Here is a 144179-nt window from a genome sequence, read left to right on the forward strand (position 1 = left end):
AGTCATTATATTTTCCTTGAAAGCATGTTTTAATCTATTGTAGGTATTCGCACATGGGATCTACTGATTTTTACATGCTTCACAATTATCTGATGCCCTCACTCATTGGGAATCTTGGAGAAATCCATGGACAAAAGTTCTGCATATTTTAAGATATGCCATTATTTTTCTTATCCTCAGATTCTCATTTCAATGAATGCTCTGGACAACAGATCCACCAAAGAAACTTTTTTAAAAAAGATTTAACTCATGAGAGACACAGAGAGAGAGAGAGAGACAAAGACAGAGACAGAGACACAGGCAGAGAGAGAAGCAGGACCCATGCAGGGATCCTGATGCGGGACTCGATCCCAGGACTCCAGGACCACGCTCTAATCCAAAGGCAGGAGCTAAACTGCTGAGCCGCCCAGGGATCCCCCACCACAGAAACTTTTTCTACAGTACACAAAGTACCAGGCTGTAGCATTATTTTTCTTCATACACACAGATACAATACTATCAGCAATATTTTTTCTCACTCCTGTCCTCGGCATGAACACATTGTATAGTTTTCACCTATTGAGTGAAGTTCCTGGGTGCCAGTGGCAGGCTGCCTGGATCACAGTGTCTGTGGATTAGAAACAAAGGCAAGAGAAATGTAGCTTAAAGTAAATGTCTTTACACCCTGCAGCCCACTGATAGAGACCTGATACATGCAGAGTGAGTTGCTCAAGGAATTAGTGGCTGCTTTAGTACCTTATTGTTTACATTTTATTAAAGACTGAGAGTAACCTGAACAGCAGGTAGGCCCTGAAGGTCCCGACAGCCTTGGTTCCAAATTCCTTAGAGTCTTATAAGGTCCCTAACCTCCACTCATTAAAAAGCATAGAATCAGTCACTCCTCACAATCCCAGTGCAGTTTTATGCCCGCAGGTTCTGTCCCTCTGCTATAATAAAATCACCTTCTCCAAACTTAAATATCTTAAAGATTCTTTCTTGACCACTGGGATCAACAATCCTGTATCACTCCGTTAAGTCAGGACAGTAGAAGAGACACAGACTCTATCTGCCTCTGACTGAGGAAAGAGCACTGTTCAGACACTGTGCATTCACACCACTTACTGAACATCTTGTATGTGCCCCATGTGAGCCTTGGCATATGGGACACAGATGGAACTGATAGAAAGGATCCCCATGCTCAGGGAGCTGACCATATATGGGGGAAGAGAGAGGATACAGAAGTTAATCATATCATAAAGGAAAACTGTGTCCCAGGAATACAGGGAAGGTTGATAGAGCAGACCTGCAGATTGGAGGGGTTAATACAGGACCCCAAACCTGATGTCCCATAATGACCTTCCAGTCCTGCACAGATAGTGTTGGGGCAGGAGGGTGTGTGTGTAGGTAACACCCAGCAGGGGCTGTGGACTCTGTCTCAGTCAGACTAGGAGTTCTGGATACGAGGAATATGGGGACAAAAGTCAAGAGTCCTTATGACCTAGAGGAACCCATGACTGAGGATGGGAGTTGGAAGGAGAGGAAGGAGGAGGGGGTTTGGGGAATAGTGTGGGGTGGGGTCTCCACTAGCTGGGGCAGTGTGAAGACCAATTTCTGATGCTGGGTGACTTGATGGATGAGCACTGAGTGTCATACAATATGTTGGCAAATCAAACTCCAATAAAAAATACACAAAAATAAACAAAAACGGGAGGTTAAAAAACAAATACATTTCTGTGAGAACATGTGGAACTCATGTTTTTAATGCCCAAGGATGGAACCCATTCTGAGAGTCAGACCTGGCCATGCCAATGGGGAGGGAACTGGTGAGACCTGGAAACCAGCTGGGCTATCAGGGCTTTGGGCCTTGCCGAGGTATGTGCCCTGTGACCAGGAGGGGACACTGAGGGACTGCCCTGTGGTCCCTACAGGGCTGCTCAGTGAGACCCCTTCACTCAGGGTGCACTCAGGCCTGAGAACTGGGTTCTGAGCTCCCTGATGGGGTCTCAGCATCTGTGTCCCCTCTGGCCTGGCAGTCTCCCCTGGGGGCCTGTGTGTGGTCTCAGCAGGTGCTTCCCCCCCAGGGTTCTCCCCAGGGCTGAAGCCACCTCCATCCTCCTCAGTGTGTGGTGTGAGCAGAGCTCCAGGATCAGGGCCCAGGGAGGGGCTGGGCAGTCAGTGGATGGAGCCCATGTGCATGGAAAGCCCCTCCTGTGGCAGAGGGGGGAGACGAGGAGGCCTGGGGCAGCCCAGCCCATGGAGGGGACCAGGGACTGTGTCATCCTGGCCTGGGATCTTTAATGTTCATTCTACTCTGTCAGGGCACAGGTCAGGACTGACCTCAGGGACACAGAGCCACTGTCAGCCTATGTCAGCTGGTCTAGCTTAGAGGTTTGAGTAAATTCAGTCTGGCCCCTGCTCCATCACCTGTGTATGTGTCTGCAGGTTTCCCGTCCTAGCCTGTGCTGACCCAGTGCTCTCCCTCTCTGCATCCCTGGGAACAACAGCCAGACTCACCTGCACCCTGAGCAGCGGCTGCAGCGGTGTCCATACACAGGTTCCAGCAGCCAGGAGGCCTCCTGAATACCTGCTGATGGTCTACGGTGACTCACCAGGGCCCCGGGGTCCCCAGCCGCTTCTCTGGCTCCGAGGACACCTCGGCCAATGCAGGGCTCCTGCTCATCTCTGGGCTGCAGCCTGAGGACAAGACTGACTGTCACTGTGCTACAGACCATGGCAGTAGGAGCAGTTCCCAATACTCACAGCATCTCAGATAAGGAGGATGTTAGAAAAAGACCCCTGGCCCCACAGACATGGTCTGGAACTACTTCTCAGAGTATCTTACCTGGAGATACATGCAGGGGGCACATATATGTGGGAAGGTCTGGATTCCTTCTTTTTTAAAAAGTACTTTATTTATTTATTCATGAGAGACACAGAGAGAGGCAGAGATAGGCAGAGGGAGAAGCAGGCTCTCTCTGGGGAACCTGATGTAGGACTCCATCCCGGGACCTGAGAACACAACCTGAGCTGAAGATAGATGCTCAACAACTGAGCCACCCCGGTGCCCCAGAAGGTCTGAATTCAAAAGACAAAAGAGAAATACTAAGGGGATGTATGCAAAGTGACACCTCATAGGACATCCGAGGACGACAGGAAGAGATGAGGAATCAGAGCCCAACTGCACACCCCTTGGGGGCTGGAGAAGATGGATAGGGATAAATACTGTGTCTGCAACTGAACCTGCCACCCAGCAAATATTCATCTACAGTCAGTTCTATCATCTAATTCCATAAAGTGTGACCTTTGTCACTCCTGATGTACCCACGGCTGATACACTGTCTATAACCCTGGTCACAGACAGTCTCCTCTCTCTGAACCAGACACAAGTGAATTTGGACCAGGTCCTGCAGACTCTCCCAGATGACACCCCCACCCCCTCCCTCCCCTTCTCCCCTCTGCTCCCCTGTCCCTCAGGCTTGTCTCTCCCTCTGGTTCTTCAGGTCTGAGCTCTGTCTCCACCTCAGGATTTCAGAGAAAACCAGAAATGAATTTGCTGAAGTTTCCAGTCACCCGGGCCAATCTATGAGGAGAAGAATGACCAGAAATTGGGGCTGCTTGTGAAACCCTGCATTCTCCTTCCCATTTCTGTCACTCAGCAGCACCTACACGTCTGATTCAGGGGTGTTGTTACAGGGCTGCTCTCATACGAGTCCTCACTGCCTGGATCAATCCTCTCTCAGGGAGAAGGGCTTTGAGACACGGGCCTTGAAATCTGGGCTCCAGGACCTGAGATAAAGGGCAATACCCCAGTGTGTAGAGAAGGCTTAGAAGGGAATGAGGGCCACGTGGCCTAATTTTAGGTCACACGTGCACAAACAAACATGTACACACACATTCACACTCACAGTTGTCTCATCTCTGGTTGTATACTGTCCTGCACTCTGCAATTTTTGGGCTTCTCCGTCCTTCCAAAAGTTATGCTACTCTGTGCTCAGCAGCTGTCTTTGATGTCACAATCTCCAGAAGGCACAATCCCTAGTAGCAGGGAACACAAGGGACTGTGGTCGTCTCACCTGGGCAGCCAGGATATTCTCTGAATACCTGTTCCTTGGGAGAAAGCTGATCCTCAGGATTCCTTGGAAGAGTCTCTGTTCCCATGGGCAGCTCAGTCCCCCACCATCCTGGGCCCCAATCAGAGCCTGAGGCTAATCAGTACATTGACTCTGAGACCCCAGCCTCAGAGCTGATCCACCGGAGGTCAAAGCCCCTGGGGATGTGGGACTCACCCTCCCTATGCTCTCAGGGTTGAGCTGTCACTCCAACAGTCTCAATAGGGGCACCTCCAGCCAGGCTGGACCTCTGCTAAATCATCTGTTCCAAGTCAGGACCACAGGGTCTGTGACCTCAGGGACGTGGCCCCTCATCTCCACTCTCCACCACTCACAGGGGACCTTGACAACAACTCTGGATCCAGGTGCCTGTTTCCCATAGAACTTCATTCTCCTCATGGATGGCTGAATGAACAATTGCTCTGTCCTGAACATGAGAGACACAGGTGCCTGGGAGCCAGCTGTGCCCACCCCACATAGGAGTTGGACCCTGAATTTCTCATCCTGGAAGCTCGTCTGTGTATGGGAATTCCAGCACTCAGATGGCTGTGAAGTTCATACAACAGGGTCCTCATGGGGGCTCATGGCACCACTTCAGGTTTTCCTCTGTGCATGATCAGAACCATGATATAATCATAAGGTTAAAAAAAGAGACAAATCATTTTATAAAATGTTTATAAATGTCTATTTAAATGAAAGCCAAAGTCATTCATTTTTTAAACGTTTTATTTATTTATCCATTAGACACACATAGAGAGAGAGGCAGAGACACAGTCAGACGGTGAAGAGGGTCCCCGCTGGGAGCCTGATGCAGGACTCGATCCCAGGACCCTGGAATCATGACCTGAGCCAAAGGCAGATGCTCAATCACTGAGCCACCAGGTGCAACTGCAATGAGGTTTTAATGCTGCTTCCATCGTTATTCTCCACGCTGTCCACACAGATCTGTGAACAATATACACATAATTCCACCTGCGTCTTCACAGTGACATCACCATTGAGTCTTAGTCAATGCACATTGAGAAGATTATCTTAAAAAGAACATTCATCCAATTTATGTGCATAGTTGGTCTAGGGGGTGACCAATACGCAATCTCTTCCTCTGGATTCTTGGCAGAAATTCTCCAGCTGTCACATCTTCCTGCTAAAACAACCTTGCATGTCTGCCCTTGTGCTCTGAGGTCAGTGGCACACCCACAACCAAATGTGACAGGGCTCCTGCGTACCTGTATCCATGTGGGGGAGGACAGACACTAGGAGGGAGTCACTGCCCACAGGGTGGGGAGAACTAAGTTTAAAACAGGTGAAAACAAAACAAAACAAAAAAACAGGTGAAAACAGTGAGAGACGACAACGATGTTCAGTGTGTAAACTTTCCAGGAAAGCACACGAGGTCTTCCACCCACAACCTGGAAAATATCACTCCCTGGGTCTTCAGTATTTCAGGAAACTCAGAGAAGGAGAGGGCGGCAACCAGGGTCATCATATAGGAGGAAGGTCTCAGCATCCTGCGCAGAAGAGGCCAATTGTACACGGGGAACCTTCACTCCACTGGATGTGTCAGTGATGTCAGACGAATTGGTGTAGAGACACCACCTCAGTCCTGAGTGGCCCATAAAAAGCCAAGGGATCCATGGTAGAGACAGACAGAGAGAGAGAGACAAACAGATGGAGAGAGAGGCAGAGGGAGAAGCAGTCTCCCTGCACAGAGCCGGATGGGGGGCTTGAACCCAGGACTCCTAGATCATGCCCTGAGCCAAAGACAGTCGCTTAACCACTGAGCCACCCAGGAGTCCCTCACACTGAGAAATGAGAGTGTAGCCTAAAATCTATGCCACAGTCATGGGAGACCACATGCGGGGAGACTTGTCCAGATCATAGGAGGAGAGTGGATAGAGCTCTGGAGACAGGACCTGTGTCCTATGGCCAACTGATCCCCATGTCATGCAGCGTGAGGTGGTGTCAGGAAGCCAGAAGGCGATTGAGGCATACTTATGAGGGGTCAGGTTTGATCAGAGCTGGGAACACCATCTGGCACTGACTGTGGCCCCTGCTCAGGGCTCACAGCTGGGACCTACCGAACCACACCCCAGCCCCAAACAGTCCCTCCCCTGCCTACCCCCCTGACATCCTCAGACCGAGGGACCTGACCCAGGGCCAGGGAGAGTCAGAGAGCTGGGGTCTCATTTGCATGGGAGAGCCCCGCCCTCTCTCAGAGGATGAAGAGGTGAAGGGAGAGATGAAGGGAGGCTCTTCTCAGCTGAGGGGCCACTGAAGACAGGATCAGTGATGACCTCCACCATGGGCTGGTCCCCTCTCCTCCTCACCCTCACTCACTGGACAGGTGACTGGATGTGGGACAAGGGAAGGGGCCCTGGGAGGACATGTGGGGTCCAGATTCCAGCATCACCCTGTCTATTTCTCTCTTTCTTGCAGGTTCCTGGGCCCAGTCTGTGCTGACTCAGCCGGCCTCAGTGTCTGGGTCCCTGGGCCTGAGGGTCACCATCTGCTGCACTGGAAGCAGCTCCAACATCAGTAGTTATTATGTGGGCTGGTACCAACCACTCGCGGGAACAGGCCCCAGAACTGTCATCTATGATAATAGTAACCGTCCCTCGGGGGTCCCTGATCAATTCTCTGGCTCCAAGTCAGGCAGCACAGCCACCCTGACCATCTCTCGGCTCCAGGCTGAGGACGAGGCTGATTATTACGGCTCATCATATGACAGCAGTCTCAATGCTGGCACAGTGCTCCAGGCCTGTGGGGAAGTGAGACAAAAACCTACTTATCCAACTGCAAAGTGAGTGAGCGCCCCAGCAACTTCTTGCTTAGGCTCCCCCTGCATTTCTGCTGATTCTTCAGTTGATGCCTTGAGCCCAGGTTCATCTTGGGGACCTCCTGGGAATGGCATTTTCTTCATCATCTCTGACCTCAGATTCTCTCAGAGTAGCCCATTGTACACAGAGTGTGTCAAAGGAAAGAGAAAGTTTTGTCCTTGGGATCAGGGACAGGTTGCTTTAGGCAAGTGTACATTCACTTGCCATCTTCTGATTTCTCAGTAAAAGAAATGCTCTTAGGTCGTGAAGCTATCATGGTCCTTCAGCCTCATCCCTGCTCTGCTGATGCACATGTCAGCTCTTTTTGCAGCTGGGAACATTGTTGCTTTAGCTTCAACCAGAAGACGAGTTCTCTCACAGAAGTGCTTATTTTGTGATAACTCTTCCCTCCATGTGGGAAGCTTTCAAATCACAGACCCTGTATCCATGCTCTTTACAGCAGACCATGCAGCGTGCTTCACCCAGTCCATCAGGTCACTGGTGAGTGCTGGGGTCATAGTTCTGGATGTTACCTTCAGGACACTGAGAACCCTGAGGACCCTGAAAGAGACATGTAATCAGCAGGGGGCACTGTGCATCCCCTGGGCCCTGCAGGGGGACCATCACACCTGGGGGAAACCCACTTGGCCTCAGAGCTGGGCAGAGGCTGAGCTGCCCTCTGTGCCCCTGGTTAGACCCAGCAGCCTGGTTCCCTCAGAGCCTGGCAGAGGCTCCTGGGCAGGGTCCTGAGGGGTTCCCACAGATGCTCCCTCCACCCTTCCTATGTCCACTCTCAGCAGTCCCTTCCTTCAGCATCCTCTGTTCCTTGTTTTTCTGAATCACTTACCAGGTGGAGTCTGAGAGAGACTGGAAGGGGTGACAATTTGCAAAAAGAGCACTGTCATTACCTGGAGACTGTAGGGAGAAATAGACAAGCTTAACACAGCGCAGCTACATTCTTGGGATTTGTCAACATGGCCTGGACTCCTCTCCTCCTCCGGTTCTTGTCTTTCTGCCCAGGGAGGGACATCATCTGTCTTCTGGGGGACCTTCCCTGATATTATTTTCCCCTGGAAACTCCCACCAAAAATGCCCCACCTCCTGGGAGTTTGTGTATCTACAGTTTCCCTGTCCCAGCCAGGGCTGGCCCAGCTGCCCCCCCACCTCCCTCTGCATCTCCAGGAATAACAGCCAGACTCACATGAACCATGAGCAGTGGCTTCATTGTTGGCCGCTGCTACATATACTGATTCCAACAGAAGCCAAGGAGCCCCCGCTCCACCAGTATCTCCTGATGTTCTACTCAGACTCAGATAAGCACAAGGGCTCAACGTCCCCAGCCCTGCTCTGAATCTGAAGACACCTCCGCGAAGCAGGGCTTCTGCTCATCTCTGGGCTCAGCGTGAGGACAAGGCTGACTCTTACGGTACAATCTGGCACAGTGGTCCTGGTCACAGGGACACACACAGAGGAAGACGTGGGGCACCATCTCAGCCTGCCTATGGCCTTGGACTTTGTCTCCCAATTTAAGATAACTTGAATACACACTAATTTTACTGGAAGTAGATTCTGGATCACAATATCCTTCCTCCTAGTTTTCTATTTACCCCTTTCTGAAGACACAGAAGAAATAAAAACTGAGAAGAAATAGATACAGAAATATTGTTAGTGATCCAAATTGAAAAACTAGCCTTGGTGTCCATTGAAAGATGAATGGATAAAGAAGCTGTGGTCTATGTATACAATGGAATATTCCTCAGCCATTAGCAATAACAAACACCCAAACTTCTGTTTTGATGTGGAGGGACTTGGAGGGTATTATGCTGAGTGAAGGAAGTCAACTGGAGAAGGACAAACATCATATGGTCTCATTCATTTGGGGAATGTAAAATATTATAAAGGATTATAGGGGACAGGAGGGAAAATGAGTGGGAAATATCAGAGAGGGAGACAGAACATGAGAGACTCTTAAGTCTGGAAAATGAACAAGGGTGGTGGAAAGGTAGGTGGGCGGGGGGTGGACGTGACTGGGTGATGGACACTGAGGGGGACACTTGATGAGATGAGCACTGGGTGTTAAGATATACATTGGCAAATCGAACTCCAATAAAAAATATAGAAATAAAAGAAAAATTAGATCCTGTTGTCATGGTGGTCCTTTTCTCTCCCCATAGAACGTCTACTTTTATAAATTTAATGTTTACAACAAAAGGACCATCCCAGCAGTTTGAAAGTCCTACTCAGGGTGGACTTTGCCCTTCCAACTGTCAGAGCATAAACCTCTTCTCTCCCAGGCCCCTATTCTCAGGACAGGCCAAGGTTCAGTGCATCCCAGGTATGAGGCACTAGGCTGTGGGGATGCTGGGTGAGAACTAGGCCCAAGAGGAATTCCTGGACCATAGCTGTGGACTTGACCCTCAGTTTTGACATCAGGGTTGTGGTTAGGAATGGGGGATTTGGGGTCCTGAAATGCTGTAAAAACCCTGAACCTGCTCCAGGGACACTGGGTGAAGTAGTTTTGTGGATGTGACTTACTACAGCTGACACTGGTGGAGGAGGGTGGCTTGGATGTCTAGGGAGGGAGAATCTGAGTATTTGCTGCAAATCCCTTTGTCTATGAAGCTGTTGTGAAGCCTCAAATGTAGAATTCACCTTTTGTGGAGGGAAGAGCAGCAAAAGGGGAGTTAATATAGGACAAGCTCTCTGGGAGAAGCCCTGAGTTGTGAGCTAGCACAGCCTTGACTGACCTTCCAGGCTACAGCCTGACTTTCCTCCATGGACTTTGTCAGGTTGTCCTTCTTGGCAAGATACTCACAGGGTCTCAGATAAGGAGGAAGTGAGACAAATCTCTGGACCCTATGATTTTTTCTCTGAATCCCTATTCAGGAAGAAACTTAACTGGAGAGACTGAGCAGGGTGGTCTCTGCTGCACGATGATCTATGCTTCCACAGGAAACAGAAACATTCCAGTAATGCGCATAGACTGAGAGGAAATGGAACATTCCAGGGGACACAGACATATAACGTAGAAGAGCCCAAGGCATCTCGCCACTCAATGTGGAGATGATGAACAGGAAGAAACACCGTGATCCAGCTGAACGTGCAGACTCCAAACATTCTTCCACACTCAGTTCTATCATCTCATTCCATAGAGTGTGACCTTGTGTCACTACTGTTATATCCATTGGGGATACACTGACCATAACGCTGGTCACAGACACAGTCTCCTCTCTCTGAACCATCTCCACAGGAACTTGGACCAGATCCTGCAGGCTCTCCCCGACAACACCCCCTCTCTTCTCTTCTCCCCTCTGTTCCTCTGTCCTTTGCGTTGGTCTCTCCCTCTGGCTCCTCAGGTCTGAGCTATGTCTCCACATCAGGATTTCAGAGAAAACCAGAAATGATCTTGCTGTAGTTTCTAGTCTCAGGGGTCCAAGTCTGGGAGGAGAATGATAGGAAAATGGAGTTGCAAGAAACCCCTCACATTCTCCTTCCTGCTCTAAGATCTAGGCTCCATTTTTTTTAACCCCAAACTCCTAGTCAGTCTTAATATTTTTAGAGGTTTCTTTATTTTTATATATAGAGAGAGCGTGCAGTGGGGAGCGGGGGGCATCAGAGGAGGAGGGAAGGAGGCTCAAGCAGACTCTGGGCTCAGTGCAGAGCTCTGTGCAGGGCTCAAGCTCACTATCCTGGGATTAGGACAGCAGCAAGAACGAGTTGATGCTCAATGACCTGCACCTCCTAGATGCAGCCCCTACTTCACTCTATTTAATATGAAAGTAAAATTATTACATTTCCTGAATAGGATGTGTTTATCTACTTTTAGGTATTTGCACATGGGATGTAATGATTTTTACCTACTTCAGAATTATCTGATGCCCTCACTCATGGGGAATCCTGGTGGAATCCATAGACAAAGGTTTGCCTGCATATTTTAAGATAAGTCATTATTTTTCATATGCTCCAAGTTTACATTCTGAAGAATTCTGTGGACAGTAGATCCACCACAGAAACATTTTCTACCATAGAAATCATTGCAGGCTGTAGCGTTTTTTCACACACACAGACACAAAACTCTCAGCAGTATGTTTTCTCACTCCTGGTGGACACCAGGGGAACTCAGGGGACTTTGGGTGAGGCTGGGTTGTGGGGTAAGAAGGAGGAGGCTGGGTCTCTCCCCAGCCCTGCACTCCATGACACCTGGAAACCCTAGAGATGTAGGTGTAGTGTCTGTGGAGATAAAAATTGGACAGATTTCTTGTCACTCAACAGGTCCTAGACTCCTGATTCAGTGGATTGTTAACACATTTGCTCTCACCGCAGCCCTCTTGGCTAACATAATCTTTTCAAGGCAGTCCCTGTGGCTCAGCAGTTTAGTGGCACCTTCAGCCCAGGGTGGGACCCTGGAGACCTGGGATCCAGTGGGGTTGCCTGAATGGAGCCTGCTTCTCCCTGTGCCTGTCTGTCTGTCTGTCTCTCTCTTTCTCTCTGTCTCTCATGAATAAATAAATAAAATCTTTTTAAAAATAATCTTTTCAAATAAAAAAACTTTTCAGTTTCTTACCTCTAAATGTAAGTTCAAGACCTTGGATATTTAGAAGAGCATTTCCATGGAGAACCATCCCTCAGCATGTTTCAAAGTCATTAGAGGGAGAAGGGTCACATCGCCTCATTCTTCATCTTGCATTCTCTGTCTCTATCTCTTTCTCTCTGTCTCTGTCTCTCTGTCTCTCTCTGTCTCTGTCTCTCTCTCTCTCTCTCTCTCACACACACACACACACACACAGACAGACACAGTTCTTTCATCTGCCTGAGTGAATAGCATCCTGGATGCTGCAGTTTCCAGGATTCTCCATCCCTCCAGAGCCAACTTGTCCTCAATCAGCCATTCTCAGAGCCTCAATCTCTGGGAGACAGAAGCTTCTTCAACAGGAAACACTGGTGACATTTAGTGAGACTGGGGTCCTGTCACCTGGGCAGCCTGGATGTGCACGGAGCAAGTTCCTCTGGGGTGAGGCTGATGCTCAGGATACCCGGGGGGAGGGGGGAGTCTCCATCCCCATGAGCAGCTCAGTCTCTGAGCGTCTCTTGGCACCAGTCAGTGTCTGAGCCTGATCATTCCATTGATTCTGGGACCTCAGGCTCAGGGCTGCTCCCACAGAGCTCCAAGCCCTTGTGGACATCGGACACCCCTCCCTGTGCTGTCTGCCCTGGCTGTCACTCCCTCAGTCACCCAACTACCACCTCCAACCAGGCTACAGTCTGATGGAAAGTTGTGACCCATCCCACGGCCACAGGTCCTGTGAGCTCAGGGGCATCACTTCCCTCAGCACCAACTCTCCTCCAATCACATGTGGGATGTTTGACAGAATCTTCTGAGTCCAAGGGGCCTGGGGCAGGAGACATCCATGCCTGTAGTCATGGGGGGTTAACGACTAATGTTCTATCCTGAACATGCTGGACACAAGTTGCAGAGACTCGAGCTGTGCTCAACACAGAGAGTGGTCTGTCTCCAAATCACTATATCCAAGAAGCTGTGTCTGTTTGGTAATTTTGTCCACATGTCCTCAGTGCTGTGCAGAACTCAGGGGAAGATAACTCTGGAAATCAGAGAAGCCTCATGAGGGGAAAGACCCAGCATCCTGCATAGCAGGGGCCATGTGTCCATGGGGGTGTGTCACTGCACTGGACTGGACCCTGATCTCTAAGAGGAATTGGTATAAGACATACCACCTTCGCCCTGACCAAGAATGGTCAAGGGAGCTGTGGGCAAACTCTGTTTGACGATTCTCAGTGGAGTAAATAGTGATCCCTGAAGTAATGTGAGCTGGCAATTGGGCACCTGGCCTGGCCCTAATGCATGGAGCAGTGGGCAAAGAGTTGGGGAAGCAGAAGGTGAGGGACCTGGTCACCTTGTCACACTGGTGCCTCTGGGCCTGGACAACAGGGGGCATTCTGGTTCCATTTCTGAGGAGTCAGGGTGATCAGAGTTGAGACCTACCACCTGGCACTGCTTCTGCCCTCTGCTCAGAGATCACAGCTGGGACCTCCCCACCCCTGGCCTTACACAGCCCCTCCCTTACCCATGCACTTGTCATCTCAGGCAGAGGGACCTGACACAAGGCAAGGTAGGTGTCAAAAGCCAGGGTTTCATTCACATGGATGGGCCATCCTTCTCAGAGAAGATGAAGAGGGGAAGAGAGAGATGAGAGGAGGCTCTGCTCAGCTGTGAGACCACAGAAGGCAGGATCGGTGATGACCTCCACAATGGCCTGGTCCCCTCTCCTCCTCACCCTCCTCACCCAGTGCACAGGTGACTGGATGTGGGGATGGGGGAAGGGCCATGGGAGGACATGTGGAATTCTGCTTCCTCCTCTTGTCTCCAGATCCCAACATAGTCCTCTCTGTGTCTCTCCCCCTTGCAGGATCCTGGGCTCAGGCTGTACGGATTCAACCGCCCTCAGAGTCTGCAGCCCTGGGACAGAGAGTCACCATCTCCTGCACGGGAAGCAGATCCAACATTGGCAGTGGTTATGCTGTACAATGGTACCAACGGCTCACAGGAAAGTCTCCTTAAAACTATCATCTATGGTAATAGCAATCAACCCTCGGGGGTCCTGGATCAATTCTCTGGCTCCAAGTGAGGCAGCACAGCCACCCTGACCATCACTGGGATCCAGTCTGAGGACGAGGCTGATTATTACTGCCAGTCCTATGATAGAAGTCTCTGTGCTCACACAGTGCTCTGGGCCCTGGAGGAAGTGAGACAGAAACATGCTCTCCCCCCAGAAATGAGTTTTGCTTTGCAGCACCCACTGTCTGGCCAAGTCAGCTTCCTTCTTTGTTTGGTGTAAACTGCAGTCTGCGGTCAACGTGCCGGAGCTTTGGCTCCAAAATGATCCTGATACTCTTCAATTCAGCCCCTGCACCCTGTCCTTGGCTTGAACACATTCTATGGGTTTCTCGTATTGAGGAGAAATTCCTTGTTGTCAGGAACATGGTGGCCTGTTCACAGTCTGTCAATGAAGAAAGAAAGACAATAAAATATAGATTAAATTAAATGTCCTTACAGCCTGCAGCCCACTGTTAGAGACCTGACATATGCAGAGAGTGAGTTGCTCAAGGAACTCATGGCTGCTTAGTGCCTTAATGTTTATCTTTATTAAAGATTGAGAATAACCTCACCTTACCAGCAGCTAGGTCATGAAGGTCCTGATAGCCTTCCATCCAAATTCCTTAGAGTTTTACACTATTCCTGAACTCCACTTATTAAAAAGCATATCATCAGTCCTTCCTCAAATTCCTGTGCAGCTTTATTCCCACAGGACCTGTTACCCCTATAATAAAACCACTTGTTGCCAACATTATATATCTTGAGAATTCGTTCTTGACCATTGGGATCGGTAATCCTGTATCACTGTGACAAGTCAGGACAGAACAGGAGACACAGAGTCCACCTGTATCTCACTGAGGATGGAGCACTGTCCTTACAGTGTGCATTCACACCACCTACTGAACACCTAGTATGTGCCCCATGTGAGCCTAGGGATGTGGGACACAAGTGGACATGGAAGAGTCCCCATTATCAAGGAGCTGACAGTGTCTGGGGAAAGAGAGAGGACACAGAATAAACATATAATAAAAATGGGAAAGCTTGTTCCTGGATACTCAGGAGGGGTGAGCTTAGTGGGGTGAAGCTGGAACATTGGAGATGTACCCAGGGAACGCCAGAATGTGATGTCACACAAAAAGATCCCAGTCCTGCACAGATAGTGATGGGGCAGGGCATGAGCATGTAGGAGGGACGTGGCAGGGGTGTGGACTCTGTCCCAGTCAGACTAGGAGTTCCAGACAAGAGGATGACGATGAAGAAAGTCAGAGTCCTCATGACATAGAGGAAGCCAGGACTGGGATGAGAGTTGGAAGGAAGAGAAGGAGATGGGGTTCTTGGAACAGTGTGGGGAGGGGCCTCCACCAGCTAGGACAGTGTGAGGATCCATTTCTGATGCAGGATACGTGTACCTCACGTTTCCAGGATATAGGATCAGCCCTTGATCCAGGGGACCCTTGATCAGGAGTCCTAGCGATGCACATCTCTGCTTACTCTTGACTGACCTTGATGACACTTCACCAGTGCCTGTTGCTGTGGAGGTATTTCCTGTGCTCTTCAGGTCTCTTGTTTTCATAAGAATCTGATTCTTATTAAAGATTTAATAAAGAATTAATCAATCTAATTTGGCAGATTAACAAGAGAAAATCAAAGTTCATAGCCTATGTAGTGGGTATCCACACAGACGTGGAGAATTCCAAAGACAGGCACCATGACACATATGTGAGTGAAGGAGAGGGGCAGGGGTCCAATGACCAAAGAGGAGAAAGTGCATTAGAGGGAAGGGGAGAGGAGTTGTTTGGAAGAGAGGTTGTCCTGCTATGTAGACACATAACTTAGGTAAAGAGGGAGCCTGGTACAAGCTCTCTTCCTGGTACAAGCTGGCAGTTTGGGGGGATTAAAGAGATTTTCCTAACTTGCTGAGTTTCATTTGTTTAAAGTGAAACTAATGTTCATGCCAATGGGGTCCATCTGGGGCGGCATATCTTTAGCTAGTTCCCTCCCTTCTCTGAAATTTCCCAAAGATACATGTGTTAAAACTTGTGCTAGCAGATTGTCCATTTTGTTGGCCCTCTCCTGATGATAGGACAGTTTATTTAAACCCATTTCAGGAGGGGTTGATGGAGGTGCATTCTCAAAGTCAGGCTTGTGGTTTAAGAAATCAGGTATTAAACAAGAGGCATTTGTAGGGGGGAAAAAAGGATGGTAAATGATCGAATGATATCGTAGGCAGTTGCTGAGTTCTGCGGGCAACCAGTGGAGAAGATTTCTTGATGTCAAGCTCATGTCCGTCTTCAGGTAAAGTGACCGAAGGCTGTGACAATCTGACAGACTTTCCTGGTTTGTGGTTCAAATGTGTCTGGTGATCCCTGTCCCAGAGAGCCACTGGCATGAAAACCACCTGTACATGAGCTGCTGTGGTGACTGCTCTGAAGGTTCTATCTTTGGATTCACAGTTACTTGTCAGGACTTCAGGATATAGGGCAGTTTGAATGCACTTCCAAAGGTGGGAGAAAAATCAACATGCTAGTTTTCAGATTTGTACCCAGAGATTTTAGGAAGCTAGAGAAAATCAGGATCAAGTTCAGGTTATAATGAACAGGAATCGCATCAAGTATCTACTCAGATGAAAAAAAAAGTATCTACTCAGATGTATCACTGAAATATATGTTTTTTCAACAACCACCATCATTTCTACTAAATATAGCTGAATTAACATTAATTGGTTCACTGAATATGAATACTTTCACAAATAACTTATCAGATTATTCACATATTTGCAGCAAGCATGGCACTTGAACATATAGGCTCTTGTTAAAACGTGATTTGCTGCAACTTTTGTGAGAAACCTCTGGATGAAATGTTTAGCAGCTCCTCCAGTATGGAAGCCAAGCCGAAACTTGTGCTAAACTTTGTCATCAGACTTAGCCTGCAACACGCATTCACTTGGTTGCATTGTCTGTTCTTGAAGTACCCAAATATCCCAAGGTTCCTGCCCTGCCAGGACACGACCTCCTGACTGGCCTGGTAAAGCTGTTGGAAACTCTGTAAGAAGTTGGTAGGATAATATGTCCAAGAGATTTTACTGGATCCATAAAGTCAATGCTACTTCCCTAAATTTGACTGGTCATATCTGATTATGTGTGTATAGATGTATACAGATGCATATATCTCATTCAAATAAGACATTCTACTCCTTGTTCATTTCCTAGAGTTAGGAGTCTCTCATGTTTTGTCACCGACTCTATTTTTTCCCACTCACTTTCTCTCCTTTTCCCCTAAGGGGTAGTGGGAGGGGAGATGGGGTGACTGGGTGATGGGTACTAAGGCGGACACTTCACGGGATGAGCACTGGGTGGTGTAGTATATGTTGGAAATTCAAACTCCAATAAAATATATATATATATTACAATTAAAAGAAAATTTATGTATATAAAACCAATATGGCACTCTAGTCAACATCTTGGTAACATAACCCATCCTTCCAGGTATATCTTCTTATAAAAAAATAGAATCTTAAAACCTCGTGCTAATAAGTACATTGTCATAAAAGTATAAGAGTGCTCAATGAGAGATTCTGACTTTGCAGGGATCATGTATGGATAAAAGTTAAATAGTTTCTTTTCTTTTAAAAAAATATTTATTTATTCATGAGAGAGAGATAGAGTCAGAGAGAGAGAGAGGCAGAGACACAGGCAGAAGGAAGCGCCTTCTTCATGTAGGGACCCCAACCTGGGACTTGATCCCTGGTCTCCAGGATCATATCCTGGGCTGCAGGTGGCGCTAAATCACTGAGCCACCCAGGGCTGCCCAAATAGTTTCTTTTGTTCACTAATTAAGCAGAGGTCTAACTCTCTGAAGAAAGTCCATGGTATTTTGATAGGGATTGCATTAAACGTGTAAATTGCCCTGGGTAACATTGACATTTTCACAATATTAATTCTGCCAATCTATGAGCATGGAATAGTTTTCCATCTCTTTGTGTCTTCCTCAATTTCTTTCAGAAGTGTTCTATAGTTTTTAGGGTATAGATCCTTTACTTCTTTGGTTAGTTTTATTCTTAGGTATCTTATGCTTTTGGGTGCAATTGTAAATGGGATTCACTCCTTAATTTCTCTTTCTTCAGTCTCATTGTTAGTGTATAGAAGTGCCATTGATTTCTGGGCATTGATTTTGTATCCTGCCACGCTACCAAATTGCTGTATGAGTTCTAGCAATCTTGGGGTGGAGGCTTTTAGGTTTTCTATGTAGAGTATCATGTCATTGGCGAAGAGGGAGAGTTTGACTTCTTCTTTGCCAATTTGAATGCCTTTAATGTCTTTTTGTTGTCTGATTGCTGAGGCTAGGACTTCCAGTACTATGATGAATAGCAGTGGTGAGAGTGGACATCCCTGTCTTCTTCCTGATGTTAAGGAAAAGGCTTCCAGTGCTTCCCCATTGAGAATGATTTGCAAATGACGTATCAGATAAAGGGCTAGTTTCCAAACCTATAAAGAACTTATTAAACTCAACAACAAAGAAACAAACAATCCAATCATGAAATGAGCAAAAGACATGAAGAGAAATCTCACAGAGGAAGACATGGACATGGCCAACATACACATGAGAAAATGCTATGCATCACTTGCCATCAGGGAAATACAAGTCAAAAGTACAATGAGATACCACCTCACACCAGTGTGAATGGGGAAAATTAACAAGGCAGGAAACCACAAATGTTGGAGAGGATGCGGAGAAAAGGGAACCCTCTTACACTGTTGGTGGGAATGTGATCTGGTGCAGCCACTCTGGAAAACGGTGTGGAGGTTCCTCAAAGAGTTAAGAATAGACCTGCCCTACAACCCAGCAATTGCACTGTTGGGGATTTACCCCAAAGATACAGATGCAATGAAACGCAGCAATTTACACCTGCACCCCGATGTCTATAGCAGCAATGTCCACAATAGCCAAACTGTTGAAGGAGCCTCAGTGTCCATCAAAAGATGAATGGATAAAGAAGATGTGGTTTGTGTATACAATGGAATATTCCTCAGCCATTAGAAACAACAAATACCCACCGTTTACTTCAACGTGGATGGAACTGGAAGGTATTATGCTGAGTGAAGTAAGTCAGTCGGAGAAGGACAAACATTATATGTCCCCATTCATTTGGGGAATATAAATAATAGTGAAAGGGAACATAAGGGAAGGGAGAAGAAATGTGTGGGAAATATCAGAAAGGGAGACAGAACATAAAGACTCCTAACTCTGGGAAACGAACTGGGGGTGGTGGAAGCGGAGGAGGGCAGGGGGTGGGGATAAATGGGTGACAGGACCTGAGGGGGCACTTGATGGGATGAGCACTGGGTGTTATTCTGTATGTTGGTAAATTGAACACCAATAAAAAATAAATTTATTATAACAAAAGGAATTAAGCAGAGGTCACAGTCCCACAGGAGAAAGATCCTGAGGTCCTGCTCTCAGAGCCAGTGTAAACCAGAAAGGGTTTGGGCTCCTCCTTTGGGGTAAGGAGTGCAGGGCCTGGCTTTCTTTGAATCAGCACTGGTGGGTTCAGCACTGATTTGTGTTCTCTGATGTGGTAAGTATCTCTCCTGGCCTGGTAGAGACTGTCAGGTCCCCATTCTCTTTGTCCTGTTAAAATCCTCAGCTACTGATTGGGTTTTGTGTTGTTTGTTTTGTATTTCCTTTTAAATCTTAAGTGGATCTGCAAAATGTGTGCTGGGAAAGGAAAGACACTAGGAGAGAGATCCCAGAATATAGCTGGGGACTAAAATGACTTCTCTTGTGTCAGGAAAGCTATATCTCACTGTCTTTTTGTGTGTGTTTGTTTTTGTTTTATATCCTGGGCACCCTGTAGCTTAGCTTTATCTCCTCTCACTTCATCCCACTGATGGGACTCCTGGGTACCATAAACCCTCATGAACAGAATGCATCAGCATGGTCCTTCTGAGATGAGTAGCACAGCCCAAAGACAGCTCTCCCCAGAGACAGCCTGCATCACCATCGAGCCAGTGGGGGACCGAGTTTCTGTCTGCATCTTCCAACATTGGGAGGGGCTCCTGGGCCCTGGGTCATCCACACCCAGTTTCCAATCCTTGTGCTCACCAGTGGCTCCAGACCTTCCCAGTAGGAAAGGATTCCTCTGACCTGGGAAGACTTGAGGATGCCTGAGACAGGTTCTAGGGGTCGCTCAGGGCTCCCTTCAAGGTGAAGGATCCTCGCTGATTGCTGTGACTCCCTGTTAATTCAAGATGAACTATATTTCATTACTCTCAAACTCATGATTGAGACACTTGCTATTTTTAATAATTATACTATCAGTCATATATTTCCCTATGTTATGATGACTTACAGAAGCTGACATTGTGTTTCTCAGGTATGTCAATTATTCTCTGTATTTCTTCCTTTTTCTCTTAAGTTTTGCGTCCTCCTTATCATCAAATTTGATGCGCATAAAATTGCATATTTTTCTCCAGTGTGTCGAAGTATCTTTTGATAAATAGACACAGAGTCATTGAGTAGGAAGCTTTGTGTGATATCAGGTGGGCTCTCAAACAGACATTGAGAAAGGCAAAGAGCAACCAGACACAGTGTATAAAACAGGCAAGGTATTACCAATTCTGAAATGAGTAAAAATGGTATTTTGTTTTACACTGTGATGTACACTGATCTGACACATGTGGACATTCCTTAAATATGTGTTTAAAGAATGAATATTGGGATGTATAGATGGATGGATGGATGGACGGATGGATGGATGCATTGACGGATAGACAGATGTTACAGACTAAGACCTCACCAGGTGGTTACGGCAACACCCACATTCTTCCTATGGAAGAGGGAAAACGCCCACCAGCCCTGGTGGTCTTGAGTGTCTCCACAGCTCTCCACATGTAACCCCACAATCTCTATATGACTTTGGACGACAGACTCACTATCAGCCATCACCTGCTCTCCCATCTGACCTCACTTGTGTCACTGCAGGCATCCCTGTCTCTGTGATCCTTCACCATTATTCACCTGACACTCTAGACCATCACTACCTCTCTACATCCTGTGATCCAGTCAGTAACCTCCCAATGACCCATCTGGGGACACAATCCACTTCATCCTTCCCTGTTTCTTCTGCTGTCATCTTCCTCCAGCCACCCCCCAATGTCCCCTTCTATGTCTCTCCATCCCAAATTCTGTCCTAGGACGTCCCCTGAAGCTAATTCTCTAATGAAGGGCCATGAGGACAGGCACAGCTGGTATGAAAACTCTCACAGGAAATGGAGGGGAGGTCACAGGGTGTCCATGCACTGGTCCCCCCTGGAAGCCCAGGCTCTGCTCTGTTCCCAAACCCCCAGAAGCCTCACAGACTTTGTTGCTTCCTGTCAGACCTGCTCAGGAAGAGCCTAGCATTCCCAACCTCTGGAACCTCCTCCATGAATATGTGTGTCCTTCCCAAAAATTCCTGCTCACACTCAGCATCTGGAGTCAGCCCATCTCCCCTGAGCCCAGCCTGTGAGGACAGAGCCCATCTGCTCTCTGTTCCCTGTGTCCTGTCTTCAGCTCCACAGCAGTTCCCAGCCTCTCCTGGGTCAGAAGTGCACAGATCCCTCCTACTAGACTCCGGTACATGGAGGAAGCCTGATCAGACGACACCTCAGGACATTTGTCCTTCCCTGGAGTGTCACTCTTACATGGTAGCAGCACAGGAGTCAGAGAAGCAGGGGAGGAAAGGCTTGTGAGGGGGGAAAGGAGGAGATATTTGGCCAGAGACTGGCAAGGGGCAAAGTGCAATGCTGTCTGGGGGTTTCTGGAGAACAGGGGCTCCCAGCTGTGCAGCTCTCCTCTATCAGAAGCTCCTGGGCCTGGGCCCTGCTTATAGCTGAAACTCAGCAGCTGTGTCCTTTCTGGACCTGGAAGAGTCCCTGGACCTGGGTCTGTGTGTGGATTCCAAGAGCTGCTTCCACGAGGCCCACCAGGAGGAAGCTAGTCCATCAGGAATCCTCCCTGTCCCAGGGCCACAGAACAGTAAGTGCACAGGAGGGAGAGGCAGGGGTGGTCACATTTGCATGAGCAGCCCCTCTATTGTGATGCCCTGGGACAGGGGATAAGACAGGTCAGGGGCAGCCCAGCCCCAGCTCCATGGCCTAAGAAGGGGCTACGTCACCATGGCCTGGACCCCTGTCCTCCTTGTGCTCCTCTGTCACTGCACAGGTAGGGACAGGCCCCAATGCAAGGTGGGGCGACCCCAGCCTGAATCGGATCCCTGTGGCTCAGCTCCTCAACCACATGCACCCTGTCTCTTGTCTTCATTGTGACGTGTGTGTGTCTGCAGGCTCCCTGTCCCAGCTTGTGCTGACCCAGCCGCCCTCCCTCTCTGCATCCCTGGGATCAACAACCAGACTCACCTGCACCCTGAGCAGTGGCTTCAGTGTTGGTGGCTATAGCATATACTGGCACCAGCAGAAGCCAGGGAGCCCTCCCTGGTACCTCCTGTACTACTACTCAAGTACAGAGTTGGGACCTGGGGTCCCCAGCTGCTTCTCTGGATCCAAAGACACCTCAGCCAATGTAGGGCTCCTGCTCATCTCTGGGCTGCAGCCTGAGGATGAGACTGACTACTACTGTGCTATAGGTCACGGCAGTGGGAGCAGCTACACTTACCCACAGTGTCTCAGATAACGAGGAGGTGAGATTAAAACCCCTAGGCCATTGTCTTTGGTCCTCCTCATCTAGAAGCTTCTTTGGAGCTTCCAATCCAGTGTATGACACTGATGCTAAGCACAGTGACAGAGGCAGATGAAGGGGTGGGACACAGTCCTGGGGACATAGGTTCCAAGCTGGGACACATGTACTGAGGACACTCATCCCTTTACTGGTGACAACAGTAGAGCATAGTCCCTGGGGATGGTGGCACAAAATGGTGCCCTCCTGTAATTCTTTCCTTTGTTACAGATAATACCTGTGGAGCCTTTAAATGTTAAAATGTTTAATACTAATAAATCTTAATATTACTAATACATTTTCTCTTATAAAACGTGTAGAACACAAGATGAAATCCATCCCTATGACAGCACACATCATACTAGATTTTAGGAAATATTACATATACATGTATATTTTCATTTTTGTCTTTAAATATTTAATTTTAGTAATCTCTACACCCAGGTGGGGCTCAAGCCTGCAAGCCCAAAATCAGAGTCCCACCCTCTACTGACTGAATCAGTCAGGCCCCTCTAGATGCATATTTTCAACACAGTGTGTCACTTGCTGCAGCTCCCAGCCCAGGGCCTGCTTCTTGCCTCCAAAGGAGAAAGGTAATTAAATTGATGAATTTTATGATGAGCCTCCCTCCATAACAGAGATTTCCCCAATAACCAGTGTACGTTCCCCACTGGAAACTGGCAGTGAATCCAGAGTTGAGAAACCACACTGTCTGGAAGTATTGTATGTAACATAAAATCCTGTCTCTGGGTCAAATATGTAAGCTGCCCTGGGAGCTCAGCTCAAGGACCTCACAGTTTGTTTAGTGGTTGTTGTCTCTTTGTGCTTGTTTTTTCCTTCTCATTTTAGAGTCCAAATACACCTTCCATTTCAGTACACAATTCCCAGGGCTTCTTCAATGAATGGTACATACATCTTGTGAAATAAAAGTAGAGTTTATGTATATATTTTCCCATACTTTGCCCCACTTTGCATCACAGATTTTTTTCCTCTCTCTTGTTAGATCTTATTTAACTACTCTCGTAATTTTGAATTAAAATAATGTAGAGGGCAGCCCATGTGGCTCAGTGGTTTAGCGCCTGCCTTCAGCCCAGGGCCTGATCCTGGAGACCTGGGATCAAGTCCCGCGTCAGGCTCCCTGCATGGAGCCTGCTTCTCCCTCTGCCTGTGTCTCTGCCTCTCTCTCTCTCTCTGTGTCTCTCATGAATAAATAAATAAATACATAAATAAATAAATAAATAAATAAATAAGTCTTTAAAAAATAAAATAAAATAATGTAGAGCCTTTGCAAGGGAGAAAGAGAAATGTTTCATTTAAATTTAGTAGCAATATTAAATATCTCTGGGAGATAGTTCCCAGTTCAATTCACTAATGCAAGCAGGTGCCATTGTGATTAAATCAGGGAGATATATTCGCTGTAATGCCAAGGTTCTCATCTGGGTAAACCTCTTTAAATAATAATAGAGACAATTCAGGATACCTGGTTCCAAAGCCAGGTTTTGGCAGATTGTCCAAAAGAAACTAGCTTCCTGGATGTTCCAATTCAACCTTTGTTATTTCAGCATTTATTTCCTATTTTGTTTAAAACAATTAATCTTCATGGATTTCCTTGGGACAAATGAATTCTGCATTATATTCTATGTCTTTATTCTCGTGGGAGTTTAGCAGGCTGGCTCTATATGTTTGGTCAGTTCTTCTTTCTGTCCTAATACATATGTAGGAATGGTTTTCATCTAATGTAAAATCTTCTCATGCACACTTACTATCAGTATATCTCCCTTGCTGATCTTTACTTGGTTTAATGAAAAGTGGACTTTTATGTTCTTATTGTTGAATTTCTAGAGTTCCTTATATATTCTGTGCACATTTGAGATTAAATGAAGAGACAGAATAATGACAGGATTAGTCCTATCTGCAAGGCGAACTGCTCATGTTCATATGAGAGACAACAACCAAAGCTGACAAACTGCAAGTTGGTGCAAAGGCTCCCTTGTAATGCTTTTTAATGGAAGGGACATTAAGGCTTGGACTCAAGGAAAGAAAGGATCATGAGGAGGTTACCACACACTATGGGTAGAGATCTAGACATGAAAGTAGAGAAGGAAATTCTCTTTAAAAATAGAGGGATAGGGGCAGCCCGGGTGGCTCAGTGGTTTAGCACCGCCTTTGGCCCAGGGTGTGGTTCTGGGTCCCCAGGATTGAGTCCCACGTCAGGCTCCCTCCATGGAGCCTGCTTCTCCCTCTGCTTGTGTCTCTGCCTTTCTCTGTCTGTGTCTCTCAGAATAAATAAATAAGATCTTAAAGAAAATACTTGAATTATCAAGTCAAAAAACATAGGGAGAAACCTTCCATGCCTATTTCTAAGTAAAAGAAGCCAACCCGAAGAGGCTGAACAGTGAGCAGTGGGGGATGGGGGACAAGAGCCATGGGCACCAAATGGAGCCCAAGGTGGACATGTCTCCCATTCCACCAGAAAGCACTGGTTCTCCCATTCCTCAGCTGGGAGCTCTTCTTGTCTCCCTTCCTCTTGCAGGTGCTCCTGCCTCAATCCTGGGTGAACCACTCTCCACTCCTGCACTCTTCTTTGCTCAGCTGCAGCTCAGTCATGGCTCGAAATAGAGGCTTGCATGGTCATAGGCCAGGGAATGATTTGCATGGAAGAACCCACCCTGAGGATAAGGCGGAACCTTAGAAGGGCTAAATTCCTCAGGGCTGGCGGTGGGCTTGAGAAGCAGAGTTTGGGGCATCTGTACCAGGGTCTGGGGGCCCGTTCTCCTCATCCCACTCTTCACTCAAATGGAAAAGATAGAAATGCAGATTTGAAATAGAAGTTATCAAAATAAACCAAACGGATATTATAGAACTGAAAAAGATAAGAGGAGAAATTGAAAAAAGGAAACTCTAGAGGGACTCAAGAGTAGAGGACACTTACTGTTTCTTTGCTCCCTTGCTTGTGGAAACCAAAAATAGGCTACCTTCTTTTTGTTCTATTCTCTTCCTCATGAATGATCTCCTGAGGTATCCGCAGGGGGCGCTGTGCACCTGCTCAGAGCTGGCCAGGCCTGAAACCCACTGAAATAGTTCCACCTGCCTGGGCCCTGCACTGGTGCTCACTGCCAGAAGGAGAGATGACAGCAGCTGTCTCCTCCCAGGGGACAAACCCATTGCTCTCACCCACCCCAGAACTCCTCCCTGGATGGAAGCTTCTATCTGGGCTGAGGATCCAGAATCCGATGGCATTGTGGGCTCCTATTTGCACAGTATACCACCAAGCACACCCTTCATCAGAACTGAGGAGGATAAGGGAAGGTAGAAGAAATGTGTGGGAAATATCATAAAGGGAGACAGAACATAAAGACTGCTAACTCTGGGAAACGAACTAGGGGTGGTAGAAGGGGAGGAGGGCGGGGGGGTGGGAGTGAATGGGTGACGGGCACTGGGTGTTATTCTGTATGTTAGTAAATTGAACACCAATAAAAAAAAAAAAAAGAACTGAGGAGGAGATAAAAGAAACATCCCAAATACAAATCAAAAGGAAACTGAGATATGACCTCACACCAGTTGTAACCACTAACAAGGAAACAGCAGGTGTGGGCAAAGACACAGATAACGGGGAACCATCTTGAACAATTGATGGACGTGCAAACTTGTGTAGCAATTCTGGGAAACAGTATGGACGATACTCAAAATGTTAAAAATAGAACTATCCTATTATACAGCAATTTCCCTCCTAGGTGTTTAAAAATACAGTAATATTAATTCAAAGAGATACATGATCCCCTAGGTTCATAGTAGCATTTTCAACAATACCCAAATTACAGAAAGAGCCCATGTGTGTGTGTATAAAGATGCATATAGATATAGGTAGAGATATAGATATATTCCATTCTATATATAATGCAATATTAGTCAGTCATGAAAAAAGAATGAAATATCGTCATCTGCAACAATGTGGATGGAGAGAATATAATACTAAGTAAAATAAATCAGTTAGAGAAAGAAATATATTATTTCACTTGTGTGGAATTTAAGCAACAGAACAAAGTATTAAAGGGGAAAAAGAAAAAAAAAGAAAAAAAATAAAGGGGAAAAAGAGAGGAAAGCCAAATTCAGGTATTTCGTATTACAAAATTTCTATTGCATCAGAATTATAGATTGAGGATAAGTACATTTCCTCTAGAAAAAGGAACATTACCAATCTTCAAAGACAGCTAAAAATAAATGGAACAAATCCTCATTTTGTACTGTCTTAATGTTTACTTTATTGGGATTCATTTCAGTGCAAAGCAACCGTGTTGCATATTAAAAAATGTTAACAATTATAAGCATCTCAGAAAGGATTCTTCTTCCCCTATATCCTAGATTAAATTGTATCTTCCAAAAGAACATTCCTTGAAGTTTTAGACCTCAAGGATTAAGAAGGTGACCTATAATTTGGAAAGGGGCGCTACAGATGTAATTAGTAAAGATGAGATGATGATTGGGTAGGTGGATCCTAATTCAGTTGACTGGTGTGCTTGTAATAAGACATTCAGATAAAGACAAGGAGGGCTTCGTGGGAAGGTGGAGGCAGAGACGGTGGTTCTGCCTCTGTAAACCACCAAATGGGAACCCCAAATTTTTCCTCAAATTTCTCACAGTCATGGAGAAGCTAGCATTCCTCTGGAGGGTCCAGACAGAACGTGGCATGGAAGGCCCTACAAACTTTGGAACTCTGTATGAACAGGAGAAATTCATTTCTAAACTTTTAAGCCACCTAATTTGTGGTGCTTTGTATGGCAGCCCTAGAAAAACAATATATCTAAAATTCGATAAATAGATTTGGGAAAAGTCACTAATAAGTGGAATGTGGCTGATGAGTGAAATTATTTCTCAATTATAAAATTGGCAGGTATTAATTTTGATTTTATCCTCTGTACTATGTCTGCTGAAAGAGGAACTCTCATATGTTGCTGGTGAGAATATAAATTGGTAAACCAATTTTGGAACATCAATTTTAAATTATATCAAATATTAAATATATATATGATTTGCATCAGCATTTTATATTTTTGAAGTCAGTTCTATTGAAAATTGTCTAACTAATACACGCCAATTAAATATACAGGTACATGTAGTTAAGACATGTTACATAACAAATAATTGAAACCAGGCATCCAAGATGGCTCAGGGGTTTAGCTTCGCCTTCAGCCCGGGGCTTGATCCTGGAGACCGGGGATCTAACCTGTATCGGGCTCTCTGCATGGAGCCTGCTTCTCTCTCTGCCTGTGTGTCTCATGAATAAATAAATAAAATCTTAACAAAACACAATTGAAGCCAACATGAATATTTCTCTGTGGAAATGTGGTGAAATTATGGTAAAGTTTCCTATAGAATATTGATAAGCCATGAATCAAAATGACAGACATCCTAATGCTGGTCAAAAAACACTGATTATGTTTTATATGGAGCAATGGAACTACAGAAAAAAACAAGATTACATCATGTAATATATATGTGTTGCGTATGTGTGTGTATTGTGAGAGTGTGTGGATATAAATTACTAGAGCACATCCTCAAGAGTGTTATCAGCTATCCCTTCAGGAAGTAAGTGGCAGTGAAACGAAGGATGGGCTGGTATCATTTTAATTTTCCTAAAATATTTTATTTCCTTATTTGAGATAATGAGTGAGTGAGAGAGCATGAGCAGGGAGGGGATCAGATGGAGAGGAGTCACAGACCACCTACTGAGCAAAAAGCCCAGTGCAGGGCTCTATCCCAGAACTCTGGGATCGTGACCTGCTGAAGGCAGCCGCTTCACCTACTGAGCCAACCAGGCTTCCAATATCAATTTTATAGACCATTTACAACAGTGTTATTTAATGTCAACCTTAGGACTGAGCAAAATTACACAAGTAGACCCAAAACATCTGAAATGTATCAGAAATTCCTTACAAAATAATTGCTGTAAGGGTAATATTCAAGAATAAGTGAGAACCCACACTAGTTATCAATGACAAAGGACATGTTGTCCCTGACAGCATGATACTCTCCTTGCAAAAGACAGAGATTAAAATCCAAGAGAGGCTGGTGAACCTAACAGGAGACCCTGACACCAGCAGTAACCAAATAAGTCAGCCTATAAGGGTAAACCGAGGTAGAATTATTATCAAGGTTGAACCAATGGGCTTCTCTAGAGACTGTGAATCTTGAGCTGGTTTCAAGAGCATTATTTCCCAGTAATGAAACCAGGGACAAGGCAGATGCAACTCCACTGTCAGGGAATCCTGAAACACACTGTGACATAACTATTCCAGTTAGCTGTCTAAATGAGGGCATTGATGCCCTGGAAAAATGAATGGCTCAACCTCACAGAGATGACCTGCTACATTCTACTTTCCTGGGTGTGATATCAGAAAGGTCTAACTGCAAAGGTCAGAGGCCCCTTTAGGAGGGCTGGGGAGTGTGACATGGGGTGAGGGGCCTGGTGTCTGAGGCCAGCAGTGGGAGTTACTGGGCTGCTCCTGAGAGCTCAGGGTCTGGGTGAGGAAGACCAGGAGCATTTATCCCTGCACACTAGAGCAAGCAGGGTCCTCACTGTGGGTGACACTATCCTGCAGCTGCAGCCCTGGAGCCACAAGAGCTCTCAGCTCTGAATCAAACAGCTCTCATATTTCATCAAACTCCACTGCATCATGGAGTAACAGGTCCAGACACGATTTTCATGGAAGGATAGATGGACAGGACAATCATTCAATAAAAGTATATTTGCTTCATGAATTCAAACTGCAGTGTTCCCTGGGGAAACAATAGGACTCACCTGGGAAGGGACCATGTCCGTGCCAACAATCAGAGCACAGTACGCAGAGCTCAGGGGCTTCTCTACCATAGCCTGGATCCTCTGTTCACCTCTTCACTGAATGAATAGAGAATTCCTTTTAGGGGAAGGAGAAAGGGTGGGGACAGGAGGGGAACTGGCTCTGCTTCTTGCTCCTGTCATTGGGGTAGAGGTGGTGGTCATGAATTATTTCTGCCAACATCTAACCTACCTTCCAGGGTCCCGAGTCCAATTGGGCTGATTTTGACACTGACAGTCTTTAAGTCTTTGTTGAAACAAAGGATTTAAAATATATATTAAAACAAAAGGCATGTAGTCGAAATGCATTTTCTCATTCTAGCAAATCACTGGAGCAAGTAAAACGTAGCAGAGAGTATCAGATTTAAATTTCAGGAAGATATCGTTTATGAACACAGCTATGATTGCAGAAATGACTCAAAATATAGGCTTCTAGAAATAACGTAACTCCTTGAAAATTGTCCTTGATCACCTGGGAGGATCAGAGCTGAGAATAGTTGTGTGCAGTCTCTCAATGATGAGGCACATGGAATGAGGGGAGCAGATGTGAAGAGGCACTGAGCCATGTATCAGATACCCCAACCCATGTAGAGCCCCTGAGCTCCCAGTGCTGGTTCCCTGACACCCTGTGGGAGAGAACACTGATGTGACAGGACACAGCACAGGGGACACAGTGATCTCTAGAGTGCCCTCGTCAGCCTGCATCAGTATGTCCTCTCAGAGGCACAAGACAGCCCAGAGGAAGCTCCTGCCTGACTCATGTAGGATCACTCAGGACCCACAGGGGCGCTGCTCTATCACCTTCCTGCCTGAGAGGACTCCTGGGGACTTGGGTGATTCTGTCTCCAGTCTATCGATCCCTCCACTCTGCTCTGGCTGCAGATCACCACCCAGATCTGCCCCACAGGAAAGTCAATAGGTCGCTGGTGTCTGGGGAAGGCCTAGGGCAATTTGTCAAGGTGGACACCCTCAGGGACCCTTGCTCGAACTATGACTTCCAATTTCGCTCTTGATGAAATAGGCAGTAAGTTCCTGAGTCCTTTGTGTGCTATCATTTCAGTAGTTATTTCTTACTGGACTTTCTTGTTTATGTCACCACTTTATAGTTATCTATGGAAATAGATAGTGTTTGTGTTTTTAGCTTTCCCCATTCTTTCTTTTTTCTTTTTATGAATATCATTCCTCATCTCAAAATGTGATAGATGTGAAATAACCTATTGTTTTTAAAAGTGTCAGGGATGCCTTAGTTTAATAGGAAATTCATGGGTATGAGTATTTTTCTCTGATATGAGTTCAGGCTCTCAAACATGAAGAGAAAGGAAAAAGGAACATGCATGATTTATTAAAACAACAATTTACAAGTAGTTGCAAAATGAATGGCAGGCATTTTGGTATCTAACACCGGGCAAACACAAGGCCTGAGCTTCATATTCCCTGTTCCTGGAGACTCCTTATGCTCCTGCTAGTCCTCCTTCTCCAGGTTCCTTCTTCAGCCTTCCAGGACCCTCTGATCCTCAGCAGAACACAATGGGAAATGGAGTTCAAAATGATCCATGAGGATCACTTGTTCACAGAGTGTTGGGTTCATTGGGTTCTGATAAAGAGACATCCTTGGTCAGCTCGCCCTGGACTACTGCAGACATGGTCCCTGATTAACGAAGAGGAGAGCACCATCGTTACATCTGTCACATGGACTCTGAGACTCCCAGTGTCCTCATGGCTGGAGGACTGACTGCTAGGATCCTCCAAAGAGACAAGGAGCAATGTCCCTGTGGAGGGAAGAAAATGTTCCAGAGAGGGGTGAGAGTTGAGGTGATTTAGAGGCAGGGCCAGGAGTTGGAGATTGTATCCATCTCCTCATACAGCTGTCAGGATTCTCAGGGAGGAACTTTGGGGTGGAGGTCACCAGGGTCACAGGTCGTTGATTTGGAGAAGATGTCTTCCTGCCAGTCTGTGTCCCAGGTCACCCTGCAGACATTTGTGTGTGTGAGGTCCCAGCATCTGTCCCTTTCAAGATCTCCCAGGTGACTTGTGGGTGACCGTGGAGCAGGGAGAGAGAGGAAGCTGATTTGCATAAAACACTTGCTTATTCTCATAGGACTGGAGTCATGAAAAGGTCTTGGGACAGCCTTCTCCAGCCGAAGAGCCTGTGGAGCCCACCTCTGGTGAAAAAGTTCAACACACAGAAACATACGGAAAATGGGAATGAAAATGTATCCTCTTCCATCCCCTGCATTTAAGAACACAAAGCTGGACATTTGTACTAAAATAGGTCCCATCTGGCTTGTAAAACTTCTTGTGTTGAAGTTTTGGTTATGTGCTGTCTATAGTTTTTATTATTCTATAAAGAATAATTTAAAAGATACTCAAATTGTCTTTTACTTTAACAACTTGAGAGTCAAGATCAATCACCTCCATAGCATCACCTCAGAGGATCCTCACCATCCTAGCACTGCAGAGAAGCAATCAGAGAGAGCACCCTGAGGATCCCTAGTTCTGGACAATAGGAAGTGCTCCCATTCAATCAGGTCTGATCTTACAACTGAAATGTCCTGACACACTACAACAGACAAGTATAGGAAGACTTTTGAAGGTTGATTGAAGAAGGAAGACTTCAAACCAATTGAGGAAAACACAGCACAGCAGTGAGAACCTGGGGTTCCTTCTCTTGTATTATGTCTCCCACATGTAAGATACGAGGCTGTAAGTTCCTCCAACCAAGAACTATCCAGAGGCTGAGAGCCATAATAACAAGCCAAAAAACACCAAATCTCCAAAAGCACCAACTCTCATGGTCAGAGGATATTGAGATAAGTTGGCCTAAGAGGAGGAAATATTTGGAAAAACGTGCCCACTGCTTGCATACACTAATGAATCCCCAAACTGTGCCCTCATGCAGGTTTCACTTTATTATTGCTCAGCAGAGACAAGGTGTCCATAACCTCCTGGCAGAAGAGGCAATTTCCTTTTGCCCACTTGCCATGGTGTCAGCTACTCAGTAGATGGCTTTGCCTCTATCCCATGGGAACATCAACAATTCTGGGCAAGGCAGGGCTAATTGGCCAATTTGTGCTCCAGTACTTCCCAACCATAATTTTGGCAGGTCCATGATCCCTGGGTGGCTCAGCAGTTTAGCACCTGCCTTTAGCCCATGGCATGATCCTGGAGTCCCGGGTTTGATCCTGCATCGGGCACCCTGCATGAAGCCTGCTTCTCCCTCTGCCTGTATCTGTGCCTCTCTCTCTCTCTCTCTGTGAGTGTGTGTGTGTGTCTCATGAATAAATAAGTAAAAACTTTTTTAAAAATTGGCCTTGATCCCCTGGTAGGATTAGAGCTGAGAAGAGTTGTGTGCAGTCTCTCAGTGATGAGGAACATGGAATGAGGGGAGCAGATATGAAGAGGCACTGAGCCATGCATCAGATACCCCAACCCATGTAGAGTCCCTGAGCTCTCAGTGCTGGTTCCCTGACGCCCTGTGGGAGAGAACACTGATGTGACAGGACACAGCACAGGGGAGACAGTGATCTCTAGAGCGCCCTCGTCAGCCTGCATCAGTATGTCCTCTCAGAGGTACAAGACAGCCCAGAGGAAGCTCCTGCCTGACTCATGTAGGATCACTCAGGACCCACGGGGGCGCTGCCCTATCACCTTCCTGCCTAAGAGGACTCCTGGGGACTTGGGTGATTCTGTCTCCAGTCTATCAGTCCCTCCACTCTGCTCTGGCTGCAGATCCCCACCCAGGTCTGTCCCACAGGAAAGTCAATAGGACCCTGGTGTCTGGGGAAGACCTGGGAATGTGTCCAGGTGGACACCCTCAGGGACCATTGCTCTAACTATGTCTTCCAAATGTGCTCATGATGGAACATGCAGTAAGTGCCTGAGTCTTTTATCTGCCATCATTTCAGTTCTTATTTCTTTTCTTGTTTATGTCACTATATAGTTATCTATGGAAAAAGATATTGTGTTTTCAGCTTTCCCCATTCTTCTATTTTCTTTAGTATAAATACTGCTCCTCATCTCAAAATCTGATAGTAATGAAATTACATATTCTTTTCTAAAGTGTCAGGGATGTGTTAGTTTAATAGGCTAATAAAGAGTATGACTATTTTTCTTAGATATGAGTTCTTAATCTTAAACATGAAGAGAAAAGGGAAAGAACATGCAGGATTTATCAAACGAGCAATTTACGAGTAATTCCAAAATGAATGCCAGGCATTTTGGTATCTCACCCTGGGGAAAACATGAGGCCTGAGCCTCATCTTCCCCGGTTCGTGGAGAATCCTTAAGCTCCTGCCAGTCCTCCTTCTCCAGTTTCCATCCCAGCCTTCCAGAGCCATCTGATCCTCAACAGAACACAAAGGGAAATGGAGTTCAAAATGGTCCATGATGTTCACTTGTTCAGTCAGTGTTGTGTTCATTTCTGATAAAGAGACATCCTTGGTTGGCAACCCCGGACTCCTTGCAAAAACGGTCCATGATTAAAGACGTGGAGAGCACCATCGCTACATCTGTCACATGGACTCTGAGATTCCCAGTGTCCTCATGGCTGGAGGAGTGGCTGCTAGGATCCTCCAAAGAGACAATGAGCAATGTCCCTGGGGAGGGAAGAAAATGTCACCCTGAGGGGTTAGAGTTGAGGTGATTTAGAGGAAGGGCCAGGAGTTGGAAAACAGATCCATCTCCTCATACAGCTGTCAGGATTCTCAGAGAGGAACTTTGTGTGGAGGTAACCAGGGTCATAGGAAGGTGATTGGTGAAAGATGTCTTCCTGACACACAGTGTCACAGTCATCATGCTATAATTGGTGTGTGTGAGGTCCCAGCATCTGCTCCTTTCAAGATCTCCCGGATTACATGCAAGTGACCCTGGGCCAGGGGAGAGAGGAAGCTGATTTGCATGAAGCACTTCCTTATTCTCATAGGTGTGGAGTCAAGAAAAGGCCCAGGGACACCCTACTCTGGCCGAAGAGCCTGTGAGACCACATCCTGTGAGGGTTCCCACCATGGCCTGGATGGTGCTTCTTTTTGGGGTCCTTGCTTATGGCTCAGGTCAGGGAAATGGACTCTGCATCCTTGAAGAGCACACAAAATCAAGGTCTCAGGGTGACCCTTATCTCTCTTAACAACACCTTTCTCTCTTGGTTTTAGGAGCAGATTCTCAGACTGTGGTGACTCAGGAGTCATCAGTCTCAGTGTCTCCAGGAGGGACAGTCACACTCACGTGTGACCTCAGCTCTGGGTCAGTGACTACAAGTAACAACCCCAGCTGGTACCAGGAGACCCAAGGCCGATCTCCTCGCATGCTTATCTATGACACAAGCAGCTGTCCCTCGGAGGTCCCTGATCGCTTCTCTGGATCCATCTCTGGGAACAAAGCTGCCCTCACCATCACAGGAGCCCAGCCTGAGGACGAGGCTGACTACTACTGTAGTATGCATGATGTCAGTGGGAGCAGCTACAATTACCCACAGCATCTCAGATAAGGAGGAAGTGAGACAAAAAACCCTGGGCCCTTGTCTCCAGCCCTCATCATCGAGAAGCTTCTGTGGAGCTGAAAGCCAGGTGTATTACAGTTATAAGAGACAGCTAAGCACAGTGACAGCAGCAGATGAGGGGGTGGGCCACAGTCCTGGTGCCATAGCTCCCGAGCAGGGACACATGCCCTAAGGCAGTGTATCCCTTTACTGGTAACCGCAGTAGAGCATATTCCCTTGGGATACTGGCATAAAGTGGTGCCTCTCTGTAACACTTTCCTTTCTTACACACGATACCAATGGATACTCAAAAATGCTAGACAGAATGTTTATTAATAGGATTTAATCTTAACATTACTAGAACTTTTTCCCTCATAAAACATGTAGAACACAGTTGAAATCATACAGATGAGAGCACACACCATGATAATATGTTTTAGGAAATATTACATTCATATATTCCATTTTTTTTTTTATTTTTATTTTTTTAAGATTTTATTTATTTATTCATGAGAGACACACACACAGAGAGAGAGAGAGAGGCGCAGAGACAGACAGAGGGAGAAGCAGGCTCCATGCAGGCAGCCCGACATGGGACTCGATCCCTGGTTTCCAGGATCACACCCCAGGCTGAAGGCGGCGCTAAACCGCTAAGCCCCCGGGGTGCCCTCATATATTCCATTTTTAAAAAAGTTTTATTTATTCACAAGAGACACACACACACACAGAGAAGGGCAGAGAGACAGGCAGAGGGAGAAGCAGGCTCCATGCGTGGAGCCCAATGGGGAACTCGATCCCGGGACTCTAGGATCACACCCTGGGTTGAAGGAAGGCACTGAACCGCGGAGCCACCAGAGATCCCCAATATTTTCAATTTTTTAAGAATTTTTTTTTCACTAACCTCTATCTACAACCAAGATCAAGAATGCTATCCTCCACTGACTGAGCCAGCAAGGAGCCCCTATAGATGCATATTTTCTTCTTTTATTAAATATTTATTTTATTTATTCATGAGAGACACAGAGAAAGTAGCAGAGACATAGGCAGAAGGAGAAGAGCCTCACTCCCGGGAGCCCAATGGGGGACTCCATCCCAGGACTCCAGGATCATTCCCTGAGCCAATGGCAGATGCTCAAACTCTGAGCCACCTAGGCAGTCTAATTTTAAAAAATGTTTTATTTAAATTCAATTTTTCAACACATAACCCCCCTGCTCATCCCATCAATGTCATCCTTAGTGCCTGTGACCCTGTCACCCCAACCCCACCCTCCTACTCTTCTGCAACCCTTTGTTTGTTCCCCAGAATTTGGAGTCTCTCGTGTTGTTCTTCGTTTCTAATTTTCCCCCACTCAGTTTTCTTCCTTTCCGTTATATTCTCTTTCACTATTTCTTATATTCCACATATGAGTGAAACCCTATGATGATTGTCTTTATCCGATTGACTTATTTCACTCAGCATAATACCTTCCAGTTCCATTTGTCCTTTCTGATGGCTGAGTAATACTCCTTTGTGTGTGTGTGTGTGTGTATACAGTATATACAGAATATATATACATATCTCACATCTTGTTTATCCATTCATCTGTCAAAGGACATGGTGGCTCCTTCCACAGTTGGCTATTATAGACACTGCTGCTGTGAACATTGGGGTGCAGGTGTCCCGTCAATTCACTACAACGAGAAGATGGCAAAGAAGTAGCTTCCTCAACTCACCTGGTGCCACCAACTTACCTGGATAACTTTCAAAACATCCTGAACACCTACGAATCCACCTGAGATTTAAAGAGAGAAGAGCTGGAACATGACAGAGAAGAGGGTTTTCACTTCTAGCAAGGTAGGAAGGCAGAAAAATAAAATAAAAAAGAATCAAGTGGGGGAGAGGCACTGTGAGGAGCTGGGCTAAAGTGGGGCAGTGACAGCCACGGGGCAGGAAAGCCCGGCCCTGGATAGTGGGAAGTTTAAAAATCTGCACCGGATTCTTCCTGGACATTAAAGAGCTTAAGAGGAAATTGGGCAAGTTCACAGGATGGGCAGTGGAGGCTCCAGTCTCCCGGGGTCACTAACAGTGGAAGCGCACCCAGGGAAAGCAAGCCCCAGACTGTGGGCCTGTCTCTGTAAAGGGCTGGGACATGCCATGTGGGGCCCTGGGGAGAAGCTGGTCAGTCAAGCGGGGGCTCTGGATGGAGGGGGCTGCGCCCTGGGGCCTTTGGGGGCCCCACCCCGGAACGCGATTCCAGAAGTGCAGGGCCCGGATCCCAGCGGGCCAGGTGGCACAGCCCAGGATCCTGCATCCACCCCCAGGCACCCAGAGGCGGGGGGGCGCAGGACAGTGAGAAGTGTCCTGCAACAGGGTGCCCCCAAGCTGTGCAGATCAGGGCACCCGCGCCTCCCCAGGAGCATCCAGGCCCCTGTGGACTGGGAGCTGAGGTAGTTACTGCTGGAGCTTTCAGGGCTGGGGAGCTGGCCGCCGCCAGGGCTGATGTCCTGCTGGTGTCACCCTGTGCCTGGGACAGAGCGGGGCCACCAGGGATCAGAGGTGTCACAGGGTAAACAGGGCGGGGGCAGCTCCCCCAGGTGCACACACCTGAGCATCGGCACAGCAGGCCCTTTCCCCAGAAAATGAACTGCAAGGACAGGGGAAGAGCAAGTTCTTGACCAAGCAGCGCTGCAAAGCTCCAAGGGGAAGAAAATGGATTTATAGTATATAGAACTAGAGGGCCCCCCCCTTTTTCTTTTTAAATTTTTCCCTTTTTCCATTACAACACGTTTTTATATCAGACTAAAAATTTCCAATATGTCTTCTCTATTACCACCTTAATTACAATATTTTATCACTTCTTCATTTTTAAATTTCTTCTTTTTTGACTTTCATATTTCTACAATTACATGTGTTAGATATATTATTCACTTCCCAATTCCTTCCAACACACTCAATTTAATTTTGGGAGATATATCTCCCAAAACATGAGTTTTGCTTTGTGTTTTTTGTTTTCTCTGCCTTATTTTGTTCTACAATGGTGGAAGTTAATACCTTCTAAAACATGACCAGCATGCACCCAGAACCAAGTAGAATACTGTGCAGTTCCATTCTGTGAGATTATATTCTCTCTTCATTCCCATTCTGCCACCCTTTTATCTCGTTTATGTTTTGGTGGTCAATATTGTGGCTTTCTAAAAGTATTTCTAGTTTACATAAATTTGGGACCGAGCATCTTCTAACATACAGAACTTAACACTCAGAACCAAGGGGATCATACTCTAAGACCCCTCAGGTAGACTACATTCTCCCTCCACTACGACTCCTTCACCACCATCTCCTAGTCCCTCCCCTGATTTATCTTTTTCTTCTCTTTTTTCTGTTTTTTTTCTCTCTCTCTTTCCTCTTTAGTTTTTTTTATCTTCTTTTTTTTCCTTCTTATTTGGGATTTTTGGCCTTTCATTTTTCTACTACTTTGTTTTAAAATATGTTTTTCACTTTAGTGGGCCTTTTTTTATTTTGTTCTGATCTTTGTTTTCCTTTTCTGGTCTCTGACCTTATCAGAATCATCTAGGGTGAAATTTACTTAGGTCATGGTTGATATTCATGACTTAGCCCACTCATGCAGCCATTCTGAACTGTACAAAATGACTATAAGGAAGAGTCACAGCAAAAGAAAGAATCAAAAATAGTACACTTTGCAACAGAGTTCCAGAATTTTGATTACAATTTGATGTCAGAAAGCCAATTCAAAAACACAAATATAAAGCTACTGATGACCCTGGAAAAAGCATAAAGGATTCCAGAGACTTCATGACTGCAGAATTTAGATCTAATCAGGCCAAGATTAAAGATAAATGAGATGCAATCCAAACTGGATGTCCAAACGACTCATGCTAATGAGGTGGAAGAAAGAGTGAGTGACGTAGAAGACAAGATTGTTGTCTGATTGCTCAGGTTAGGACTTCCAATACTATGCTGAATAGCAGTGGTGAGAGTGGACATCCCTGTCTTGTTCCTGGTCTTAGGGGAAAGGTTCTCAGTGCTTCCCCATTGAGAATGATTTTTCCTGTGGGCTTTTCATAGATGGTTTTTATGATGTTGAGGAATGTTCCCTCTATTCCTACACTCTGAAGAGTTTTGATCAGGAATGGATGCTGTATTTTGTCAAATGCTTTCTCTGCATCTAATGAGAGGATCATATGGTTCTTGGTTTTTCTCTTGCTGATATGATGAATCACATTGATTGTCTTACGAGTGTTGAACCAGCCTTGTGTCTTGGGGATAAATCCTACTTGGTCATGGTGAATAATTTTCTTAATGTGTTGTTGGATCCTGTTGGCTAGTATCTTGTTGAGAATTTTTGCATTCATGTTCATCAGGGAATTGGTCTGTAATTCTCCTTTTTGGTGGGGTCTTTGTCTGGTTTTGGAGTTAAGGTGATCCTGGCCTCATAGAAGAATTTGAAAATACTCCATCTCTTTCCATCTTTCCAAGCAGCTTTAGTAGAATAGGTATGGTTTCTTCTTTAAACGTTTGATAAAATTCCCCTGGGAAGCCATCTGGCCCTGGACTCTTGTGTCTTGGGAGGTTTTTGATGACTGCTTCAATTTCCTCCCTGGTTATTGGCCTATTCAGGTATTCTATTTCTTCCTGTTCCAGTTTTGGTAGTTTGTGGCTTTCCAGGAATGTGTCCACTTCTTCTAGATTGCCTAATTTATTGCTGTATAGCTGTTCATAATATCTTTTTAAAATCGATTGTATTGCCTTGGTGTTGGTGATCTCTCTCATTCATGATTTTATTAATTTGAGTCTTCTCTCTCTTCTTTTTAATAAGGCTGGCTAATGGTTTATCAATCTTATTAATTCTTTCAAAGAACCAACTCCTGGTTTTGTTGATCTGTTCCACAGTTCTTCTGATCTCGATTTCGTTGAGTTTTGGTCAAATCCTTATTAACTCTCTACTTCTGCTGGGTGTAGGATCTATTTGCTGTTTTTTCTCTAGCTCCTTTATGTGTAAGGTTAGCTTTTGTATTTGAGTTCTTTCCAGTTTTTGAATGGATGCTTGTATTACGATGTATTTCCCCCTTACGACTGCTTTTGCTGCATCCCAAAGATGTTGAATGGCTGTGTCTTCATTCTCATTAGTTTCCATGAATTTTTAAAATTCATTCTTAATTTCCTGGTTGAACCTTTCATTTTTTAGGAGGATGGTCCTTAACCTCCACGTTTTTGAGGTCATTCCAAACTTCTTGTTGTGATTTAGTTCTAATTTCAAGGCATTATGGTCTGAGAATATGCAGGGGACGATCCCAATCTTTTGGTATTGGTTCAGACCGGATTTGTGACCCAGTAGGTGGTCTATTCTGGAGAAAGTTCTATGTGCACTTGAGAATAATGTGTATTCAGTAGAGTTCGGATGTAAAGTTCTGTAGATATCTGTGAAATCCATCTGGTCCAGTGTATCATTTAAAGCTCTCCTTTCTTTGGAGATGTTGTGCTTAGAAGACCTATCGAGTATGGAAAGAGCTAGATTGAAGTCACCGAGTATAAGTGTATTATTATCTAAGTATTTCTCCACTTTGGTTATTAATTGATTGATATATTTGGCAGCTCCCACATTCGGGGCATTATATTGAGGATTGTTAAGTCCTCTTGTTGGATAGATCCTTTAAATATGATATAGTGTCCCTCTCCATCTCTAACTACAATCTTCGTGGTAAATTTTAGTTTATCTGATATAAGGATGGCTACCCTGCTTTCTTTTGAGGACCATTTGAATGGTAAATGGTTCTCCAACCTTTTATTTTCAGGCTGTAGGTTTCCTTCTTTCTAAAATGAGTCTCTTGTGGAAAGCAAATAGATAGGTCCTGCTTTTTTATCCAGTCTGAAACCCTGTGCCTTTTGATGGGGTCATTAAGCCTGTTCACCTTCAGAGGTACTAATGACAGACATGAGTTTAGTGTCATCATGATATCCATCCAGTCCTTGTTTTTGTGGATTGTTGCACTGAACTTCTTCTTAAAGGGGAATTTTAAGAGTCCCCCTTAAAAGTTCTTGCAGAGCTGGTTTGGAGGTCACATATTCTTTCAGTTCCTGCCTGTCTTGGAAGCTCTTTATCTCTCCTTCCATTTTGAATGAGAGCCTTGCTGGATAAAGTATTCTTGGTTTCATGATCTTCTCATTTAGGACCCTGAATATATCCTGCCAGCCCTTTCTGGCCTGCCAGGTCTCTGTGGAGAGGTCTGCTGTTACCCTAATACTCCTCCCCATAAAACTGATAGATTTCTTGTCTCTAGGTGCTTTAAGGATCTTCTCTTTATCTTTGGAATTTGCAAGCTTAACTGTTAAATGTCGAGGTGTTGAATGGTTTTTATTGATTTTAGCGGGGGGGGGATCTCTCTATTTCCTCGATCTGAATGCCTGTTTCTCTTCCCAGATTAGGAAAGTTTTCAGCTAGAATTTGTTCAAATACATATTCTGGCCCTCTGTCCCTTTCGGCACCCTCGGGAACACCAATTAAACGTAGGTTTTTCTTCCTCAGGCTGTCGTTTATTTCCCTTAATCTATCTTCATGGTCTTTTAATTGTTTGTCTCTTTTTTCCTCAGTTTCCCTCTTTGCTATCAACTTGTCTTCTAGGTCACTCACTCGTTCTTCCACCTCGTTAACCCTCGTTGTTAGGACTTCTAGTTTGGATTGCATCTCATTCAATTGATTTTTATTTTCTGCCTGATTAGCTCTAAATTCTGCAGTCATGAAGTCTCTTGAGTCCTTTTTGCTTTTTTCTAGAGCCACCAGTAGCTGTATAATAGTGCTTCTGAATTGGCTTTCTGACATTGAATTGTAGTCCAGATTTTGTAACTGTGTGGGAGAGAGGACTGTTTCTGATTCTTTCTTTGGAGGTGAGGTTTTTCTTCTATTCATTTTGTTCAGTGTAGAGTGGCCAAAAACAAGTTTTATTGGGAAAAGGAGAAAAAGAGAGGAGAGAAGGAATGAAAGGAAAGAAAAGAGAAAAAGAAATAAAAAGGAAGAAAAAAGAAAAAATGAAAAGAAAAAGAGAAAGAAAAAGAAAGAAAGGAAAAAAAGATGGGGGAAGCACACAGAAATCAAAAAGCAAAAAAAAAAAAAATAACACGGGGGAGTATCTTCTGATTCTGTATGTTTTAAGTGTCTTGACTTCCCCTGGAGCTTGTCCATCTAGCTGGTCTTCTGGGGGAGGGGCCTGTTGTGCTGATTTTCAGGAGTGAGCACTTGGGGGAGCTGCTCTGCCACCTGCTTGGTGCAGGGCTCAGGGGTGGTTTTTTACCCCATGAGGCCCCAGGAGGAACAACCGCAGTGGCGGCGGCCAGCTCTGGATCCTTGGAGTCAGCTCCCACAGTAACTCCAGAGCTCTCAGTCTGCAGGGCCTGGAGGCTCTGGGGTGGGGCCGCTGATCTGCTCAGCTGTGGCAGCAGAGTCCTTGCGGTCCTGGGCCCTCCCAGCTTCTGCCTGTTCCAGGGGGAGGCCGGATCCTGGGCTGTGTCCCCGGCGCCCTGTGCTCTGGGGCCTGCACTGTTGGATTCACGCTCCCGGCTGCACAGCCCCCTCCGCGGAGCCGCCACCCGATCCCCTACGAGCTGCTCCCGGGTCCCGCCATGCACACTGCAGCCCTTTTGGGAGCTCGGCGCACTCTCCTGCATGCGCTACAGGTGTCTGTTAGAGTCCCAGGGAGCCTGAGGGCAACCTCGCCATCCTAGGGTCCTGCTCTAACTCCCTGCGGGCTCTTTCCGCCCGGAAGATTGGTGCAGCTCCTGCTTCTCTGGGACGGAGCTTCTGTCCTGGGGTCGCTTGTTCTGGCAGTAGCCCGGCTCCTCAGGGGGCCCCTCCCCCTTGGATACCTTTTGTTTGTTAATTTCTTTTTTCCCCGTCTTCTTACATTGATAGAAGCACGGACTCTTCTCACTGTAGCATTTTAGCTGTTCTCTCTTTAAATCTCAGGCAGAATTCGTAGATTTTCAGGATGATTTGAGGTTATCTAGGTAATTTGGTGGGGACGGGTGATTTGGGGACCCTACTCTTCCGCCATCTTGCCCCTCCTCCTCTTTTTTCAGTCTCATTGTTAGTGTATAGAAATGCCACTGATTTCTGGACATTGGTTTTATATCCTGCCACACTGCCAAAATTGCTGTATGCACATGAGAAAATTCTCTGCATCACTTGCCATCAGGGAAATACAAATCAAAACCACATTGAGATCCCACCTCACACCAGTGAACATGGGGAAAATTAACAAAGCAGGAAACCACAAATGTTGGAGAGGATGCGGAGAAAAGGGATCCCTCTTACACTGTTGGTGGGAATGTGAAATGGTACTGCCACTATGGAAAACTGTGTGGAGGTTCCTCAAAGAGTTAAAAATAGACCTGCCCTATGACCCAGCAATTGCACTGCTTGGGATATACCCCAAAGATGCAGATGCAATGAAATGCTGGGACACCTGTACCCCGAGGTTTCTAGCAGCAATGTCCACAATAGCCAAACTGTGGAAGGATCCTCAGTGTCCATTAAAAGATGAATGGATAAAGAAGATGTGTATTGTATTCTATGTATACAATGGAATATTACTCAGCCATTAGAAACGACAAATACCCACCATTTGCTTCGACTTGGATGGAACTGGAGGGTATTATGCTGAGTGAAATAAGTCAATCAGAGGACAAACATTACATGGTCTCATTCATTTGGGGAACATAAAATATAAGTCATTATTTTTCTTATGCTCCAAGGTTTCATTCTGAAGAATTCTGTGGACAGTAGGTCCAACACAGAAACATTTTCTACCACAGAAACAGTCCCAGGTCCGCTGTGTGTGTGAGCGTTTTTTCACACACACAGACACAAAACTATCACCAGTATGTTTTCTCACTCCTGGTAGACACCAGCAGAACTCAGGGGACTTGGGTGAGGTTGGGTTGTGTGGTAAGAGAGTGGAGGCTGGGTCTTAGCCCAGCCCTGCGCTCCACGACACCTGGAAACCCTAGAGATGTAGGTGTAGTGTCTGCAGAGATAAGGAATGGACAGATTTCTTGTCACTCAACAAGTCTAGACTACTGATTCCGTGGATTGTTAACACGTTTGCTCTCACCTCAGTCCCCTTGGCTAACAATCTTTTCAGGGAAGCCCCTGTGACTCAGCGATTTAGAGCTGCCTTCAGCCCAGGGTGGGACGCTGGAGTCCCAGGATCCATCAGGGTCCCTGCATGGAGCTAGCTTCTCCCTCTGTCTGTCTGTCTCTTTCTCTCTCTGTGTGTCTCTCATGAATAAATAAATAAAATCTTTTTAAAAAATAATATTTTCAAATAAAAAATCTTCAAGATGCTTACCTCTAAATATATGTTCAAGACCTTGGATATTTAGAAGAGCATATCCATGGAGAACCATCCTTCAGCATGTTTTGAAGTCATTAGAGGGAGAAGGGTCACATAGCCTCATTTTTCATCTTGCATTCTCTCTCTCTCTTTCTCTTTCTCTCTCTCTCTCTCTCTCTCTCTCTCTCTCTCTCTCTCACACACACACACACACACACCCGCAGAGTTCTATCCCCTGCCTGAGTGAATAGCATCCTTGATGCTGCAGTTTCCAGGCTTCTAAATCCCTCCAGATTCAACCTGTGTCAGTCAGCCATTCTCAGAGCCTCAATCTCTGGGAGACAGATGCTTCTTCAACAGGAACCACTGGTGACATCTAGTGTGACTGGGGTCCAGTCACGAGGGCTGCCTGGATGTTCCTCTGGGGTGAGGCTGATGCTTAGGATACCCAGGGGGAGTGTCCGTCCCCATGAGCAGCTCAGTCTCTGAGCATCTCTTGACACCAGTCAGTGTCTGAGGCTGATCATTCCACTGATTCTGGGACCTCAGCCTCAGGGCTGCTCCCACAGAGCTTCAGGCCCCTGGGTATGTGGGACACCCTCTCCTTGTGCTGTCTGCCTGGACTGTCATTCTTCATTCACCCAACAGCCACCTCCAACCAGGCTACAGTCTGATGGAAAGTTTTGTGACCCTACCCAAGGCCACAGGACCTGTGAGCTCAGGGGCATCATTCCTCTAGGCACCAACTCTCCTCCAATCACATGTGAGATGTTTGACAGAATCTTCTGAATCCAGGGGGTCTGGGGCAGTAGAAACCCATGCCTGTAGTCATGGGGGGTCCACTACTAATGTTGTATCCTGAACATGCTGGACACAAGTTGCAGAGACTCGAGCTGTGCTCAACACAGAGAGTGGTCTGTCTCCAAATTCCTTTATCCAAGAAGCTGTGTCTCTTTGGTAATTTTGCCCCCAGGTCCTGTGCTGTGCAGAACTCACAGGAAGATAACTCTGGAAATCAGAGAAGCCTCATGAGAGGAAAGTCCCAGCATCCTACATAGCAAGGGCCATGTGTCCATGGGGAGTGCTACTGCTCTGGACTGGATACTGAATGCTAAGAGGATTTTGTGGAAGAGATAGCACCTTACTCCTAACCAGGAACGGTCAAGGGAGCTGTGGACAAACTCTTTCTGAAGGCTCTCAGTGGAGCAAATACTGAGCCCTGGAGTAATGTGAACTGACGTACAGGGTCCTGGTCTGTCCCTAGCGAAGGAACAGTGGGCAAAGAGTTGGGGAAGCAGGAGATGTAGGCCCTGGTCACCTTGTCACACAGTGGTGCCTCTGGGTCTGGACACCAGGGGACATTCTGGTTCCATTTCTGAGGCGTCATGGTGATCAGAGTTGGGACCTGCCCCCTGGCTCTGCTTGTGCCCTCTTCTGAGAGATCACAGCTGGGACCTCCCCACCCCCTGGTCTTACACAGCCCCTCCCTTGCCCATGCCCCTGTCATCTCAGACAGAGGGACCTGACCCAAGGCCAGGTGGGTGTCAAAAGCTGGAGTCTCATTTGCATGGATGGGACCTCCCTCTCAAAGAGGATGAAGAGGGGAAGAGAGAGATGAGAGGAGGCTCTGCTCAGCTGTGGGACCACTGAAGGCAGATTCAGTGATGACCTCCACCGTGGCCTGGTCCCCTCTCCTCCTCACCCTCCTCGCTCACTGCACAGGTGACCAAATGGGGGTGGGGGAAGGGCCCCTCGGAGGACATGTGAGGTTCTGCTTCCTCTCATTGTTTCCAGACCCCAACATAATCCTCTCTGTGTCTTTCCCTGTTGCAGGTTCCTGGGCCCAGGCTGTGCTGACTCAGCCCGCCCTCAGTGTCTGCGGCCCTGGGACAGAGGGTCACCATCTCCTGCACTGGAAGCAGCACCAACATCAGCAGTGGTTACGTTGTACAATGGTACCAGCAGCTCCCAGGAAAGTCCCCTAAAACAATCTATGGTACTAGCAAGTGACCCTTGGGGATCCCGGTTCAATTCTCTGGCTCCAAGTCAGGCAGCACAGCCACCCTGACCATCACTGGTATCTAGGCTGAGGACGAGGCTGATTATTACTGCCAATCCTATGATGACAACCTCGATGGTCACACAGTGCTCTGGGCCTGGGAGGAAGTGAGACACTAACCTGCTCTCCCCCCATAAGTGAGTTTTGCTTTGCAGCACCCACTGTCTGGCCAAGTCAGCTTCCTTCTTTGTTTGGTGTAAACTGCACTCTGTGGTCAACCTGACAGAGCTTTGGCTCCAAAATGATCCTGATTCTCTTCACTTCAGCCCTGCAACCTGTCCTTGGCTCAAAAACATTCTATGGTTTTCTCATATTGAGGAGAAATTCCTTGTTGTCAGGAGCATGATGGCCTGTTCACAGTCTGTCAATGAAGAGACAAAGACAAGAAAATATAGATTAAATTAAATGTCCTTACAGCCTGCAGCCCACTGTTAGAGACCTGACATATGCACATATTGTGTTGCTTAAGGAACTCATGGCTGCCCTAGTGCTTTAATGTTTATCTTTATTAAAGATTGAGAATAACCTCACCTTAACAGCAGCTAGATCATGAAGGTCCTTAAAGCCTTGCTTCCAAATTCCTTAGAGTTTTACACTATCCCTGACGTCCACTTATTAAAAAGCATATCATCAGTCCATCCTCACAATCCCAGTGCAGTTTCTGCCCACAGGTCCCTGTCCCCGCTATCATAAAATCACCTGTTTCCAACAATATTCATCTCAAGAATTCATTCTTGATCATTGGGATCCACAATCCTTTATTACTGTTGACAAGTCAGGACAGAGCAGGAGACACAGAGTCCACCTGCGTCTGACTGAGGATGGTGCACTGTCCTTACAGTGTGCATTCACATCACTTACTGAACACCTAGTATGTGCCCCATGTGAGCTTAGGGTTGTGGGACACAAGTGGACATGGAAGAGTCCCCATGATCAAGGAGCTGATAGTGTCTGGGGGAAGAGAGATGACACAGAATAAACCAAAAATAAGGAAATCTTGTCCCTGGATACTGAGGAGTGTTGTGCTTGGTGGGGTGGAGCTGGAGCATTGAAGGTTTACCCAGGGAACCCCAGAATGTGATGTCCCACAGTGACATCCCAGTCCTGCACAGATAGTGATGGAGCAGGTCGTGAGCATGTAGGGCGGATGAGGTAGATGTGTGGACTCTGTCCCAGTCGACTAGGAGTTCTGCACAAGCAGATGATGATGAGGAAAGTCATCATGACATAGAGGAAGCCAGGACTGGGATGAGAATTGGAAGGAGGGGAAGGAGGTGAGGTTCTTGAGAAGATTGTGGGGAGGGGCCTCCACCAGCTAGGACAGTGTGAGGACCCATTTCTGATGCAGGATGACGTTTATCTCATGTTTCCAGGATATAGGATCAGACCCTGATCCAGGGGACTGTTGATCAGCAGTCCTAGAGATGCACATCTCTGCTTACTCTTGACTGACCTCTGATGAAACTTCACCAGTGCCTGTTGCTGTGGAGGTAAGTATTTCCTGTGCTCTTCAGGTCCCTCTTTTTAAGAATCTAATTGACATTTGGCAGATTAACAGGAGAAAATCAAAGTTTATAGCATACATACTGGGTATCCACACAGACATGGAGTATTGCAAGGACAGGTACCACGACACTTATGTGAGTGAAGGAGAGGGGCAGGCGTCCGATGACCAAAGAGGAGAAAGTGCATTAGAGGGAAGGGAAGAGGAGTTGTTTGGAAAAGAGAAGTTGTCCTGCTATGTAGACACATGTCTTAGGTAAAGAGGGATCCTGGTCATAGCTCTCTTCCTGGTACAAGCTGGCAGTTTTGGGGGATTAAATAGATTTTCCTAAATCTGCTGAGTTTCATTTGTTTAAAGTGAAACTAATGTTCATGCCAATGGAGTCCAATCTGGGGCAGACTATCTTTAGCCAGTTACCTCTCTTCTCTGAAATTTCCCAAAGATACATGTGTTAAAACTTGTGCTAGCAGATTGTTCATTTTGATGCCCCTCTCCTGACAATTGGCCAGTTTATTTAAACCCATTTCAGGAGGAGTTGATGGAGGTTCATTCTCAAAGTCAGGCTTGTGGTTCAAGGAATCAGGTATTAAACAAATGGCATTTGTATGGGGAAAAAGGATGGTAAAGGATTGAATGAAATTGTAGACAGGTTCTGAGTTCTGAGGGCAACCAGTGGAGAAGATTTCTTGATGTCAAGCTCATGTGTCTTCAGGTAGAGTGATAGAAAGCTGTGACAATCTGTCAGACTTTCCTGATTTGTAGTTCAAATGTGTCTGGTTATCTCTGTCCCAGAGAGCCACTGGCATGAAGACCACCTCTACAGGAGCTGCTGTGCTGACTTCTCTGAAGTTTCTATCGTTGGATTCACATTTACTTGTCAGGACTTCAGGATATAGGGCAGTTTGAATGCACTTCCAAAGGTGGGAGAAAAATCAACATGCTAGTTTTCAGATTTGTACCCAGAGATTCTACGAAGGTAGAGAAAATCAGGATCAAGTTCCAGTTATAATGAACAGGAATTGACTCAAGTATTTACTCAGATGTGTGATTGAAATACATGTTTTCTCAACAACCACTCTCATTTCTACTAAATGTAGCTAAATTAACATTAATTGGTTCACTGAATATGAATAGTTTCGCAAATAACTTATCAGATTATTCACATATTTGCAGCAAGCATGGCACTTGAACATATAAGCTCTTGTTAAAACGTGATTTGCTGCAGCTTTTGTGAAAAATCTCTGGATGAAATGTTTAACAGCTCCTCCAGTATAGAAGCCAAGCCGAAACTTGTGCCAAATCCTTTTCTTCAGATTTACCCTGTAATAAGTATACACTTGGTTGCATTGTCTGTTCTTTAGGTACCCAAATATACCAAGATTCCTACACCTGCCAGGCTGTGACCTTCTGACTAGCCTGGTAAAGCTGTTGGAAACTCTGTAAGAATGTGGTAGGATGATATTTCCAAGAGGTTTTACTGGATCCATAAAGCCAATGTTAGTTCCCTAAATCTGACTGGTCATATCTGATTATGTGTGTATAGATGTATACAGATGCATATATCTCATTCAAATATGACATTCTACCCCTTGTTCATTCCCCAGAGTTAGGAGTCTCTCATGTTTTGTCACCCTCTTTAAATTTTCCCACTCATTTTATCTCCTTTTTTCCCTAAGGGATAGTGAAAGGGGAGATGGAGTGACTGGTTGATAGGCACTAAGAGGGGCATTTGACAGGTTGAGCACTGAGTGCTATAGTATATGTTGGCAATTTGAACTCCAATAAAATATATATATTTATAAATATATTATAAATAAAAGAAAATTTTTATATATAAAACCAGTATGACATTCTAGTCAACATCTGGGTAATATAACCAATGCTTCCAGGTATGTATTCTTATTTTAAAAAACCAGAATCTTAAACCTCATGCTAATAAGTACATTGTCATAAAACTATAAGAGTACTCAAAGACAGATTCTGAGTTTTGCAGGGCTCAGGTATGGAGAAAAGTTATCCATTCATCTTTCCATGGACACTGAGGCTCCTTCCACTATTTGGCTATTGTGGACGTTGCTGCTAGAAACATCAGGGTGCAGGTGTCCCAGCGTTTCACAGCATCTGCATCTTTGTGGTAAATCCCTAGAGTGTAATTGCTGGGTCATTGGATAGCTCTAATTTTAACTCTTTGAGGAACTTGCACACGGTTTTCCAGAGTGGCTGCAGCAGTTCACACTCCCACCAACAGTGCAAGAGGGTTCCCCTTTCTCCACATCCTCTCCAACATTTGTTGTTTCCCCTCTTGTTAATTTCCCCATTCTCACTGGTGTGAGGTGATATCTCATTGTGGTTTTGGTTTGTATTTCCCTGATGGCCAGGGATGTGGAGCATTTTCTCATGTGCTTGTTGGCTATGTCTATGTCTTCCTCTGTGAGATTTCTCTTCATGTATTTTGCCCATTTCATGATTGGATTGTTTATTTGCTGTTAAGTTGAATAAGTTCTTGATAGATCTTGGATACTAGCCCTTTATCTGATACGTCATTTGCAAATACCTTCTCCCATTCTGTAGGTTGTCGTTTAGTTTTGTTGACTGTATCCTTTGCTGTGCAAAAGCTTCTTATCTTGATAAGTCCCAATAATTTATTTTTGATTTTGTTTCCCTTGTCTTCTTAGATGTATCTTGCAAGAAGTTGCTGTGGCCAGGTCCAAAAAGGGTGTTGCCTGTGTTCTCTTCTAAGATTTGGATGAATTCTTGTCTCACATTTAGATCTTTCATCCATTTTGAGTTTATCTTTGTGTGTGGTGAAAGAGAATTGTCCAGTTTCATTCTTCTGCATGTGGATGTCCAATTTTCCCAGCACCATTTATTAAAGAGCCTTTCTTTTTTCCAGTGGATAGTATTTCCTGCTTTGTCAAATATTAGTTGACCATAGAGTTGAGGAGCCATTTCTGAGTTCTGTATTTTCTTCCATTGACCTATATGTCTGTTTTTTTGCCAGTACCACACTGTCTTGATGACCACAGCTTTGTAGTACAACCTGAAATCTGGCATTGTGATGCCCTCAGGTATGGTTTTCTTTTTTAATATTCCCCTGGCTAGGGATCCCTGGGTGGCGCAGCGGTTTGGCGCCTGCCTTTGGCCTGGGGCACGATCCTGGAGACCCGGGATCAAATCCAACGTCGGGCTCCCTGCATGGAGCCTGCTTCTCCCTCTTCCTGTGTCTCTGCCTCTCTGTCTCTCTCTGTGTGACTATCATGAATAAATAAATACATTCTTTAAAAAATATATTCCCCTGGCTAATCGGGGTCTTTTCTGATTCCACACGAATATTAAGATGATTTTTTCCAAGTCTCTGAAGAGAATGACTCCTTAATTTCTTTTTCTTCAGTCTCATTGTTAGTGTATAGAAATGCCACTGATTTCTGCGCTTTATTTTTGTATCCTGCCACATTGCCAAATTGCTATATGAGTTTAGCAATCTTTGGGTGGAGTCATTTGGGTTTTGGAGTCATCTGCAAAAAGGGATTTTTTTACATGCTCTTTGCCAAATTGAGTGCCTTGTATTTCGTTTTGTTGTCTGATTGCTCTAGGACTTCTAGTACTATCTTGAATAGCAGTGGCGAGAGTGGACATTCCTGTTGTGTTCCTGATCTTAGTTGAAGGTGCTCAGTGTTTCCCCTATGAGAATGATATTTGCTGTGGGCTTTTAAGATGCTGAGCCATGTTCCCTCTAAACCAACACCCTGAATAGTTTGGATCAGGATTGGATGCTGTATTTTTTTTTAAATTTTTTTAAGGTAATTATTTATTTATGATAGTCACAGAGAGAGAGAGAGGCAGAGACACAGGCAGAGGGAGAAGCAGGCTCCATGCACCGGGAGCCCGATGTGGGATTCGATCCCGGGTCTCCAGGATCGTGCCCTGGGCCAAAGGCAGGCGCCAAACCGCTGCGCCATCCAGGGATCCCTGGATGCTGTATTTTGTCAAATGCTTTCTCTGCATCTATTGAGAGGATCATATGATACTTGTTTTTTTCTCTTGTTGATGTGATGTATCATGTTTATTGTTTTATGAGTGTTGAACCAATGTTGAATTCCCCAATTATCCCACTTGGTCATGGTGAATAATCTTTTTTTTTATTTTTATTTATTTATGATAGTCAGAGAGAGAGAGAGAGAGAGAGAGAGGCAGAGACACAGAGGAAGAAGCCGGCTCCATGCACCGGGAGCCCTACGTGGGATTCAATCCCGGGTCTCCAGGATCGCGCCCTGGGCCAAAGGCAGGCGCCAAACCGCTGCGCCACCCAGGGATCCCTTTTTTTGTTTTTTGTTTTTAATTTTTATTTATTTATGATAGTCACAGAGAGAGAGAGAGAGAGAGAGAGAGAGAGAGAGTCCTAAAATGCACATGAGCACACCACCTGCAACCCAAGTGTAGCTGAGAGAGCAGATCTTGCCCTCACTTACAAGACGTGGTGCCCACCATGGCACCGCTCCACAGCGTGGGATTCCAGAATACCCACCTGTTTCTATTCTGCACACATGAGCTCCAGGAACTACAAAGTCAGCATGATTAAGGTCCTTGTTCAGGTGACCAAATGTCAGAGAGGGCAACTGAGGATAGGACTCTTGTGATAGGAAGAATCACTGGGGGGTGTCGTGAGAGGAGTGTGGGGAAGTTCCCTCAAACTTGAAGATCAAGGTGAGTGGCAGATGACAAGTTTTCCAGTTCACAGGAGCTTCTCTGACATGACAGTAGCCTGAGCTTTGAAAGGATCAATCTTCTCCCTGGTTTTCTGTATCCATCTAGCTTCCTCACGCCCTCAGCCATTCACTCCAACACATTCCACAGGTTCCTAAGATAGCTCTCCTTTGGAGGGCCAGGGGCTCTATCCTGGAGAACCCACAATGATCCAGTCAGAGGAGGTCCATTCCCTTTGCCTTAGATGGGCCTCCCTCACCCTGCACTTTTTCCTTAACCTTCTCTCCTCTCTTGGACATCTTGAAACTTTTGACTTCCTATCCTTCTGTTATTGATTTGTTTCTCCAAAAACTAATCGCCTCCATTTTCAGAGTACAGGTGAAAATCTCCCCTTCAACTGGTATTCCATGAAAATCACCTCTCTCAATCTTCAACAGGCCCAGAGTGGGCCTTTCCCTGAACCACGATTTTCTATGACAGAGTTTCATAATTCTGTCTCCAACTTCTCCTTCTTTCACTTCCCTTTGTCCAAGACCAGAAGCAGAGACGGGCAATCATGTGGAGTAGAAGTGTGTGGATAGGCCACTACCCTATATAGAGAAGATGCATCTTTGCAAGGGAAACTTAATTTTGTTGAAGGTCCATGAATCTTCCCTAGAATCCTCATTCAGATCCTTCTTCACTTGGAAAGTTCAGAGGTGGGCAGACCCACACATCTCAGGGGAGGACTGCTGGTCTTTGACAACCTCTTCCCCTAAGGACTCACTTAGATGGTCCCCATCCTCCTCAACACGAATTACCCTTATTTTCACAATCTGACCTTTTTGTTATTCATTTGTCATATCCCATCTATATCTATGTATTTTAGATATTTATATACATTTCAGATATTACAGTGTATTTTAAAATTATGTACTTTATGAATATCTGAGTCTTACTTAGAGATTCAGTACTGAATAATTTCTATAACTTCTTTATCTGTAACTGAAGAAGTCTCAGTAGTGGAACATATGAATCAATTAAACAAGGTATCATTATCTGGGAAATAATTTATAGCCAGAAACTGATAGTTACTCACTGCACAATTGCATTGTACATAGAAAATAAGGACACCTAATTGGAATGAAATATCCTTTTTTTAAATCAACCTTCAAATAATCCAGCAGTCCTAAGTGTGCGTCAAATCTTGAGGGTTATTCCCTAGATATCGTTGTTCTCAGAGGCGGGGAATCATGGTCCAGTGAAGAGATGGGTGAGATGTTAGAGCTTGGAGGAGGGAGTGGAAGCTAGGGAACCAGCAGAGAAAGGCTGCTTGTAGGGAGCAGGGTGCCCTCTCCCAGGGGCCACATTCTGAGGACAAAAAGAGCTGGAAGCATATCACTCCTCTCCTTCCTGCCAAAATCACTGTGTCAGGAACAAAGAGAGAAGCTCCTTCCTCACCCTACCTATTACTACTTCGACTGCATCAACCAGAGAATTCCTGGTCCTTGTGAAATATATGTTTCACAAATGATTACATAGGTTCTAGAAAACATAAATCAAGTGAATGTCAAACTGGAAAAGAAGAAAAGCTTTAGGGTTTTCTATTTTCCCCATAAGTCGTCAAGGCAACAGCCATTTTATTTAGTCATCTACTTTCTCCTGTGCATACAGTCAATCATGTTAGATTGCTTATTTTAAGGTCAAAGATGCAGAGCTTCCTTCTCATATTCTTTCCTGTTTCATTACTTGTTCCTACTCTTCCAAAATAGGGAACAAACTCTATCATCAATCCTCAATAAGATCTATCTAGTATCTCCCACAGGAGTTCAAGTGGTAACGCCCTATCACAACCAGGTAGTGTTGTTTATATCCAAAATGAAGAAGCCCAAAAAATTATGAATAAACAATTCTATTCAGGATAGCATCAAAAAGAATAAAACATTTAGGAGGGAATATAACGAGTAGGAAAAAATTGAAAACTGAAAACTACAAAAGATTGCCAAAAATGAAAGTGAGATTTAAGTAAGTGAGAAAACATGGTGCCAATGGATTGCATGACTATATATAGTGAAGCTTCAACCACCATCATCCAAATACATCCACATACTTGGTGTCATCCTGCCATTTGGACACTGCCCCGGTTTAATCCTTCACTGTCTACTGCTCATCCCCTCTGGCTCCCTGTTAGGCAAGATGTTAGACAATAGCTGTTTATTGGACTCAGATCTTAGACACACAACTCCAGTGAATTCCATGGAACTCTGAACAATATTTCTAGGTTAGGGTCCAATGTAATTAGAGTGCAGGACCATGAGGGTTTCAGTGCAGGGGAGGTTGAAGAACCCATCCGAAGTGAGGAGAGGTCCATTTATAGTAAGGTTCTCTTAATAGGAATCATCATGCTGAGTAAATAACAGAATGAGCCTAGAAATACAATGTATATCAGAGAGACAAACAAATTAGAATTTCTGGCTAACATTCAAGGGAAAAATTGATCTCAGACAAATCAGTAGAAGTGGAAGACACATTTCCCCTGATGGCATAGTATTGTCATAGCAAATATAGGCTGAAAAGCCTTAGCAGTGAGGGATGCAGACTTGACAGGGAATCTATATAGCAACAAGAAAACAACAACAAAAACAACAACGTTCAAACGAAAGAAGAATTCACATAAAATTATTACAAAGTGTGAACCACCATGGTACACTGAGAACCTTATGACCTTTACTTGTTTCAAGATGATGATAGAGTGGTAAGGACCTGAGGCACCTGGAAGAAGCAAACTCAATGACAGATAATTCTGAAATATCTGGTAATATGAACACAATGCAATTTATCATGTATTTAACTGTCTGGATACCATTAGTTTTTTGAAAATAAGTGTCAGGGATAAAGGTGATGGGGGCAACTCCTCATTCTCCTTTCCTGGGCAGTGACATTAACATGATTGAGTTGCACAGTAGGCACACCATTCCAGGATTGTTGGGCGGAGTCAGAGGAAAGAGTGGGCTAAGCATGTTAGCGCAGCAGGGGGCGCTGTCGCATGGGTCCTGTGAGAACAAAGTTCTGGGCCAGATGTCTAAGAAAATACACAAATTCTTGCAAACTGGGCAGGCAGTGTCCTCAGTGAAGTGTTGTGCTGTACAGGAGCCCTGGAGTCTCATGAGTTTTCAGTTCTGACTCACTTTCTCCAGGCACATTTCATCCTCAATCCCATAGAGTCATTTTCAGACCTGATGTTCAGGAGGGGGAGACAATCCCATACCTGGTCAAATTTGCATCTTAAAAAAATCACCAGTATTGCTACCTGTGTCTAAGGTGAGAGACCTTTGATGAGGGGCAAATGGGAATGCCACCAGTGAGTCCTCAGAGATCAGACTGCTGGGGCTTCTCTGTCCTGTCCTGATTCTTCCCTTTACCTCCTCCATCATCAACAAAGAGTTCCTTTCAGTGATGAGGGGAAAGATGCAGAGGGCGGTCATTTGTATTCCCTTTCTCTCATTATTTGCACAGGATGGTCATCACCCCAGTCATCCTGTTGCCTTATGGTTCAAGCTCTTCTTCAGGGGGCTAAACTGGAATAGCTATGCTGTCATCTGTGGTAACTGATTTTTTCTTAGAGAAAAATATTGATATTTGCATCTAATTTCTAATCAATATATATACATATTATATACTTGAAATTATATTACATAAAAAAAGAAATTATATTGCATAGAATATGTAAGCATTAAATATATGATAAATATATAATATATTATTTTTCAAGACTATTATTGGAACGCGAGAGAGCGAATGTGCGGGGAAGGGCAGAGGGAGAGGAGAGAGTAATTTTAGCAGATTCCACTGTAGAGGTGACAAGCAGATGTGGGGAATTGAGACGGGGACGAACCTCCTGAGTTCTGTCCTCAATCCATTGGGCCAAAACAAAATGGCTTGTTGTTTGGAAGCTCGTTTGTAGCATGTATGGATTCAGACTGAGTGTTCTCTAGGCCTTGAGATGGGATCGTCCTGAGGACTTTTACTACCATCCCTGGTGTCACCCCAGAGCATAGTTATTTCCCCTTCACCAAGTCATTAGAAATACAGGCACATTTGCCCAACCTCATAGGCAAAGATTATAGCAGCAGAACACAGACACTTGGGGTTTCAGGAACACGGAAGCTGATGGAGAGCAGCTGGTGCCATGGCTGGTATGGTTCCACTTCTAGTATGATCTGGATGACTGGAAAATGTGATGTGAAATGTCTCTTAGAGAAGATGTGTCCCATTTCCCCTGAATAATGACAAAAATAAAACCTAACAGAGAAAATCAATAAACCAGAGACAGAATATATTTCAGATAAATTGCCAAACTTCTGGATAGTTCATCAGTCATAAATATACAGGTAAAAATATATATAAGAAGGAAAGAAAGAAATGATATAAAGAGAAAGAAAGAAAAAAAGGAAGAAAGAAAAAGGAAGGAAGGAAATAAAGACGCTATATAATGTATTTTGCAAACAAAGCACAAGAAAAAAAAGAAGTGGCTAAAAAGTAAGTTAAAGATATTACCAGATATTTCACAGAAGGAGATATGGATATTTCATATAAACATGTGATATTCTGTTCCATATTTATATCATTAGGAAAAGCAAAGGCAAATATTAATGAGCTACCATTGCACACTTATCAGAATGGCCAAAATCCAGTAGACTGGCATCAGATAGATTATGAACAGAAAAATAATCATTAAAAATAGCACCAAATGGGGCAGCTCCAGTGGTTCAGCAGTTTAGCAGCTCTTTCAGCCCAGGGTGTGATCCTGGAGACCAGGGATGGAGTCCCATGTCAGGCACCCTGCATGGAGCCTCCTTCTCCCTCTGTCTGTGTCTCTGCCTCACTCACTCTCTCTCTTTCTCTCTCTCTCTCTCTCCCTTTCTGTGTGTGTGTGTGTCTCATGAATAAAAATAAAATCTTCAAAATATAAATAAAATAAATAAAATGAAATAGCACGGAATGTGCACTCTCCCCACCCATACTCTCAATGATATGTCATGTTAGTATGACACATCTTCCGAATGATGCATTAAGAAAATCAATTCACCTCTGTGCTGTTTTTCCCCAGATCCATAATATTAATGTAATCATGAGACAAAATCAGATAAACCCATGTTCTGGGACATTCTACAATATACTACACCAGCTGTCTCCAAATTCCCAAAATCAAGAACAGAGAAAGCCTGAAAACTCATACATTGGAGGATTTTAGTATGGCCTTATGAATAAATGCGATGTTATTACTTGAATTGATTTTAGGCAAAACAGTGTTAAAATAAGTAAATAAATAAATAGGGATCCCTGGGTGACGCAGCGGTTTGGCGCCTGCCTTTGGCCCAGGGCGTGATCCTGGAGACCCGGGATCGAATCCCACATCAGGCTCCCGGTGCATGGAGCCTGCTTCTCCCTCTGCCTGTGTCTCTGCCTCTCTCTCTCTCTCTGTGACTATCATAAATAAATAAAAATTAAAATAAATAAATAAATAAATAAATAAATAAACAAACAAACAAATTTTGAAATCCAGATTGAGTCTGAAATTTTTTCAGGATTATCAGACCACTGGTAAATACTTGTTTTTATAAACATATCATAACAACACAAAAAGTTACCATTAGAAAAAGCTGGGTGAAACATAGAGATCCTTATCCCATATTTGTATTTATTTCTGTAAATATAAACTTATTACAGAATAAAATTTCCACACACAAATAAAAGAATAAAGGAATAAAAATTTCTTCTCTCCACACCTCTGCATTTAAGAACAGAAAGACAGACATTTGTGCTCTACTGGTTTCCAACCAGCCTGTAAAACTTTTCACATTGAGTTCTTGGTTATGGAATGTATTTGTTTTTCTTTACACTGTAAAGAGTAATGTAAAAATAACAATCAGGTTCTTTGTCTTTTATTTACACAGCTTGAGAGTCAAGATAAATCTCCTCCCTTCCAGCAGGTCAGCAGGATCCCCGCCATTCTAGCCCTGGAAGAAAGAATTCAGAACAGGCACCATGAGATTCCCCAGCACTGGACAGTAGGAAGTGCTCCCATTCATGCAGGTCCTCTCTCTTACAACTGAAATGTCCTGACACACTATAACAATCAAGTATAAGAAGACTTTTGAAGGTAGAAAGAGGAAGAAGGAAGACTTCAAAAAAATTGAGGAAAATGCCAAAGTGCATACCCTGGTTCCTTCCTTGTATTAGGTCCTCCACATGTAAGATAAGAGTGTAGGTTCCTCCAACCAAGAAACATTGAAAGGCTGAGATCCAGAAAATCAAACCAGAAAACACTAAAATTCCAAAAGCAGCAACTCCTCAGGTCAGAGGATATGGAGATAAGTTGGCCTGAGTAGAGGAAATATTTGGAGAAACCTGCCCACGACTTGCACATACTAATGAATCCAAAACTGTGCCCTCATGCAGGGTTCACATTATTGCTCAGCAGAGACATGGTGTCTATATCCTCCTGGCAGAAGCAAGCAGTGTCCCAATACCCACGTGTCATGGTGTCAGCTACTCAGGAGATCGCTGAGCCCCCATCGCATGGGAACATGAACAATTCTGGGCAAGACAGGCCTAGGTGACTAGTTTGCATTCCAGGTTTTCTCACCCATGAATTTGGCAGATACTGGGGAAATCATATGAACTCCATCGCTCAGCAGGGAGAATGAATGCAGTGGTACATGGCAAAGCTGGTTTGTTGCCATCTACCCATTGCTGGTGGCGGTCTGAACACTGGGCAACTGAGCCTGGGCTCTCCCTGGGCCTGAAAACACTGAAGTATGATGCAGAAGACAAGGGAGCTGGCGCTGCATTTGACCCTCCACTCTCTGGTGTCAGTGAGGACAAGGAATGCAGTGGGGAGCAGAAGATCCACTCTCAGAAGGATAGCAGCTCCATTCAGTCCTGTGCATCCCACCATGGTGTTCACAGGGCCCAGCAATGAGCTTGTCCCACATCCCTACATGATGGGAGCTGGGAAGTGGCAATCACTGCCCCACCTTCTCCAGCAGAGAGTAAGCAGCCGAGTGGTAAACATTTTCACTTGAGCCACCTGGAAGCTGACACAAGCACCCTTCCCCTTGCTGCTGCACCTCAGCGGGAGGATCACTTGTTTGAAGAAAAGTAACTGAGGACCACGCATGTCATTTTATTAGCCATAATACCCAGGATCCAATAAAAAAAAATGACATGTCAAGAACCAGGAACATAAAATCCTGAATAAAAAAGGAGAATCAACTGACCCCAACACTGAGATCACTCACATGCTGTAATTATTGGACAGGTAGTTTTAGGCAACTCTTATAAAATCCATGTGGTGTAAAATTACAAACACACTTGAAACAAATGGATAAAATAGAAATGCAGAAATGAAAGAGAAATCATCAAAACAAACCAAATGGTAATTTTGCAACTGAAAAAGGTCCAGAAGTCATTGACGGAAAGGAAGCTCTCCAGAGGGACTCAAGAGTAGGTGACACTTCTTATTTGTTTGTTTTCTTGCTTATTTGTTGAAACCAAAAATGGGCTCCATTCCTTCTGTGCAGGTCCCACCACCTTGACCTATCTCCTGAGGCTGTCAGCAGGGGGCGCTGTGCACCTGCTCAGAGCTGGCCAGGCCTGAAACCCACTGAAATGGTTCCACCTGCCTGGGCCCTGCACAGGTGCTCACTGACAGAGGAAGAGATGACAACAGCTGTCTCCTCCGAGGGGACAGAAACATAGCTCTCACCACCCCAGAAATCCTCCCTGGATGGAAGCTACTAGCTGAGCTGAGGATCCAGAATCAGATAGAATTGTGGGCACAATATACCACCAAGTGCACCCTTCATCCCTGGAGCTGAGGAGGAGATAAAGGAAACATCCTAAATACAAATCAAAGTTAAACGGAGATATGACCTCCCACCAGTCATAACACCTAACAGACGCAACATAGGAAACAGCAGGTGTGGGCAATGATGTGGAGAAAGGGGAAATGCCTTGCACTGTTGATGGGTGTGCAAACTTATGTAGATCCTTTGGAACACAGTTTGAAGGATACTCAATGCGTTAAAAACAGAAATACTCTGTGATTCAGCAATTACCCTCCTGGTATTTACCCAAAGAATACAAAAATACTAACTCAAAGGGATACATGCTCCCAGAAGTTCATAGTGGCATTTTGAGCAATACCAGAGTGAGCCCAACTTATAAATGGTTAAAGAAGTTATATACATATATATGATGGAATATTACTGAATCATAAAAAGAATCACATTTTATCATTTGCAAAGATGTGGATGGAGCTAGGGAGTATAATGCTAAGTGAAATAAGTCAATCAGAGAAAGACAAATACCATATAATTTCACTCATGGAGAATTTAAGAAATGAAACAATGCATCATAGGGGAAAAAGAGAGGATAACAAGAACAAACCCTTAACTCTAGAGAACTAACTAATGCTTACTAAATGGAAGGTGGGTGGAGGGATGGGTTACAAAGGTGGTGGGGATGAAGGAGTGCACTTGTGATGAGCACGGGCTCATTTATTTAAGTCTTGAATTACTAAATTGTACTCTTATTACACATTGTGTTAATAATTGAAATGTAAAGAAAAGCTTAAATAAAAAAGAGACATCCCAGAGACCAAGCCAGTTTTAAGTCCAGGGAATCTGTGGAAATTCCACAGCATGATCTTGTCTCCTCTCCTTCTTCTCCCCCTCCTCAGCCACTTCCCCTGTTCATGGGGATCTCAGAGGCATCCTTAGGAGGGATCCATCTCCTTTTTTTTCTTCATTCCTAACATGTGTCTATTTTCATTTCAGGGATTAATTCTTAGACCGTGGTGACTCAGGAGACTTCATGGCAGTGTCCCCAGGAGGGACAGTCACATTCAAGGATGCCTCCAGCACAGGACTCTATCCATACTGGATCTAGGAAAAGATTGGCCAAGTCTGGAGCATTTATTTATAATAAAAACAATAAATACTGATTTCTCAGGCTCCCTTCTTGGGAACAAATCTGACTCGACCATCTCCTAGTGCCCAGCCTGAGGTCGAGGATGAGTACCCCTGGGGGCTACATTACAGTGGTGCTGGGCCCAGTGAGAAACCAAGATGAGGAAGGGAGACGTACATTTTGTTTCATCAAGTGTGGATACAAATATCATGTGATTACTGACATCTCAAGGCCAAACACCTGAGCCCAGAGCAGTATAAATGCTGATCTGCCATGGAGAGATGGGCATTGGGAAGGGTCTGGACTGATTTCCATCCCTGGGTGAATCCTAACATCGAAAATTATATGAGTGACTCAGGAGGCATTAGGTCACAAAAACCCAAAATCAGATATTTCTTATTACAAAATGTCTGTTGGATCAGGACTATAGATTGAGGAAATACATTTCCTGTAGAAAAAAAAAACGGGAACATTAAAAGTATTCCTTTACAGATAAAAAACGAAAAATGGAGGAAGTGTTCATTTAGTATTTTCTTGATGTTTACTTTATTAGGTTGCATTTCAGTGCAAAGAAACTGTGTTGCATACTTAAAAATAGTAATAATAATTTTTTTAAAGGGAGGTCTGCTTAGTCCAGCAGTTAAACTCCTGTCTTCAGCCGTGGCCTAGATCCTGGATTACTGGGATTGAGTCCCATGTCGGGCTACCTGCATGGAGCCTGTTTCTCCCTCTGTCTGTGTCCCTGCCTAAGTGTGTGTGTCTTTCTTGAATGAATAAATAAAAACTTCAAAATAAATAAATAAATAATAAATAAATAAATAAATAAATAAATAAATAAATAAATAAATAAAATAGTAACACTTATAAACCTTTTTGGAAAGGATTCTTCTTTCCTAACATCTCATTTAAATTCTATCCTACCAAAGAACATATGTTGACATTGTAGAGCTCAGTACTTAAAATGTGACCTTATATGGAAAAGGGGTACTGCAGTTGTATTAGTACAGATACAGTGATTAAGGGGGTGGGGTGGCCTCCTAATTCAATTGATTCCTTTGATTGTACCATGACAGTCAGATGGAGACAAAGAGGGATCCGTAGGAGGGTGGAGACAGAGAATGTTGATCTGCAGCTGCAGACAGGGAACCCCAATATTTGTTCTTGAGTTTCTTATAGTTATGGAGAGGCAAGAGGAACTCCTCTGCAGGTTCTAGGCAGATCATGGCCCCTCCCTACAAAGCGTGGAGCTGTGTATAAACAGCAGAAATGCATAGACATGGCCAAAAAGCACATGAGGAAATGCTCTGCATCACTTGCCATCAGGGAAATACAAATCAAAACCACAATGAGATACCAACTCACACCAGTGAGATTGGGGAAAATTAACAAGGCAGGAAATAACAGTGTTAGAGAGGATGTGGAAAAAGAGGAACCCTCCTGCACTGTTGGGGGGAATGTGAACTGGTGCAGCCACTCTGGAAAACTATGTGGAGGTTCCTCAAAGAGTTACAAATAGATCTGTCCTACGACCCAGCAATTGCACTGCTGGGGATTTACCCCAAAGATACAGATGCAGTGAAACGCCAGGACCCTTAAACCCCGATGTTTCTAGCAGCAATGTCCACAATAGCCAAACTGTGGTAAGAGCCTCAGTGTCCACTGAAAGATGAATGGATAAAAAGATGTGGTCTATGTATACAATGGAATATTCCTCAGCCATTAGAAATGGCAAATACCCACCATTTGCTTCAACGTGGAGGGACCTGGAGGGTACTATGCTGAGTGAAATGAGTCAATCGGAGAAGGACAAACATTATATGGTCTCATTCATTTGGGGAATATAAAAATTAGTGAAAGGGAATAAAGGGGAAAGGAGTGAAAATGAGTGAAAATATCACTGAGGGTGACAAAACATGAGAGACACCTAACTCTGGGAAATGAACAAGGGGTAGTGGAAGGGGAAGTGAGTGGGATGTTGGGGTGACTGGGTGATGGGCACTGAGGGGGGCATATGGCGATATGAGCACAAGGTGTTATGCTATATGTTGGCAAATTGAACTCCAATAAAAATTTTTTAAAAACAATTTAAAAATACAGTAATAGATGCTTCTTAAACACTAACTTCCATAAATATCTCTTGGAATTCTTGTTAAATATTCATCTATGAATGTGTCCTGTGCACCTACCTGCCCTTCAAACCAGTACCATTGTCCTTTGATCAGTGATGCTTGACATGATACACAATTAATTTCCACCTATTGTGGTAACTTCTCTGGTGACACATTAATTGGCTATTTGTGCACATGGTTGTCCTTTAGATAGGGAAGCATCACTTCAGAGAATGAGACCAGAGTAATCGTGTGCAGTGTATACGAATCATGGTACCTAGGGATCAGACATGGGGGTGTTGACAGGGCCCTGGTGAGCTGGTGAAAGCCCCTGGGCTCCCAGGTCTTTGGTCCCAGATGGGGTGGGTGCCTGTGATGAACAGGGGAGGTGTGGGCCTGTGGGCTCTACATAACTGTTCAGTGAGGACCCTTCACACAAGGAAGCCTGGGTCTGTGTGCTGGGCCCTCTGCTCACTGATGGGGACTCAGCAGCTGTGTCCTCTCAGGCCTGGAGGAGTCCCCTGAGCAGGGACTGCATGTGATCTCAGCAGATGTTTCCTCCAGGGCTCTCCCAGGGGGGAAGCCAACTCCCAAACTCCACAATGTGGTGTGAGCTGAGCTCTAGCACCAAGGCTCAGGGAGGGGCTGGGAAATCACTAGATGGACTTCATTATCATGGACACCCTCTGGAAGAAAATAATGGGGGTAAAAGGAGGCATCTGCGGAAGCCCACCTGGTGTGGGGCAGTCACCAAGTCCTGGACTCCTGTCTCCTGATATACTTCTCTCAGTGCACAGGTACATAGAGGCCTCACATACCAGGTCCCAGTTCCTAGGCTCCATCAGCCCCTCTGGCTCAACTACTGGGAAGCTTTCTCCAGTCTCTTCTCCATTACCCATGAATGTCTATGTTTGCAGGTACCTGTCCCAGCCTTTGCTGACCCAGCGTCCTCCCTCTCTGCATCTCCTGGAACAACAGTCAGACTCACCTGCACCCAGAGCAGTGGCCCCAGTGTTGGCAGCTACTACATACACCGGTTCCAGCGGAAACCACGGAGCCCTCCCCTGTATCTCCTGTACTACTACTCAGACTCAGATAAGCACTAGGCCTACAGGGTCCCCAGCTGCTTCTCCTGATCCATGGATGCCTCAGCCAGTGCAGTGCTCCCTCATCTCTGGGCTACAGCCTGAGGACTAGACTGACCTTCACTGTCTAATCGGAAACAATAATGCTTCTCACAGTGACACTGGCAGATCAGGAAATGGGAAAAAATCCTTTGTCTCTTCAAATTCTTCTTCTATGAAAATCTAAACTTGTAAAATAAGTTGTATATATATACCATGTACTTACAAGTGCCACCTGGTTCATAATTTTTTTTTCTCAATTATCTCATCAGTGTCTCTATGTCCTCAGAAAAAAAACCCAAAATAAAACAAAAACATTTCAATGTTGCAGCATTCATGTTACCTGGGTTTCCAAATGTCATAAAATCGGAGTTTCTGCTGGTAAGTGTTTTTCTCCTGAAATGAGGACAAAGAGCCTTTCTTTGACTTTATCCCCCTCAGAGGTCTAAGACCATCTAAGCAGAAGGTGCAGTCCTCCCTCCTTCACTGCTGGGGGGGGGATGCCAAATGCCCCAGCCACTTTGGAACATGCCTGGGCAGTTTCTTACAGAGCTTAATAAAATCTTAGAGATATAACACAAAATCCATGCTCCTAGGTAATTTTATAAATGAATACTTGTGTTCACCGAAAATATGTCCCTAAATATTTATTCCTGTTTTGTTGATGATTGCCAAGAATAGAAAACAACAAATATGTCCTGCAAATGGTAAATGGATAAAGAAATTCGAGTATACCCATACATGGAATGTGATTCAACAATTCAAATACATAAATTTTCAGGGCAGAGGAAGACATGGGGGAGACTTCCATGTATATTTCTCAATAAAATAAGGCAATCTGAAGAGACTAGATCAGTGAGCCTGGAGGAATTCGGGCATGAGCCCTGGGCTCCAGCTCAGCCCAAGGTCCACATGTCTCTTGCAACCACCAGAGAGCAGTGGTGCTCCCTTGTACATCCCCTGGGAGTGTCTGTCTCTGGGCCTTTGCAGGTGCTCCTGTGTCACTCCTGGGTGAAGCCCTACCCCTGACTCCTATATTTTCTTATGCTCAGCTGGAGCCTGGCTTAAGTCAAAGGAGGAGTTTGTATAACCTTTGGAAAGAGGAAAGCTTGCATGAGAAACCTCCCCCAAAATGTGAGTATCAGGAGAGCACAGAGAATGGGTTGGTAAGCCCAGGCTTGGATGTAGGGCTCAGGATCCAGAGGAGTCTGTGCTGTCTCTGCCCTGTTCCTCTCACTCCTCCCTCACTACATAGGTAATTTCCAGATACCCTGGGTGACAATATAAAACCATCTGGAGATCCACTGGGTGGAATAACAAAGTCTCCGTTTCTAGGATTTTGCTCTAAGTCCTCCTTATGCATTCCCAAGATAGAGGACAGATGAGATAAATGGACAGATTTATGTCACCCAACAAAACCAGGGCTTCGGATTGTTGCAAGATCTCCTCTCATGTGAGTCCTCACCACCAGAAACAAATTCCCCTCCAGGTAACAATCTTTCAGACACCTGCCTTTTATTTGTAGAATCAGCTCCAGGGAGAACCATCCACCAGAAGTCACAACTAGAAAAGAGTGCACAGTGTCCTCTTCTCTCTCTTCCCTGTACTATATCCTTGGCTCTGCAGTTTCTGGATTTCTCTGTGCTTCCAGAATTCAGAGTAAGCCTGTGTTAACCCATCATCCTCAAGGTCACAATCTCCAGAATGCAGATTCCCAGTCACCAGGAAACACCAGCAACATCCTGTATAACTGGGGTCCTGTCTGCAGGGCAGCCAGGACATGCCCTGAACACCTGCTCTCCTGGGACAAGGATGATTCTCAGGAATCCCAAAGGCATCTCTGTCCCTATGGGCAGATAATCCCCTGACCATCCGTGGGCTCCAGTCAGCACCTGAGGCTGATCATTACATTGATTCTGGGAGCCCAGCGTCAGTACTATTCTCAGTTATCAGAGTCCATTGTGACATGAAACACACCCTCCCTGTACTCTCAGGACTGGACTGTCACACCCTGAGTCACACACCCTGACACCTCCAAAGAGGCTGGACCTCTGTGGAGAAAACTTCTTTCCCAGCTATGGACCACATGGTCTCTTCTCCACATCTCCATGACTTACATGTGGGAACTTTGACAGAAACTTCGGGTGCAGCTGGCCTTGGGTATTAGAAATCCCTTGTTGTAGTCACGGGTGGCTGAAAGAGCAAGAAATCTGTCCTGGACATGCTGGGTACCAGGCAGAGGGACTACAGCTGTGTCCACCCCAGAGTCAAGTCTGAACTCAGATTGCTCTGCCATGGAAGCTCTGTGTGTGTTTGGTGATTTGATGGCTGACACGGTTCTGAACTTTGTAGGCATAGGCTCTCCTTGAGTTTCCTTAGCCATCACTTTGGACTTTCCTGCTTATAGAAAAAACTTACAATACTAAACTTATGACCAAAAATAGAAATTCGATTTCATAAAAAGTTTGTAGACTCCATTTCAACCAAGAAGAAGAGGCCTTCTTTTATAGTTGTTTTTGCATCCAATTTCATGGCCAGAGTTTCTATCCGTATTCTCTCTCACTAAACACAGATCGGGGTCAGGTGTATAGTTTGTCCACTTGAAGCCACACAATGACTTTGTCACTGAGTTTAAATCAATCTTACTGAAAGGAATGTTGTGAAAAAGGCCACACCCATTTTAAATTTTTTAAAATTTTTATTTATTTATGATAGTCACAGAGAGAGAGAGAGGCAGAAACACAGGCAGAGGGAGAAGCAGGCTCCATGCACCGGGAGCCCGACGTGGGATTCGATCCCAGGTCTCCAGGATCGTGCCCCGGGCCAAAGGCAGGCGCCAAACCGCTGCACCACCCAGGGATCCCCACATCCATTTTAAATGCACAGTTGACTAAGTGGTGACTCATACATCACTCTGTCCCTTGGTCTCTGTCAGAGCAACTTCAGCAGTCACTCTTGTCTGACAAGAACTTCCAGCAGTTTTTCCCCCTGTGCTCTGATGTCAGCAGCACACACAACCTCACCTGCCTGGGCTCCTGCAGTCTTGTGACCATGTGCTGGAAAAGAGTCCTTAGGAGGGAGTCCCTGCCCACAGTGTGTTTGAAACTATGGTGACAACCAAGTGTAAGTAGAGACAGGTGACAAAGATTATCAGTATATTATCTACTAGGAAAGAACTCAAGGGCTTCTACCCAAAACGTGGACAGATTTCTCCCTGTCTCTTTATTGGTGTACAAACCTCCGAGGAAGAAATCTTCTAGAACTCAGGGAGGAGTCACATAACCTGAGAGAACACACCATCTCACACTGAAGGTTCCAAATGTCCATAGAGCCCCGTCACTGCTGTGGACTTGATCCTGATCCAAGAAGAGGTTGTATAGAGACACCACCTCAGTTCTGAGTGAAAAACACCCAAGAAGCTATGGACACATTTACCCACGAGAAGTCTAAGTAAAGCAGAAAGTTTGTCCTCTGGAAATGGGAGGTTACATAAGGGGACTACTGACCTGGCCCAAAAGCAGTGGACAGAGCAGTGGGGAGGCGCCCTTTGTTTTAGATGGGCTCTAATCACCAAGTCACACAATAGTGTATCTGGGATTGGACACCAGGGCGTGATGGGGTCCTTTTCTGAAGAAACAGGGGTGATTATAGCGGGGAGCTGCCACCAGGTACTGCCTGTGCCCTCTGCTCAGGGCTCACAGCTGGGACCTCCCTACCTCATGTGTCTACACAGCCTCTCCCTCCCCTGCCCACACCCTTCACATCCCCAGGCAGAGGGACTTGACCCAGGGCCACTGAGGGACCAGACAACTGAGGTCTCATTTGCATGAGACGGCCACTCCCTCTCCCAGAGGATGAAAAGAAGAAGGGAGAGATGAGGGGAGGCTCCACTCAGCTGTGGGACCACAGAAGGCAGGATAAGTGATGATCTCCACCATGGGCTGGTCCCCTCTCCTCCTCACCCTCCTCACTCACTGCACGGGTGACTGGATGTGGGACGGGGAGGGGCCCTGGGAGGATATGTGGGGTCCTGCATCCTCATATTGTATCCAGCATCACCCTCTCTGTGTCTCTCCCCTTGCAGGGTCCTGGGCCCAGTCTGTGTTGACTCAACCGGCCTCAGTGTCTGGGTCCCTGGGCCAGAGGGTCATCATCTCCTGCACTGGAAGCAGCTCTAGCATTGGCAGAGGTTATGTGGGCTGGTACCAACAGCTCCCAGGAACAGGCCCCAGAACCCTCATCTATGGTATTAGTAACCTACCCCCGGGAGTCCCCAATAGATTCTCTGGTTCGAGGTCAGGCAGCACAGCCACCCTGACCATCGCTGAGCTCCAGGCTGAGGACGAGGCTGATTATTACTGCTCATCGTGGGACAGAAGTCTCAGTGCTCCCACGGTGCTCCAGGCCTGTGGGGAAGTGAGACAAAAACCCACTTGCCCATCTGTAAAGTGAGTGAACACCCCAGCAGCTGCCTGCTTAGGCTCACCCTGGGTTTCTGCTGATTCTTCAGTTGATGCCCTGAGCCCAGGTGCATCTTGGGGACCCTCCTGGTAATGGAGACTCCTTCACATCTCTGACCTCAGAGTCACTCTCCGTAGCCCCATTTTACACAGAGGGTCTCAAAAGAAAGAGAAAATTTTGTCCTCATGAGCTGGGACAGGTTCTTCTAGGCAGTGTACATTCACTCATCTTGTTCTGATTTCTCAGTAAATGAAACACCCTTAGGTCGTAAAGCTATCATGTCCTTCAAACTGGTCCCTGCTCTGTTGATGCACATGACAGCTCTCTTTGCAACTGGGATAATTATTCCCTCACCTTCAACCAAATGACTAGTTTTCCTTATCATTTGATGATTGCATGGATCACATAAATCAATGTCACAATCAAAATTATAAAAGGTAAAAAAAAATGCTTTCCAGAGAAAAACCTCCATGTACTTGCTTATGGAAACTTTATTCATAATCAGCACCCCTGAAAGCAATAAAAAAATTTTACACACTGATTTTTATACCAGCTGTTTATAAAATGATCACACTTGATATAATGAAGACGTCCTCAAACATGATGTATATTCATAGAGGGTGATATTAGTCAATATTTAAAGAAAATAAGTTCTCAAGTCCAAAACTATGCATGAGTATTGCCTGCACATTTCTTCGGGAAGAACATACCACAGGCTACACTCCACATCACTGGAATCTCATTGTATTTTGGAAGAGGCGGGAATCTAGAGGTGGTAAGAGGGCAGGGATTGACAGCTGAGGGAGGAAGGAGGGGGGTGAGTGTGTGAGGTGACTGTATTCGTGGTGATGTCACTCTCCTACATGGCCCTGTGACAGTGGCCACACCACTGCTGTGTTGTCACAGCTCAGTAAAGTGTAACCCAGAGCCACAGCTCCTTTGTACAGGAAGAGAATGTCATCTAGGAGTCTGGGATCCGTGACGGAGCTGACAGGGTGACATCATCCCATCCACTGCTTCAGGATGTGTGACCCCGAGTCCTTGAAAGGGGGAGGACAGGAAGGAGGGGCCCTGAGGGAGTTTGAACAGGCAATTAGAAAAGGAAGCAAAGAAACTTCACATGAGCCCCTTCGTCCAGATGACAGAGTGTGTCCCCAGGACAGAGGGGTCAGTCTTTGTGATGTGTCAGAGCTGTGCCTTGAATTGAACCATGACGTCCATGGGTGCAGATGGTGGGATCCAGCGTTGTACCTTCAGGAACAGAAGGTCCTGTGTTGTGAGGGTCTCAGACTCTCCATAACCAATGTCAAGGTCGGACCAGTCCTTGTGGATCTGTGTTAGAACAAACTCTTTCATTTCCCTGGGTCAGCAGTGAGATAAGACACTCCTGGGACAGGCCAGTACCACTGTGGTGGCAGGGTATTCAGCAACATGGCTTAGATACCTGTCCTCCTGTTCCTGTCCCTTTGGTCAGGTAGGGACAAAATCTGACTTCCAGGGGAGCTTCCAAGATGTTAACAGCCCCAAAGACAGAGAAACTTCTAACACAAATGCCCTACCACTCATGCATGTCTGTGTTTGTAGGTACCCTGCCCCTGCCTCTGCTACCCAGCCACCGCCTTCTCTGCATCTCCAGGTACTACAGCCAGACCCACCTGCACCCTGAACAGTGGCATCAGTATTCGCAGCTGTTCCTTATAATGGCTCCCGCAAAGGCAGGGAGCCCTGCCTGGTATCTGCTAAGGTTGTACTCTAATAAATACCATGGCTCTAGGGTCCCAAGCCACATCTCTGGATCCAAAGAAACCTCGGAATCTTGTCTCACATTTAGATCTTTCATCCATTTTGAGTTTATCTTTGTGTATGGTGTAAGAGAGTGGTCTAGTTTCATTCTTCTGCATGTGGATGTCCAATTTTCCCAGCACCATTTATTGAAGAGACTGTCTTCCATCAAAATCCTAGAGAAGAACACAGGCAGCACCCTTTTTGAACTCAGCCATAGTAACTTCTTGCAAGATACATCCACGAAGGCAAAAGAAACAAAAGCAAAAATGAACTATTGGGACTTAATCAAGATAAGAAGCTTTTGCACAGCAAAGGATACAGTCAACAAAACTCAAAGACAACCTACAGAATGGGAGAAGATATTTGCAAATGACATATCAGATAAAGGGCTAGTTTCCAAGATCTATAAAGAACTTATTAAACTCAACACCAAAGAAACAAACAATCCAATCATAAAATGGGCAAAAGACATGAACAGAAATCTCACAGAGGAAGACATAGACATGGCCAACATGCACATGAGAAAATGCTCTGCATCACTTGCCATCAGGGAAATACAAATCAAAACCACAATGAGATACCACCTCACACCAGTGAGAATGGGGAAAATTAACAAGGCAGGAAACCACAAATGTTGGAGAGGATGTGGAGAAAAGGGAACCCTCATACACTGTTGGTGGGAATGTGAACTGGTGCAGCCACTCTGGAAAACTGTGTGGAGGTTCCTCAAAGAGTTAAAAATAGACCTGCCCTACGACCCAGCAATTGCACTGCTGGGGATTTACCCCAAAGATACAGATGCAGTGAAACGCCGGGACACCTGCACCCCGATGTTTCTAGCAGCAATGGCCAAGATAGCCAAACTGTGGAAGGAGCCTCGGTGTCCAACGAAAGATGAATGGATAAAGAAGATGTGGTTTATGTATACAATGGAATATTACTCAGCTATTAGAAATGACAAATACCCACCATTTGCTTCAACGTGGATGGAACTGGAGGGTATTATGCTGAGTGAAGTAAGCCAGTCGGAGAAGGACAAACATTATAGGTTCTCATTCATTTGGGGAATATAAATAATAGTGAAAGGGAATATAAGGGAAGGGGGAAGAAATGTGTGGGAAATATCAGAAAGGGAGACAGAACGTAAAGACTGCTAACTCTGGGAAACGAACTAGGGGTGTTGGAAGGGGAGGAGGGCGGGGGTGGGAGTGAATGGGTGACGGGCACTGGGGGTTATTCTGTATGTTAGTAAATTGAACACCAATAAAAAAAAATAAAAAAAAAGAAACCTCGGTCAATGCAGGGCTCCTGCTCATCACTGTGCTGCCACCTGTCGACTAGTCTATCAGTGGGGGTGGAGGACTAGGACTATTACTGGGATGCTCTGCTTTGGATGCCAAATGGAGAATATTTTTTTGAGGAGGAAACTGTCTTTTTCAAATGCTGTGGATACAGCTCATGGCATCATGACTTTCAGTTTCTCACATAGTGAGGATGTGAGACAATAAACCTTGGGCCCACAGGCCTTGTATCTGAGCCTCTTTTATTGAGAAGCTTCTGTGAGTGTCCTTTCAGGAAGAGTACTGTGTTGGGACACCTGTCCCTGAGGAGGGAGGAATGACGCACAGATTCTGATGTTGACTGAGGCACCACAGGTGTCCCGGGTGCACAATCAGATGAAGGAAGAGAGCCCAGCTACAAATACTCCAGTGTCTGTGTAAAATGAGAAAAAATACTATGGTAAAATATTTTATTTATGTATTCATAAGAAACGCAGAAAGAGAGGCAGGACACAGGCAGAGGGAGAAGCAGCGTCCCAGCAGGGAGCCCGGTGTGGGACTGGGTCCAAGGACCCAATGATCATGCCCTGAGCCAAAGGCAGATGCTCAACTACTGAGCCACCCAGGCATCCCAACAAAGAGTTTTAATACAAAAATCTTGGACTTCCTCCTCTTGTCTCTCCTTTACTACAGACACTAAATGTTTTACATATCATACTATTGTCTTATATCCTATGTTTTTTAGGCTTTTGTTTTGTTTTGTTTCCTCTTCTTTTCTTCTTTTCCCTGAAACAAGCAATTTTGTGGGATGTGGACCCTACTGAGTGTTCTACAACGTATGTCAATGTAACACTTAATTTCTCTGTCCAGAGACTGTGTCAGAAGCACAGGATCAGAGCTCAGTCCCTGGACACAGCTACCTTCTTTGATGCCAACAGGAAGGAATAGCTTACCCATACCTTCTTTCCAGCTTGGGTAGGAATCAGGAGTTCCGAATAGTCCCTCCACAGATATGATTAACATGCTAGAGCAGCTCACAGAACTCTGGGAAATACTTTATTCCATTTTCCAGTCTATTAAACGACCTGATAAATGAGATAGGTGAGCTGCCAGGTGAAGAGACACCTAGGACTAAATCTGGGAGTGACTTATGTGTAGGAGCTTCTCTGCCTGTGAAGTTGGGATGCATCACGCTCCTGGCATGGATGTGTTCACCCTGCTGGAGCTCCTTTCCTCTCTCTCAAGGATGAGGCTAGGCAAGTGAATTTTGCAGCCTCTGACCAGCTCTTGATGTCTCTAGGGACCGCCCCATCTGGAAGCCACCCAAGAAACCATACAGAGTACCCTCATTCAAACAAAGATGCTCCCAGTGCTCTTGTCACTTAGGAATTGATGAGGGTTTCAGGAGCCAGGAACCAGGACCAGAGATGACTGTAGTTTCTAAGATCTCACAATAATGTATCTCAACTAAAAATAGGGCCAAGACAGTCATGCTCATACCCACATCTCATGCCATAAAATATGACTCTTGTGTGACTGAGGACACAACCATAGACTGTATGTTAACACTCACCTTGATCACAGACACAATTTCCCCTTCATCTGAACCAACTGACAAATAGGCACAGCTTCTTCAGACTCCCTGACAACACCTCCACCTCCATACTCCTCTTCTCTCCATCCCCTTGTTCCTCATGCTCCAGTGTCTCTGGCTCTTCAGTTCTGAACTCTGTGTCCACGTAAAGATTTCAGAAAAAAATGACAGTGCTCTTGGTGTCATTTCTGCTTTCCAGGGTCCATCTCTAGGCAGAAGTAGCAGAATTTGGACCAACATGGAATCCTGTCATCATCTGATTCCTGATCTCATCCCCAGATGTAGTTTGCACACCCCACCAGCCTGGGGCATCTCTGTAATATGACAATGGTATTATTTTATTTCCCACACATGGATGATCTTTCAGGTGTTGAGGGTTGGCACATAGGAACTATTGGTGTATTTAATTTTTCATCTTCAGCATCACTGGGGCCCCAAAGAAGGTCAGTGTTGATATAATTGGCAGAGGAGAGTGGATTTTTATTTTCACACACATCAACTATTTTTTAAAAATTTTATCTATTTCTTTGAGAGAGAGAGAGAGAGGGAGAGAGAGAGATATAAGCAGAAGGAGAAGCAGGCTCCATGCAGGCAGCCGGATGTGGGACTGGATCGCAGCCTCCAGGTTCAGGCCATTGGCTGAAGGCAGCAGTAAACCACTGATCCACCTGGGTTTCCCAACACCAACTATTTTTCTTGTTTTTGAGAATGTTTGTTTCTAAACCCATCAGAACATTGACTCAGTCACACACTTTTCCTATATCTATGAAGTCACATTCATTAGCTCTTTTACAAATGGTCCCTCAAGGGCACCCCAGGAAGGCCCCAGGGGACCCTGGGCACAGTGAGGTATGTCTGTTAAGTGGAGGGGCAGGAAAAGTGACTATGGGGTCCCCTCTGTGCTGTGCTTCCTGAAACCTGAAGACCCTTCAGCAGTGAGACTTGTGTCTTCAGAGTGAAAATGGACAGACATCTCCCACTGCACAAGACTCAATCTTCCTTTTCACAGGGTGTATTATCAGAGTTGATCTCCAAATTAATCGTCCTTGTGTCAATTCCATCCTGCTTTTGGAAATGACATTCCAGACCTGGCCTTCTTTGGCTCCAGACTCCAGGACCCTGCAGTCTTACAGGAAACCTGCTGTGAGGATGGGTTTGGAAGGAAATAACCCAAGAGGGTGGAGAAATTATAAGAGGGACAGTGGACCTGTGTCCTCATGCTTGGCCTCTGAAAGATAGGTATAGTGAGTGTACATGGAGATTTTTCTCATTCTAGGTGTGTGTGTGTGTGTGCGTACGTGTTTCTGACACCTCTCTCTCCTATTCTCTCATAGAGTGTGTCTCTGCAGTTTCCAGGCTTCCCTCTCACTCCAGAAATCAGGGTTCTCCCTATTACAATCTCCAAGAAGCATAATCCCCATCAAGAAGTAATACCAGTGACACTCAGTATAACAGTGTTCCTGTCACCAGGAAAGCCACGACATTCCCTGGACACCTGCTCTCCTGGGATGACACTGATGTGCAGGAACCCAAAAGCGAGTCTGTCCATGTAGGCAGCTCAATTCCAGAGGATCTTTGGGCTCTAATGTGGGCCTGGGGGTGATCAGTACATTGATTCTATGAAAACAGGGTTGGTGATGCTGTCATGCTGCTCAAGGCCCATGGGGACCCTCAGAGCAAAGAGAGATCTTGAAAACAGAGATGTCACAGAAAAAAAATACACCGAATCCTTCACAGGAGGGGTCTAGGGCACCCATAACTGCTCTGGACATTTAAAAAAAAATTAAATTGAAGTTAAATATGGCAATGTATAGCATAACACCCAGTGCTCATCCCACCAAGTGCGCCCCTCAGTGTCCATCACCCAGTCACCCCAATCCCCGTCCCACCTCCCCTTCCACCACCCCTAATTCATTTCCCAGATTAGGAGTCTTCCATGTTCTGTCTCCCTTTCTGATATTTCCCACTCAGTTTTTCTCCATTCCCCTTTATTCCCATCCACTATTTTTTATATTCTCCAAATGAATGAGACCATATAATGTTTGTCCTTCTCCGACTGACTTATTTCACTCAGCATAATACCCTCCAGTTCCATCCACATCAAAGCAAATGGTGGGTATTTGTCGTTTCTAATGGCTGAGGAATATTCCATTTTATACGTAGACCACATCTTATTTATCCATTCTTCTTTGGATGCACATCAAGGCTCCTTTTACAGTTTGGCTATTGTGGACATTACTGACAGAAATATCAGGGTGCAGGTGTCCCGGCACTTCACCGCATCTGTATCTTTGGGGTAAATCCCCAGCAGTGCAATTGCTGGATCATAGGGCAGATCTATTTGTAACTCTTTGAGGAACCTCCACACAATTTTCCAGAGTGGCTGCATTGGTTCACATTCCCACCAACAGAGCAGGAGGGTTCCCCTTTCTCCGCATCATCTCCAAAATTTGTAGTTTCCTTCCTTGCTAATTTTCCCCATTCTCACTGGTGTGAGGTGGTATCTCGTTGTGGTTTCTATTTGTATTTCCCTGATGGCCAGTGATGCGGGGCATTTTCTCATGTGTTTGTTGGCCATGTCTGTGTCTTCCTCTGTGAGATTTCTGTTCATGTGTTTTGCTCATTTCATAATTGGATTGCTTGTTTCTTTGCTGTTGATTTTAATACGTTCTTTATAGATCTTGGAAACTAGCCCTTTATCTGATATGTCACTTGCAAATATCTTCTCCCATTCTGTAGGTTGTCTTTGAGTTTTGTTGACGGTATCTTTTGCTGTGAAAAAGCTTCTTATCTTGATGAAGTCCCAATAGTTCATTTTTGATTTTGTTTCTCTTGCCTTCATGGATGTATCTTGCAAGAAGTTACTGTGGCCAAGTTCAAAAAAGGTGTTGCCTGTGTTCTCCTCTAGGATTTTGATGGAATCTTGTCTCATATTTAGATCTTTCATCCATTTTGAGCTTTTCTTTGTGTATGGTGTAAGAGAATGGTCTATTTTCGTTCTTCTGCATGTGGATATCCAATTTTTCCAGCCGCATTTATTGTACATACAGTCCTTTTTCCAGTGGATAATCTTTCCTCCTTTGTCGAATATTAGTTGACCATAAAGTTGAGCAGCTATTTCTGGATTGTCTTTTCTCTTCCTTTGAATTATGTGTCTGTTTTTTTTGTGCCAGTACCACACTGTCTTGAAGACCACAGCTTTGTAGTACAAAGAAGTAGTACAAAGAAATCTGGCATTGAGATGCCCCCAGATCTGGTCTTCTTTTTGAATATTCCCCTGGCTAATCGGAGTCTTTTCTGATTGCACACAAATCTTAAGATGATTTTTTCCAACTCTCTGAAGAAAGTGAATTTTATTTTGATAAGGATTGCGTTAAATGTGTACATTGCCCTGGATAGCGTTGACATTTTCACAATATTATTTCTTTCAATCCATGATCATGGAATATTTTCCCATCGCTTTGTGTCTTCCTCCATTTCTTTTAGAACTGTTCTGTACTTCTTTATGTATACATCCTTGACCTCTTTGGTTAGGTTTATTCCTAGGTACTCATGCTTTTGGATGCCATGTAGATGGAATGGAGTCCTTCATTTCTCTTTCTTCAGTCTCATTGTTAGTGTATAGAAGTGCCACTGATTTCTGGGCCCTGATTTTGTATCCTGCCACACTGCAGAATTGCTATATGAGTTCCAGCAATCTTGGCGTGGAGTCTTTTGGGCTTTCTATGTACTATATCATGTCATCAGTGAAGAGGGAGAGTTTGACTTCTTTTCCAATTTAAATGCCTTTTATATTTTTTATCATTGCCTGATTGCTGAGGCTAGGACTTCTAGTACTAGGTTGAATACCAGTAATGAGAGTGGACATCCCTGTCGTGTTCCTGGTCTTAGGAGAAAGCCTCCCAGTGCTTCCCCATTGAGAATGATATTTGCTCTGGGGTTTTCACAGATGGTTTTTAAGAATCTGAGGAATGTTCCCTCTATCCCTGCACTTTGAAGCGTTTTGATCAGGAATGGATGCTCTATTTTGTCAAATGTTTCTCTGCATCTATTGAGAGGATCGTATGGTTCTTGTTTTTTTTCTTCCTGACATGATCAATCACATTGATTGTTTACGAGTGTTGAACCAGCATTGTATACCAAGGATAAATCCCACTTGGTCGTGGTGAATAATCTTCTTAATGTACTGTTGGACCTATGGCTAGTATCTTTTTGAGAATCTTTGCATCTGTTCATTAGGGTATTGGTCTATAATTCTCCTTTTTGGTGTGGTCTTTGTCTGGTTTTGGAATTCAGGTGATGCTGGCCTCATAGAATGAGTTTGGAAGTATTCCATCTCTTTTTATATTTCTGAACAGCTTTAGTAGAATAGGTATATTTTCTTCTTAAAACGTTTCATAGGGATCCCTGGGTGGCGCAGCAGTTTGGCGCCTGCCTTTGGCCCGGGGCACGATCCTGGAGACCCGGAATCGAATCCCACGTCGGGCTCCCGGTGCATGGAGCCTGCTTCTCCCTCTGCCTGTGTCTCTGCCTCTCTCTCTCTCTCTGTGACTATCATAAATAAATAAAAATTAAAAAAAAAACATTTCATAGAATCCTTGGGATGCCATCTGGCTCTGGACTTTTGTGTCTTGGGAGGTTTTTGATGACTGCTTCAATTTCCTCCCTGGTTATTGGCCTGTTTAGGTTTTCTATTTCTTCCTGTTCCAGGTTCGGGAGTTTGTGGTTTTCCAGAAATGTGTCAATTTCCTCTAGATTGCCTAATTTATTGGAGTATGTATGCTCATAATAAGTTTTTAAAATCGTTTACATTTCCTTGATGTTGACGGTGATTTCTCTTTTCTCATTCATGAGTTTATTAATTAGAGTCTTTTCTCTCTTCTTTTTAATAAGGCTGGCTAATGGTATATCTATCTTATCAATTCTTTCAGAGAGCCAACTACTGGTTTTGTTGATTTGTTTCATAGTTCTACTGTTCTCTATTTCATTGAGGTCTGCTCGCATCTTTATTAGCTGTCTTCTTCTGCTGGTGGAAGGTTTTATTTGCTTTTCCTTCTTCAGCTCCTTTAGGTGCAAGGTTAGTTTTTGTATTTGAGTTCTTCCCAGTTTTTGAATGGATGCTTGAATTGTGATATATTTCCCCCTCAGGATTGCTTTTGCTGTATCCCAAAGATTTTGAATGGTTGTGTCTTCATTCTCATTAGTTTCCATGAATCTTTTTAATCCTTCTCTAATTTCCTGGTTGACCCTTTCATCTTTTAGGAGGATGGTCCTTAACCTTCACATGTTTAAAATCCTTCCAAACTTCTTGTGATTTAGTTCGAGTTTCACAGCATTATGGTCTGAAATTGTGCAGGGGATGATCCCAACATTTTGGTATTGGTTACGACCTGATTTGTGACCCAGTATGTGGTCTATTCTGGAGAAAGTTCCATGTGCACTTGAGAAGAATGTGTATTCAGTTGGTTGTAAAGTTTTGTTAATATCTGTGAAATCCATTGGTCTAGTGTATCATTTAAAGCTCTTGTTTGTTTGGAGATGTTGTGCTTAGAAGATCTACTGACAGGGCCGTGTTCAAGTCTCCCAAGTATAAGTGTATTATTATCTAAGTATGTCTTAACTTTGGTTAATATGATTGATATATTTAGCAGCTCCCACATTCGGGGAATATATATTGATGATTTTATGTCCTCTTGTTGGATAGATCTGTTAAGTAAGATATAGTGTCCCTCTTCATCTCTTATATAGTCTTGGGGATAAATTTTTATTTATCTGATATGAGGATAGCTACCCTGCTTTCTTTTGAGGATCATTTGAATGGTAAATGGTTCCTCAACCTTTTATTTTTCAGCGTGTAGGTGTAATTAGGCCTAAAATGAGTGTCTTATAGATAGCAACTAGATGGGTCTTGCTTTTTTATCCAGTCAGAAACCCTTCAACTTTTGATGGGATCTTTAAGCCCATTAATGTTCAGAGTTACTATTTTTAAAAAAAATTTAATTATTTATGTATGAGAGAGAGAGAGAGAGAGAGAGAGACAGGCAGAGGGAGAAGCAGGCTCCATGCACCAGGAGCTCGACATGGACTCGATCCCAGGTCTCCAGTATTGCGCCCTGGGCCAAAGGCAGGAGCTAAACCACTGCGCCACTGGGGCTGCCCTGCACTGAGGTTTTAAATGCCACTTCCATCGTTATTCTCCATGCAGTCCACACAGATCTGTGAAAAATATACTCATAATTCCACCTGCGTCTTCACAGTGACATCATCATTGAGTCTTAGTCAATGCACATTGACTAGATTTTCTTAAAAAGAGCATTCATACAATTTATGTGCACAGTTGGTCTAGGGGGTGACTAATACGCAATCTCTTCCTCTGGATTCTTGGCAGAAATTCTCCAGCTGTCACATCTTCCTGCAAAAACACCCTGGCACATCTGCCCCTTGTGCTCCAAGGTCAGTGGCACACACACAACCTCACATGACAGGGCTCCTGCGGACCTGTGTCCATATGGAGGAGGACAGATCCTAGAAGAGAGTCACTGCCCACAGGGTGGTGAGAACTAAAGTTTAAAACAGGTGAAAACAGTGAGAGATGGCAACGATGTTCAGTTTGTAACCTTTCCAAGAAAGCAACCACAGCCAGACTCCACATGCACCCTGAGCTGTGGCTTCAGTATTGATGGGTATGTTATAAGCTGGTTCCAGCAGAAGGCAGAGAGTCTTCCCTGGTACCTACTGTCCTATTACTTGGACTCAAGTACACAGTTGGGCTCCGGCGTCCCCAGGTGCTTCTCTGGATCCAAGACAAGGCCACATTCACAAATGTGTGGACCCATCTCTGGTTGGGTCTAGAGCTCCAACCCCACCTGAGACTGATGCACAATTGCAGCCACATTGTCTTAATATTGGAAAGAGCAAGAGAACCCAGGCCCTCAAGGAGGGATGTCTGGTCCCCCACCAAGATGAGCAGCTGAGATCAGATAAACTGAGGTCTGAGGAGGGGACACTCCCGAATGGCTGGTGCACACAGGAAGTTTGACGTCCCCCTCCCTCAGGACCACCCAGAGCTGCAGTGAATGTAAGGTCCCTGCATCCCATTGCATTGAGCCTGCATGAATGGAGCAGAGTGACATCAGCCAGATGACAGAGTAGGAGTTTCTTGAACTCCAATAAAAAAATACACAAAAATAAACAAAAATGGGAGATTAAAACACAAATACATTTCTGTGAGAACATTTGGAACTCATGCTTTTAATGCCCAAGAGATGGAACCCATTCTGAGAGTCAGACCTGGACATGTCACTGGAGAGGGAACTGGTGAGCTCTGGAAACAAGCTGGACTCTCAGGGCTTTGGGCCTTGCCGAGGTGTGTGCCCTGTGACCAGGAGGGAGCGCTGAGGGACTGCCCTGTGGTCCCTACAGGGCTGCTCAGTGAGGACCCGTGACTCAGGGTGCCTGGACCTGAGAACTGGGTTCTGAGTCCCTGATGGGGACTCACCAACAGTGTCCCCTCTGGGCTGGCAGTCTCCCCTGGGGGCCTGGGTGTGGTCTTAGCAGGTGCATCCACCCAGGGCTCTCCCCAGGGCTGAAGCCACCTCCATCCTCCTCAGTGTGTGGTGTGAGCAGAGCCCCAGGATCAGGGCCCAGGGAGGGGCTGGGCAATCAGTGGGTGGCACACATGTGCATGGACAGCCCCTCCTGTGGCAGATGGGGGAGGAGAAGAGGAGTCCTGGGGCAGAACAGCCACGGAGGGTTCCAGGGACTGTGTCACCGGGCATGGGATCTTTAATGTTCATTCTACTCTGTCAGTGCACAGGTCAGGAGTGACCTCAGGGACACAGAGCCACTGTCAACCTACGTCAGCTGGTCTAGCTTAGAGGTTTGAGGAAATTCAGTCTGGCCCCTGATCCATCACCCACGTATGTGTCTGCAGGTTCCCTGCCCCAGCCTGTGCTGACCCAGCCGCCCTCCCTCTCTGCATCCCTGGGAACAACAGCCAGACTCACCTGCACCATGAGCAGCAGCTACAGTGGTGGCCATACGCTGGTTCCAGCAGCCAGGAGGCCTCCTGAGTACCTGCTGATGGTCTACTGAGATTTACCAGGGCCCCGGGGTCCCCAGCCGCTTCTCTGGCTCCAAGGACATCTCGGCCAATGCAGGGCTCCTGCTCATTTCTGGGCTGTAGCCTGAGGACGAGGCTGACTGTCACTGTGCTACAGAACATGGCAGCGGGAGCAGCTCCCAATACTCACAGCGTCTCAGATAAGGAGGACATGAGACAAAGACCCCTGGGCCCACAGACATGGTCTGGAGGTACTTTTCAGAGAATCTTACCCGGAGATACATGCAGGGAGCACATATATGTAGGAAGGTCTGGGTTCTTTTTAATATTCTATTTATTTATATATTTATTTATGAGCGACATGGAGAGAGAGGCAGAGACATAGGCAGAGGGAAAAGCAGGCTCCCTGCGGGAAACCTGATGGAGGACTCCATCTCTGGACCTGGGATCACACTCTGTGCCAAAGACAGATGCTCAACCACTGATGCACACAGGTGCCCAGAAGGTCTTGTTTAAGAAGATGAAAGAGAAAAACTAAAGATATGCCTGCAAAGTGACACCTCATCTGAGGAAGACAGGAAAAGATGAGACATCAGAGCCTGACTGAACACCCCCTTGGGGGCTGGAGAAGATGGACGGGAATAAATACTGTGTCTGCAACTGAATCTGCCTCCCAAATATTCATCCACAGTCAGTTCTATCATCTCATTCCATGAAGTGTGACCTTTGTCACTCCTGATGTACCCACAGCTGATACACTCTCTCTAATCCTGGTCACAGACAGTCTCCTCTCTCTGAACCAGACACACTTGAATTTGGTCCAGATCCTGCAGACTCTCCCTGACAACACTCCTCTTCTCCCCTCTGCTCCCCTGTCCTGCAGGCTTGTCTCTCCCTCTAGTTCTTCAGGTCTGAGCTGTCTCCACCTCAGGATTTCAGAGAAAACCACAAATGAATTTGCTGAAGATTCCAGTCCCCAGGGTCCATCTATGGGGAGGAGAATGACCAGAAATTGGGGATGCATGTGAATCCCTACATTGTCCTTCCTGTTTCTGTCACTCGGCAGCACCTGCACGTCTGATTCTGCGATGTTGTTACAGGGCTGCTCTCATACGAGTCCTCACTGCCTGGATCAATACTCCCCCAGGTAGAAGGGCTTTGAGACACGGGCCTTGAAATCCTGGTACCAGGACCTGAGATAAAGGGTAATCCCTCAGTTTGTTGAGAAGGCTTAGAAGAGAATGAGGGCCACTTGGCCTAATTTAAGGTCACGCATGCACAAACATGCACACACACACACACACACACACACACTCACCACTGTCTCATCTCTGGTTGTATATTGTCCTGGGCTCTGCAGTGTTTGGGATTCTCCATCCATTCAAATGTTAGACTACTCTGTGCTCACCAGCTGTCCTTGATGTCACAGTCTCCAGAAGGCACAAACCCTAGTAGCAAGGAACATGAGTGACTGAGGTGTTGTCACCTGGGCAACCAGGATGTGCTCTGAATATCTGCTCCTGGGGACAAAGCTGATCCTCAGGATTCCTAGGGAGAGTCTCTGTTCCCATGGGCAGCTCAGCCCCCCACCATTTCTGGGATCCGATCAACGCCTGAGGGTGATCAGTACATCGATTCTGGGACCCCAGCCTCAGGGCTGCTCTGAAGTCAAAGCCCCGGGGGTTGTGGAACACACCCTCCCTGTGCTCTCAGGGCTGGGCTGTCACTCCCACAGTCTCACCAGGGACATGTCCAGCCAGGCTGGACCTCTGCTAAATCATCTGTTCCAAGTCAGGACCACAGGGTCTGTGACCTCAGGGACGTGGCCCCTCATCTGCACTCTCCACCACTCACAGGGGACCTTTGCCATCAACTCTGGGTCCAGATGCCTTTTGCCAATAGAACTTCATTCTCCTCATGGGTGGCTGAATGAGCAATTGCTCTGTCCTGAACATGCGAGACACAGGTGCTGGGCGCCAGCTGTGCCCACCCCACACAGGAGTTGGACCCTGAATTTCTCATCCTGGAAGCTCGTCTGTGTATGGGAATTCCAGTACTTAGATGGCTGTGAAGTTCATACAACAGGGTCCTCATGGGGGCTCATGGCACCACTTCAGGTTTTCCTGCCTGCATGATCAGACCCATGATATAATCATAAGGTTAAAAAAAGAGACTAATAATTTTATAAAATGTTTATAGATGTCTATTTAAATGAAAGCCAAAGTCATTTCTTTTTTTAAAACTTTTTATTTATTTATCCATTAGACACATAGAAAGAGAGGCAGAGACACATTCAGAGGGTGAAGCAGGATCCCCGCAGGGAGGCTGATGCAGGTCTCGATACCAGGACCCTGGATTCATGACCTGAGCCAACAGCAGATGCTCAATCACTGAGCCACCAGGTGCAACGGCACTGAGGTTTTAAATGACACTTCCATCGTTATTCTCCGTGCAGTCTGCACAGATCTGTGAACAATATACTCATAATTCCACTTGCGTCTTCACAGTGACATCATCATTGAGTCTTTGTCAATGCACATTGACTAGATTTTCTTAAAAAGAACATTCATCCAATTTATGTACACAGCTGGTCTAGGGGGTGACCAATACACAATCTCTTCCTCTGGATTCTTGGCAGAAATTCTCCAGCTGTCACATCTTCCTGCAAACACACCCTGGCACATCTGCCCCTTGTGCTCTGAGGTCAGTGGCACACACACAACCAAACGTGGCAGGGCTCCTGCAGACCTGTGTCCATGTGGGGGAGGACAGATCCTAGGAGGGAGTCACTGCCCACAGGGTGGGGAGAACTAAGTTTAAAACAGGTGAAAACAGTGAGAGACGACAACAATGTTCAGTGTGTAACCTTTCCAGGAAAGCACACAAGGTCTTCGACCCACAACCTGGAAAATGTCACTCCCTGGGTCTTCAGTATTTCAGGAAACTCAGAGAAGGAGAGGGCTGCAACCAGGGTCATCATATAGGAGGAAGGTCTCAGGATCCTGCGCAGAAGAGGCCAATTGTACACGGGGACACTTCACTCCTTGGATGTGACAGTGATGTCAGATGAATTGGTGTACAGACACCACCTCAGTCCTGAGTGGCCCATAAAAAGCCAAGGGATCCATGGTAGAGACAGACAGAGAGAGAGGCAGAGACACAGGCAGCGGGAGAAGCAGGCTCCCTGCACAGAGCCGGATGGGGGGCTTGAACCCAGGACTCCTGGATCATGCCCTGAGCCAAAAACATTTGCTTAACCACTGAGCCACCCAGGAGTCCCTCACACTGAGAAATGAGAGTGTAGCCTAAAACCTATGCCACAGTTATGGGAGACCACATGCGGGGAGACTTGTCCAGATCATAGGAGGAGAGTGGATAGAGCTCTGGAGACAGGACCTGTGTCCTGTGGCCAACTGATCCCCATGTCATGCCGGATGAGGTGGTGTCAGGATGCCACAAGGCGATTGAGACATATTTATAAGGGGTCATGCTTGGTCAGAGCTGGGAACACCACCTGGCACTGACTATAGCCTCTGCTCAGGGCTCACAGCGGAGAGTTCCCTAACCACACCCCAGCCCCAACAGCCCATCCTCTGCCCACCCCCCTGACATCCTCAGGCAGAGGGACCTGACACAGGGCCAGGGAGGGGTCAGAGATTTGGGGTCTCATTTGCATGGGAGGACCCCTCCCTCTCTCAGAGGATGAAGAGGGGAAGGGAGAGATGAGGGGAGGCTCTGCTCAGCTGTGGGACCACAGAAGACAGGATCAGTGATGGCCTCCACCATGGGCTGGTCCCCTATCCCCCTCACCCTCCTTGCTCACTGCACAGGTGACTGGATGTGGGACAGAGGGAGGGGACCTGGAAGGACATGTGGGGTCCTCACTCCAGAATCACCCTATTTCTCTCCTTCTTACAGGGTCCTGGGCCCAGTCTGTGCTGACTCAGCCAGCCTCAGTGTCTGGGTCCCTGGGCCAGAAGATCACCATCTCCTGCACTAAAAGCAGCTCCAACATCGGTAGGTATTATGTGAGCTGACAACAGCTCCCAGGAACAGGCCCCAGAACCGTCATCTATGATAATAATAACTGACCCTCGGGGGTCCCTGATCAATTTTCTGGCTCTAAATCAGGCAGCACAGCCACCCTGACCATCTCTAGGCTCCAGGCTGAGGACGAGGCTGATTATTACTGCTCGCCATATGACAGCAGTCTCAGTGCTGGCACAGTGCTCCAGGCCTGTGGGGAAGTGACACAAAAACCCACTTTCCCATCTGCAAAGTGAGTGAGAGCCCCAGCAGATGCCTTCTTAGACTCCCCTTGGGTTTCTGCTGATTCTTCAGTTGATGCCCTGAGCACAGGTGCATCTTGGGGACCTCCTGGGAATGGCACTTGCTTGATCATCTCTGACCTCAGAGTCACTCAGAGTAGCCCATTGTACACAGAGGGTGTCATAGGAAAGAGAAAATTTTGTCCTCGTGATCAGGGACAGGTTCTTCTAGGCTAGTGTACATTCACTTGTCCTCTTCTGGTTTCTCAGTAAATGAAACACTCTTAGGTCATGAAGCTATCATGGTCCTTTGGCCCCATCCCTGTTCTGCTGATGCACATGTCAGCTCTTTTTGCAGCTGGGATTATTATTGCCTTAGCTTCAACCAGATGACGAATTCTTCTTATTTGATGATTGCATGGAACACATAAATCAATGCAAACTCAGAAATATAAAATGTAAAAAATAAAGCTTTCTAGAGAAAAATCCCTATGCGAATGTTTATGGAAACTTGATTCATAATCAATACAATTCAAAGAAATGAAAAATCTGCACACTTTTTTTTATACCAGATTTTTATAAAATGACCAGACTTAAAGTAAGGAAGATTTAATCCAAACTGATGTATAGTCGTAAGGGGTGATATTAGTCAACATTTAAAGAAATAATTTCCTAAGTTCAAAAACATGCATGAATATTAACTGCACATTTCTTCAGGATGAATAACATAAAAGGCTAAATTCCACATCATGGGAATTTCATTGTATTTTGGAAGAGGCGGGAATCTAGAGGTGGTAAGAAGCCAGGGATTGACAAGAGGTGGAGGAAGGAGGATGGGGAGTGTATGAGGTGACGTTGTTCGTGGTGATGTCACTCTCCTACACGGCCCTATGATGGCGGCCGCACCACACTGCTGTGCTGTCACAGATTAGTGAACTGTACCCCAGAGCGACAGCGCCTTCATGCAGGCAGAGAATGTCATCTAGGAGTCTGGGGTCCATGACGGAGCTCACATGGGAATATCATCCCATCCACTTCCCCAAGGAGTTTTGACACTTTGTCCTCAAAGGGGGAGGACATGAAGGTGAGGACCTGAGAGAGATTGAACCAGAAGTTTGTAAAGGGAGCAAAGAAACTGCACGTGAGCCCCTTAGGATGACAGAGTGTGTCCCCTAGGCTGAGGGCTCAGTCCTTGTGATGTGTCGGGGCCGGGCCTGGAATTGAACCATGACATCCATGGTCACAGATGATGGGAGACATCGTTGTCCCTTCAGGAACAGAAGTTCCCGTGTTGTGAGGGTCTCAACCTCTCCATAGCCAGTGTGGAGATCGGACCCACCCTTATGGTTCTGGAGATGATTGCCCTAGGTCCTTCAGCTACAACACAGGATAGTTTGAAAACTAAAGTTTGATTATTTATAAACCTGTAAATTATAGCACACACCTGGGGCCACAGACAGAGGTCATCATAGAGACAGAGCGAGCCTGTGGCCTCCCCACCAGGAGTGTGGACAGAGGCTCAGCTGACAGAGAAGGAACTGAGGTGAGAGACAGAGACAGAGAGAGACAGAGAGAGACCAGGCCTCGAGGACCCACCTTGGATTCCATGGGGGCAGCATCCCTGATGTCTTTGTCCATGTGCTCCCTGCCCTGGGGATGGCCCTGACCCTGAGCCTCACTCTGATCCTGGGGAAGCAGTGGAGCAGGGGGGACAGTTGGAGACAGTCCTCAGGGAGGAGCCACAGCAGGGGATTCTGAGCCATTTGGGGTCATGATATGCAGCCTCAGGAAGGCTGGGTGTGACCTGGGTGTGGCCTGTCCTCCATGCACAAGGGGTGGGGACCCACAGCACTGGAGGCAGAGGGCTCTGCTCTGGAATCCTCTTCCCTCATCTCAGCCAGTGTGGACCAGGACTGGGGCAGCAGGAGCCTGGAAGCCTGTTCCTCAGGTCCATGGGATGCTGTGCATCCCCTGCCTGAGTCTGGGCCCAGGTCCCACCTGCTTTCAGCCCGGAAACCCTTAGCTCACAGGGGTCCTCCCAGGCCCTTCCATTACAGGCACCAGGAGAGGAACTGGGAGTGGGGAGCAGTGACCAAGATGATATTCTCCTCCCTCTGGGGACTGAAAGGTTGAGAAAGAGCCCCCAGCTCTGCCCCCTTGTGGCTGGGATCCTGGGGATGTGCAGCTCAAGGCAGAGGTTGGGGTTCTCCACCCCAGTTCTTCATGACGCCTATGTCCTGGGCACTGCAGCCTGACCTTGGACATTCAGCTCATGCTCCTCCATGACTCCACGTCCCCCTGGGTTGTAAAGGTCTGCAAACCCCTCAACACATGGTCACTGGCCTCAGCCCTCCTGGAACATTTTTATGTGGGAGACTAGGGGCATGTGTCATGCCATTGACACCTGGCTCACCCCTGGGGACCTGGAGCAGAGGGGACTAACATCCCCACACACTGCAGGGACACTGCAGGGAAGACCCCCAGAGCCAGCCTGGACTGAGGGATGCTGTCTCCTGGACTCCTGTCCCCTGTCCTGCACCCAGGGAATGGGTCCAGGGTACCATCCCAAGCTCCTGTCCCCCTACACGGACACATACACCCCAGGGCCTGCTCACCAGGGCTGCACACCTGGCTCAGGCTGTGGGCACTGATCCTGACGCTCAAGGTCAGGGTCTCCCATTTCTGAGCTAGGAATTCAGTGTTTGTGCTCCTTCCCCAGATCTTCTACTTCTCCATGCACAGAGAAGCCTCTCCCTACCTAGGGCTCCCCTGCAGTGACAGCAGCACCCTCTCAGGGGCTCCTCATAGCAGAGATCCCAGTTCACCCAGTCCTCTTCCCCCTTCTCTCCCTGCCTTCTCCTGGGATCACAGCCACCAGCATCCCCTCCTGCTGTGCTCCTGCTTCAGGTGCTCTGCCCTGACAACTGGGTATCTTCAGTCCTTCCCCGTTCTGTCCCCCTCCTATCCCCCAGGCCACAGGTTCACCAGGTGGTGATGCTTCTGTTAAATCACCACCTCCCGTCTTGGTTTGAAGATCTTTATGCATTGTTTTAATATTTTAATATTTTCTTTGATGACTCTTTGTGCAGAACACCGCCACTCCTCTCGACATGAATAGGAAATGCCCTCCTCTGTGGAGCTCCGTAAATGTTTCATGAGTTAGGATAGGCTCAGTCTTTTGCATGATTTATGTTTTGTAGACCTTCCCCCTCTCACAGGAGTGCTTATTTCAGTATGACTGTTCCATCCATGTGGAAAGCTCTCAAATCACAGTCCCTGTAGACCATGCAGGGTGCTCCAGCCAGTCCGTCAGGTCACTGATGAGAGCTGGGGTCACAGCTCTGGATGTTACCTTCAGGACACTGAGGTTCCTGAAAGGGACATATAATCAGCAGGGGGCACTGTGCATCCCCTGGGAACTCAAGGGGCACCCTCCTAACTGGGGGAGCCCCCCTGACCTCAGCTGTGCAGAGGCTGAGCTGCCCCCTGTGCCCCTGGTGCGACCCAGCAGCCTAGTGCCCTAAGCACCTGGCAGAGTCTCCTGGGCAGGATACTGAGGGGTTCCCACAGATGCTCCCTCTACCCTTCCAATGTCCACTCTGAGCAGTCCCTGCTTTCAGCATCCTCTGTCCCCTGTTTTTCTGAATCACTGATCAGATGGAGTCTGAGAGAGACTGGAAGGGGTGACAATTTGCATAAAGAGCACTGTCATTTGCCTGGAGACTCTAGGGAGAATTAGACAAGCTTAACACAGCGCAGCTCCATTCTTGGGACAGGGGATTTGTCAAGATGGCCTGGACTCGTCTCCTCCTCCAGTTCTTGTCCTTCTGCCCAGGTAGGGACATCATCTGTCCCTATGAGGGACAAACTCTCATATGAGTTTATGAGAGTTTCCCAGAGATTATCATCCCCTGGAAGCTCCCACCAAAAATGCCCCACCTCCTGGGAGTTTGTGTATCTACAGTTTCCCTGTCCCAGCCAGGGCTGGCCCAGCTGCCCCCCACCTCCCTCTGCATCTCCAGGAACAACAGCCAGACTCACATGAACCATGAGCAGTGGCTTCATTGTTGGCAGCTGCTACATATACTGGTTCCAACAGAAGCCAGGGAGCCACCCTCCCCCAATATCTCTTGAGGTTGTATTCAGAATCAGATAAACACCAGGGCTCAATGTCCCCAGCCCTGCTCTGGATCTGAAGACACCTCCGCCGAAGCAGGGCCTCTGCTCATCTCTGGGCTGCAGCGTGAGGACAAGGCTGACTCTTACTGTACAATCTGGCACAGTGGTCTTGGTCACAGGGACACACACAGAGGACGTGGAGCAACACCTCTGCCTGCCTATGTCCTTGGACTGTGTCTGTCTACCAATTTAAGAGAACTTGAATACACACTAATTTTACTGGAAGTAGATTCTGAATCACAGTATCCGTCCTCCTAGTTTTCTATTTACACCTTTCTGAAGACACAGAAGAAATAAAAACTGAGCAGAAAGAGATACAGAAAGATTGTGAGTGATTGAAATTGAAAAATTAGCCTCGGTGTCCATCAAAAGATGAATGGATAAGGAAGATGTGGTCTATGTATACAATGGAATATTACTCAGCCATTAGAAATGACAAATACCCACCATTTGCCTCGACATGGAGGGACCTGGAGGATATTATGCTGAGTGAAATAAGTCAGTTGGAGAAGGACAAACATCATATGGTCTCATTCATTTGGAGAATATAAAATAGCAGAAGGGATTATAGGGGACAGGAGAGAAAATGAGTGGGAGATATCAGAGAGGGAGACAGAACATGAGAGACTCCTAACACTGGGAAACGAACCAAGGGTGTTGGAAAGGGAAGTGGGCGGGGGGGTTGGGGTGACTGGGTGATGGGCACTGAGGGAGGCACTTGACGGGATGAGCACTGGGTGTTATGGTATATGTTGGCAAATCGAACTCCAATAAAAAAATATACAAATAAAAGAAAAATTAGATCCTGTTGTCATGGTGGTCCTTTTCTCTTCCCATTGAACGTCTACTTTTATAAATTTAATGTTCAGAACAAAGGGACAATCCCAGCAGTTTGAAAGTCCTACTCAGGGTGGACTCTGCCCTTCCAGCTGTCAGAGCAGAAACCTTCTCTTCTCTCCCAGGCCTCTGCTCTCAGGACAGGCCAAGGCTCACTGCATCCCAGGTATGAGGGAGTAGGCTGTGGGAATGCTGGGTGAGAACCAGGCCCAAGAGGAATTTCAGGCCCGTAGCTGTGGACTTGACCCTCAGGTGTGACATCAGGGTTGTGGTTAGGAATGGGGGATTTGGGGTCCTAAAATGTAAAAACCCTGAACCTGCTCCAGGGACACTAGGTGAAGTAGTCCTGTGGATGTGACTTCCTATGGCTAACACCACTCAGGACAATGGGCATCCTTGGAGGGCCTGTTCCTGATCCCCCAGTGCCTCCTTGTGGCCTCCTCTCCTCCTGTACACAGTGGAGCTTTGCAATAGTCCTGGGTAGAGGAGGATGGCTTAGATGTGTAGGGAGGAGAAATCGGAGTATTTGCTGCAAATCCCTTTGCCTATGAAGCTGCTGTGAATCCTCAAATGTAGAATTCACTTTTTGTGGAGGGAAGAGCAGCAAAATGGGAGTTAATATAGGAGGAGCTCTCTGGGAGAAGCCCTGAGTGGTGAGCTAGCACAGCCTTCACTGAGCGTCCAGGCTACAGCCTGACTTTCCTCCACAGACTTTGTCAGCTTGTCCTCCTTGACAAGATACTCACAGGGTCTCAGATAAAGAGGAAGTGAGACATTTCTCTGGACCCAAGGGTCTTGGCTCTGAACCCCCATTCAGGAAGAAACTTATTGGAGAGACTGAGCAGGGGGGTCTCTGCTGCACGATGATCTATCCTTCCACAGGAAACAGAAACATTCCAGTAATGGGCATAGACTGAGAGAAAATGGAACATTCCAGGAGACACAGACATTCACATAAAAGAGCCCAAGGCACCTCGCCACTCAATGTGGAGAAGATGAACAGGAAAAAACACCGTGATCCAGCTGAACGTGCAGACTCCAAACATTCTTCCACACTCAGTTCTATCATCTTATTCCATGGAGTGTGACCTTGTGCCACTACTGTTATATCCACAGGGGATACACTGACCATAACGCTGGTCACAGACACAGTCTCCTCTCTCTGAACCATCTCCATGGGAACTTGGACCAGATCCTGCAGGCTCTCCCCGACAACACCCCATCTCTTCTCTTCTCCCCTCTGTTCCTCTGTCCCTTGGCTTTGGTCTCTCCCACTGGCTCCTCAGGTATAACTATGTCTCCACATCAGGATTTCATTGAAAACCAGAAATGATCTTGCTGTAGGTTCTAGTCTGAAGGGTCCATCTCTTGGGGGAGAATGATAAGAAAACGGAGTTGCAAGAAACCCCTCATATTCTCCTTCCTGCTCTAAGATCTTGGCTCCATTTTTTTTTTTTACCCAGCACTCCTAGTCAGTCTTAATATTTTTAGAGGTTTCTTTATTTTTATATATAGAGAGAGCATGCAGTGGGGAGCAGCGGGCGGGCAGAGGAGGAGGGAAGGTGGCTCAAGCAGACTCTGGGCTCAGTGTAGAGCTCTGTGCAGGGCTCGAGCTCACTATCCTGGGATTAGGACATCAGCATAAACAAGAGTTGATGCTCAACGACCTGCACCTCCTAGATGCACCCCCTACTCCATTCTATTTAATATGAAAGTAAAATTATTACATTTCCTAAAAAGCATGTGTTTATCTACTTTTAGGTTTTTGCACATCGGATGTAATGACTTTACCTACTTCAGAATTATCCAATGCCCTCAGTCATGGCGATTCCTGGAGGAATCCATAGACAAAGGTTTGCCTGCATATTTTAAGATAAGTCATTATTTTTCTGATGCTCCAAGTTTTCATTCTGAAGAATTCTGTGGACCGTAGATCCACCACAGAAACATTTTCTACCATAGAAACAGTCCCAGGCTGTAGCGTTTTTTTACACACACAGAGACAAAACTCTCAGCAGTATGTTTTCTCACACCTGGTATACACCAGGGGGAACTCAAGGGACTTTGGGTGAGACTGGGTTGTGGGGTAAGAAGGAGGAGGCTGGGTCTCACCCCTGCCCTGTGCTCCATGACATCTGGAAACCCTACAGATGTAGGTGTAGTGTCTTCAGAGACAAGGAATGGACAGATTTCTTGTCAATCAACAGATCCTAGACTCCTGATTCAGTGGATTGTTAACACGTTTGCTCTCACCACAGTCCTCTTGGCTAACATAATCTTTTCAAGTTAGCCCCTGCTCAGCGGTTTAGTGCTGCCTTCAGCCCAGGTTGGGACCCTGGAGACCTGGGATCCAGTGGGGCTGGCTGAATGGAGACTGCTCATCCCTCTGCCTGTCTGTCTGTCTCTCTTTCTCTGTCTCTCTCTCTCTCATGAATACATAAATAAAATCTTTTTAAAAAATAACCTTTTCAAATAAAAAAAATCTTTGAGATGCTTACCTTTAAATGAGCACTGGGTGTTATTCTGTATGTTGGTAAATTGAACACCAATAAAAATAAATTTATTATTAAAAAAATAAATGCAAGTTCAAGAACTTGGATATTTAGAAGAGCGTTTCCATGGAGAATCATGTTCTCAGCATGTTTCGAAGTCATTAGAGGGAGAAGGGTCATCTTGCATCATTCTTCATCTTGCGTTCCCTCTCTCTCTCTCTCACACACACACACACACACACACACACACACACACGCAGAGTTCTTTCCTCTGCCTGAGTGAATAGCATCCTGGATGCTGTAGTGTCCAGGATTCTCCATCGTTCCAGAGCCAACCTGTCCTCAGTCAGCCATTCTCAGAGCATCAATCTCTGGGAGCCAGAAGCTTCCTTAAGAGGAAACACTGGTGACATCTAGTGTGACTGAGGTCCTGTCACCAGGGTAGCCTGGATGTGCACAGAGCCTGTTCTTCTGGATGAGGCTGATGCTCAGGATACCCAGGAGGAGTCTCCATCCCCATGAACAGCTCAGTCTCTGAACATCTCTTGGCACCAGTCAGTGTCTGAGCCTGATCATTCCATTGATTCTGAGACGTCAGCCTCAGGGCTGCTCCCAAGGAGCTCCAGGCCCCTGAGGACATGAGATACCCCTTCTTGTGCTGTCTGCCTGAGCTGTCACTCCGTCAATCACCCAACTGCCACCTCCAACCAGGCTGCAGTCTGATGGAAAGTCTTGTGACCCATCCCAGCATCACAGGCCCTATGAGCTCAGGGGCATCATTCCCCTAAGCACCAACTCTCCCCCAATCACAAGTGGGATGTTTGACAGAATCTTCTGAGTCCAGGGGGCCTGGGGTAGGAGAAATCCATGCCTGTAGTCATAGGGGGTCCACAACTAATGTTGTATCCTGAACATGCTGGACACAAGTTGCAGAGACTCGAGCTGTGCCCAACCTAGAAAGTGGTCTGTCTCCAAATCCCTTTATCCAAGAAGCTCTGTCTGTTTGGTAATTTTGTCCCCATGTCCTCAGTGCTGTGCAGAACTCAGGGGAAGATAACTCTGGAAATCAGAGAAGCCTCATGAGAGGAAAGTCCCAGCATCCTGCATAGCAGGGGCCATGTGTCCATGGGGTGTGTTACTGCTCTGGACTGGATCCTGAACTCTAAGAGGAATTTGTATAAGAGATACCACCTTAGCCCTGATCAGGAATGGTCAAGGGAGCTGTGGACAAACTCTCTCTGAAGATTCTCAGTGGAGCAAATAGTGAGCCCTGAAGTAATGTGAGCTGGCATACAGGGACCTGGCCTGGCCCTAATGCAGGGAACATTGGGCAAAGATTTGGGGAAGCAGGAGATGTGGGCCCTGGTCACCTTGTCACACAGTGGTGCCTCTGGGTCTGGACACCAGGGGGCCTTCTGGTTCCATTACTGAGGAGTCTGGGTAATCAGAGTTGGACCTGCCACCTGGCACTGCTTCTGCCCTCTGCTGAGAGATCACAGCTGGGACCTCCCCACCCTCTGGCCTTACACAGCCCCTCCCTTGCCCATGCCCTTGTCATCTAAGGCAGAGGAACCCGACCCAAGGGCAGGTGGGTGTCAAAAGCCAGGGTTTCATTTGCATGGATGGGCCCTCCCTCTCAGAGAAAAAGAAGAGGGGAAGAGAGAGATGAGAGGAGGCTCTGTTCAGCTGTGGGACCACTGAAGGCAGGATCAGTGATGACCTCCACCATGGCCTGGTCCCCTCTCCTCCTCACCCTCCTCGCTCGTTGCACAGGTGACTGGATGTGAGGATGGGGGAAGGGTCCTGGGAGGACATGTGGAGTTCTGCTTCCTCCTCTTCTCCCCAGACCCCAACATAATCCTCTCTGTGTCTCTCCCCCTTGCAGTGTCCTGGGCCCAGGCTGTGCTGACTCAGCCACCCTCTGTGTCTGCAGCCCTGGGGCAGAGGGTCACCATCTCCTGCACTGGAAGTAACACCAACATCGGCAGTGGTTATGATGTACAATGGTACCAGCAGCTCCCAGGAAAGTCCCCTAAAACTATCATTTATGGTAATAGCAATCGACCCTCGGGGGTCCCGGTTCGATTCTCTGGCTCCAAGTCAGGCAGCACAGCCACCCTGACCATCACTGGGATCCAGGCTGAGGATGAGGCTGATTATTACTGCCAGTCCTATGATGACAACCTCGATGGTCACACAGTGCTCTGGGCCTGGGAGGAAGTGAGACAAAAACCTGCTTTTCCCCCAGAAATGAGTTTTGCTTTGTAGTACCCACTGTTTGGCCAGATCAGCTTCCTCCTTTGTTCGGTGTAAACTGCAGTCTGCGGTCAACCTGATGGAGCTTTGGCTCCAAAATGATCCTGATTCTCTTTACTTCAGCCCCTGCACCCTATCCTTGGCTCGAACACATTCTATGGTTTTCTCTTATTGAGGAGCATTTCCTTGTTGTCAGGAGCATGATGCTCTGTTCAGAATCTGTCGATGAGGAAAGAAAGACAAGAAAATATAGATTAAATTAAATGTTCTTACATCCTGCAGCCCACTGTTAGAGACCTGACATATATGTAGAGAGTGAGTTGCTCAAGGAACTCATGGCTGCTTAGTGCCTTAATGTTTATCATTATTAAAGATTGAGAATAACCTCAACTTAACAGCAGCTAAATCATGAAGGTCCTGAAAGCCCTGCTTCCAAATTCCTTAGAGTTTTACACTATCCCCAATCTCCACTTATTAAAAAGCATATCATCAGTCCCTCCTCACAATCACAATGCAGCTTTCTGCCCATAGGACCTGTTACTCCAATAATAAAAGCCACTTGTTACCAACATTATATATCTCAAGAATTCGTTCTTGACCATTGGGATCGGCAGTCCTGTATCACTGTGACAAATCAGGACGGAACAGGAGACACAGAGTCAACCTGTGTCTGACTGAGGATGGTGCACTGTCCTTACAGTGTGCATGCACACCACCTACTGAACACCTAGTATGTGCCCCATGTGAGCCTAGAGATGTGGGACACAAGTGGACATGGGAGAGGCCCCATGATCAGGGAGCAGACAGTTTCTGGGGGAAGAGAGAGAGCACAGAATACGTATAATGAGGAAAGCTTGTCCCAGGATACTGAGGAGGGGTGAGCTTGGTGGGGTGAAGCTGGAACATTGGAGGTGTACCCCAGAATGTGAGGTCCCACAATGACATCCCAGTCCTGCACAGATCGTGATGGAGCAGGTCGTGAGCATGTAGGGGGGGGCGTGGCAGGGGTGTGGACTCTGTCCCAGTCAGACTAGGAGTACTGGAGAGGGGATGATGATGAGGAAAGTCAGAGTCCTCATGACATAGAGGAAGCCGGGACTGGGATGAGAATTGGAAGGAGGGGAAGGAGGTGGGGTTCTTGGGAAAAGAGTGGCTAGGGGCTCCACCAGCTAAGACAGTGTGAGGATGCATTTCTGAGGCAGGATGACGTCTACCTCAAATTTCCAGGATATAGGATCAGCCCCTGATCCAGGGGACTCTTGATCAGGAGTCCTAGTGATGAACATCTCTGCTTACTCTTGACTGACCTTTGATGAATCTTCACCAGTGCCTGTTGCTGTGGAGTTAAGTATTTCCTGTGTTCTTCAGGTCCCTTGTTTTCATAAGAATCTAATTCTTATTAAAGAATTAATAAAGAATTATTAAATCTAATTTAGCAGATTAACAGGAGAAAATCAATTTCATAGCCAGCATAGTGGGTATTCACACAGACGTGGAGAATTCCAAAGACAGGCACCATGACACATATGTGAGTGAAGGAGAGGGGCAGAGGTCCGATGACCAACGAGGAGAAAGTGCATTAGAGGGAAAGGGAGAGGAGTTGTTTGCAAAAGAGAGGTTGTCCTGCTGTGTAGATACATCTCTTAGGTAAAGAGGGAGCCTGGTAATAGCTCTCTTCCTGGTACAAGCTGGCAGTTTTGGGGGATTAAAAATTTTTCTAATCTGCTGAGTTTCATTTGTTTAAAGTGAAACTAATGTTCATGCCAATGGGGTCCATCTGGGGCAGGGTATCTTTAGCTAGTTCCCTCCCTTCTCTGAAATTTCCCAAAGATACATGTGTTAAAACTTGTGCTAGCAGATTGTTCAGTTTTGTTGACCCTCTCCTGACAATAGGCCAATTTATTTAAACCCATTTCAGGAGGGGTTGATGGAGGTACATTCTCAAAGAAAGGCTTGTGGTTCAAGAAATCAGGTAGTAAACAAGAGGCATTTGTATGGGGAAAAAAGGATGGTAAATGATCGGATGAAATTGTAGGCAGTTGCTTAGTTCTGAGGGCAACCAGTGGAGATTTCTTGATGTCAAGCTCATGTGTCTTCAGGTAGAGTGATAGAAGGCTGTGACAATCTGACAGACTTTCCTGGTTTGTAGTTCAAATGTGTCTGGTGATCTCTGACTGTCCCAGAGAGCCACTGGCATCAAGACCACCTCTACATGAGCAGCTGTGGTGACTTCTCTGAAGGTCCTATCATTGGATTCACAGTTACCTTTCAGGACTTCAGGATATAGGGCAGTTTGAATGCACTTTCCAAAGGTGGGAGAAAAATCAACATGCTAGTTTTCAGACTTGTAGCCAGAGATTTTAGGAAGCTAGAGAGAATCAGGATCAAGTTCAGGTTATAATGAACATGAATCAACTAAAGTATTTACTCAGATGTGTCATTACATTATATGTTTTCTCAATAACCACCCTGATTTCTACTAAATATAGTTGCAGCAAGCATGGCACTTGAACATATAGGCTCTTGTTAAAATGTGATTTGCTGCAACTTTTGTGAAAAACCTGTGGATGAAATGTTTAACAGCTCCTCCAGTATAGAAGACAAGACAAAACTTGTGTCAGATCCTTGTCATCCCTCAACACATATATGCTTGGGTGCCTTTTCTGTTCTTGAGGTACCAAGATATCCCAAGATTCCTGCACCTGCCAGGACATGACCTCCTGACTAGCCTGGTAAAGCCGTTGGAAACTCTGTAAGAAGGTGGTAGGATGATATTCCCAAGAGGTTTTACTGGATCCATAAAGTCAATGCTACTTCCCTAAATCTGACTGGTCTATCTGATTATGTGTGTATAGATGTATACAGATGCATATATCTCATTCAAATATGACATTCTACCCCTTGTTCATTTCCTAGAGTTAGGAGCGTCTCATATTTTGTCACCGTCTCTAATTTATCCCATTCATTTTCTCTCCTTTTCCCCTAAGGGGTGGTAGAAGGGGAGATGGGGTGACTGGGTGCTGGGCACTGAGGGGGGCACTTGACGGGATGACAACTGGTTGGTATAGTATATGTTGGCAAATCAAACTCCAATAAAAATATATATGTATAAATATATTATAAATAAAAGAAAATTTATGTATATAAAACCAGTATGACATTCTAGTCAACATCTTGGTAATATAACCGATGTTTTCAGTTATATCTTCTTATACAAAAACAGAATCTTAAAACCTTGTGCTAATAAATATATTGTCATAAAAGTATAAGAGTGCGCAAAGACAGATTCTGAGTTTTGGAGGGATCAGGTAAGGACAAAAGTTAAATAGTTTCTTTTCTTTTTTTTATAAGATTTTGCATATTTATTCATGAGAGACAGAGAGAGAGAAAGAGACAGAGAGACAGAGAGATGGAAACAGAGACACAGAGAGGCAGAGACACAGGGAGATGGAAAACCAGGCTCCATACAGGGACCCAACTTGGGACTCCGTCCTGGGTCTCCAGGGTCATGCCCCAGGCTGCAGGCAGTGTCAAACAGCTGAGCCACCCCGGGCTGCCCAAATAGTTTCTTTTGTTCAGGAATGAAGCAGAAGTCACTGTCCCACAGGGGGAAGGTGCTGAGGACCTGCTCTCAGAGCCAGTGTAAACCAGAAAGGGTTTGGGCTCCCTATTTGGGGTAATGAGTGCAGGGCCTGGCTTCCTTTGAATCAGCACTGGCGGGTTCACCATTGATTATTGTTCTCTGATGTGGTCAGGATCTCTGCTGGCCTGGTAGAGACTGTCAGGTCCCCATTCTCTTTGTCCTGTTAAAATCTGCAGCTACTGATAGTTTTTTTTAATAAAATAATTTTTTATTGGTGTTCAATTTACCAACATACAGAATAACACCCAGTGCTCATCCCATCAAGTGTCCCCCTCAGTGCCCGTCACCCACTCACCCCCACCCCCCGCCCTCCTCCCCTTCCACCACCCCTAGTTCGTTTCCCAAAGTTAGGAGTCTTTATGTTCTGTCTCACTTTCTGATATTTCCCACACGTTTCTTCTCCCTTCCCTTATATTCCCTTTCACTATTATTTATATTCCCCAAATGAATGAGAACATACAATGTTTGTCCTTCTCCGATTGACTTATTTCACTCAGCATAAGACCTTCCAGTTCCACCCACATCGAAGCAAATGGTGGGTATTTGTCATTTCTAATGGCTGAGTAATATTCCATTGTATACATAGACCACATCTTCTTTATCCATTCATCTTTTGATGGACACCGAGGCTCCTTCCACAGTTTGGCTATTGTGGACATTGTTGCTAGAAACATCGGGGTGCAGGTGTCCCGGTGTTTCACTGGATCTGCATCTTTGGGGTAAATCCCCAGCAGTGCAATTGCTGGGTGTAGGGCAGATCTATTTTCAACTCTTTGAGGAACCTCCACACAGTTTTCCAGAATGGTTGCACCAGTTCACATTCCCACCAACACTGCAAGAGGGTTCCCCTTTCTCCACATCTTCTCCAACATTTGATGTTTCCTGCCTTGTTAATGTTCCCCATTCTCACTGGTGTGAGGTGGTATCTCATTGTGGTTTTGATTTGTATTTCTCTGATGGCAAGTGATGCAGAGCATTTTCTCATGTGCATGTTGGCCATCTCTATGTCTTCCTCTGTGAGATTTCTCTTCATGTCTTTTGCCCATTTCATGATTGGATTGTTTGTTTCTTTGGTGTTGAGTTTAAGAAGTTCTTTATAGATCTTGGAAACTAGCCCTTTATCTGATACGTCATTTGCAAATATCTTCTCCCATTCTGTAGGCTGTCTTTTAGTTTTGTTGACTGTATCCTTTGCTGTGCAAAAGCTTCTTATCTTGATGAAGTCCCAATAGTTCATTATTGCTTTTGTTTCTTTTGCCTTTGTGGATGTATATTGAGAGAAGTTACTGTGGCTGAGTTCAAAAAGGGTGTTGCCTGTGTTCTCCTCTAGGATTTTGATGGAATCCTGTCTCACATTTAGATCTTTCATCCATTTTGAGTTTATCTTTGTGTATGGTGTATGAGAATGGTCTAGTTTCATTCTTCAGCTTGTGGATGTCCAATTTTCCCAGCACCATTTATTGAAGAGACTGTCTTTCTTCCAGTGGATAGTCTTTCTTCCTTTATCGAATGTTAGTTGACCATAAATTTCAGGGTCCACTTCTTGGTTCTCTATTCTGTTCCATTGATCTATGTGTCTGTTTTTGTGCCAGTACCACACTGTCTTCATGACCACAGCTTTGTAGTACAACCTGAAATCTGGCATTGTGATGCCCCCAGCTGTGGTTGTCTTTTTTAAAATTTCCCTGGCTATTCGGCGTCTTTTCTGATTCCACACAAATCTTAAAATACTTTGTTCTAACTCTTTGAAGAATGTCTATGGTATTTTGATAGGGATTGCATTAAACGTGTAAATTGCCCTTGGTAACATTGACATTTTCACAATATTAATTCTGCCAATCCATGAGCATGGAATATTTTCCATCTCTTTGTGTCTTCCTCAATTTCTTTCAGAAGTGTTCTATAGTTTTGAGGGTATAGATCCTTTACCTCTTTGGTGAGGTTTATTCCTAGGTAAATTATGCTTTTGGGTGCAATTGTAAATGGGATTGACTCCTTAATTTCTCTTTCTTCAGTCTCATTGTTAGTGTATAGAAATGCCATTGATTTCTGGGCATTGATTTTGAATCCTGAAATGCTGCAAAATTGCTGTATGAGTTCTAGCAATCTTGGAGTGGAGGCTTTTGGGTTGTCTATGTAAAGTATCATGTCATTGGCGAAGAGGGAGAGTTTGACGTCTTCTTTGCCAATTTGAATGCCTTTAATGTATTTTTGTTGTCTGATTGCTGAGGCTAGGACTTCCAATACTGTGTTGAATAGCAGTGGTGAGAGTGGACATCCCTGTCTTGTTCCTGATCTTAGGGGAAGGGCTCCCAGTGCTTCCCCATTGAGAATGATATTTGCTGTGGGCTTTAACTAGATGGCTTTTAAGATGTCGAGGAAAGTTACCTCTATCCCTACACTCTGAAGAGTTTTGATCAGGAATGGATGCTGTATTTTGTCAAATGCTTTCTCTGCATCTAATGAGAGGATCATATGGTTCTTGGTTTTTCTCTTGCTGATATGATGAATCACATTGATTGTTTTATGAGTGTTGAACTGGCCCTGTGTCCCGGGGATAAATCCTACTTGGTCGTGGTGAATAATTTTCTTAATGTGCTGTTGGATCCTATTGGCTACTATCTTGTTGAGAATTTTTGCATCCATGTTCATCAGGGATATTGTTCTGTAATTCTCCTTTTTGGTGGGGTCTTTGTCTGGTTTTGGAATTAAGGTGATGCTGGCCTCATAGAACGAATTTGGAAGTACTCCATCTCTTTCTATCTTTCCAAAGAGCTTTAGTAGAATAGGTATGATTTCTTCTTTAAACGTTTGATAGAATTCCCCTACGAAGCCATCTGGCCCTGGACTCTTGTGTCTTGGGAGGTTTTTGATGTCTGTTTCATTTTCCTCCCTGGTTATTGGCCTGTTCAGGTTTTCTATTTCTTCCTGTTCCAGTTTTGGTAGTTTGTGGCTTTCGAGGAATGCGTTCATTTCTTCTAGATTGCATAATTTATTGGTGTATAGCTGTTCAAAATATGTTTTTAAAATCGTTTGTATTTCCTTGGTGTTGGTAGTGATCTCTCCTTTCTCATTCATGATTTTATTAATTTGAGTCTCCTCTCTCTTCTTTTTAATAAGGTTGGGTAATGGTTTATTTATCTTATTAATTCTTTCAAAGAATCAACTCCTGGATCTGTCGATCTGTTCCACAGTTCTTCTGTTCTCGATTTCGTTGAGATCTGCTCGAATTTTAATTAACTCTCTTCTTCTGCTGGGTGTAGGATCAATTTGCTGTTTTTAATCTAGCTCCTTTATGTGTAAGGTTAGCTTTTGTATTTGAGTTCTTTCCAGTTTTTGAATGGATGCTTGTATTGCAATGTATTTCCCCCTTAGGATGGCTTTGCGGGATTCCAAGTATTTTGAACAGTTGTTTCTTCATTCTCATTAGTTTCCATGAATCTTTTTAATTCTTCCTTAATTTCCTGCTTGACCCTTTCATCTTTTAGCTGGATGGTCCTTAACTTCCACGTTTTTGAGGTCCTTCCAAACTTCTTGTTGTGATTTAGTTCTAATTTCAAGGCATTATGATCTGAGAATATGCAGGGGACGATCCTAATCTTTTGGTATCGGTTCAGACCCGATTTGTGACACAGTATGTGGTGTATTCTGGAGAAAGTTCCATGTGCACTTGAGAAGAATGTGTATTCAGTTCAGTTTGGATGTAAAGTTCTGTAGATATCTGTGAAATCCATCTGATCCAGTGTATCATTTAAAGCTCTTGTTTCTTTAGAGATGTTGTGCTTAGAAGACCTTTCGAGGGTAGATAGAGCTAGATTGAAGTCACCAAGTATAAGTGTATTATTTTCTAAGTCTTTCTTCACTTTGGTTATTAGTTGGTTTAAATATTTGGCAGCTCCCACATTTGGGGCAAATATAATGAGGATTCTTATGTCCTCTTGTTGGATAGATCCTTTAAGTATGAGATAGTATCCCTCTTCATCTCTCACTACAGTCTTCGGGGTAAATTTTAGTTTATCTGATATAAGGATGGCTACCCATGCTTTCCTTTGAGGACCTTTTGAATGGTAAATTGTTCTCCAACCTTTTATTTTCAGGTTGTAGGTGTCCCTCTGTCTAAAATGAGTCTCTTGTAGACAGCAAATAGATGGGTCCTGCTTTTTTATCCAGTCTGATACTCTGCACCTTTTGATGGCGTCATTAAGCCCGTTCACGTTCAGAGTTACTATCAACAGATATGAGTTTAGTGTCATCATGATATGTATTCAGTCCTTATTTTTGTGGATTGTTGCACTGAACTTCTTCTTAAAGGGATATTTAAGAGTCCCCCTTAAAAGTTCTTGCAGAGCTGGTTTGGAGGTCACATATTCTTTCAGTTTCTGCCTGTCTTGGAAGCTCTTTATCTCTCCTTCCATTTTGAATGAGAGCCTTGCTGAGTAAAGTATTATTGGTTGCATGTTCTTCTCATTTAGGACCCTGAATATATCCTGCCAGCCCTTTCTGGCCTCCAGTTCTCTGTGGAGAGGTCGGCTGTTACCCTAATATTCCTCCCCATAAATGTCAGGGATTTCTTGTCTCTTGTTGCTTTAAGGATCTTCTCTTTATCTTTGGAATTTTCAAGCTTCACCATTAAATGTCGAGGTGTTGAACGGTTTTTATTGATTTTTTGGGGGGATCTTTCTATTTCTTGGATCTGAATGCCTCTTTCCCTTCCCAGATTAGGAAAGTTTTCAGCTATGATTTGTTCAAATACATATTCTGGCCCTCTGTCCCTTTCAGCGCCCTCGGGAACCCCAATTATACGTATGTTTTTCTTCCTCAGGCCGTCGTTTATTTCCCTTATTATGTCTTCATTGTCTTTTAATTGTCTGTCTCTTTTTTCCTCAGTTTCCCTCTTTGCCATCAACTTGTCTTCTATGTCACTCACTCGTTCTTCCACCTCATTAACCCTCGTCGTTAGGATTTCTAGTTTGGATTGTGTCTCATTCAATTGATTTTTAATTTCTGCCTGATTGGATCTAAATTCTGCAGTCATGAAGTCTCTTGTGTTCTTTATGCTTTTTTCTAGAGCCACCATTCGCTGTATAATAGTGCTTCTGAATTGGCTTTCTGACATTGAATTGTAATCCAGATTTTGTAACTGTGTGGGAGAGAGGACCGTTTCTGATTCTTTCTTTTGAGGTGAGGTTTTCCTTCTAGTCCTTTTGCTCAGTGCAGAGTGGCCAAAAGCAAGTTGTATTGGGAAAAGGAGAAAAAGAGAGAGAGAGAAGGAAAGAAAAGAGAAAAAGAAAAAAGAAAAATGGAAGAGAAAAAAGGAAAAAGGAGAGGAAAAAGAGAAGGAAAAAGAAAGAAAGGTGAAAAAAAAGTGTGGGGAAGCAATCAGAAATGAAAAAGAAAAAAAAAAACCACGGGGGAGTATCTTCTGATTCTGTATACTTTAAGTCCCTTGACTTCCCCTGGAACTTGTCCGTCTAGCTGGTCTTCTGAGGGAGGGGCCTGTTGTGCTGATTCTCAAGTGTTAGCGCTTGGGGGAGCTGCTCTACCCCCTGCCTGGTGCAGGGCTCAGTGGGGCTTGTTTACCCCGTGAGGCCGCAGGAGGGACAACTCCTGTGGCTGCGGCAGCCCTGGAGCCCTGGATTCAGCTCCCGCAGGAACTACTCCGTCTGCAGGGGCCTGGAGGCTCCGGGGTGGGGCAGCTGATCTACTCACCTTGGGGCAGGAGCGTCCTTGCTGTCCTGGACCCTCCCAGCCTCTGCCTGTCCGGGGGGAGGCCGGATCCTGGTCTGTGTCCCGGCGCCCTGAGCTCCGGCACGTGCGCTGTTGGGTTCGCGCTCCTGGCCCGGCAGCCCCCTCGGCGGAGCCTCCGCCAGAGCCTCTCCGAGCTGCTCCGGGTCCCGCAGTGTGCGCTGTAGCCCTTATGGAGCTCGGTGCACTCTCCCTGGGGCGCAGGTGTCTGTTAGTGTCCCAGGGAGCCCGAGGGCATCCCCGCCCTCCTGGGGTCCTGCTCCAACTCCCTGCAAGCCCCTTTCCGCCGGGAAGGTTGGTGCAGCTCCTGCTTCTCCGGGACGGGGCTCTCCTGTCCTGGGGGCACTCGCTCCAGCCTTAGCCTGGCTCCTCGTGGGGGCCCTCCCCCTTGGAGGCCTTTTGTTTCTTCATTTCTTTTTCCCCGTCTTCCTACCTTGATAGAAGCGTGAAGTCTTCTCACTGTAGCATTTCAGCTGTTCTCTCTTTAAATCTCAGGCCGAATTCATTGATTTTTAGGATGATTTGAAGGTTATCTAGTTAATTTGGTGAGGACAGGTGATTTGGGGACCCTACTCTTCAGCCATCTTGCCCTCCCCTGGTTTTGTGTTGTAAAATGAATGGCAGGCATTTTGGTATCTAACACTTGAGCAAACTCGAAGCCTGAGCTTCATATTCCCCTGTTCCTGGAGACTCCTTATGCTCCTGTTAGTCCTCCTTCTTCAGGTTCCTTCCCCAGCCTTCCGGGACCCTCTGATCCTCAGCAGAACACAATGGGAAATGGAGTTCAAAATGCTTCATGAACAGAATAAGAAAGACTCGTAACTCTGGGAAACAAAATATGGATGGTGGAAGGGGAGGTGGTCCAGGGGTGCGTGCGAATGTGTGATGGGCACTGAGGGGGACACTTGACAGATGAGCACTGGGTGTTATTCTATATGTTGGGAAATTGAACACCAATAAAAAATAAATTTATGAGAAAAAACAAAAACAAAAAACAAAATGCTCCATGAGGATCACTTGTTCACAGAGTGTTGGGTTCATTTCTGATAAAGAGTCATCCTTGGTCGGCTCACCCTGGACTACTGCAGACATGGTCCCTGATTAACGAAGTGGAGACCACAATCTTTACAATTGTCATATGGACTCTGAGATTCCCAGTGTCCTCATGGCTGCAGGAGTGACTGCTAAGATCCTCCAAAGAGACAAGGAAGAATGTCCCTGGGGAGGGAAGAAAATGTTCCAAAGAACGGTTAGAGTTGAGCTGGGCCAACTTAGAGGCTGGGCCAGGAATTGGAGAATGTATCCATATCCTCATACAGCTGTCAGGATTCGCAGTGGGGAACTTTGGGATGGACGTCACCAGAGTCATAGGTCATTGATTTGGAGAAAAATGTCTTCCTGCCAGTCTGTGTCCCATGTCACCCTGCAGACATTTGTGTGTGTGAGGTCCCAGTATCTGTGACTTTCAAGATCTCCCAGGTGACTTGCGGGTGACCTTGGGGCAGGGGGATAGAGGAAGCTGATTTGCATAAATCACTTGCTTATTCTCATAGGTCTGAAGTCATGAAATGGTCCAGGGACATCCTTCTCCACCCAAAGAAACTGTGGATCCCACCTCCAGTGAGGGTCCCCACCATGGCCTGGACGTTGCTTCTTCTCGGGCTCCTTGCTTTTGGCTCAGGTCAGGCAAATGGACTTTGCATTTGTTGGGGGCACAGATAAGCAGGGATTCATGTGACTCTTGTCTCCCATAACAACACCTTTCTCTCTTTTTGGTTTTAGGAATTGATTCTCAGATTGTAGTGACCCAGGAACCATCACTGTCTCCAGGAGGGACAGTCCTACTCACTTGTGGCCTCAGCTCTGGGTCAGTCACTACAAGTAACTACTCCAGCTGGTACCAGCAGACCCCAGGGCGGGCTCCTCGCACGATTATCTACAACACTAACAGCCACCCCTCTGGAGTCCCTGATCGCTTCTCTGGATCCATCTCTGGGAACAAAGCGGCGCTCACCATCACAGGAGCCCAGCCTGAAGACGAGGCTGACTACTACTGTGTTACAGAACATGGTAGTGGGAGCAGCTTCACTTACCCACAACATCTCAGATAAGGAGGAAGTGACACAAAAACCCCTGGGCCCTTGTCTCTGGTCCTCATCATTGAGAGTCTTCTGTGGAGCTTACAGTCAGGTGTATGACACTGATGCTAAGCACAGTGACAGAGACAGATCAGGGGGTGGGCTACAGTCCTGGGGCCATAGCTACCAACTGGGGCACAAACACTAAGGTAATGAATCCCTTTACTGGTGACCGCAGTAGAGCATATTCTTCAGGGATGCTGGCACGTAATGGTGCCTCCCCGTAACACTTTCCTTTATTTTCTTAAGTTACATTTTATTGGAGTGTAAATTGCCAACATATAACATAACACCCAGTGGTCATAATGTCCAGTGACCCCCTCAGTGCCCATCACTCATTCGCCCCCACCCCTGCTCTCTTCCCCTTCCACCACCCCTAGTTCATTTCCCAGAGTTAGGAGTCTTTATGTTCTGTCTCCCTTTCTGATATCTCCCACAGATTTCTTCTCCCTACCCCTCTATTCCCTTTCACTATTTTTTTTTAATTTTTTAATTTTTTATTTTTTTATTGGTGTTCAATTTACCAACATACAGAATAACCCCCAGTGCCCGTCACACAATCACTCCTACCCCCCGCCCTCCTCCCCTTCTACCACCCCTCGTTCATTTCCCAGAGTTAGCAGTCTTTACGTTATGTCTCCCTTTCTGATATTTCCCACACATTTCTTCTCCCTTCCCTTATATTCCCTAAATGAATGAGACCATATAATGTTTGTCCTTCTCCGATTGACTTATTTCACTCAGCATAAGACCTTCCAGTTCCACCCACATCGAAGCAAATGGTGGGTATTTGTCATTTCTAATGGCTGAGTAATATTCCATTGCATACATAGACCACATCTTCTTTATCCATTCATCTTTTGATGGACACCGAGGCTCCTTCCACAGTTTGGCTATTGTGGACATTGTTGCTAGAAACATCGGGGTGCAGGTGTCCAGGTGTTTCACTGGATCTGCATCTTTGGGGTAAATCCCCAGCAGTGCAATTGCTGGGTGTAGGGCAGATCTATTTTCAACTCTTTGAGGAACCTCCACACAGTTTTCCAGAATGGTTGCACCAGTTCACATTCCCACCAACACTGCAAGAGGGTTCCCCTTTCTCCACATCCTCTCCAACATATGTGGTTTCCTGCCTCGTTAATTTTCCCCATTCTCACTGGTGTGAGGTGGTATCTCATGGTGGTTTTGATTTGTATTTCCCTGATGGCAGGTGAGGCGGAGCATTTTCTCATGTGCTTGTTGGCCATGTCTATGTCTTCTTTGGTTATATTTCTCTTCATATCTTTTGCCCATTTCATGATAAGATTTTTTGTTCCTTTGCTGTTGAGTTTACTAAGTTCTTTATAGATCTTGGAAACTAGCCCTTTATCTGATAGGTCATTTGCAAATATCTTCTCCCATTCTGTATGGTGTCTTTTAGTTTTGTTGACTGTCACTTTTGTTGCGCTGAAACTTTTTATCTTGATGAAATCCCAACAATTCATTTTTGCTTTTGTTTCCCTTGCTTTCTTATATGTATCTTGTAAGAAGTTCCTGCAGCCAAGTCCAGAAAGCGTGTTGCCTGTGTTCTCCTCTAGGGTTTTAATGGAATCTTGTCTCACTTTTAGATCTTTCACCCATTTTGAGTTTATCTTTGTGTGTGGTGTAACAGAATGGTCCAGTTTCATTCTTTTGAATGTTGAGGTCCAATTTTCCCAACACCATTTATTGAAGAGACTTTTTTCCAGTGGATAGTCTTTCCTGCTTTGTCAAATATTAGTTGACCATAGAGTTGAGGGGCCATTTCTGGATTTTCTATTCTGTTCCATTGAGCTATGTGTCTGTTTTTGTGCCAGGACCACACTGTCTTGATGACCACAGCTTTGAAGGGCAACCTGAAATCTGGCATTGTGATGCGCCCAGGTGTGGTTTTCTTTTTTTTAAATTCCCCTGGCTATTCAGGGTCTTTTCTGATACTACAAAAATCTTCAGATGATTTTTTCCATCTCTCTGAAGAGAATGAGTCCTTAATTTCTTTTTCTTCAGTCTCATTTTTAGTGTACAGAAATGCCACTAATTTCTGGGCATTGATTTTGTATCCTGCCACATTGCCAAATTGCTGTATGAGTTTCGCAATCTTGGGGTGGAATCATTTGGGTTTTTATGTACAGTATTATGTCATCGGCAAAGAGGGAGTGTTTGACATACTCTTTGACAATTTAAGTGCTTTTTATTCCTTTTTGTTGCCTGATTGCTAAGTCTAGGACTTCTAGTACTATCTTAAAGAGAAGTGGTGAGAGTGGACATTCCTGTCTTGTTCCTGATCTTAGCGGAGGCTCTCAGTGTTTCCCCATTGAGAATGATACTTGCTGTGGGCTTTTCATAGATAGCTTTTAAGATGTTGAGGAACGTTCGCTCTACCCTACACTCTGAAGAGTTTGGATCAGGAATGAATGCTGTATTTTGTCAAATGCTTTCTCTGCATCTATTGAGAGGATCATATGATACTTGTTTTTTCCTTGTTGATGTAATGTATCAGGTTTATTGTTTTATGAGTGTTAAACCAGTCTTGAATTCCCCGATTAAATCCCACTTGGTCATGGTGAATAATCTTCTTAATGTACTATTGGATCCTATTGGCTAATATCTTGTTGAGAATTTTTGCATCTGTGTTCATCAAGGATTTGATGTATACTTCTTTTTTTGTGAGGTTTGTTTGGTTTTGGAATTAAGGTGATGCTGCCATAATAGAACGAGTTTGGAAGTATCCCATCCCTTTGTATTCTTTCGAACATTTTTAGTAGAAACGGCATTATTTTTTCTTTAAACGTTTGATAGAATTACCTTGGTAGCCATCAGGCCCTGGACTTTTGTGTCTTGGGAGGTTTTTGATGACTGCTTCAAATTCCTCCCTGGTTATTGCCCTGTTCAGGTTTTCTATTTCTTCCTGTTATAGTTTTGGTAATTTGCATTTTTCCAGAAATGCGTACATTTCTTCTAGATTTCCTAATTTATTGGCACTAGCTGCTCATAATTTGTTTTGAAAATCATTTGTATTTCCTTGGTATTGGTTGTGATCTCCCCTTTTTCTTTTCTTTTTTTATTTTTATTTTATTTTATTTATTCATGATAGGCACACAGTGAGAGAGAGAGAGAGAGGTAGAGACACAGGCAGAGGGAGAAGCAGGCTCCATGCACCGGGAGCCCGACGTGGGATTCGATCCCGGGTCTCCAGGATCGCGCCCTGGGCCAAAGGCAGGCGCCAAACCGCTGCACCACCCAGGGATCCCTGATCTCCCCTTTTTCATTCATGATTTTATTAAATAGAGTCATTTGCTCTTCTTTTATTTTTTTTATTTTTTTATTTATTTATGATAGTCACACAGAAAGAGAGAGAGAGAGAGAGAGGCAGAGACACAGGCAGAGGGAGAAGCAGGCTCCATGCACCGGGAGCCCGACGTGGGATTCGATCCCGGGTCTCCAGGATCGCGCCCTGGGCCAAAGGCAGGCGCTAAACTGCTGTGCCACCCAGGGATCCCTGCTCTTCTTTTAAATGAGGATGGTAATGGTTTATGTTTCGTATTCATTCTTTCAAAGAACCCACACCTCGTTTTGTTCATCTGTTCTACATTTCTTCTGGTCTCTCTATTATTGAGTTTTGCTTTCTTCTTCTCTTCGTGTATGTTTTATTTACTGTTCTTGTCCAGTTTCTTTTTTTTTTTCTTGTCCAGTTTCTTTAGGTGCGAGGTTATCTTGTGTATTTGGGTTTTTTTCAAAATTTCTGAGGGATGTTTCTATTGAGATGTATTTCCCTCTTAGGACTGCTATGCCATTTACCAAAGATTTTGAATGGTTGTATCTTTATTTTCGTTAGTTTCTCTTTTGAAGCTCCCTGTATCTTATGTCTTTTTGAGGAATAATTCCTAATAACATTGTGTATTTTTTCTAAGGGAACGGTCTATTAAAGCATTTTTGGACTTTCTTCTTCTTCTTAATAAAGTGTACCTGTTATTTATTATTAACCCATATTTATCATTCTTTATTTTTGTCCACATTTCAGTACTTATTTCCATATTTGCATATCATACATTTTCTTTTAAAAGTTGTCAAGAAGTTTATCTTATTCTGTCATTGAAAACCCTGACTGTGAAGTACTATTTTGATTTAAATACAGGTCATGATTGTGTGGACACCAGGAGGCTCTGGGCCATTGTGACTGACAAGTTAGGACTGATGCCAACCTTGTTCACACGTGAGAATGGCCTGAACTTGCTTCAGTGGTACTTGGAGCAGGACTCCACTCATTTGAGGCTCTCCTCTGCTGTGACTCTATAACCCCTGATGAAACTTGATGGTGGCATTTCTCAACCCACATGGAAACCTACATCATCTCTTCCTTCTTCCTGTGACTAAAGGCATCACCAGTCCAGAATCATGTAGGGACCAATCATGGGGAATGTGACCCCATATGTCATGAGTGACTCCATTCCCAAGAGCAAAAGGAAAGAAGGAGTAAGACTCTGTCCGCAGATCATGGTGGTGCCCAGGAGGCTGCGCTATCATATTTCCTTCATCGTTTAATGCCCAATTGTGACCTAAAATGCACATGAGAACACCACCTGCTACCCAAGTGTAGCTCAGAGAGCAGATCTTTCCCTCACATACAGGACGTGGTGCCCAGCATGCCACCCCTCCACAGTGTGGGATTCCAGAATACCCACCTGTTTCTATTCTGCACACATGAGCTCCAGGAACAACAAGGTCAGCATGATTATGGTCCTTGTTCAGGTGACCAAATGTCAGAGATGGCAACTGAGGATAGGACCCTTGTGATGGGAAGAATAACTGGGGGGTGCCCTATAAGAGTGCGGGGGAGTTCCCTCAAACTGGAAGATTAAGGTGAGTGGCAGATGACAAGTTGTTCGGTTCACAGGAGCTTCTCTGACGTGACAGTAGCCTGAGCTTTGAAAAGATCAATCTTCTCCCCCTGGTTTTCTGTATCCATCTAGCTTCCTCATGCCCTCATCCATTCACTCCAACACATTCCAGAGGTTCCTCAGATAGCTCTCCTTTGGAAGGGTGGGGACTCTGTGCTGGGGAACTCACAATGATCCAGGCAGAGGATGTCCATTCCCTTTGCCTTAGATGGTCCTCCCTCACCCTGCACTTTTTGTTAACCTTCTCTCCTCTCCTGGACATCTTGTAACTTTTGACTTCCTATCCGTCTGTTATTGATTTGGTTCTCCAAACACTAAACACCTCCATTTTCAGAGTAGAGGACGAAAATCTTCCCTTCATTTGGGATTCCATGAAAAACGCCTCTTTCATTCTTCAACAGGCCCAGAGAGGGCATTTCCCTGAACCACGATTTTCTATGGCAGAGTTTCATAATTCTGTCTCCAACTTCTCCTTCTTGCACTTCCCTTTGTCCAAGACCAGAAGCAGAGCGGGGCAAACATGTGGAGTAGATGTCTGGGGATAGGCTACTATCTTATATAGAGAAGATGCATCTTTGCAAGGGAACCTTAATTTTCTTGAAGGTCCATGAAACTTCCCTAGAATCCTCATTCAGATCTTTCCTCCCTTGGAGTTCAGAGTTGGGCAGACCCACACATCTCAAGGGAGGACTGCTGGTCTTTCACAACCTCCTCCCCTAAGGACTCACTTAGATGGTCCCCATCCTCCTCAATGTGAATTACCCTTATTTTCACAATCTGACCTTTTTGTTATTCATATGTCATATCCCATCTATATCTATGTATTTTAGATATTTATATCCATTTCATATATTAAAATGTATTTGAAAATTATGTACTTTATGAATATCTGGCTCTTACTCTAGAGGTTCAATACTGAATAATTTCCATAACTTCTTTATTTGTAACTGAAGATGTCTCAGTAGTGGAACATATGAATCAATTAAACAAGGTATCATTATCTGGGAAATAATTTATAACCAGAAACTTATAGTTACTCACTGCATGATTCCAGTGTAAAACGACAATAAGGATGCTTGATTGGAATGAAATATACTTTTTTTTAAAATCATCCTTCAAATAATCCAGCAGTCTTAGCTGTGTGTCAAATCTTGAGGGTCATTCCCTAGATATCATTGTGCTCAGAGACGGGGCATCATGGTCCAGTAAGGAGATGGAGGAGATGTTAGAGTTTGGAGGAGGGAGTGGAAGCTGGGGAACCAGCAGAGAAAGGCTGCTTATAGGGAGGAGGGTGTCCTCTACCAGGGGCCACACCCTGAGGAAGCAAAGAGCTGGAAGCATATCTCTCCTCCCCTTCCTGCCAAATCACTGGGTCAGGAACAAAGAGGGAAGCTCCTTCCTCACCCTATTACTACTTCGTCTCCAACAACCGAAGAATTATTGGTTCTTGTGAAATACATGTTTCACAAATGACTACATAGGTTCTAGAAGACATAAATCAGGTGTATGTCAAACTGCAAAAGAAGAAAAGCTTTAGGGTTTTCTATTTTCCCCATAAGTCATCGAGGCAGCAGCCATTTTACTTAGTCATCTACTTTCTCCTGTGCATACAATCATGTGAGATTGCTTATTTTAAGGTCACGGATGCAGAGCTTCCTTCTCATATTCTTTCCTGTTTCGTTACTTGTTCCTACTGTTCCAAAATAGGGAACAAACTCTATCATCAATCCTCATTGAGATCTATCTAGTATCTTCCACAGGAGTTCAAGTGGTAATGCCCTATCATAGCCAGGTATTGTTGTCTATATCCAAAATGAAGAAGCCCAAAAAAAGATACTAATAAACAATTCTATTTAGGATAGCATCAAAAAGAATAAAACATTTAGGAGGGAATATAACGAGTAGGAAAAAATTGAAAACTGAAAACTGAAAAAGATTGCCAAAAATTAAGCAGATTTATGTAAGTGAGAAGAAATGGTGGCAATGGATTGCATGACTTAATATAGTGAAGCTTCAACCACCATCATCCAAATGCATCTACACACTTGGTGTCATCCTGCCATTTGGACACTGCCCCGGTTTAATCCTTCACTGTCTACTACTCATCCCCTCTGGTTCCCTGTTAGGCAAGATGTTAGACAATAGCTGTTTATCGGACTCGGATCTTAGACACACAACTTCAGTGACTTCCATGGAACTCTGAACAATATTTCTAGGTTAGGGTCCAATGTAATTAGAGTGCAGGACCATGAGGGTTTCAGTGCAGGAGAGGTTGAAGAACCCATCCAAAGTGAGGAGAGGTCCATTTATAGTAAGGTTCTTTTAATAGGAATCATCATGCTGAATAAATAACAGAATGAGCCTAGAAATACAAAGAATATCAGAGGGACAAACAAATTAGAATTTCTGGCTAACATTCATTGAAAAATTGATCTCAGACAAATCAGTAGGAGTGGAAGACACATTTCCCCTGATGGCATTATATTGTCATAGCAAATATAGGCTGAAAAGCCTTAGCAGTGGGGGATGCAGACCTGACAGGAAATCTATATAGTAACAAGAAAACAACAACAACAACAACATTCAAACGAAAGAAGGATTCACATAGAATTATTACAAGGTGTGAACCACCTTGGTACCCTGAGAACCTTATGACATTTATTTGTTTCAAGATGATGATATAGTGGTAAGGGCCTGAGGCACCTGGAGGAAGCAAACTCAATGACAGATAATTCTGAGATATCTGGTAATATGAGCACAATGCAATTTATCATGTATTTAACTGTCTGAAGACCATTAGTTTTTAAAAAATAAGTGTCAGGGCCAAAGGTGATGGGGGCAACTCCTCATTCTCCTTTCCTGGGCAGTGACACTAAAATGATCAAGTTGCACATTCTGGACACCATTCCAGGATTGTTTGGTGGAGTCAGAGGGGAGGGTGGGCTAAGCATGTTAGCGCAGCAGGGAGCGCTGTCGCATGGGTCCTGTGAGACCAGACTTCTGGGCCAGATGTCTAAGAAAATACACAAATTCTTGCAAACTGGGCAGGCAATGTCCTCAGTGAAGTGTTATGCTGTATAGGAGTCACTGGAGTCTCATGAGTTCTCAGTTCTGACTCACGTTCTCCAGGCACATTTCATCCTCAATCCCCATGGAGTCATTTTCAGAGCTGATGTTCAGACAGGGGGAGACAATCCCATACCTGGTCAAATTTGCATCTTAAAAAAATCACTAGTATTGCTACCTTTGTCTAAGGTGAGAGACCTTTGATGAGGGGCAGATGGGAATGCCACCAGTGAGTCCTCAGAGATCAGACTGCTGGGGCTTCTCTGTCCTGTCCTGATTCTTCCCTTTACCTCCTCCGTCATCAACAAGGAGTTCCTTTCAGTGATGAGGGAAAAGATTCAGAGGGCCATCATTTGTATTCCCTTGCTACCATTATTTGCACAGCCTCGGTGTCCATCGAAAGATGAATGGATAAAGAAGATGTGGTTTATGTATAAAATGGAATATTACTCAGCCATTAGAAATGACAAATACCCACCATTTGCTTAAACGTGGATTGAAATGAAAGGTATTATGCTGAGTGAAGTAAGTCAATTGGAGAAGGACAAACATTGTATGTTCTCATTCATTTGGGGAATATAAATAATAGTGAAAGGGAATATAAGTGAAAGGAGAAGAAATGTGTGGGAAATATCAGAAAGGGAGACAGACCATAAAGACTCCTAACTCTGGGAAATGAACTGGGGATGGAGGAAGGGGTGAAGAGTGGGGGGTGGGGGTGAATGGGTGATGGGCACTGAGAGGGACACTTGACGGGATGAACACTGGGTGTCATTCTATATGTTGGCAAATTGAACACCAATAAAACATAAATTTATTATTAAAAAACGTGATATTCTGTTCCATACTATATATCATTAGGGAAAAGCAAATGCAAATATGAATGAGCTACCATTGCACAGTTATCAGAATGGCCAAAATCCAATATACTGGCATCAGATAGATTATGAACAGAAAAATAATCATTTAAAATGGCACCAAATGGGGCAGCCCCGGTGGCTAAGCAGTTTAGAGCTCCTTCAGCCCAGGGCATGATCCTGGAGACCAGGGATGGAGTCCTGTGTCAGGTACCTTGCATGGAGCATGCTTCTTCCTCGCCCTTGGCTTGTCTCTGCCTCTCTCTCTCTCTCTCTCTGTGTGTGTGTGTCTCATGAATAAAAATAAAATCTTCAAAAAAATAAATAAAATAAAGAAAATAAAATAGCACCGTGTGTGCCCTGTCCCCACCCATACTCTCAATGATATGTCATGTTAGTATGACACATTTTCCCAATGATGCATGAAAAACATGTATTCACCTCTGTGCTATTTTCCCCCAAATCCATAATATTAATGTAATCATGAGACAAAATCAGATAAACCCATGTTCTGGGACATTCTACAATATACCACACCAGCTGTCTCCAAATTCCCAAAACCAAGAACAGAGAAAGCCTGAAAACTCATACATTGGAGGATTTTAGTATGTCCTTATTAATAAATGCAATGTTATTACTTGGATTGATTTTAGGCAAAACAGTGTTAAAATAAGTAAATAAACAAACAAACAAACAAACAAATTTTGAAATCCAGATTGAGTCTGCAATTTTTTCAGGATTATCACACCACTGGTAAATACTTGTTTTTATAAACATATCATTACAACACAAAATGTTACCATTACAAAAAGCTAGGTGAAACATAGAGATCTCTGTTCCATATTTGTATTTAGTTCTGTAAATATAAACTGATTACAGAATAAAATTTCTACACACAAACAAATAAAAAAAAAGGAATAAAAATTTCTTCTCTCCACTCCTCTGCATTTAAGAACAGAAAGACAGACATTTGTGCTCTACTGGTTTCCAGTCAGCCTGTAAAACTTTTCACATTGAGTTCTTGGTTATGGAATGTATTTGCTTTTCTTTACACTGTAAAGAGTAATGTAAAAATAATCAAGTTCTTTGTCTTTTATTTACACAGCTTGAGAGTCAAGATAAATCTCCCTTCCAGCAGGTCAGCAGGATCCCCGCCATTCTAGCCTTGGAAGAAAGAATTCAGAACAGGCACCATGAGATTCCCCAGCACTGGACAGTAGGAAGTGCTTCCATTCATGCAGGTCCTCTCTCTTACAACTGAAATGTCCTGACACACTATAACAATCAAGTATAGGAAGACTTCTGAAGGTAGAAAAAGGAAGAAGGAAGATTTCAAACAAATTGAGGAAAATGCAACAGTGTGTACCCTGGTTCCTTCCTTGTATTAGGTCCTCCACATGTAAGACAAGAGTGTAGGTTCCTCCAATCAAGAAACTTTCAAAGGCTGAGATCCAGAAAATCGAACCAGAAAACAGTAAATCACAAAAAAAAGAAAGAAAAGAAAAAAGAAAAGAAAAGAAAGAAAACACTAAAACTCCAAAAACAGCAACTCCTCAGGTCAGAGGATATGGAGATAAGTTGGCCTGAGTAGAGGAAATATTTGGACAAACCTGCCCATGACTTGCACACACTAATGAATCCCCAAACTGAGCCCTCAGGCAGGGTTCACATTATTGCTCAACAGAGACATGGTGTCCATATCCTCCTGACAGAAGCAGGCAGTGTCCCAACACCCACTTGCCATAGTGTCAGCTACTCAGGAGATAGCTGAGCCTCCATCGCATGGGAACATGAACCATTCTGGGCAAGGCAGGCCTAGGTGACTAGTTTGCATTCCAGGTTTTCTCACCCATGAATTTGGCAGATACTGGGGAGATCATATGTACTCAATAGCACAGCAGGGAGAATGAATGCAGTCGTACATGGCAAAGCTGGTTTGTTGCCATATACTCATTGCGGTGGCGGTCTGAACACTGGGGAACTGAGCCTGGGCTCTCCCTGGGCCTGAAAACACTGAAGTATGATGCAGGAGGCACGGGAGCTGGCGCTGCATTTGACCCTCCACTCCCTGATGTCAGTGAGGGCAAGGAATGCAGTGGGGAGCAGAGGATCCACTCCCTGAAGGAAAGCAGCTCCATTCAGTCCTGTGCATCCCACCATGGTGTTGACAGGGCCCAGCAAAGAGCTTGTCCCACACCCCCACCTGATAAGAGCTGGGAAGTGGCAATCACTGCCCCACCTTCTCCAGCAGAGAGTAAGCAGCAGAGTGGTAAACATTTTCACTTGAGTCACCTGGAAGTTGACACAAACACCCTTCCCCTTGCTGCTGCACCTCAGCAGGAGGATCATTTGTTTGAAGAAAAATAACTGAGGACCAAGCATCTCATTATATAATAGCCATGATACCCAGGATCCAATTAAAAAAATATGACATGTCAAGAACCAGGAAAATAAAATCCTGAATAAGAAAGGAGAATCGACTGACACCAACACTGAGATCACTCACATGCTGAAATTATTGGACATGTAGTTTTAGGCAACTCTCATAAAATCCATGTGATGTAAAATTACACTCTTCAAACAAATGGAAAAAATAGAAATACAGAAATTAAAGAGAAATAATCAAAACAAACCAGATGGAAATTTTAGAACTGAAAAAGATAACAGAAGTCATCGAAAAAAAAAAAGAAAAGAAAATCTCCAGAGGGACCCAAGAGTAGGTAACACTTCTTTTTTGTTTTCTGGCTTATTTGTGGAAACCAAAAATGGGCTCCATTCCTTCTGCACAGTTCCCACCATCTTGACGGATCTCCTGAGGCAGTCTGCAGAGAGCGCTGTGCACCTGCTCAGAGCTGGCCAGGCCTGAAACCCACTGAAATGCTTCCACCTGCCTGGGCCCTGCACTGGAGCTCAATGCGAGAGGGAGAGATGACAGCAGCTGTCTCCTCCCAGGGGACAAACCCATAGCTCTCACCCACCCCAGAACTCCTCCCTGGATGGAAGCTACTAGCTGGGCTGAGGATCCAAAATCAGATAGAGCTGTGGGCTCCTATTTGCACAATATACCACCAAGGATGCCCTTCATCCCTGGAGCTGAGGAGGAGGTAAATAAACATCCCAAATACAAATCAAAGTTAAACTGAGATATGACCTCACACCAGTCATAACAGCTAACAGACACAACATAGGAAACAGCAGGTGTGGGCAATGATGTGGAAAAAGGGGAAACGTCTTGCACTGTTGATCTGTGTACAAACTTATGTAGATCCTTTGGAACACAGTTTGAAGGATACTTAAAGTGTTAAAAATAGAAATACTCTGTGATTCAGCAATTACCCTCCTGGTATTTACCCAAAGAATACAAATATAATAACTCAAAGGGATACATGCTCCCCGAAGTTCATAGTGGCATTTTGAGCAATACCAGAGTGAGCCCAACTGATAAATGGTTAAAGAAGTTTAAGAATCACATTTTATCATTTGCAAAGATGTGGATGGAGCTAGAGAGTATAATGCTAAGTGAAGTAATTCAATCAGAGAGAGACAAATACCATATAATTTCACTCATGGTGAATTTAAGAAATGAAACAATGCATCATAGGGGAAAAAGGGAGGAAAACAAGAACAAACCCTTAACTCTAGAGAACTAACTAATGCTTACTAAATGGAAGGTGGGTGGAGGGTTGGGTTACAAAGGTGGTGGGGCTTAAGGAGTACACTTGTGATGAGCACTGGCTCATTTATTTAAGTCTTGAATTACTAAATTGTACTCCTACTACACATTGTGTTAATAACTGAAATGTAAAGAAAAACTTAAATAGAAAAGAGACATCCCAGAGACCAGAGCCAGTTTTAAGGCCAGGGAATCTGTGGAAATTCCACACCATGATCTTGACTCCTCTCCTTCTCCTCCCCCTCCTCAGTCACTTCCCCTGTTCATGTGGATCTCAGACGCCTACTTAGGAGGAATCCCTCTGCCTTTCTTCTTCATTCCTAAAAAGGGTCTATTTTCATTTCAGGGACCAATTCTCAGGTCATGGTGACTCAGGAGCCTTCATGGCCATGTCCCCAAGAGGGACAGTCACATTCAGCAATGCCTCCAGCACAGGACACTATCCATACTGTATCCAGGAAAAGATTGGCGAAGTCTGGAGCATTTATTTATAATAAAAACAATAAATATTGACCTATCAGGCTCCCTTCTTGGGAACAAATCTGACGTGACCATCTCCTAGTGCCCAGCCTGAGGATGAGGATGAGTACCCCTGGGGGCTACATAGTGGTGCTGGGCCCAGTGAGAGACCCAGATGAGGAAAGGACACATACACTTTGTTTCATCAAGTGTCGATACAAATATCATATGATTACTGACATCTCATGGCCAAACACCTGAAGCCACAGCAGTATTAATGCAGACTGGCCATGGGGAGATGGGCATGGGAAGGGTCTGGATTGATTTTCTTCCCTGTGTGAATCCTAACATTGAGTAAGTATATGAGTGACTCAGGAGGCATTAGTTCACAAAAACCCAAAATCAGATATTTCGTCTTACAAAATATCTGTTCCTTCAGGATTATAGATTGAGGCTAAATACAATTCCTCTAGAAAAAAGGAACATTAAAAGTCTTCCTTTACAGATAAAAAACAAAAAATGGAAGAAGTGTCCATTTAGTATTTTCTTGATGTTTACTTTATTCGGTTGCATTTCAGTGCAATGAAACTGTATTGCATACTTAAAAAGAGAAATAATAAATATTTTAAAGGTAGTCCTGGTTATTCCAGGGGTTCAACTCCTGCCTTCAGCCCTGGCCTTGATCCTGGAGTACTGGGATTGAGTCCCATGTTGGGCTCCCTGCATGGAGCCTGTTTCTCCCTCTGCCTGTGTCCCTGCCTCTCTGTGTGTGTTTCTTTCTTTCTTGAATGAATGAATGAATAAAAACTTTTAAATAAATAAATAAATAAATAAATAAATAAATAAATAAATAAATAGTGATACTTATAAACCTTTTGGGAAACGTTTCTTCTTTCCTAAAATCCTCATTTAAATTCTATCTTACCAAGGAACATATGTTGAAATCGTAGAGCTCAGGATGTAAAATGTCATCTTATATGAAAAGGGGTACTGCAGATGTAATTAGTACAGATGCAGTGATTAAGGGGGTGGGGTGGCCTCCTAATTCAATTGATTCCTTTGCTTGTACCATGACAGTCAGATGGAGACAAGGAGGGATCCATGGGAGGGTGGAGACAGAGATTGAAGTTCTGCAGCTGCAGACAGGGAATCCCAAAATTTGTCCTCGAATTTCTTATAGTTATGCAGAGGCAAGAGGGACTTCCCTGCAGGTTCCAGACAGATCATGGCCACTCCCTACAAAGCGTGGAGCTGTGTATGAACAGCAGAAATGCATAGACATGGCCAAAAAGCACATGAGAAAATGCTCCGCATCACTTGCCATGAGGGAAATACAAATAAAAACCACAATGAGATCCCACCCCTCACCAGTGTGAATGGGGAAAATTATCAAGGCAGGAAACAAGTGTTGGAGAGGATGTGGAGAAAGGGGAACCCTCTTGCACTGTTGGGGGGATTGGGAACTGGTGCAGCCAGTCTGGAAAACTGTGTGGAGGTTCCTCAAAGAATTAAAAATAGATCTGCCCTACAACCCAGCAATCACATTGCTGGTGATTTACCCCAAAGATACAGAGGCAATGAAATGCCAGGACCCCTGTTCCCCAATGTTTCTAGTAGCAATGTCCACAGTAGGCAAACTCTGGAAGGAGACTCGGTGTCCATCGAAAGATGAATGGATAAAGAAGATGTGGTTTGTGTATACAATGGAATATTCCTCAGACATTAGAAACGACAAATACCCAACGTTTGCTTCGACATGGAGGGACCTGCAGGGTATTGCACTGAGTGAAATAAGTCAATCAGAAAAGGATAAACATAGGGTCTCATTCATTTGGGGAATATAAAAATTAGTGAAAGGGAATAAAGGGAAATGAGAAAATCACTGAGGGTGACAAAACATGAGAGACACCTAACACTGGGAAATGAACAAGGGATAGTGGAAGGGGAGGAGGGCGGGGGGTGTGGGTGACTGGGTGGCGGGAACTGAGGGGGGCATTTGGCGGGATGAGCACTGGATGTTATGCTATATGTTGGCAAATTGAACTCCAATAAAAATTTTTTAAAAATTTAAAAATACAGTAATAGATGCTTCTTAAACACTAACTTCCATAAATATCTCTTGGAATACTTGTAAAATATTCATCTATGAATGTGTCCTGTGCACCTACCAGCCCTTCAAACAAGCTCCACTTCCTCTGATCAGTGATGCTTGACATGATACACGCTTAACTTTCACCTTTTGTGGTAACTTCTCTGGTGACACATTGATTGGCTATTTGTGCACATGGTTGTCCTTTAGATAGGGAAGCATCACTTCAGAGAATAAGACCAGAGTAATCATGTGCAGTTTATACGAATCATGGTATATAGAGAACAGACATGGGGGTGTGGACAGGGCCCTAGTGAGCTGGTGAAACCCTTGGGCTCCCAGGGCTTTGATCCCAGATGGGGTGGTTGCCTGAGACCAACAGGGGGAGGTGTGGGCCCCTGTGCCCTACATAACTGCTCAGTGAGGACCCTTCACACAAGGAAGCCTGGGTCTGTGTGCTGGGCCCTCTGCTTACTGATGGGGACTCAACAGCTGTGTCCTCTCAGGCCTGGAGGAGTCCCCTGAGCAGGGACTGAGTGTGATCTCAGCAGATGTTTCCTCCAGGGCTCTCCCTGGCGGGGGAAGCCAACTTCCATCCTCCGCAATGTGGTGTGAGCTAAGCTCCAGCACCAGGGCTCAGGGAGGGGCTGGAAAATCTCTACATTGACTTCATTATCATGGACACCCTCTGGTAGAAAATAATGGGGGTAAAAGGAGGCATCTGCGGAAGCCCACCTGGTGTGGGGACAGTCACCAAGTCCTGGACTCCTGTCTCCTGATATACTTCTCTCAGTGCACAGGTACATACAGGCCTCACATACCAGGTCCCAGTTCCTAGGCTCCATCAGCCCCTCTGGCTCAGGTACTGGGAAGCTTTTTCCAGTCTCTGCTCCATTACCCATGAATGTCTATGTTTGCAGGTACCTGTCCCAGCCTTTGCTGACCCAGCACCCTCCCTCTCTGCATCTCCTGGAACAACAGTCAGACTCACATGTACCCTGAGCAGTGGCCCTGGTGCTGGCAGCTACTACACACACTGGTTCCAGCAGAGGCCACAGAGTCCTCCCCGGTATCTCCTGTACTACTACTCAGACTCAGATGATCTCCAGGGCTCCGGGTTCCCCAGCCACTCCTCCTGATCCAAGGATGCCTCAGCCAGGGCAGGGCTCCCATCTCTGGGGTACAGCCTGAGGACTACACTGACCTTCACTGTCTAATCGGAAACAATAATGTTTCTCACAGTGACACTGACAGATCAGGACATGGGGCAAAATCCTTCACCTCTTCAGATTCTTCTTCCATGAAAATTTAAACTTGTAGAATAAGTTGTATATATATACCATGTACTTACAAGTGCCACCTGGTTCGTAATGGGTTTATTCTCAATTATCTCATCAGTGTCTCTATGTCCTCAGAAAAAAAAAAAAAACAAAAATAAAACAAAACACTTCAATGTTGTAGCATTCATGTTACTTGGGTTTCCAAATCTCATAAAAGCGGAGTCTCTGCTGATTTTTCTCCTGAAATGAGGACAATGAGCCTTTCTTTGACTTTATCCCCCTCAGAGGTCTAGGACCATCTAAGCAAAGGGTGCAGTCCTCCCCAGCATGGCTTCAGCACCTCCAGGGCTCAGAGCAGAGCCTTCCCTTTCCTCCCAGGCTCCAGTGCTCAGGAGTGACCAAGATTCACTGTGTCTGAGGCCTGAGCACTAGGATCTGGGATGTTGTGTGAGCCACAGGCCCTGGGAAATTCCATTCTCAGAGCTGGATGGGATAATTTGCTCAGCACCTGAGGCTTCCATTGTGCAGTTGAAAAGAAGGGTTCAGTCAAAGAGGGAATTTGGGACCATGAACCCATTTATGGGATATGAGATTTGGGGGATGTTGCACCATTACTGGGAAAATGCTCAGCGTGCATTAGTGAAGTTGGGTGATGTGGGTGTGTGAATGAGCATCTGCTATAGCTGCCAACAGGTTGATCGGGACTCCTGTGAGTGGGTGTCCTAAGCCCAAAAGTACTGGCTCTGTCTCCCTCTTTCCTTAGTCCCATTGTAGCTTTTCCATAACCCAGGGCTGTGGGGAGCTGTGGACTTCAAGTGGAAGAACTCCCCATGTGTACATGTGTCCATCCCTTAGGAACCTCTTGATGGGCTCATATCCAAAGTCATCTTCTCTTGCACAAGAACTGTAGAAACACAGGGGTTACCCTGGCATTGGTACCACAGCTCCCAGGCAGAGATCCTACATTGTGACCCAGAACAACATTGAGAGACCAGCCAGGGGTTCAAGCCTGATTTTCCAGATCCAGGTGTGTTGACAAAAACACCTTCGACCACCTTGGGCTGTCGCCTGAGAAGAGATTGGTCATCATTGCTGTAGATCAGCATACTCCCATTATCACACAGAGAACTTCCGTTTCCTGGGAACATGTCTTAACATCCACGTCTTATTCCATCACTCCCCTGTCCATACCTGTGACCAACATAGGCTCAGAATTAGGCTACGAATGCTTTGTATCTTGCTAGAAAGAGAATGATTGATTTTCCAGACTTTTTTAAATATAAAAGTTCAATGAAAATACCTCCTTTTGAAGATATTCATCTCCCAATGAAAAAATAGTTACATGGATTTCAGAACCGATATGACCCCCACTGTTGCTGGGCTGGAAAGAGAAGAAGGGCAGTTGTGTGATGCAGGAAACCATGTGGCCCTCTGCCCAGGCCCTGCCTACCCCTGGTGCCATCCTAAGAATTTAGTGGAATTCGCTGAGTCCTGGGATCTTGGTGATATTGATTTTCTCTCTTTCTTTTCATATTGGAGCTTTGCAAGCTCCAGAATTCATGGGCCCTGGATCATGTTTCCCCAGTGAGCAGATGTGAACAGACCCCTTACCAAAAATGTACACAGAGAACTATTGCACATGTGTAAAGATTTCCCACAAGATTTTTCACTGGGGGATTACACACTGAAGCAGTGAGGTAGCACCAGACTCCCATCAGTATGAATAAAATTCAATACAACATCAACATCAGATGGTGCCCAGGATGTGGGGCAGCAGGAACTCTCCTTCACTGCTGGGGGAAATGCCAAATGCCCCAGCCACTATAGAACATGCCTTGGCAGTTTCTTGCAGAGCTAAACAAAATATTAGAGATATAATAAACATCCATGCTCTTAGGTAATTCTATAAATGAATTACTTGTTTTCACCCAAAATATGTCCCTACATATTTATTCTTATTGTATTGATGATTGCCAAGCCTAGAAAACAACAAATATGTCCTGCAAATGGTGAATGGGTAAAGAAATTCTAGTATGTCCATACATGGAATGTGATTCAACAATTCAGACATAAATTTTCAAGGAAGAGGAAGACATGGGGGAGACTTCTAAGTATTTCTAAGTAAAAGAAGCCAATCTGAAGAGACTAGATCAGTGAGCATGGAGGAATGGGCGACAGGAGCCCTGGGCTCCAGCTCAGCCCAAGGTCCACATGTCTCTTGCAACCACCAGAGAGCAGTGGTGCTCCCTTCTACATCCCCTGGGAGTGTGTGAATCTGGGCCTTTTGCAGGTGCTCCTGTGTCACTCCTCGGTGAAGCCCTACCCCCAACTCCTATATTCTCTTATGCTCAGCTGGAGCCCTGGCTAAAGTCAAAGGAGGAGCTTATATAACCTTAGGAGAGGAAAGTTTGCATGAGAAACCTCCCCCAAAATGTGAGCATCAGGAGAGCACAGAGAATGGGTTGGTAGGCCCAGGCTTGGATGTGGGGCTCAGGATCCAGAGTCTGTGCTGTCTCTGCCCTGTTCCTCACACTCCTCCCTCACTGCATAAGTAATTTCCAGATACCCTGGGTGACAATATAAAACCATCTGGAGATCCACTGGGTGGAATAACAAAGTCTCTGTTACTAGGATTTTGCTCTAAGTCCTTCTTATGGCATTCGCTGGCTTGAGGACAGATGAGATAGACAGATGTATGTCACGCAACAAAACCTGGACTTTGGATTGTTGCAAGGTCTCCGCTCATGTGAGTCCTCACCACTAGAAACAAATCCCCCTCCAGGAAATGATCTTTCAGACACATGCCTTTTATTTCTAGAATCAGCTCCAGGGAGAACCATGCATCAGAAGTCAGAAGTAGAAAAGGGGGCAAACTGTCCTCTTCTCTCTCTCTTCTCTGTACCATATCCTTGGCTCTGTAGTTTGTGGGTTTCTCTGTACTTCCATAATTCAGACTAAGCCTGTGCTCACCCACCATCCTCAGGGTCACAATCTCTGGAATGTAGATTCCCAGTCAACAGGAAACACCAGCAACATCCTGTATAACTGGGGTCCTGTCAGCGGGGCAGCCAGGATTTGCCCTGAACACCTGCTCTTCTGGGACAGGGCTGATTCTCGGGAATCCCAAAGGCATCTCTGTCCCTATGGGCAGATCATCCCCTGACCGTCCCTGGCCTCAGTCAGCACCTGAGGCTAATCAGTACATTGATTCTGGGAGCCCAGCATCAGTACTATTCTTACAGTTCTCAAAGTCCATGGTGACGTGGATCACACCCTCCCTGTACTCTCAGGACTGGACTGTCACACCCTGAGTCACCCCCCTGACACCTCCAAAGAGGCTGGACCTCTGTGGAGAAAACTTCTTTCCCAGCTCTGGACCACAAGGTCTCATCACCACGTCTCCACCACTCACATGTGGGACCTTTGACATAAACTGGGTGCAGCTGGCCTTGGGTATTAGAAATCCCTTCTTATAGTCATGGATGGCTGAGTGAGCAAGAAATCTGTCCTGGACATGCTGGGTACCAGGCAGAGGGACTACAGCTGTGTCCACCCCAGAGTCAAGTCTGACCTCAGATTTCTTTGCCCTGGAAGCTCTGTGTGTGTTTGGTGATTCCATTGCTGACATGGCTCTGAACTTTGTAGGCATAGGCTCTCTTTGAGTTTCATTACCAATAATTTTTGACTTTCCTGATTATAGAATAAAACTCATAATACTAAACCTATGACCAAAAATAGAAAGTCGATTTCATAAAGTTTGTAGACTCTGTTTCAACCAAGAACAGAAGGCATCCTTTTACAGTTGTTTTTGCATCCAATTTCTTGGCCAGATTTTATATCCATATTCCCTCTCACTAAGCACAGATCTGGGACAGGTGGATAGTGTTTCCACCTGCAGACTCACAATGACTTTGTCACTGAGTTTAAAAAATCTTACCGTGAGGAATATTGTATGAAAAGGCCACGTCCATTTTAAATGCACAGTTGACTAAGTGGTGACTCATACATCACTCTGTCCCTTGGTCTCTGTCAGAGCAACTTCAGCAGTCACTCCTGTCTGACAAGAACTTCCAGCATCTTTACCCCTCTGCTCTGATGTCAGCAACACTCGCAACCTCATGAGGCTGGGCTCCTGCAGTCTTGTGACCATGTGCTGGGAAGAGAGTCTCTAGGAAGAAGTCCCTGCCCACAGTGTGTGGGAAACTATTGTGACAACCAAATGCAAGTAGTGACAGGTGACAAAGGTTCTCAGCATATTATCTCCTCAGAATGAACTCAAGGGGTTCTACCCAAAACGTGGACAGATTTCTCCCTGTCTCTTCATTGATGTACAAACCTCCGAGGAAGGAATCTTATAGAACTCAGGCAGGAGTCACATAACAGGAGAGAACACAGCATCTCACACGGAAGTTTCCAAATGTCCATAGAGACCCGTCACTGCTCTGGACTTGATCCTGATCCAAGAGGAGTTGGCATAGAGACACCACCTCAGTCCTGAGTCAAGAACTCACATGAGGCTTTGGATACATGTACCCCTGAGGAGTCTAGGTAAAGCAGAAAGTTTGTCCTCATGTTATAAGAAGTTACATAAGGGGACCGTGACCTGGACCTAAAGCAGTGGACAGAGCAGTGGGGAGGCACACTTTGTTTTAGATGGGCTCTGATCACCAAGTCACACAATAGTGTATCTGGGATTGGACACCAGGGGGTGATGGGGTCCATTTCTGAAGAGTCAAGGATAATTATAGCTGGGACCTGCCACCAGGCACTGCCTGTGCCCTCTGTTGAGGGCTCACACCTGGGACCTCCCTAACTCAGGTTTCTACACAGCCCTTCCCCTCCCCTGCCCACAACCTTCACATTCCCAGGCAGAGGGACTTGACCCAGGGCCACTGAGGGACCAGACAACTGGGGACTTATTTGCACGGGAGAGCGCCTCCCTCTCCCAGAGGATGAAGAGGGGAAGGGAGAGATGAGGGGAGGCTCTGCTCAGCTGTGGGACCACAGAAGGCAGGATCAGTGAAGACCTCCACCATGGCCTGGTCCCCTCTCCTCCTCACCCTCCTCGTTCACTTCACAGGTGAATGGATGTGGAGACCGTGAAGGGGGCCTGGGAGGATGTGTGCCATCCTGCATCCTGCTCTTGTCTCTAGACCCCAGCATCACCCTCTCTGTGTCTCTCCCCCTTTCAGGGTCCTGGGCCCAGTCTGTGCTGACTCAACCGGCCTCCGTGTCTGGGGCCTTGGGCCAGAGGGTCACCATCTCCTGCACTGGAAGCAGCTCCAATGTTGGTTATAGCAGCTATGTGGGCTTGTACCAGCAGCTCCCAGGAACAGGCCTCAAAACCATCATCTATAATACCAATACTCGACCCTCTGGGGTTCCTGATCGATTCTCTGGCTCCAAATCAGGCAGCACAGCCACCTGACCATTGCTGGACTTCAGGCTGAGGACGAGGCTGATTATTACTGCTCATCCTATGACAGCAGTCTCAAAGCTCCCACGGTGCTCCAGGCCTATGGGGAAGTGAGACATAAACCTACTTACCCATCTACAAAGTGAGTGAGCGCCCCAGCAGCTGCCTGCTTAGGCTCCCCCTGGGTTTCTGCTGATTCTTCAGTTGATGCTTCAGGTCCAGTTGCATCCTGGGGTGCCTCCTGGGAATGGAGACTCCTTCATCGTCTCTCACCTCAGAGTCGCTCAGATTAGCCCCATTTGTACACAACGAGTCTTTAAAAATACCAAAAATTTTGTGCTCATGAGCTGGGACAGTTTCTTCTAGACTAGTGAACATTCACTTATCATCTTCTGATTTTTTAGTAAATGAAACTCTCATAAGTCATGAAGCTGTCATGGTCCTTCAGCCCCGTCCCTGCTCTGCTGTTGCACATGTCAGCGCTCTGTGCAGCTGGGATCATTATTCCCTTAGCTTCAACCAAATGACTAGTTCTCATTATTTGATGTTGTATTGAACACATAAATCAATGCCATACTCAAAATTATATAAAGTAAAAAAAAATCTTTGTAGAGAAAAATCCCGATGTGCTTGTTTATGGAAACTTTTTTCATATTACCTCAGGTGAAAGGAATAAAAATCTACACACTAATTTTTATACCAGCTTTTTAAAATTATCAGACTTGAGTTAAGAAAAACGTCCTCCAATATTATGAATATTCATAAAGAGTGATATTAATCAACATTTAAAGAAAATAAGTTTTGAAGTTCAAAAATATGCATGAGTATTAACTGCACATTTCTTTATTTTATTTTTTTATTCCTGAGAGAGAGCGAGAGAGAGAGAGAGAGGCAGAGACACAGGCAGAGGGAGAAGTAGGCTCTGTGCAGGGAGCTCAACAAGGGACTCAGGAGTCCAGGATCACGCCCTGGGCCGAAGGCAGGTGCTAAACCGCTGAACCACCTGGGGATCCCCTAATGGCACATTTCATAGGGAAGAAGAACATACCACAGGCTACATTCCACATCACTGGAATTCATTGTATTTTGGAAGAGACAGGAATCTAGAGGTGGTAAGGAGGCCAGGGATTGACAGTAGGTGGAGGAAGGAGGAGGGTGAGTGTGTGAGGTGACTGTATTCATGATAATTTCACTCTCCTCTACAGCACTGTAACGGCAGCCACACCACACTGCTGTGCTGTCACAGCTCAGCAAACTGTACCCCAGAGTGACAGCACCTTCGTGCAGGCAGAGAATGTCATCTAGGTTTCTGGGGGCTGTGATGGGGCACAGGGTGACATCATCCCATCCACTGATCCAAGGAGGTGTGACCCTGTGTGGGAGTGGGGAGCTGTGACCAGAATGCAGTGCTCCTCCCCTGGGGGATGAAGGGATGAGAGAGACCCCCAGCTCTGCCTCCCTGTGGCTGGGGATCTGGGGGTGTGCAGGTGGGTGCAAAGGTTGGGGTTCATCTCCATCCCCACTTCTTCATGACAACTGATGTCCAGGCACTGCAGCCTGACCTTGGACATTCAGCTTGTGCTCCTCTGTGACTCCTCCTCCCCCTGGGGTTTGAAGGTCTGCAAACATCCCTCCCAACACACACTCACTGTCCTCAATCCTCCCTGAAAATTCCCTTGCAGGACATGAAGAGGGGCAGGTCTCACCTCATTGGACACACGACTCACCCCTGAGGACTCGCAGCAGACGGGAGGACTCACTACGCCACATGCTCCTGGGACGCTGCAGGGAAATCCCCGGGAGTCAGCCTGGTTTGAGGGATCAGGCCTGCAGGACTCCTGTCCCCCATCTTGCACTGGGGGAGGGGACCCAGGAACCGGACTCAGGTTCCTGCCCCCCCACACGACCACACCCACCCCGAGGTCTGCTCACCAGGCCTGCACAACCTGTCTATGTCTCTCGTCCTTGCAGGGTCATGGGCCCAGTCTGTACTGACTCAGCCGCCGTTAGTGCTTGGGGCCCTGGCCAGAGGGTCACCTTCTCCTGCCTTGGAAGAGTCCCAGTATTGGTGATTATGGTGTGAAATGGTACAAGCAGCTCAAAAGGACAGACCCCAGACTTCTCATCTATGGCAATAGCAATTGATCCTCGGGTCCCCAATCAATTTTCTGGCTCTGGTTTTGGCATCACTGGCTCCTTGACCACCTATGGGCTCCAGACTGAAAAATAGGCTGATTACTAGTGCTTTTCCAGTGATCCAGTCCTGAGGGGCTGTTAGAGGAAAACCTGCTATTCCCAGAGCAGTGGGGATCCCTATGCTGCCCAGACTTCCTGGCCAAGTCAGCTGTTTCCTTTCTCTTCGGCTGAAATCCAGATCTGAGGCTCACCGCAGAGAATTTTGCATACAGTTCTGTCCCCATTGGCTTAAAATCTATCTACCAACCCTGTCCTTGGCAGCAACATATGGGGAATTTTATAAAAATGAATTGAAATTCCTGGTGCCAGAGACTGTCTAGACAGTAGACAGAGTCCAGGATGTAAAGGAAGAACCAGGAGCACAGAATTCAACTGCATCTGAGTCAAGACATGTCAGGAATGTCCAATATGTGTCCTGAGACCAAAAGCTCCCATGAATAGGCCCCCAAATTCCCATCTACTATGATAGTTAGACCCTTGGAGCACCTGGTCAACAGCAACTCTGGCTCTCTGGCCATCTGTGGGCTGAGGACAGAGGATGAAGGGGCCCCCCAGTAAAGCTCCTGTGACAGCATCTCAGGGTTCATGCAGATCCCCTGACTTGTCAGAACTGAGATCAGAACCCTTTTCTCATCTGGCAGAATGGGTCTCCAGGTGTTGGTGAGGTTCAATCTGTGGCTTCTGCTTCTGAGGCTCTTGCTACTGCCACCATCGGCCCACGTCTTTCCAAGGACACCATGTGGGAATGAGGGCTACTCCTTCCCTCCCTTCCCCCAGAACTCATAGCAGTCCCTTCCTAGACAAGGGGTCTCAGAAGACACAGAAGGGCTATGGCTCCCATCTGGTTGGGACACAGAATCTCTTTGACCTCAATTCAGAGACAAGGGAGTGGTAAGCCCACTGTGTTGATCTCTCACCTGACATCTGAGGAATCTGAGGTTCCTATTCTTGGTCATTTACCTATTTGTTCAAGTTTCAACACTATGCTATCCTCCCATTAGTCTTCAGGGGAATGCCTATTTTTTGTATTTCTGTTTCTTATGCTCCTGCTGCTGACGCCATGGACCAAGGTCCATCCAGGGGAACCACATGCAAAAGAGGCTCCTCCTATCCCTTCTGTCCTCAAAGCTACTCATACCATCCCAGTTGTAGACAAAGAGGCTTCATGAAAACAAAAATTTCTTGTCCTTATCAGCTGGGGAACACTTACTTCTATGCTGATTTATATTCATTTTTTTCTTTGTGATTTGAATTAAATGAAAGAAATTATTTTGCACTTGAAAATATCATGGGACCTCAACTGTACCCATGAAGTGCTTGAAGACTAAGTCAGCCCTTATTTTAATCTGATATTATTATCTACATGAGTATAACTGGCACTGAGCAGTTTCTAATCTTGGGTGATTTCTAAATAGATGCCAGTGTAAAATTAAATAAATACATCCAAAACATTTGCCACAGGGAAACCTCCATGTGAATAATTACAGCAGATTCATTCACAATCATTAAAAACTGCAAGTGCCTAGAAATCCACATGTGGATATTAATTCCAAGTTTGTATCTAATCACCCAAAGCTGGGACCGACTAAGATGTTACCCAGGAAGGGGCCCACGTATAAAACATGATATGTTCATTGTAGGATCACAGTTTAACCACATTTTAAGAGATGCAAATCTTCCAAGAGAAGGCAGACATCTGCCATCCCTGGGGTCTACGGAGGAAAAGGGGTTGAACGTGTGGACAGTCATGTTCTTATGGCAGGCCCGTCAGACCACTACATTTATCCTTCTGCAATTTTTTTATTTTCAAGCATAAGCCCGGACAGTGAGTCTTCTTTAGTAAGAATGGTGTCACCCACAGTGACAATGATATTTTAGCGGAATTCATATGTTTTCCCTTCCCTCTGAATCTTGGGTCTGTTGACAATGTCCCCTCAGTTACCACAGCTGCCTTTCCTGACTGGCATGTTTCCAAACCAAATCCACGGGACTCCCCGCATTGGAAACTGAGACTAGCAGCTCTGAAGAGGGCAGGAATGTCTACAGAAAGCAGCCCTGGGCTCTGGCTTCAAGGCAGGAGCCCTTCCAGGTAGAGTGGACACATTCCTGCCATCAGGAGGCAGTATGGGTTTGGGAGGCTCAAGGTCCTGAGGGATGCTGGCTATGTCCCCACAGGCCTGTGAGGGTCAGGATCCTGCTCAGATCTGTCAGGTGTGTGATCTGATGACATCTGTGATCAGTTATGTCTGCTGCCCTGGCTGGAGCACAGGGACAGTGAGTAGAAACCACTGCCCTGCCTGCAGGGTGTCCACGGTCACACCTGCCACCTGTGAGGTTCCACATCAGGGCCTGTCTGGAGAGGCACAGAGAAGGGGGTCTCCTCTGTGACCAGAAATGTCTCCTCTCCTTGAGGAGGGCAATTCTCCACATGAAGAGCTAGTTGTATGGAGTGAGTCCTTGGAAGAACTGAGCCTTCATGGGGCAGAACTGGGTCTTCTGTTTCCCTTCTCGCCCCAGAGCTAAGGATGGGGACTGGACCGAGGGAGGCGCATCGTAAGTGTCTGTTGAATCTGAGCTGAAGGACTCTTCCATGCAAGATGAGATCTGGGACAGGGTGTTGGGCAGACTCCAGGGTAGTAGATTCAGGGGCTTCATTCCGTGGTGGAACACAGAGGAGCAGGAGTCCTGGGGGGACACCTGAGAAATCAGAAGTGGGGCCTGAGGACTTTCAAGCACTTGCAAGTGAGCTCCATAAACAGGCTTTGGTGCAGGCACCTGGGGAGGCCATGTCTGCGTGTGAGAGATAAAGTCTGGGTGCAGCGATGAGGGAGAAGCACAGGCCGCAAATCTGAGAGAACTGACTTCTCAGTCTGCACCTCCACTCTTGTTAAATACCAACCTTGGAGGAAGCAGATGGGTAGGAAGGTGCCAGTCCATCTCAACACTGTGCGGAGGGTATAAGACCTGGGATCCAAGGCTCGGGTAGGTCCTGAAGGCCCAAGAGCTGGTGTCTCCACCATGGACGGAATCCTGTCTCCCTCCTCCATGTAGTCACAGGCCAAGTGAGGAGAGTGGTCACTGTCTCCCAAGAACCAGCCTCTTCCAGGCCTTACCCCTGTACCATCGCTTCCAGCAGTTTATCACCTGCCTCTTAACTGGAGCCCTAATAAGAAATTATTTCCTTTTAAGTTATTGTTTATTTATTTGTGAGAGAGATGAAGAGAAAGGAGGTGGCATAGCAGAATCCTTGCTCAGTGGGGAGCCAAACACAGGACTCCATCCCAGTACATCAGGATCATGACTTGAGCTGAAAGATGATTAACCAACTGAGCCACCCAGGCACCCCCTAATTATACATTCCTAAATACAGATTAAAAATGAGAAAATTGGGGATCCCTGGGTGGCTCAGCAGTTTAGCGCCTGCATGCAGCCCAGGGCAAGATCCTGGAGTCCTGGGATCAAGTCCTGCATCAGGCTCCCTGCATGGAGCCTGCTTCTCCCTCTACCTGTGTTTCTGCCTCTGTGTGTGTGTGTGTGTGTGTGTGTGTGTCTCATGAATAAATAAATAACATCTTTAATAAATTAATTAAAAATAAAATGAGAAATTGGTAGACAGGACACAGGACGAACTCTGCATTGCCAGTTGCTGGGGAATATTGTAAAAAGTTGTAATCACAGACTGATTCAGAAGCTGGGACTCAGGCACTCTGAGGTAATTCAACTCTGTCCTTGTCTGTGGATGGTGGGTTCTGCTTGACTTAGCTGCTCCCAGAGTGCACTCCAAGAATGTATCTTTTAAATAGTGATGTGGTGTTTATATGCTGTACACAGGCCTCAACATAGTAAAAGTATCTTCATAAACATAAGACTTAGTGGATGTGTGTGAGGATCTATTTGTCTTGCTGCTGACCAACACAAACCTTGTATGCACTCCTCCTTTGCTTATTAGTCATCTGCTGACCTGGAGTAGCCTTCCTCTTTCTCCTGTCTCTGTTCCCTTGAGGACAGGGGCACATTTCTGCTCATACCTGCGAAGCCCCCTAGAGCGTTGGAAACCCACACCAGGTGAGCTGGGCTGGACATCTTCACTCAGGCACCTGGAATGGAGCAGGGACGTGTGAAGGCAAAGGGCAAGCTGCAGAGAGAGCATGGAGGAGGTCATTGTTGATGTTCTGTAGGAGGTGAGGGGTTCTAAGCAGTCAGTGGGCTCCAGATACCCAGGATGATCACTGGTCGGGTAATACCACTTACGTGGAGATGTTTCTCTGTGACTCTCTTTGCTGTGTGTCCCACATTTGATTTTTTTTCCTTCTGTGTATATGTGTTATTATGGTATCCACAAAGCTCAAAACCTAGCCTGACACCAAGGACGAATTCAACAAGTCTCTATTTTTTTATAATAAATTTATTTTTGATTGGTGTTCAATTTGCCAACATACAGAATAACACCCAGTGCTCATCCCGTCAAGTGCCCCCCTCAGTGCCCATCAACCATTCACCCCCACCCCCACCCTCCTCCCCTTCCACCACCCCTAGTTCTTTTCCCAGAGTTAGGAGTCTTTATGTTCTGTCTCCCTTTCTGATATTTCCCACACATTTCTTCTCCTTTCACTTATATTCCCTTTCACTATTATTTATATTCCCCAAATAAATGAGAACATACAATGTTTGTCCTTCTCCAATTGACTTACTTCACTCAGCATAATACCTTTCAGTTCAATCCACGTTGAAGCAAATGGTGGGTATTTGTCATTTCTAATGGCTGAGTAATATTCCTTTTTATACATAAACCACATCTTCTTTATCCATTCATCTTTCGATGGACACCGAGGCTCCTTCCACAGTTTGGCTATTGTAGACATTGCTGCTATAAACATCGGGATACAGGTGTCCCGGCCTTTCATTGCACCTGAATCTTTGGGGTAAACCCCCAACAGTCAACACCAGGTTCTTGAATGAATGTGTGAATTCACCGGAATAGGATTCCCATGAAGAGGAATAGATCACTTGATGGGATGAGCACTGAGTGTTATACCATATGTTGGCAAATCGAACTTCAATTTAAAAAAAAAAGAGGAATAGATCTAAGGCAAAGACAATGACTTCTGCTTGTGGAACATTTCATATTTGGAGGGCTGAATTGATCAAATAAGAGTTGGGAACTAAGCACTTGATATTAGGACAGAACAAGAGAAGAACACAGACTTCATTCTTGGTGAAGGTGACAGTCCCATGGACTGGATTAAATGGGTTCCTGCAGGGAAGAAGAAAGGACATGATTAGCCTCCAGCTGCTGATTGAAGAAACCAGAGGGAGTGGCTGGATCATAGAGCATATTCTGAGCACTGAAGACAATGTCCTTGAGCAAATGAACTACAACATACAGGTCAGGTGTATGACCATCTGCTGACAATTCACCAAACCAGGTACCAGGAAAATTGTCATTTGCTTACATAAGCATGAACTTGGTAAAAACACACCATAGGATCAATAAATTCTAATATTTACCTCCTCATCCAAAATTACTTGGAAAGCTCCCATGGTGGCAAATCTATTGAATAATGTTGGTGCAGGAGTTCAGTGTTGACAGAAAAGAAGTTTCTTCACATGGGGGAGGCAAAGATAGAAGCCCAGATATAAATGTCTAAGAATTGGTTCCTCTATTTCTTTCTATTTTTTGACAGTGTGGCATGCTGTAAACGTAGAATCTGCAAAATGACGTACATCATGCTTCTGTCATGGTAGCGATTAGAGCAGTCTTTCTTTAAGATTTTATTTATTTATTCATGAGAGACACAGTGAGAGAGACAGAGACATAGGGAGAGAGAGAAGCAGGCTCTCTGTGGGGAGGCCCATGTTGGACTCGATCCCAGGACCCCAGGATCACCCCCAAGCCAAACACAGACGCTCAACTGCTGAGCTACCCAGGCGTCCCAGGCAATCTTTCTCTTATGACAACTTGAAGTAGTGCAACACAAGGCAATTTATGGCACAGTAGGTAAAAACTCTTATCTGGAAGCAAAACTGATGGAAAACTAACAATGAACGTTTATCCAAAATCACAGACCAATGAAGTGGTTCAAAGTGTGTAGGGTCTTCTCTGGGGTGAAAATAGTTGCCATTGATGTACATTCCTGAAACTCCTGAAATTGAAACACCACTCGAGTGTGAGATACAAAAGAATCAGGTACAATATACTGGAATCGCCGTCTCTAGAAATCAGATGAGAGATGTGAGAATAGACAGGGACCTGGTAAGTTGCAGAAACCAGCTGGACTCAGGTCTTTGGGCCAGGGTGAGTGTGTGCTCTGCAACCAGCAGGGGGCGCGGTGGGACTGCCCTGTGGTCCCTACTCCACTGCTTACTGAGGACCATTGACACTAAGGAGCCTGGTCCTGGGGGCTGGGCCCTGTGCTCCCTGCTGGGGACTCAGGCCTGGCAGAGATTTCTGAGGGATGTCCAGTGTATAATCCTCTACAATGCACACGACAGCTTCTACCCACAGCCTGGAAAGAGTGCTCCCTGGTCCTCAGTGCTGAGGGAACTTCTGGGAGAAGAGGACTCTCCAAACAGAGAGGAATCAGGTAAGAGGAAAAATATCAGCCTCCTGCACAGAACTGGCCATGTGTCAATGTGGACTCATCCCTGCTCTGGACGTGATCCTCATCTATGTGATTCTACAAGAGACATCACCTCAGTCCTGTCCCATGAACAGCCCAGGGATCTGTGGACAGACTCACTATGTGGAGCATGAATAGGGAAAAATGTGTCCTGTGGGGATGGGAGGCCACATAAGGGGACATCTGTCCTGGCCCTAAGGAACTTGACATTGGGCAGTGTAATGAGGAGGCAGGAGTTATCTCTAATGGACTCGTGTCACTATGTTGTACAATGCTGTGTCTAGGCCTAGACCCAGGGAGCACCCTTCACATGTTTCTGAGGGATAAGGGTTGATCAGAGCAGAAAACCTGCCACCTGATACTGCCTGTGTCAGGGCTCATAGCTGGGACCTCTGCACCCCTGTCCCATGCAGCCCCTCCCAGCCCTAGCCCTTTGTGTCTTAAGACACAGGGACTAGGGTCTTATTTGCATGGATGGCCCCTCCCTCTCTCAGAGGTTGAATAGGGGAAGGGAGAGATTAGAGGAGGTCTGCTCAGCTGTGAGTCCCCAGAAGGCAGGATCAATCACTGATGACCTCCAACATGGCCTGGTCCCCTCTCCTCCTCACACTCCTTGCTTACTGCACAGGTGACTGGATATGGGGAAAGGGGAAGGGATCCTGGGAGGGCACATCGGCTCTAATTTTTCCCCTTTTCTGTAGAAAAGAGCATCACCCTCTCTGTGTCTCTCCCCCTTGCAGGGTCCTGGGCCCAGTCTGTGCTGACTCAGCCGACCTCAGTGTCGGGGTCCCTTGGCCAGAGGGTCACCATCTCCTGCTCTGGAAGCACAAACAACATCGATAGATTTGGTACGAGCTGGTACCAACAGCTCCCAGGAAAGGCCCCTAAACTCCTCGTGTACAGTGATGGGGATCGACCGTCAGGGGTCCCTGACCGGTTTTCCGGCTCCAAGTCTGGCAACTCAGCCACCCTGACCATCACTGGGCTTCAGGCTGAGGACGAGGCTGATTATTACTGCCAGTCCTTTGATACCACGCTTGATGCTCACACAGTACTCTGGGCCTCGGGGGAAGTGAGACACAAACCTGCCATCCCCACTGTGATGGGGCTGCTGGTGCAGTCCTGAAAGTTTGGCCAAGTCAGTGCTTCTTTGTTTGTTTGATATAAACAGGCGTCTGAGACACCACCTCAAGGAATTTATCTATAATTTTTCCACATTCTCTTAAACTTCTCCTTGAAGCCTGTACTTGGGATCAAGATATTGTATGATTTTCTAAAATTGAGTACCGACTCCTGGGTGCCAAGGTCAGCTGCCCTGAGGACAGAGTCCATGACAGGTCAGGGCAGAAACAGGGACTCTGAATCCAGCTCTGAGTCAGGACACATCAGGAGTGTCCAATATGTGTCCTGCTACCAACAGCTCCATGAATGGGCAGTCAAATCCTCATGTATTATGATGGCTTGACCTTCTGTGGACCCTGGTCCATTCTCTGCCTCCATGTCTGGCAGCTCTGGCTCTCTGGCCATTGCTGGGCTGAGCCAGGAGGATGAGGTCATGCTTCACTGCCCCTCCAGTGACAGCATTTCAAGGATCACATAGAATCTCAGGTCCTTGAGAACGGAGACCAGAAACCCCTTTGTCATCTGCTGGGAGGGGGAGGCCCCAGCAGCTGCTCGGTCTCAGAGTGTGGCTCCTGTGTCTTCTATTCCTGTTGCCAACATGGGTCCAAGTCCATGCAGGGCTACCACCTGGGTCTCAGTGCTACTCCTTCCCTTGTGACCCCAAAGACATTCACTGTATCATCTTCCTAGAAAAAGGCCTCAAAGAAAAAGAAAGGCCTCAAAGGACACAGAAAGGTCATCTCCCCTATCAGGTTGTGATACAGGGTCTCTTTCTGCTGAAATACATGGAATGGGCATGGCAGGACCAGGCTGATCACCTCCCACCTGACCTCTGAGGAATCCAGGATCTCCATCCTTGGTCATTTAGCTATTTCTAGAAGTTTCCAGACTCATGGAATCCTCTTACTCATCTTCAATATGATTGCCTGTTCTTTTTGCTCATTGAGTGATTGCTTCTGTCACTGATGCACCAATTCCAGAGTATCTATGTCTGAATCATAGATTTGGATCTTCTGACATAACTCCCTTTCCATTCTCATCAATGCTGAATCCTAACCAGGATTTTTTTTTGTTCACTTGCATTCTCTAATACTTGAAGAAAGATGTTCAGTTTATTTATTTAATTTTAAAGATTTTATTGATTTATTCATGAGAGACACAGAGAAAGATAGAGGCAGAGACACAGGCAGATGGAGAAGCAGGCTTCATGCATGGAGCCCAATTTCGGACTTGATCGTGGATTTCAGGATCATGCCCTGGGCTCAAGACAGGCGCTAAACTGCAGAGCCACCCAGGGATCCCCAAGATGTTGAGTTTAATGGTATTTAGGTCACATTTGCATATTCCTGAAATGGTAGAAATGTCTTCCCCCACACCTCCCCATTAGCTATTTTCCTCGGTGTGAGACTGAGTTTTATGTGTCTGGGAGAGAGTGTGTCATCATTGTAAAATTTCTCTGTTTCTATTTATGTGAATTTTATGAGGACTTTGCTTTCACATAGACAACAGTTCTTTCTAGGTCTAGCGAGATCATGTAATTTGATTCTGTTAATTCATTAGTATGATTGTTGCTAGAGCAATTATCTGTATGAAAACCCACTGCATATCTATAATAATTCATAATGGTTATAGGGTCTGAATATATTAGTCTGACAACACAATCTCACTGTTCATAATTTATTTAGAACACTTGAATCACTATTTCTTTTTTTTAGTTCACGATATTCTGCAATCTTTCTTTTTCTGTACTCTATGTGTCATGTGTATGTATCCCTATTGCCTTCATTTCCATAAGAGTTTAAAATTTCCATTGTTTTAAATTTCATGTATATATATATGACATTTATTTTTAGAGAGACAGAGAAAGGAAAAGAATGATTGGGGGAGAGGCAGGGGGAGAGGGAGTGAGGGAATCTCTAGCAGACTCCCCACTGAGTGATGAATCTGACATGGTGGGGCTCGATCTCATGACACTGAGGTCATGACCTGAGATAAAAACAAGAATCAGACAATCAAACGCTTTTCTGGCTAGAACCATGGAGGGTGCAGAAGAGAAGAAAAAGAGGGTTCCTGCTGTGCCAGAAACCCTTAAGAAAAAGTAAAGGAATTTCACAGAGTTGAAGATCAAGCATCTGAGAAAAAAGTTTGCCCAAAAGATGCTTCAAAAGGCAAGGAGGAAGCTTATCTATGAAAAGGTTAAGCATTACTACAAGGACTCCAGGCAGATGTACAGAACTGAGATGCGAATGGCAAGGATGGCAAGAAAAGCTGGCAACTGCTCTGTGCCTGCAGAACCCAAATTGGCATTTGTCATCAGGATCAGAGGTATAAGTCAATCTGAGAAGGACAAACATTATATGTTCTCATTCATTTGGGGAATATAAATAATAGTGAAAGGGCATATAAGGGAAGGGAGAAGAAATGTGTGAGAAATATCAGAAAGGGAGACAGAACATGAAGACTCCTATTCTGGGAAACTAACTAGGGGTGGTGGAAGGGGTGGAGGGCGGGGGGTGGGGGTGAATGGGTGACGGGCACTGACGTGGGCACTTGACGGGATGAGCACTGGGTGTTAGTCTGTATGTTGGCAAATTGAACACCAATAAAAAATAAATTTATTAGTAAGAAAATAAAAAATAAAACAGAAAAAAAAAAGGATCGGAGGTATCAATGTTGCGAGCCCAGAGGTTCCAAAGGTGCTGCAACTTTTTCACCTTTGCCAGGTCTTCAATGGCACTTTTGTTAAGCTCAACAGGCTTCAGTTAACATGCTGAGGATTGTGGAACCATATACAGTAGGGTGTACCCAAACCTGAAGTCAGTGAATGAGTTGATCTACAAGCATGGTTATGGTAAGATCAACAAGAAGCGAAATGCCCTGACAGGTAACATATTGCCCGATCTAGTGGTAAATATGGTATCATCTGCATGGAGTATCTGATTCACAAAATCTATACTGTTGGAAAACATTTCAAAGAAACGAACAACTTTTTATGGCCCTTCAAATTATCTTCTCCATGCGGCGGAATGAAGAAAAAGATCACTCATTTTGAAGAAGTTCGAGATGCTGGGAACAGGGAAGACCAGATTAATTGGCTTATTAGAAGGATGAACTAAGGTATCTAGCATGATTATTTTTCTAATCTGATTAGTTAATAAATAACTGCTTTCAAATGGAAAACAAAAGAATCAATCGGCTGAGTCACCCACACATTCGAAAAAGTATATATATAATCAAATCAAACTATGATCTCTGAAGGTTTGGTTCTTTTGTTTTCTTTTTTTTAGGTTCTTTTGTTTTCATTTGTTTGTTTGTTTGTGTTTTTTAATATTTTTAAAAAGATTTTATTGATTTTTTCCTGAAAATACACAGAGAGGAGAGGGGGGGGCAGAGACACAGGCAGAGGGAGAAACAGGCTCCATTCAGGGAGCCAACGTGGCACTGGATCCTGGGTCTCCAGGATCACCCCCCAGGCTGAGGGCGGCGCTAAAACACTGAGCTACCTGAGCTGCCCTTTTTTTTGTATTCTTATTGGAGTCAGTTTTGCCAACATATAGTTTAGCAGCCAGTGCTCATCCCTTCAAATGCCCCACTCAGTGTCCCTAACCCGGACACCCTATCCCCCCGCCCAACACCCCTTCCACTATGCCTTGTTTGTTTTCCAGACTTAGGAGGCATTCTTGTTTTGTCACCCTCACTGATATTTACTACTCATTTTATCTCCATTCCGTTTCAATAGTGCTTATATTTCCCATATGAATTAAACCATATGATGTATGTCCTTCTCCGATTGACTTACTTCACTCAGCATAATACCCTCTAGTTCTATCCACGTTGAAGCAAACGGTGGGTATTCATTGTTTCTAATGGCTGAGAAATATTCCATTGTATACATAGACCACATCTTCTTTATCCATTCATCTTTCGATGGACACCAAGGCTCGTTCCACAGTCTGGCTATTGTGGACATGGCTGCTATAAACATTGGGGTGCAGGTGTCCTGCTGTTTCACTGCATCAATATCTTTGGGGGTAAATCTCCAGCAGTACAATTGCTGGGTCATATGGTACATCTATTTTTAACTCTTTGAGGAACTTCCATACAGTTTTCAAGAGTGGCTGTACCAGTTCACATTCCCACCAACAATGATTGAGGGTTCCCCTTTTTCCACATCCTCTCCAACATTTGTTATTTCCTGTCTTGTTAATATTCACCATTCTCACTGGTGTGAGGTGGTATCTCATTGTGGTTTTGATTTGTATTTCCCTGATGGCAAGTGATGGGGAGCATTTCCTCATGTGCTTGTTGGCCACGTCTGTCTTCCTCTGTGAAATGCCTCTTCATATCTTTTGCCCATTTCATGATTGGATTGTTTGTTTCTTTGCTGTTGACCTTACTATGTTCTTTATAGATCTTGGAAACTAGCCCTTTATCTGATACATCATTTGTAAATATCTTCTCCCATTCTGTAGTTTGTCTTTTTGGTTTTTTTGAATGTTTCTTTTGATGTGTAGAAGCTTTTTATCCTGATTAAGTCCTAATAGTATATTTTTGCTTTTGTATCCCTTGCCTTCATAGATATATCTAGCAAGAAGTTGCTGCGGCCAAGTCTAAAAAGGGTGTTGCCTGTGTTCACCTCTAGGATTTTGATGCAATCTTGTCTCACATTTAGATCTTTCATCCATTTTGAGTTTATCGTTGTGTATGGTGTAAGAGAATATGCTAGATTCATTTTTCTGCATGTGGATGTCCAATTTTTCCAGCCCAATTTATTGAACAGTACTGTCTTTTTTCCACTGGATAGTCTTTCCTGCTTTGTCAAATATTAATTGACCATAGAGTTGAGGGCCCATTTCTGGGTTCTCCATTCTATTCCTTTGATCTATGTGTCTGTTTTTGTGCCAGTACCATACTGTCTTAATGATCAAAACTTTGTAGTACAACCTGAAATATGGCATTGTCATGCCCTGGCTCTGGTTTTGTTCTTCAATATTCTCCTGATTATTCGGGGTCTTTTCTGATTCCACACAAACTTAAGATGCTTTCTTCCAACTTTCTGAAGAAAGTCCATGGTACTGTGGAAGGAGCCTTGGTGTCCATTGAAAGATGAATGGATAAAGAAGATGTGGTTTGTGTATACAATGGAATATTCCTCAGCCATTAGATATGTCAAATAACCACCATTTGCCTCGACATGGATGGAACTGGAGGGTGTTATGCTGAGTGAAGTAAGTCAATCAGAGAGGGACAAACATTATATGCTCTCATTCATTTGGGGAATATAAGAAAGAGTAAAAGGGAATAAGGAGAGAGGAGAGAAAATGAGTGGGAAATATTAGGGAGACAGAACATGAGAGACTCCTAACTCTGGGAAACAAACAAAGGGTGGTGGAAAAGGAGGTGGGTGGGTGTTGGGGGTGACTGGCTGAC

The 144179-nt window shown here is 45.4% G+C and overlaps 1 pseudogene and 4 gene segments (V, D, J or C); all 5 read left to right on the forward strand.

Moving 5' to 3' along the window:
• Positions 1-21673: 21673 nt before the first annotated feature.
• LOC140619005 (probable non-functional immunoglobulin lambda variable 5-48) lies at positions 21674-22187 on the forward strand. The segment is given in 2 exon segments: positions 21674-21719; positions 21841-22187. Coding segments are annotated over 2 exon segments (393 nt in total).
• An 11724-nt stretch (positions 22188-33911) lies between these two features.
• LOC140619006 (immunoglobulin lambda variable 8-61-like) lies at positions 33912-34546 on the forward strand. The segment is given in 2 exon segments: positions 33912-34112; positions 34212-34546. Coding segments are annotated over 2 exon segments (381 nt in total).
• A 10956-nt stretch (positions 34547-45502) lies between these two features.
• On the forward strand, positions 45503-95556 carry LOC140619626 (immunoglobulin lambda variable 1-40-like). The segment is given in 2 exon segments: positions 45503-45583; positions 95159-95556. Coding segments are annotated over 2 exon segments (441 nt in total).
• A 10996-nt stretch (positions 95557-106552) lies between these two features.
• Positions 106553-107028, forward strand: LOC140619007 (immunoglobulin lambda variable 8-61-like). The segment is given in 2 exon segments: positions 106553-106598; positions 106700-107028. Coding segments are annotated over 2 exon segments (375 nt in total).
• A 21401-nt stretch (positions 107029-128429) lies between these two features.
• LOC140619008 (immunoglobulin lambda variable 1-40-like) lies at positions 128430-130116 on the forward strand (annotated as a pseudogene).
• Positions 130117-144179: the final 14063 nt, after the last annotated feature.

Source organism: Canis lupus, chromosome 27, assembly GCF_048164855.1.
Source record: "Canis lupus baileyi chromosome 27, mCanLup2.hap1, whole genome shotgun sequence".
In the NCBI taxonomy this organism is placed as follows: Eukaryota; Metazoa; Chordata; class Mammalia; order Carnivora; family Canidae; genus Canis; species Canis lupus.